This window comes from Aplidium turbinatum, chromosome 4, assembly GCF_918807975.1.
Source record: "Aplidium turbinatum chromosome 4, kaAplTurb1.1, whole genome shotgun sequence".
Classification (NCBI taxonomy): Eukaryota; Metazoa; Chordata; class Ascidiacea; order Aplousobranchia; family Polyclinidae; genus Aplidium; species Aplidium turbinatum.
In genome coordinates, this window is record NC_137475.1 from 42,221,730 (window position 1) to 42,365,908 (window position 144,179).

Consider the following 144,179-nt stretch of genomic DNA (forward strand, 5'->3'; position numbering starts at 1 on the left):
GTCAAGACTTTATCTGACATTGGGGATGCAAAGGACTCTGGAGAGGAATGAGGAACAGATTGCTCATGAAATCCGTTTAAACTTTCATCCTGAGATGCAGAAATATCTTGATTTTTGTAGTAAAAGTGGGATGCCACATCTCGGCTCTCTGAGTATCTAAAAATAATTGGAAACAGCTTTAAGATAAAATCATCACTCTTTATTTTGATTTTTGAAAAGCATCATTTCAAATAAACATTTACATTTTCCAAATTTGTGCTACTAAAACACGAATCACTTTTCAAGATCCTTGCAACGTAGTCTAAATATCAGCCTTGTTCTAAATCTAGAAAAGAAAGTCTTTTGCAAGTGAATAAAAAGTTTTAAAAAGACAATCGTAATTTCAGGATTATGTTAAACATGCGAACGTTGTGAATTTAACGTCTCAAAAAGAACACGCAGACTAACAACTTGTTGAAAAACTCTTTCTGTTGTACAGTAATTATTTTTGCTGAAACGTTTACTTTTATCATTTCTCGGGGGTGACGTGCATATCAAGCAGTTCACGAAAAAAACATATTTTGCTATATAGAAGAAATACCACTCAAGAATATCAATGTATAGAGAGGTTTGGTTTCGCATACCTGAATCGGTTGGATAATATGGATAATAAGAATGCGATAAATATATTAATCTGAGATTATTCACACGTGAAAGATCTCCAATTTAAATAAGTTCTTAAACTTCCATTTTGACCGAGATGTGGACTTTTAACTATATGGAGCGTATATCGTAGATGTGGACTTTTAACCGTAAATATATGGAGCGTATATCTAACGGTGGCTAGAGAATACACCACGGCGGTCAGTTGAATACGTTAATTTGTTTGAAGCTTTGATCAACGGACAACTCCATAGGAGCAGCTTTTTGTACATTAATTACTCAGCATTGGTGACACTCGGCTTTTGCAAACACCAGCGGCGACCGAACACAGTCGCTAATTCGTCAAGACGAAAGTGACAGAAATGAAAATACAAGAAAATTTGTGCAGTTTCTACATCACACGACGCAAATTAAAAGTAAACATTTTTGTTTTCTTTAATCTTGGAATTTTGCATTTAAAAATAAATCAACGCTTTGTTTACGTATTGCAAGTTTGTCTTCCCCAGAGTTTGGGCCGCTGTTAACTCATGTTTGATAATCCACTTTCAAAAGGTAAAGTACAGGTCACAAGAAAAAGATGTCGACACTTACACTAATCCAGAACAAATTTATGAGCAGATCTAGCTTTAAATCTCCATATTGCCCCATCGTGGCAAGAGTGGTGTAGCACTGTAGCATGACAGTTTTTGGCTGTTCACTTTTTCCAACAAACTTGCATTTAAAAAAGCCCTGGGTGCAATTCAACCGAGTCGTCTCCACTGCTTGCTTTTTTACTTTGTTTATTTTAAATATAAGTAGACTGAATGCAGTTTACTGGAAAAGTAAACATCTAAAAAAATTGTCATGCACCACCACTTCATGGCATTAATTGCCCATGTGAATGTTCCGAGTGTGCGTCTACATTTGAAACAAAGTTCCATATCCATTGAAAATTACAAACAATCACAGGAAAACTAAAAATAACTTATTTGCAATCAAACACTTAAAGTTTGTTTACGTTGCGTAAAGAAACCTCTCGTAGTAATGAAGGTGATAAGAAACTGACAGGTTATCTACTCCGTCAACTTTGTTAACAAAGTTAACCTCTAATACATCAATGCTATTTCGAAGTATAAAACAATTAGCTGCACTGTTCGATATACAAATTTGAATTCAAAACGAAAAAGTACAGAATAATGATTATTTGGTTCATTTACGTAAAGATGTCTTATGCATGATGTTTTTTTACTTAATGTTATATCTTCAGACAATTTTTCTCAGATTACAAAATCAAATACGATAGGTTTTACAGACATTAAAGAAATGTATTTTCTAAAAAGTCTCTTGTTTTCACAAATCATTTCAGAAAAATCTTGAGTTTTGTAAAGATGAAACTGTTGCAGAAAAGCTTATATAAAAAGCTTAAAATCATTTTGGATTTAAAAATATAAAATCTCGTTAAGCGAATAAGACTAATCAAGCAACTGCCAAAAAAACTGGATAATTGTCGAAAAAATTGACTTAAACCACTGCCCATTTCATAATAAACTGCATCCATTCATTTCTTAGGGTCACTTACTTCGGAGATTTTTCTTGGCCTTCTAGATCTTCATTGGCATACTTGGAAATTGAAGACTTTGATGTTGCTTCAGAAATATTTAGTTGCATGTAGAGAGGGGACGATGAATGGGTAGCAAGGGTAGAACCTGTTGAAGAACGGTCCGGCATATACATATCTTGAAACAGCTAAGGATCCAAACCTATTTTTATAGTTTAAGAATAAATTAAGACTGAAAAACAAGATAATTAAATAAATTTTATTCTGAAAAGGAATATTATTAATAGCAATTATTGAAAAGCAACTTTTTGCATAAGTTCAAAAATAATATTTTCATTACTCGGAAAAAATTAAATGCTTCACTGACAAAATATCCTTTTTTTCCGCCAACTGTTGAACCGATCATCCTTCTCTCGTATAAAAAATGGCGGCAAGTGTCATGACTAAACCAAAGGCCCAGCTTCTTGTCCGACAAGCCAGCTTATCATCTCCGCATTGTGTGCGAACCACTTTTAACAGATTAGCTGCCGTTGAAAAAGAAAAACAGAAACGGTCAGCTTTTTCAAATACACTCCGAGAGGAAAAACTAGAGAAGGTGAAATTGACGGCAATCACGCACAAACGTAAAATTCGATCGAGTGCTGGCGAAGCAATTTTAAAGTCTCGACTCATTTTAATCAAAATGAATAAAACCTAACAACATTTTATTGACTCTATTTCGGACTCTGTGATGGCAACAATATGGTGAATTAAAAAAACGCATAAAATACAAAGTTCTCATGTTTATTTCAACACATCATGATGTGGGTTTGTCTCAATTATTGGGAAACTAATATTTATTTGAAAACGCAGCGGGGATTTGACACAAATGATTTTCACCTCATCAAATTCGATTTAAAAATCTTACAAAACAAGATGAATGCCCAACTTGGCAATAAAATATTGTTTTCCTAATGCTTTGATGAGTTATAGACGACGCTAATTGGTTAATTGATTGGTTTGTTTGGCTGAAAATCGGCAAATTTGTTGCTGTTCAGCAGAATGCTGCGAATTACGAAATTGAATTGACGGAAAATAGAAATCCGTCACTTAGTTTATTCCATCACCAAATTGCAAGAAAGAGATTTAGTAGTTCTTTTATTTCGGCATTTTGAAACATTTTTCTGCTTACAGCTAAGAGCAAAATCGTCATTAATCGTAAAGTGCAGTGGGCTACTTGTCAGAAGAAAAAAAAACGGAACTTGTTTTGTTTAAAATTAATGTTTACAGATTTCTGGTTTTGAAAACAGATGCTGTTTTTTTCTCGATCCTACGTTTGTTTATATTGTATAGGTGAAAAATGCACCTTTTGAATCGTGTTTTTTGATTTTTTAAGTTTGACTTTGTCAAAATAACTTTTCACTGTTCAAGCCCTCACTGCTGCACTCACCACAAATGAAGAGAAAAGTACAAACTTAATAAAACCTAATGAAAACGGGTTCAGTTCTTATGTAAAACGAGTTCAAAATGAACATAAAAGGTAAGAAGGCGGAAAAAATACATTTAAACAAAAACATCACTCTTTTGCTATGAGATCTGCCACGTTAAAATTCCTGTGTGAAAAGGTAGAATTTTGTTGGTGCAACGTCACGATTGCGATGTTTGCAACGTTTTAGTGTAAAAACAGCGTCAAAACGTCACTTGCGTCTTCAGCTTGTTCCTGTGAGCGGCAACATTTCAGATGTTCATCATTCAACAATAAAGCAACGAAATCTGACTCCTGAGTGTTCTCAGGAAGAAAAAATCATTTACGTCTTGCATGACGGCAGCTCAAAAGCGTTATAAGGACGTTAGGAAATATAAAAATGCATTGACTGGACGCTGCTGTTACAAAGCGACCTTTCACCAGGGCCGGTAAACCTCAACACGTAATTGAGAACGTTCTTACGCAATTGCGGATCTCAGACACCACAAGATTCGTCGGAGAAGGAGGAAAAAAAATCAAAAGTTGTAGGACAATATAATCTGTTGTTTGAGTATGTTTACGCAATAACACAATGTTTTTTTTAAAGAAAATAACCATCATTCAACGTCAAATTAACGTTGCACGGTCCAGGTTAGTTGGATAAGCGTGTCTATGGCAAGAACATTGGAAGCAGACATAGTGTGGTTCAAACCCATCGAGCAGCTTTTTCTTGTTAATTTTCCACGCAACATTGTAGCAGCATGATCTTCCATTGGTCTGTATGTATGTTCGCCCCATGCAGAGCTGCCAATTGTTCTTCAACAAATACAAGAACATTTTAACGGTTTTTCTCGGAAGAAGATCGGTTTTTCTCAGTTTAAAGAGTAACAGTTCGGAAGAAGAACTTGAAAGACCTGGGGTGAGTCTAACAACCTACATAAGTCCGAAATGATGTTACATCGAAGAAGTGCATTCAAAACTTGTCAAAGGAAATATTCTCTCACAATAAAGAATAAGTGGGGTGAGAAATTGAGGGGTGGCGTTTGTTCTTACTAGAATCAAAACTTTTTTTAACACCTAAGTCTACCTCACAAAATGGAGCCAATTTTTTTGTTATAACAAAGTCACATGGGGCTCATGACGCAAAGCTATTAAGAATGAGAAAACCTTTGTAACTTGTTTGAATCAGCTTTTCGGTACATTGACATAATTTTACGTAAAAAGCACACACGGTTTTGTCAGGCTACAACTTAATACAAAATTCTGGTTATAATCGGACCAAACAAACAAAAAAACTCCAATTTAGAGCAAGCTATTGTAGCGACCCAAGATGAGTTGGGCGTTGTCTAATGTAGATTTTCCTCCTCAAAATCGGTGGGGACTTGCTTTGGAAATTTCACGCATAATTTCATTCACAAAAAAGTGCGCTACATAAAGTGTAATTTATACCAAAAATAAGTTGAAGTAAAATAAATTGCTGCACGTGACAAACAAAAGAAATAACGTGTCCACAGTGAAGCTACAAAACCTTACAACACTAAATTTTGGAGAAAAAATACTCTATATGCAGATGTCAAAAAAGATAGTTTCCATACATCAAAAGATTCAGACTCGAAAGCAGGAAGCCCAGAATAAGATGACTTTTTGAACTAGCTTTAGGTCGTTGATGCTTGTTCAAGATTGGGCTACTCTTGGCGGTTTAAACTTTTTTTGACTATGCGTTAAATAAAAGGCTGGTTCAGGAATAAAAAAAAACGGGTATGAATCATTTTGCACGTCATTTTTCAATCACATTTCAAATTCAGGTTTCTCACTCCGTTGAATAACAAATATTCTTTTAGATTATAAATGATGTCTGTCTAAATAAAGATGATTAAACTGCTTAGTATGAGAAAATTTGTTTACACGGTACTGACCATTATTAAGCATGTAAAATATTACAAAATTATTAAAATAGTTTAATTTGTCAAATCTCTTTTAGAATTAAACTTTTGCAATCTGTAGGTGATACTATTCAGTTTGGGCTATATTCTATTCCTTTGGGCTAACCTAACATGAGTATGGCCGAAAACGTTTGTAATTTTTAGTTTATTTTCATGTTATTATGTTAAATGCCGTCTGATTGTTAGGTTTTATTTGTCTATGTTAAAAAAAATCACCTCTCTACCAAAATTCTATTGTTTATCTGAAAAACCTACTCGCTTCGTCGCAAAACTAAACAACCTATCATAACAGTAACCACAGGCAGAGAAATGGCATCACAGATAAGAAAAGCGTGTATAATGTAACCGAACGTACTGTCTGGGATTTCTAGATAACTGCAAGGCTCTTGAATTTGACTTGGCCCTCTTTGACGCTCAACTGCCTGTGCCAATTAACACTGATGCAATTTCACTTGTGTAAGCGCAATGGAAAACTCATGACTAAGAATTCAATTCTTTTTTCTTAATATTTCTCTAAAGACAACTCTTCAAATTGCGTTGACGTTCCCCAACTAAAGCTTGAGCTATGGATGTTCAGTTCCGAAAACTGTCAAAGTGATGAAACTGCGGTTAGTCCGTATTTGTGCCTCTGCTAGTATGTTGTGTCAAGCAAGGCGCACAAGACAAGGAGTCAGGGGAGTTTCCCTTACAAGAAAGATAGAAAAAATATTTTTCTTAATTTTATATTAAAAATGAGATCAATATAATTTATTTTATTTTCATATTTTTGATAATCGTTTAGTTTTTGTTTTTCCGAATCTCGTCAAAGTGACGTATAACGAATACAATTTTTCCTCTGCCAGTGCCATTTCTTCGTGTCACACAATGACAAAACTGGCAAAAAAATGGGGGGATCTCACAGAATAAAAAAAATAGAAACTACCCTCTAGTCTAAATAACTCTGTATCAAAATGTGACTAGCAGGTCCCTTTTAGGTAAGCTTGGGCTCTTTTCTCTTGACATAAACGCGCTTACGCTTCTTGTCAATAAAATGCTCAAAGCACAGAGGATTTCGTTTTCATCTTACAAAGTTTTATCAAATTCTTTATCGTAAAGTTTATATTCTTTGGTTGCATAATCATATTTGGCATGGTATCAACGTGATACGTTTTTTGCGAACGAATATGTCTACTTGTTGTGTTATTTCTAATCTATCTATGTGCGGTCATTAATAGCTACTTGAACGAGCATAAACTAATGTGGTAGAACTATGTGACAGAAGTATGAATTATGAATTAGTGGTGCGATACTGATGCGCCCAGCCTCATAGGCGAAACACATGTATCACTGTCAATTCTTGCTACACTCGACTGCCAAGAAATAGAAACTAACTTACTTACTGCGTGTTAAAGCAAGATTTTGTTCATCAGATCGCTATTTTTATCGACATCCGTTTAACTTTACGATTGTTGGGTATTAAGATATGAAAATTAATTAGAAAAAATGCACAAACTAAAATGCTGAAAAGTGCAACTGTTTTAAATAATATTAAAATCTTTCAATTAGGCTACTTGGTGATTGAAAATGTAACAAATTAGCTAGAAGCTGTTTACGTATAAATTTTCAGACTGCGGCACAGCTAGCAAAAGTTTCTATTTTGAAAAATTGAAGAAAGGCCACTTTTTCTGGCCTGGGTCAATGTTTAGTAACCTTTTGCTGTCACTGCCTCACATTGGCCTAGCTCTAGCACTTAGACTGCAATCGAAACCAAGACGGGGTCAAAAATTTCATCTTATATCAAGTGGTTGGAAGCTTGACACCGTTGGCGCGTGCAATGGCGAGTCAATTAAAAAGTTTGCGGTGACCTGGAGCGCCATAATTTTCAGTTGATTTTATTTACAATTAGCCTAACGTTGAAACGACAAAAAAATGTTAAGAAAATACTCGTTCAATAAACTCAAAATTTACTTTCGACCGCAAGACTGGGGCTAAATTTCAATGTTTTTATTTGCATCTCTTCAACAGTTATGGACGTTGAAGCTAGGTGGCTGCTGTAAAATGTGGCAATTTGCGTGAAATCGGACGCTAAATACTTAAATATCAAATCACTCTGAGTAAACACGGCCGAGCGGTGTTGGCACAAAAACAATTATCTTAAATGCTCCGTAAATGGAAATTACCGAATTAACGTTTGCCTTCGCGCATGTCAGCAGGCTGTTGCAATGACAAATCTTCACCGGTCAGTCAACCTTATCCAGAGAATGTCAATTTGAAAAAATTTTAATTCAAACTTTACCCTTGTCCTATTCCAACCCAGACAGAAAATTTTCCTATTCTTAAACACAAGTAAAATGGTTGCGTTATTTTGGAGTTGCACCTTTTATGGAAAAGTAGGCTTTGACTTCTGAAAATGCAAAGCGCAAATATTTGGTGTTAATTTTTCCACTGCAATGTAACCCCATAGATTAGGACTGGAAACTTAAGGGCATTGCTGTCAACTTATGCGTTAACAATTAATCAATGCAAAACTCATAATGTAAAATAACGATCTTTTTTGAAATGTAAGAAAAACATTTTTACACCCCATAGAAAAAATTCCATGCCCTGTCCAGAATTTTCTCATTATAGGTTCAAAAGTATTGACGGTTTAAAGCTAAAAGTTTAATGGTATATTGCTACAAAACACAAATTAATTTCCTTAGAAACGCTTTGTTATGTCAAGTGCTCAAAAATATTCAATTTCTTGTTCAAGTTTGATTTCTAGACAAACTTCCGTTGTTTCTATGGCAATGAAACATTTGTTCATTTCTTAAGTTCTCAATTTTCATAATTCATTATTGGTTAACTTTTCATTACAAAATTTCAAATTAACTATCGCCAAACAGACTGAAGAAAAAATAAACTTATATTTACCTTAGAGATTAATTAAACTTTGTCATTAATTTGTTGAAAAACTTCCGCTGATTTCAAGAAAATAGAGAGAAAAAGATTCTGAGGTTTGATTGACAGGTATTGAAAAATAAACTGACTTCTCTAATGTATAACAAATACAACAATCTGTAATCAACTCGCTATTCTGCAAATATTAGCCCAAAGGAACAGGCAGAAGCTTTCGCTACACAGAATCCTGTACCTCGCTGGTTTCGTTAAATTCTTAGCGACAACATTAGTCAAACGATTTTGACAGCGACAAGTGTTTGGAAAGCTCTACATTTCCTGATGTTTTTTAGACGTCTTGTGACGATGAAACTGAGTAAAGAAAGAGACACTGAGGCGTACGTAGGCGAGAAAATGAACAAATGAAATACACGACAGAATTTGCTTGCATGCTTCTTAATAACCGAAGAATAAATGTGATTCAGTGCTGTGAATCATGACGCTTTTTACTGGAATTAAAAATGATTTTTTTATTTCGACAAGATTCGGCAATCGACCGATGGATCTTCACTGAAGCTAAGCAAACATGGTCTTCCTACGCATAACTGAAGCCAGAATATTAGTTTGATGTTATCAAATTCTAACTTTTAATTGGAGCAAATAAAAACGGTGAAGACGTGAACAAAAATAGTAAACAACATGCAACTACGTCTAAAAGCCAGCTGTGCCAAGTTCATCGTTGTTTTGTGGGAAAAAAATATACTAAAAAGCCTGCTCTTTCATGATTAATTATGGACAGTAGTCTATCTCATGTCAATTTGCTAAAGTTAAAAAACTTTCAAATCTCATTGACGTAATAAATTTTAAGTGTATAATGCGTCATTTATCAAAAGAATTCGATAGACTACGAAAAAAACAAGGTTAACAATTCAGTTGTTTAGCACGCACGGTCAAGTGCTGTGCACATAAAGTTTTTTAGGAGTTTGGAAGGCACCACTCTATTGCAACCGGTAGCCACCTCAACTGACAGATCTTTGTTTAAAGAAGGTTACCGATGTTGGCAACGGAGCAAACATATATTTACGCTAGGTATGATTAATCAAGCTCTTATGCTGAGATGTAGCATTTCTGTAACAAGATTTCTGTTTTTTTTTAACACACGTTGATGTGATATACTGTGACATTATATTAACCAGACAATACAATATGCTTTTGCTTCATACAACCCCGGAACCCCGTTGGAAAATAGCAAGGCGCCCAAAATGTTACATTTGCTGAATAAACAGGAAACTGTTGACTTTACCGAGAGGAATTATGTCGGAGGATGTCAATGAATGATTTACCAGCCCCCAGCTTCCAGCGGTTAGTTTTTTTTTTAAATTAAACTGAAACAAGAATTTCATTCAAGCAAACACTCATCAAAAAGCAAACCTGAATTAAATCTAACGTTGCTTCAATGCAGATTGAATGTAACCCAATTTTAAAATAACAGATTTTGCAAGAAAAATTATGATGTACTTTAGGTCAAATGCTCTTGCAAAGGAACAATCACGCACCATTAAGACCAGTTTCATCGCAAAGATTTGAAATTCAGGCAAAAATGCTATAGGTTACATAAACCCCCGTGAAGAGAATCAGCAAAAAGTTACACAGGAAGAGGTTATAAATTAATAATGAAACCTGCATCTACAAAGTCGTACATTAAAAATTATGATTTTTCTTGGCCATTGTGAAACAACTGTGACTTTTTTCCAATGACTATCATGGGGTATTTTTTCCTTTGACACTTTTTCCAACAGTGGCATAGGTAGAAACTCCACGTGTGCTTTTGGCAACCCTGATTTAAACCAAAATCCTAATTGGCTCGCAACACATCATCAAATAATAAAACTAAGTTAGACCGCACTGACCTACAATTTTGTGATGTTTTGTTTGACTAAAAGTTTTATTGCATTTTTGAAGCAATCTTTATGATACGAGTATGTAGATGTTGTTCAACTTCAAGCACTGTGTAGCCCGATCAAGGCCACAAACTTTGAACTTAAAAATGAAATTTATGTTCCATGATTGTTATGGATTTCTGTTTGACCGCATAACGACACAAAGTGAAAAAAAAATCGAAGAATTTTAAGATGGGCGAATTAAAATTAAAGTGTTTCAACAAACGGTGGAAACAGTAGCCTTTTGAAAACTGCAGTCTATTTGTCACAAACGAACAGTAGTACGGTAAATTACGAGGGTAAAACACCCCTGGCCCACCTAGGTTAATAGTAGCACAGTTTTTCAGGCAACAGCTCTAATGCGCTTATAAATAACAAAAACATATGCCTACACTGCAGCAAGTCAAAAAATTTGAAATTTTACTATAATTACGTATATCACCTTCTTTGTAGCAGTTGTGGTGTCAGTTACCCTCTTTATCTAGACCTAAGAATTACATATAAGTCACAATTTTAAAATATTGAATTGATTTTGAGTTTCAAAACTGTGCAGTTGAATGGTTAAACTTTCTTTGTGTGCAAACGTATATGTCATAAGCGGATTGACTTGGCCGCATTAAGCCGTACAATATTGCTTGATGATTGGGTTCTCATAATTATGTAAAACTTAACGTCCTTTTCCCTAAAACTCTATTTTGCGACTTCAACAGTATTGAAGTCAAGCCTTCAATTGCGGTTACCATGTTACTTGCATGTTAACAGATTTATCAATTGTTATAATTGAGGAACACGATCAGATCTGCTTATTTTGTCATATTTGACATAACCCGAGGGGTAAATTGAAACCAGGTCAATCTTATCTGTTAAAAATACAATTGATTCAGCCAAGGCTTTAAAACAAAGCCATTAGCAGGTGGCACTGCAGATTTGTCAATGCGACGTTTGGTGAATTCCATTCACACCCATGCTTCTGCTTTAATTAAAGGTTGATATTTAACTGTTTGCTTTTGCAATTGACAGCATCTGGTATGGAGTTATTGTTTGCTCAAACCACTCTATTTTTGACCCTAGCTACGTTTATTTGTCAATTGCAATTCCAAACATTTTAAATCTATAATTTGCTTTCAAGAAAAAAAAAGATATCTTTGAGATATCTTTTTTATAAGTGGCCATGAGTTATCATGAGATATAGGTGACCATGAGATATCTAATACGGTCTATAGGTTAAAACTGCGAGCGTGCTTTCTAGCACATGCACAGATCTTAATACAGTTTGTTTATTTATTTTTTCTTTGTTTACGGTTTTGAGGCTGAAGATCTATACAGCCTATCCTTTGACCATTCCAGGTTGTTGGTGTTTTCTCAAACTATTCTGACAGGATAGAACTCCTAACGATAGGCCAGTGCATATGTCGTTTGCTGGTGATACGATACGCACTAGAAACTCATCGTAATTCAATTTTAATAACTTTCGCTGATGAAATGTATTGTACGCGTTAAAGGGTAGGTAGATATACTTTTGTGCATTTATACAGGAAAAAATACATAAATTTTTGTTGCTAAACTTAACGAAGTTTTGACGCATTAGATCTAGTGAAGTTGTCGGATCTCATCTGTTATTTTTCTTTCTAATCTAACTGCACAGTTTTAAATACTAACCTCTGATGTCATGTAAAAGCACTCTTAGTAATGTTGAACACATTTTCATCGAAAGCTGATTTACCTTTCCGCTGATTCTAATTTAAATCAGCCATTTACGCATTAAAACAACTGTTCAATCACTCCGTGAGTGCATCCACATGAAGCCAGTTACTGTCAGCTCCTACGGAAGCTCAGTGCACCTTGTGCAGCGAGTTTGTTGACAACGGAAAAAATCTCAGTTTAAAAACGACATGAAAGCTGAAGAGTTGATAAGCTCAGCTCTCTTTCAATGTAAGACAACAAGCATAGCACGCAGAGTCTAATCTGCGGCAAATATTTATTGAAGCTTTGTAATTCAGCCACGCGACAAAATGAAGTTTTATCAGCAACATAAACAATTTGGTTGGTCCTAGTCGGCAAATTGACCCTTTTTGCCATGAATGACGTTGAATCAATGTAAAAACGATTGATTTTTTGGTTCGCATATTTTCCATATTTTAACCGGTTTTATCTGCACCTTATTGATACCGAATCATCAGTAAACTCTTCACTCTGATACAAAGTCTATCAGAGCAGAGAGAAATGATGCGTTTTGACAGCGTGAGGATTTTCATTCGGAGCTGCTGGAACGCCACAAATCAATTAAAAATTGATATTTTTGTTAAATTTAGGAGTTTAAATGAAATCAGTGCAAAATTACTGTGAATTATTTTGATTTCACAATGACTACAGCATGCTTGGAATTGAGCGTGAACAAAACTTTTTTTTCTTTAATTTTAAAGGCCTTTAAAATCAAATAAAGTGTGAAGTTTTATAAAAAAAAAGTTAAATAAACTCTTTTTTCCGTTCAACAATCAAAAGTCCAACCGAGTAAAAGTCAAGTGAATTAAATTGGTCGATGAAGGCGACTGAGGAAAAACTTTGCCTACGGAAACTTTCGAATGCAACTAAAAAAAGTAAATAGTTGGAATTATGTAAATTTGATGCTTTGCATACAAACTACTTTGCAAAAAAAAATACGTATTTTTAAGCTTGGATTCTGATGAAATAAAAGCAGAAAAACGAACAAAAACTAACTTAAAAAATTTTTTTTTATAACTTCAGTGCTTCATATTTGCAGTAAGCTAATACGAATATTTTTTAAATTGTTTAAATAGAAGATTTAATTTACTCTGAGCCACTCAGTTAAAACATTTCTTGCTAATACTTCTTCAATCACTGGACTTTTCAAAGGAGGTTTTGTACAACGAATCAAGCTGTGAAGTTATAGAGATGTATTAGTTATATTACTCAAAGCAAACATATACTAATGTTTTTTTCTAAAAATACAAGCGAAGCACTTTGATTCCAAGAATAGCTTTATAACTCATTGGATGTCTGTCCCGAAGAGTTTGGTTCTGAAAGCTCATCTGTTGGCCGCCTGCTAGAAACAACATTGCATCTTACAACACACGAAAGTAATTATTAATGACAAGAGCCTGAGGCTGAGCTCCATTTTGTTCATGACTAACAAGATTGGTGATTTCACCCATGGCTGCTGAAGATCACAGCAAATACCCGCCACAGGAAATCCGTTCCTTAAAAATAACTTTTTCTCATCTTCGACAACGACTCTGGAACACGAACTCGACCGAGAAAAACTTTCGAATCCCTTGAATACAAGTTTTATTGGAATAAATGTCTAATAGTTTATGCGCTTGCAGCTGTAGTCTAATTAGGCTCAAAGCGATTGACAGACTGAATGAAATAAAAGCGTAAATTAGTTTTCTTACAAACTAATTTGTAAGATTGAAAGGTCTCAATTTCAAAGTAAACTATGCTGATTCACTCAAATGTAGCGTTTTTAAAAATGAGATATTTTCATTTTGACAGATCATTGAGATCAATTTCCACGTTGTTCTTAATATTTTGCCTCCCGCATGCGTTGAGCTCGAAATGTAATTAATCATTTAAGTCTTTCGAGAATCTATTCTGAAAAGATCAAGGGGGCGTGGGCCCCCTAAACAGTTGAAAATTATGCCGAGTAGGCCTATGTGGGTAATTGTTTCAACAAATAGAATGATATTCAATATTAACAGAAACACGAATTTGATAAATAACAAAGATACATGAAAGAACTATGATGGTGTCTACGTACGTTCAAATGGATGATGATGGTGATAATAAAATTTGTCACTTGCAAAGTAGACAATGATGCTAATACACGCCTTGATCACTTTCTTTGCCAAACTTGGGGCTACTCTTTCTCTCGAAAGCACTCATAATTAAATTATTGAACAGAGAATTATGAGATGTTTTGCATTGAAACATATCATATTTAAGCCAATCTTAACTCAGCTAGAACTTTAGGAATGTATTCCGAGCACATGGCAATGCTTCTACAGTGCAGGAGGTAGGCTATGTCAAATAAAAAGAAATTTTGAGAAAACCAACTTCAAGAACCACGTGATTTTTGCAAAAAGTAATTAATTTATTTCAAATGTCAAAATGATTAAATAAATGAATGAAACTGCACCTGGTAGCTAAAACAGGACCTTCTATGTCCAAACAAGCAAATCAGTCGTTTGACTTCAATCTGTGTAATTAGGACGGATTTGTAAGCTGGACTAAATATTTTCATTTGATTTATTACATAAACACTTATTAGAAAAAATCAATTGTTGTCAATCCAAAATATAACATCAACAATAGGCTACAATGAGATTTCTAATGCAAACATAACTAACACAATAACATACGCGATTAAGTATGCAAAGTAAATAATAGCCTCAGTCATGGCCACCTGGAGATGTGGCCTGATTTGTCACATTTTGCAGATTTTGATTACAGCTACTGCTAGTGCTTGACTGACATTTTTTGAGATGTTTTTACTTTTTGCGGTTTCCTAATGACATAAAACTTTTTTGTTGCCTTGGGGAAGCAGTAGCAAATGAGAAAAAATAAGTTGAAAAACACAAAATCAGACTGTTATTGAAAATTAACAGTCTGACTAAAATCTTCGAAATCAAATTTTCTTTGTTTTTCAACATGTGAGGATGTTAAAACCCATTGTGTCATCTGGGGAAAAGAAAAAAGAAACCGTAAAAATCTAAATTTTAGAAAAGTTTATTTAAACGTTTACCCAAAGTTAGAAAAACCTGGAAATTTCTGCAAAATGTGACAAATCAGGCCGCATCTTTAGGTGGCCATGCCTCAGTTTAACAAACAGCTGTAGTCAATAGTTTACATCTTTTACCTGAAATAAATTTTACATATATAGTTTACATAAGGACCTTCTGATGATCTTCCTTTTAGGTGAAACAGGCTGTCAAGGGTTTAGATAGTAATAACTACATTTGATTTAATTCGCTTTGCTTGGCTTTTTGCTTGGCATTGAGCACTTTTTCTAGTATTAATAGTTTTCATTGTTTAGTTTACATACATCTAACCCAAAACCTACCGCAATGAATACAATTTTGAGCAACAAGACTGTTCTTAATAATTCAAACAGCCTTTGTTTCGATGAACATCAAAACCGCTTTTGGGAGGACGGTATAAAAATATAAGATGAATAAAATTATGAAAGAAAACTTTTCGTTCATCAGGCTATAAAGTCTAGTGGTCAAGGCGCCATGTAAAATGTGCTTCAATACCTTACCTTGTCAAAACTTACATATATCACAGTTAAAGGCAATTGACAACGTAAAATTACGCTTAAAATTCAGGAAACACGTTTTACAACTTTGGCATATCCTCTGGGACACTTCAAAGTACAATTGGTGGTCTACAGCGCTTGAGAGTGTAGATTACTCACACATAAGGAAGTTTGGTCTACAAGCCGGGCTTCCAGGCGTGCGTTGCCTCAAAAAAGCTTTTTACGTCGCCAATTCGGTCATTTATCATAATATTCTAGTGAAACAGATCGCCGAATTCTCATACGAATGCTGAAAGGGTAAGTTTACATTTGATAGAAGAACATTTTTTCTTTTATTTTTCGGTTAAGTATCTTTGCATTGATCTTTGGCAAATTGTTTATTACGTTTCACAATCACTTCCGATGCCCAGTCATTAAGGTTGCTTTGTCATTGGTTAATCTTTTCTAATTGGATGGTAGGCTATAAATAGTCTTTTTTTTTTGAAGTTGTGTTTTTGTAAATTTACATTGTTGTAACATTGTGGCAAATGAGGCTAAAGTCGTTCACGAACAGAGGTGTGAGGGAAATATTGCTGTTATGACACGCCATTAGAGTGGGCAGCCTTCCAGGCGCCTATCAATTGACATTGTTCAGATACAAAATCGCGACAATAAATCAGCAACGCTTTTTTGTTTTTTTAACGTTTTATGATGTTCATACGACAAAAAAACTTACGCAGCGTGAGACCAAGGACAACGTTAATTCAGTCCAGAACATAGAAGCTTGTGGGGCCACAGCCACTTCGAAGTGTCGTGAAGGAAATGACAACACATGGAGACGCAAAGCAGAGCCGACTGGACAAAATCGCTCAATCAAAACTTGAGCTATAAATAATTCAAATATGTTGGTTCCGTCACACAAGTTACAGAATAAATAGTTGTTTTTTTCTATTCCATTAATCACGTTTTCCCTATTTCTCGTTATTATCACCACACAATGATTTCATCACCATATCAAACAAGCAAAGCTTTTTCCGGAAGTTAACTTCCGATTTTTTTACCATTATGTCTAGGCTACTGCAAATTGTTTAAATACTTTGCAACGACTCAAACTATCAAACAAAAACCATAATTTGTTAGGCTCTTACTCAGTGGTATCAAGCAACGTGGTTACGTTGCTTCGGTTTAAAGTTGATCTTGGCATCAATATGCTTCAGCAGGTCAAAAAGAAAACTGTTTGGTTTATAGTAGAGTTTTCCCAACTGTGGTCCGCGGACAAGTGGTGGTGCGTGACAATCATACAGCAGGTAGTGCGTGAAGATATGACTAAACGTAACAATAAATTCAAATGCCAATTTCATCCTAGCTAGCCAGACATCTGGAGTGAGGCCAACGAGTGTAGAACTGCCCTACAAAACTTGCATGTTATAAAACCGTCAGCTACATCCGCCACGTTAGCTCAGTGGTTAGCGCCCGATTCAAGATCAAGCAGCACTGGTTCGGCTCTCGGGGTGTGCGCTTGAACAACGCATTTCAGGACTGCTTTCCATTCAGCGGCACCTAATGGATGGAATGACTCCCCGGCAACAACATTTCAACAATCGGAAACTTTATTCTGCCAATCTCGGTAACTGGACCTGCGTGAAAAGCGAAAATTATGCGAAAAATGTAAGGAAGCTATGCGAAACTACCAGGAACGACATATCAAAGGTTATTCAGGCCGAGGATAAAGATTTAAAACCGACCAATGAAAGCCCGAAGATGATGATGAAACATTTCGGTCTTCTGAAGTTGATTACGTTCCAGAAGTCTGGTGACGTGATATCAATGGTTCGACTCTTGGCTTGCTGGTTGATTAATAACACCACCCACCCAATTTATAACACCGGTGTAATAAATTGAGTGGGCGTAGTTACTGAAATAAAAGTAACCGAGAGAAAGGAACTAGCCACCCCACTCTCCTTCGTGCCAAAAGCTTTGTTAGTACAATGAGAGCCTTGTCTACTCATTCCCGACACTTGGAATCAAGTATGACCTTTTTAACCTTAGACACCGATGTAAGCTATCATTCGAACTTGACTTAAATCCCTCAACGGAATTCAAACGCAAGACCACTGGATTGTCAACTGGTTGAGATCCCAGCTAATCTGCAACTTCTTTTCAGTGTTTTTTTTTTCTTTTTTCAAATTTACTTTAAATGTATTGTTTTTTTTGGGCTGCAATAAGTTTGGAAACTCCAGCTCTACAATAACAACTGTTACCGCTGAATCAATTAACCATGCTTGAGTTTGTTAATTAAATTTAATAAATAAACGCTTGGAAACACTGCAAAATTGTCGAGCTGCGAGGATTTGCAATAATTGGTTTATGAGAACACCTTCGTCTCATGACGTCACACTAGCCGTGGGAATGTAATGCAATGAGCAATTGCCAACATAAACAGTTAGAAAGTGGCCTAAGCGTTTGTGAATGTGATTTTCAACGGCATTTTGATCTTTTATGTCAGGTTAACGTAAAACAACGTTGAAACAATCGTTTCTAGTGAAAGTTCGTGCTGAAGCACAGATGGAAAAACACTGTTTTCTATCAAATAGATGTTATATAATGCAGAAGCAATTGAGAGTTCTGACAGGCTCAGGCTGAGACAAAGCCTCCATCATCATTCCAAGCTGCAGATATTATCCAGGCCAGGCTTCTGCTTATACAATCTCACACCACGACAATTCAAAAATGAAGGAAGTTGTCCGATTGTTGATTGATTGCGTCTTGATGGGAACATCGAGGCCAGAAAACGGGCGTGGTCTTGGACCATTTGAAACAAAAATACTCAGTTTCGTTTGCAAGCGTCATATTTTGTTTTGGTTTCGAACTTTCGATTTGTTGTTAATGTTACGTCGAAACGACATCAAAACACGTATCAAGTTTTTCAATTATTCAGTCCTACGAGTGTTTTGCAAAAAAATCGAAATATTTCATTTTAAATCGAAATTCTTTGTCTTGTTTCTCTTTTGTTGCAATTTTTTTGGGGGGAACCTTCTTTTTTCGTAAACAATTTATCTACGATCAATTCAAAACAATGTCATTTTGAACAGTTGGGTTCTAACGGTTGTCGTGTAAGCCTCGGGGGCCGAGGGTCTTTCCTTTTACCACCTCACATTCTAACCCTAACCTCACTAAGATGACCTTGCAACTCGGTTACACAGCAAGAAAACATATCATCATATCATTACCCTTGGGAGAATTTTGTAATCTCATGTTCCGACTGCGTTGCAGCGATACATTTCGTTGATAAATAAGATAACGAAACATAATTCATTTCAATATCTGCTTCACTGTTGCAAACAGTTGGTCAGTTGGCAAGGAAAATAGAAAAAATGTTTCACATCACAAATCGCCGGACCTCGAACTAACCCAGACAGAAAATCAAGGTAAAACGGTTGATTTGCTGTCTGGGAAGAATGAAGCAAGATGGTGTTGAACGGACCAAGTACAGGACAAACCAATAACATAAACGAGAAAATCTTTTCTGCAAATGTGACCTCAAGTTTAGCCATGGCTTCACACAAGGAATAAGCGTTTTTATCAGGGGGCAAGTAGCCTTAGGGGGGGGGGGGGGGTATTTCAACAAAACACAATGATGTATAAGGTCTGCGTCAACCCGACCTTGAAAATACACCGTAAATGAAGTTATTTTTTTCGTGCTTTAGGGCTTTATAGAAATGAGTTTAAAAAGTTACAAAGCGGTTTAGGCAGTGAAACTCACTGCAATTTTAAGGTCTCGCGAAGAAGCTGCATCTCTCGTCGCCTGCAACCGGCAATGAGTACAAGAAGAAAACAGTGGGGAGAATTTTTCGCATGAATACAAAAAAATAAAGTTGAAAAATCAATAATTTATGAATCTGGAAAATGGTCCGTCTCTATAGAGCAGCAAATGCTTTAAAACTTTTTTATGATACAATATCCGAGGCACTTTGTGCATCTTGGTGCAAATTTGGTCAAATCACAAGTGGAAACACTGAAATTCACGTGAGAGCATATAGAAAGTAAAGGACATTCAAATCTCTGATGGCAAAAAACATGCAAGATCACATTTCTCCTTCCAAACGTCTATGAAGGACACAAACAGTGTGGAGGTTCAAGTTGCAGTAGTCATCATACTTTTACTCCAATATTTGATATGATGAATAGGTTGCATAGTACTTATTGGGGGGTCACCAAATCATAGTACCTTCGTTATAAAAGCTGTGCAGTTTACTGGATGATTGACACCAAAAACCACAAGTTCAGTTGCCAATGACATCAGAAGAAAGTGAATGACTTTTTGAAAAACTTTACTTTCAGCAACCTAGCGGCAAATCCATCTATTTTTACATTAATTCAACGTTTCCGACGACTGAATCAAGGTAAAAGGGGATTAATTTGTGGGCTGGAAAAGAGTTGGTCAACTGTTGTATAAACACTATCATCGGTTACAAAAATAACAAAAACATGACTGCAATTGTCAACATACCCCGACGTCATAGAATAAGTTAGCAGATTTGCATTGATTTACAAATTAACAGCGAAACACTTTACGCGTTTGCTATGATTGTTGGTGCTGCAACAGAGAAAATACATTGATGGCAAAAGTTGGTTGAGCAAGCCAAGGCACAGTTTGTTTGTGCATTGGCATCAAAATTCGATTTTGATAAAAAACAAAAAATCAAATCGCTGCTGCGAGAGTAGCAGTGGACCATTGCAATGGGATCGGATAGACGACTTGAAAAGTTGAAAAGACGTTCCATTTAGCAACATTCTAAAACGTTGAATTGATGTAGTAAGTGAAACCAATTGCCGATTCATATCAATGCAACAACTGCACAAGACCGCAAGCAGCCAAGATATCATACCACAAGCCAGTACTCGTGGTGGAATCTAGACATTTCTTGAAACACAAGTTGTCGGCCGGTGTTCGCCAATTTATCATCAATTTAAAATCTTATTGCAATTATCAGTTGCATCAAAGTTAAAAGGATCATTTCACCTTTAACCACATTTGTAATATCACGTGACTTCACGTTTGAGTGCACACTTGACGTCATCATTCCTTGATGAAAAGTCAGACATTTCCGAAATGTGCGAAAGATCAAAACAGGCGGCACACAGCAAAAATATTAAAAACTCCGAGTTGATCAACACAACAAGATAGAAACACAACAAAACACGAGGTCTCAAAATAAACACGCAAACACAGTAAAACTCTTGTAACAATTATTCTGTTTTATTGCAACATGGTTGTGGACCCCCCTGGATCGTTATTACACACCTGGGTGTGCAAGGGCGAGGGCTAAGATAAAAATAAAAAAAAAGATTCATCCGCCAGCCATTCATGACGTCAACATGCTGGGGATTAGCTGGAGTGCAAAAGAGCAAAGCTCCTTTTTTATTGCGCAATCTTTGTACCTCGTTTCAACTTTCAATTCGCTTTATTTAGAGATTTCTCCTGCAAATTACAAACGACCCTTACTGCGCGTCAGGAAAGAACACTGAAATTTAAAAGCAATTACTTATAGACATTATATGATAAAAGATTTTTAATTTAGTCGTCGTTGTCGCTTTCAGAAGTGGATCTTACGTATAATCCGGGCCACTGACGCAAATAAAGTCGAGGAAAGTGACCTTCACAAATTCGATCTAACCAATGCATCAACGACTGGCAGTATTCGCTGACGCCATCTCGCGATAGGCGTACATGTTCTAAGCTCGCCGCTTGGTCACCCAAGTCCTTTGCGCAAGAAAATGATTGCGCATCCTTGCTGGTATCAAGACGTTGAAACGAACCATCGCCAGCGCTGCACTGCGTAGTACTGACGTCATCGTCGGGTGACGTCATGCTGTCAGATGACGTGCTGTTTGCATGCATCAGCCGAAGTCTTCGCTTCCGAGGAACGAATATACAGTACCAGTGCTTGGAACCATTGATCGCCAGCACTGTACCGTGCACACGATCGGCAGAGATTTGTTCTTCACCGGAGAAGCCATTGGAGCCAATCCCGGACATGGAAGACAAACCAGACTCGAAAGAGGAGCCGGTAAGATCTGTGGATTAAAAGATGAGTTAATGTTTTTCACAACGAAACCTCAACACAACACTGGTGATGCCGTCAAGCACGTGGCCGAGTGGCGAGAACATCTGCGCGACTCTCGAAAGGGCCTCGGTTCGAGACCGCTCCAGAGCACATGGCTGTACTTTGGCAAGACACTTAATCGCATGTTAAATAATGGGGGCAGCTGACTCAATAAGCACACGTCCCTTTACGACTTCCAGTTGTCCGCTATGTTGCATCTGTAATCGCAGTCAGTTGTGTTTGAAGTATGTTCATTGTTCAATGCAAAATCTTGGAAACGTAAACAAAAAAGCTTATTTACATATCACAGCAGCATTCGTTAAATTTGTTTACTTGTAAAGTTATTACAAATAGATAAAGCACAAATATCCACTTGTGTAACAGCAAAACCCTGTCAAAATAAAAGCAGCAATCTCAACCCAAATTGTGGAACAGCTGAACAAACCTGAGCTTCCAGGCGGCTGCGCTGACGACGCTTTGCGCAGACCGATGTACCAACTCAGGTACAGCGATAGGTTCAAGCAGCAGAAGTGCAACTTTGGATCTCTGAGAACAAAATATAATGTTCCGAATACTGAAAAGTTTACGTGTTTATTGTACCGTTAGAACAAAGGAACTACAGGAATCTCTTCAGTAAAAAGGATTCAATAAAACCGCATAAACACAAACAGTCTGTATTGTCAGACCAACAAATCATTGCAAATTGACTTGCTTTGCTGGGCAATGGTGGGCATACTATGTGTATTGTGTACACGGTCCCAGCCAGCAAAATCGGTCATTTTGTTGGCCGGGGTGTCAGCACGTCTTCCGACCTTGAATCAACGTAAAATGAACAAATTTTGCAGACGTTGAATCAATGTAAAAATGACGGATTTTGTTGGCTGGGGTGTCATCACGTCTTCCGACCTTGAATCAACGTAAAATGAACAAATGTTGCAATCTCGGAATAAATTGATAGAGTTTGAACGAATAGAACTGTGAAGGAAATACAACCACTTTCGAGTAGTCAGCCAGGAGTGAATGAAAGCAGTCGGTGAAAAATGACAGTGTGAAGTATATCAGCCATTCAAACACGCCCATTTTTGCATTGATCCAACGTATGCAGACGTTGAACCAAGCAGCGGATTGAAGAGTCACTTGATTACATCTCCGCCTCAAACAAATGCAGCTTTTTACTGATAACCTTTTCCCATTTGCTTCAGTCGTTCAATCACATACAATACGTTATGTAAATCCTCTAATGAATGAAACTATTAAAGAACGGATTTTGTTAGTTGGGATCCAGTCAAATTAAAGGGAGTTAAACATGGATTTACCTTTCGTAACGTCTTACGACTTTGACAAAATCTTCCTTCACTGAATCGTTGTCATTGATGAGGAGAGCTATGGTCAGGTGGCCTCGCTTCTGACCCAGCACGAGGTCGTCATATTCTGCAGGGTGGAGCTCTTTCACCGACCTGAAGGAATTATGTGTCAACACATCGTTCTTGTGACTGAACAATGCGCCCAAGCAAGTTGAGCTTGAGCAAAGGACGCACGATGTTGAAATCTTATCTTACCGGAGCCTGTATTCAGTAGCAGCAGCTTAGTTTATTTATTAGCAGCTTAGTTGGAGAGTGTGGATCGAGGTTAACACCATATCGAGTTTGACCAAAGACTTTACAAAAGTGGCACTAAATGTTTCTGTTTGGCTCTCCGCAAAGGAAAAAAATCAAGGCAATCATGTGGTCGGTTGCACATATCTACGTATTCTGCAGGGTGGAGCTCTTTCACCGACCTGAAGGAATTATGTGTCAACACACGTATCATGGCTTCGCTGACACTGCTGCTTTGTAAAGCGCTAAGAGCAACGCATATCTGCGATAGATACAACGTCACATTAAAACACGTTAATGTTATGTGCATAAAAAGAATTTAAGTAGCACTCACTGTGGCAAATTATCCACATGAAACGCTTCCTCGTCGTCATCATAAGCAACCTCAACATCCACATCAGTGTCTTCGGAGGACACGGATTCCCTTCTTCTTGTTGGTTGATCTCTTCTTCTTGTCTCACTGCGAACAAACGTTAAGTTTCAATGAGCTCAGTGCTGAAAAAACAAGGTAATATCAGAACGCGCGTCCTTATATAGAGATGGGGTCAGCAACATTTTGTGGTCTTCTTCATCATGTTACACGGCTGTAGCCCAGAGCATTACGCAAGCTCTTGCTCTATCGTTGAATTCGGCCAAATCCTGTGCAGAGCACCTTGCTTTTAGGTCAGGGCATTCGAGTAGATGTTGCATTGTTTGCTCCTATCCGCATTTACAACTTGTACTTTTGTGGTGAGGTGTCCAGTTCCTTTATATATGAACTTCCTTTTTAACCACTCACGTCGATTCGACATATTCAACCATGGTAATTGCAGCTGGCAGACAGGAGATTCGGACCTAGGTCCTGAGCACAAAAGCGCCAGATTGATATTGCGTAGCAAACACTGTCATGCATGTGTTGGTTCGCTATAAATGAACATTGTACATGAATCCTTTAGGGCCAACATGAATTGAATATTCTCAAACACAGGTTTGCTCCCTCAGTGAACGAGGTAACTTCGCTACCAATCCAGGCAGCTAATCAGCACGTTGTACATGGATTCAACTTCAACGTTTGCAGAAGTTGCATTAATGTGAAATAAGGTTGGTTTGCTGACTGGCGATTTGTTCGCTCATGGCACTTGCAACATAAGCCAAAACGCAACAAATAACCCCGGCCAGAAAAACGTTATCAATTTACATCCTAAAAAAGGCCGCTTTTACTGGTTGTGGTTGCCAAAGACATCAGTGGACTGGGCATAGCACGTAATGAATCTCACGTTTTGTTGCCGGTCAGCATGGAATAGATTGCAAGAAACGCAATGGCGCAGCTGAAGTAGAGCAGCATGGTTTCGTGGTCATTGAGGTGCTTGAGTAGTTTCAACAGCTTTCCTGCCATCGCTTTGGCTTGCCGGCCGATTCGAATCAAAATAAACTGAAGACAAAATAAAACACGTGACATAACAATCTTCGTAAGGCATCGAAATTGTTATCAAACCCATATTTTTCAACAATCAACATACAGTTTAATTGCAAAGCACCAAAACTTAATGCAGTCTTGAATTTCTGATGGGTTGCTCTAGTAGCAAATTTCTCGCACTTGGCAACCCTACAGCAATTATCCAATAGAAAAAAAAACGATCAAAAATAAACACTCACCGGCGCTAATTCGTCATTAACGGACAATATTCTTATCCTTCGTTCAAACTGCTGCTGTTGCGTTGTGCGCAATGCCATGTTGACGAACTTTTGAAAGCCAGGATCCAGAGCGTCTGCTGAATTGAGGAAATGACTTGAATACGTTGAAGAAAACCCCCGGTTTGCATTGCGCCTCCAAACCAGATAAATCTGCAACAATAAAGCTTATTGAGATCCAACCATCTCGTTTCGAAGATATTACTTCCACAGCTGTCGGCTGTGATACTTTGATTTAAGGCCTGTTCGTTACCGCCCAATAAAAAGGGCCCAAAAGTACAAAAAATCAAACCAAAAAACATTGAAAAAGTGCTATGGCTATACGACATACATAAAACGTTACAGTAACAAACCAATTGCTACGCAAAAGTGATGAGCAATTCTTTATTATTCTTCAAAATTGGAACAATCTTCTTGTTTCGATGAAACATTTACGTTTGTCAGTCAATGACACGCAATAATGTTGACATTGAAACAAACAATCCTGCCGTGGTCACGGTCCATTGCTTTCTTGCAACAAAGAATAAAATTTAGCCACACAGCTTTATCTTAGACAAAGTCCATCCTTTGACCATCTGTAGCAAAAGTTCACGCAACCCTCACAACTGTCCACCCAACAAAAGGTAAGCAACTTCTTTAACGAGACATCACTCTGGGGGTACAAACGCCCCTTATAATAATGACCGGGAACAAGATTGTGAAAATCTTGACGGAAGGTTTGAGACCTTTACGAGAGGATATATAGCGCCTACTTAAATCTGAGGAAAGTTAATAAAAAAAACGCAACATCCAACAACTGCTTTCTGTTTAAAGGAAACATTTTTAGGAAACAAACAACACTTTGCTCTAAAATTACAGGAGACATGAAACAGTTTTTGCCTTAATTCTTGCTATAAAAAAAGCATCAAGTACGATTTAACAGAGCAAAAGTGACCGAAAACTCACGGAAGAGTGTTCAGGGACATCTTCCAATCCACTCAGCGATCTAACAAAAGATTGTTGCTTGGTGGTGAGAACAAACATGAATTTGAGCCAATCCTGAAGGTGCTCCTCATTAGCCAAGGCAGCAGCCACCTTTTTTCGTAGGTTGTTTAAAGCGGTCAGGAAGTTGGCTTGTCTAGCACCGACAGCGAATATGACGCAGAACCTGGGTTAAACAGCAGCAAGTCAAACTCTTTTTTTTAGTGACACAAAAAAACAAGTAAGTTCGATATGCTTCTTAAATTAAACCCCTGAAACAGTCTACCACTGTAATTGCATTTGTCGGTGCAAGGTAAAAACATTGATGTAACTCTATGTTTGAAATAGTCTGTTGTTCATATATTTTCCTCTACAAGAACATGGGTGACACGTTTTTTGCCAATAAGTGATTTGTTGCTTAGATAAGTTTCTTGCATAATTTTATCAAGAAATCAAACAAAGAACACAAGTGGTCAGTAGTCTCGCTACAAACGGTTGGCCGTGTCTTCTGATGTCCCAACGAAGAAGATGATGCAAGTCATACAATGAATGTCATGCACGTCAAGTCATCCTCTGTTGCAAGTCATACAATTTTTGAAAATATGTAATAAACTAGTGGTCATAAATTTCTGAAATATTTCATGTTTGTAAAACTCATCTCTATTCTGTGTAGTGTGTAGCCTACACGAACAAAATTGTCGAAAATCCAAGACTCACTGAGTGCTGCGAGATTGGTCATGCTGCGGAGGGCAAACATCATCGAAAACGTCTTGTGACGTGATCCTAGGTACGGTCATATGACGGTGTGACGTCAGAGCGTCGTTGATAGCACCACGTGGCATGTCCGAGGACTGGAAATAAGAAAATTTGATTCAAAATCTAACTAATTTTAGTGAGAAAGTGACAAGAACAAAATTACAAGTCGGACAAGTCCTGGGTTTTTTTTTGCTGAGATTTTTCGGTCATTTGTCCGAAATGATTTGAAAAAATTCGGTCATTTTTTATTTATTTCGGTCATTTTTTCTGATGAAAATATTTCCTTTCAAGTAGCTGATACAAACCAAAATTTGCACTTCCTGACTAGCTACAACATTAAGTTTCGCTGAGAAACGTTTTTTTTTCGGACATTTTGATCGAATTGACTATATATTTTTTCGGACATTTTGACCAAATTGACTATATTTTTTTCGGACATTTTGACCGAATTGACTATATTTTTTTTCGGACATTTTGCTAAAAAATCGGTCAATGACCGATAAATGACCGAAAAACAAAACTAGGAGCGGACAAGAGGTGACAAAAATTGGAAGAAAAAGAAGACAAAGATTACAGCTAGCAGGTCACTGCTTTACAATAGGAAATTTGTAATTTTCTTGTTTGGGAAACAAACTACAGCATTAGAAAAAACGGCCCGTCAGCAAAAACCGGTTCCCGCCAATTAGAACAAGGCAGTAAAGTGCAGAAACACGAACTGTCGAATTTGATGGGGGACAGGGATATTTGAAAAGACTACTTTAATGGTGTCCTAGTACGTCCGAAGGGATGGATGATGAATGCTCACTTAAATTTTCATCCAAGTCAGCTTATTTTCCCCAGTTTGGTTCATTCAGAAAATGTGAACTTTTGGTTTATTTCAGGATTTAAATAAATTTTAGGTTGAGGCCTAAAATAAAGGGTTTCGATTACGAACCAAAGGGAAAGTATTGTTTGCAAAGTTAACGGTAGCTGCTCGTTTAATATCCAATACCAAACAGAACGAAGCACAACATACTTGCAATCGAACAGTTGGCTTTTGCAAATCTTCCTTGAATATCAAAAGAACGGGTCCATCCCCAACGACTGCAAACTTGTTAGCCACTGAACGAGCATCGGGATTGCTGAACGACACGAATCCAAATTCTAGAAAGCGAATGTAAACGGATAATTCATAATTGTGCTTTTGTGATGAGACAAATGGGAAACACGTGTCTTTCAAGTTACCCATTAGGTATCCGCAGACATTGAATCAATGTAAAAAAAACAGTTTTCCTACATGGGGTCTTGCTTGTACCGTGATGATAATAAATTTCCAAAAGATTAGAAAACTGAATTGCAGAAGTTGTTTCAAATAAGCAAAATATTTTTTATCATTTCACAATGATAAAATAAATAGAACCCATTTCAATCTATAGCTGACAGAAAAGACACATCATCGCGAAACACATTAACTTACTGAAATAGCGCTGGTGCTTGATTGCCATGATGGTATACAGGAGAGTAGGTTGGACTTGCTTCGAAAACAGCAACGCTCTAGGCTTATCGTCATCAGCGATGCCCCCCAGAAATAAAGCCAAGTTTTGGGAGGTCACCTTATGAGAAGTAGGGATAGACTTCAACATCAATGCAATTAAAATTTGCATAACGTTAACTTGAACGGTTTGCAATATTCATACAACTTGACAGGTTTAGAGGAAGGCTACGATACAACTTAGTAATATTAAAATGACAGGTTATAACCTATAGCATTATTTTTACACTTCTGTTTAAAAAGTACATTTCCTCAAAATCTATGCCTGACTGATAATGAAAAATGCGTTGATTTTCTAACTTACAGCTGTTATTATTATTTTACCAATTTTTTTTTTCGCAGACAGCACACTAACTTTATATGGTGCTTGAAGTTTTAGTCAAATGTTTTACAGAAATCCGATTCTTTTTGCAACCTGTGCCATTGCCCATTGAAAACCTTATTTGAAAAACCATGTTCCCAATTCCTCAGGCTATACAACTGCATTCTAAACGAATGTTGATTTTATAGAATTTCCTCTTTGAGTATTGGTACAAAGTTTGTGTTTATTCGAACTTTCAGTATGGAAAGGAAGGCAACTCAGCACAATACTTACCATTTCCACCAAGTACTGAGGCAAGTTAGAAACAACAAAATTTTTAAGGCTTTGTGGAGACACAGCACCACGATGATAATAATATTGCTCTTCAAAGATGAGCACAGTTGTGGGAAGCCTGGACACACGAAGGTTGACAGCTATACGTGATGTGAATGTTGTGTCAACTGTACCGACCCCAACACCTGGAAAGGACAATGAACATGGCAACTCAAAACGATATTCTGATACAATAAGATGCCGTTTCAGACGTGATACATCAAACTCCATTGCTCTATTTTATATTCTTTTCAAACTTAAAAATGTCCATATTTTAAACTAAAATATGCTAAATATTACTACACATTTTAAAAGATAGCATGATCTTTCTTTGCGACAAAAACTTCCGATCTTTAAAGTTGATTTTTAAAAATACGTTGAACATTTGGTGATCTGTATATTTACTAGTACCGGTACCACTACCAAGAGAGAACATATAAGAACATCTTTCAAACCACAATACACACTATACAGTATACAGTGCGTACAGAACTTAGAAACATATCACATATACTTCAAAAGTCAATACAATACTGAGCCAGATGCTCCTGTTATCCTAATGTACAGTATCATTGAATTCTGAGCAGTCATTTAGAAATAAGTACATTTCATCAAATTTTCACGACTTAAGTTTTTCCTTGCATAATTATAAAGAATATTATCAAAGCTTGCATACAAAACACATGTGATCTATTTTCTATTTGCTTCAATGCAGAGTAGAAGACAAAAGATGACACATACCTTCATTTCTACACAAAACAAAAACTCTATTTACCTAAATTTTCTAAAGACTTGGCCGTTTTTTCCCATGATGATCTTAATATTGCAATGCATGGTGCACAGAAAGTAGAGTATACATACAAGACTTGTGGCGTATGGTGACTATCTGGCAAAACTCTATTGAAAAACCTGTGATAAGACACAGATCGAGCGTCTCCATCATCAAATCCTGCAAAGTAATGACAAACAATTGGCGATATGCTGCATGCTAAATTGTACATGCCAATCAGGAATTGTCAGTGATAAATCTGACTACTACAACAGAATGTTTAAACAGTTTGTAATAAAATTTGCCAAAATAGACTTTTTCACCGACTTTGCAAAAGCACAGCAAACAGTAAAAATCAATTTAATTATGAAAGTATTGAATCCAGATATAACCATTACAAATCACAGTAAAATAAAAAATCATATTCATCGTGAATGCTATAAACATATAAATATGTGCTTATATGCTATAAACACATGAAAAATAATAATCAACAAGGCTTGATCATAACAATCATCATAGACTATAAGTTCTATTTAGATATAAGAGGCATTCCATTATAATTCAACAAATCCAAATAACCACTTAGTCTTCAATTTTGATGACTAAAGCATATGTCATAGTATGTGAAAAATGAATCTCGGTAAAAAAAATATTTTGAAAATCGGACAAGCGGATTTTGAGATATCGCGTTCTGAAGTTTTGTGGCTGTCACTAGGTGGCGCTGTTGATGTTCCCAATGTTTTTTGATTTTAGGGTTATATTTGAGGTAGAAAGTCGGTTGAAGTGTCTATTCCACCATTTTTCATGTTGCAGAATTCAAAAATAATGTCAATTTTAGTCCACAAGAATTAGCTAAGGAGTTGTGTGGCATTTAAAAAAAATTGGGGGACCGAATGCCAACCCCAAAATATCCATGTGGGTAACAAGATATCCCAAAAATTTTTTTGTTCTTTAAAGTTTCTTGTATATACTTCATAATATACTGTTTGTTTATGAGACTTTTGTCCTTTTTGCACTATGCAACCTTTTATCAAAGACTTGCATGAGAAGTTATATGATCTATTAATGCAATATTTGAATGATGCGTGCTTATGATGTCACAATAACAAATTACAAACTTTCCCAAAAAACTTTTTTTTTGTGAAAATTGCTCGGGAAAACCAGCCCTTGTTTCAAAATTGCAGTCAAATTTTGTTTTCCGGGCAATTTTCACAATGAAAAAAAGTTTTTTGAGGAAATCTGTAATTTGTTATTGTGACATCATAAGCAAGCATCATTCAAATATTGCATTAATAGATCTTTGATATAAGGTTGCATTGTGCAAAAAGGACAAAAGTCTCATAAAAAAATATTATACTATCATGAAGTATATGCAAGAAACTTTTAAGAACAGAAATTTTTTTCGGGATATCTCGTTACCCACATGACAATATGAGGGTTGGCATTTGGTCCCCCAAATTTTTTAAAATGCCCCATAACTCCTTTGCTAATGCTTTTAGATTAAAATTGAGACCATTTTTGAATTCTGCATTATGGAAAATGGTGGAATAGACACTTCAACCAACTTTCTACCCCAAATATAACCCTAAAATCAAAAAACATTGGGATCATCAACAGCGCCACCTAGTGATAGCAACAAAATTTCAAAACGCGATATCTCAAAAACCACTTGTCCGATTTTCAAAATTTTTTTTTTGCCCAAGTTCAAATTTTGAAAACAACAAAATATATCAAAACCAACACCTTTTGAAACCTAGTGGTTACATTTCTTTCTAAAATTTGTTGAATTATAATGGAATGCCTCATAACCATTACCAAAATCATTTCTGAACATTTCAGAAAATTTAAAGTGCTGTGAATTATGGCTCCATTGTTGGTTGTTGTCTGAGCTAAACCCACCAGAATCGTAATCATTTCGTTTCTCTTCATTGGATAGTATCTGCAATAAGAGAAATATCATTTGTTACTAGTATATAAATGATATCATTTGTTGATAGATAAGGAAGAACTTGTTAAGCGTAACCTTTTAGCTCTGAAATGGACTCTGCCAACTCAACAGACTGTGAGGTGCAGAGAGGAAGTCTTCGCTCTCGACAGGCAGGAGACACCCTCAACATGGGGATTAACTCATGGCCTGGATAATCAAAATTGGTTGATGATGAAGATGAGTATTAAGTAATGGAGTATCAATCAAAAATATATATAAATGAATAGTTTATTGCAGTGATTTTCAACCGGTTGGCCGTGGGCCACAAAGCTTGACATGATGATTGATGAAAGCAATATAAAAATTGATTACAACACTTTAACACACAATCATAATCTTGTAACTTGAATATGTCTTTGTGATCAAATAAGAAGGATAATAGCAAACAAACTTAACCAAGTTGCATGTTTATGATGCAACTCCTACTTAAAAATGCAACTTGCCTCATTTGGTCTCTATTATCTTTAAGGTTGGCAATGCTATAAGATTTTAAATTTACAAGATTCAAGTCTCAAAGAGACAACTTTAAAACTGAAATTGCAGCTTGTCAAAACAGTCTACTGTATAATATAGAATACCTGTCAATGGGTATTGATATGAACGATGTTACCTACTCAAGAGCTGCTGCCAAAATAACGTTGAAAACCACTGGTTTATAACGCTATTGTGTCTTTCGCAAGACTTAAGTTCAGTTTATATGTTTTGTTGGCAAAAAAACAAAATTTTATAAAAACAGAACCAACATAAATAATTTGCACAACAAGGATGGCAGCAAAAGACCAAAAGGTCACCAAAGTTAGCTACAAGAGCTTCCACACTCTGTACATGCTCAGTTACAGCACACTTAATAATTCAACATGCTTGAACATGGCCACAAAGATTGGTTTGCTTGCTTCTTTCCCAACTGATTTAAATATTTAACCACAGGACGATAGGCCAAGTTCCATCGCAAAACAATTGTTCATTTACAAATTATTGATACAATACATCCAGTTTACTTTTAGAATAAGTTTTACATACCAGATTACAGTCCAAAAGTAAGATGAGTCATAAAAGTATTGATTGATTGAAAGTACAAAACATTCAATGAGACGCATGCAATTATAAAATCAAAATATAAGATTTTATCTGGGATGTGAATAAATGTAGTTGATACCGTACCGTTTACTTCTAGTATATAATATTATTAAGATTTCATCTCACTTGTAACACTTTTACTTACTGTGCTTAGTTATTTATCATTTACAAGAAATTAACCGATTTTGACAAAACTTTACAGTTTGTCTGCGTAAAACTATACTGGTATCACAAATTCAAAATCATTCTTTGTGTTGAAAAAACATAAACAGGTACAAATTTTTTATTTAAGTTGTATAATTTAGCGTTTTAAAATGATTACCTCATAAGCTTGTTGAATTTCAATAAATCTATCCTGAGCTTCAGGAGAATTGTTTTTGTCTGGATGCCATTCCTTCACAAGTTTCTTGTAGGCTTTTCTGATATCAGACGAACTAGCGCTTCGGCTGACATCCAAGATGTGATACGGGTTAAAACTAGTTCCAACAACACAAAGGCATAGAACAAAAAGGTATAATAAACTCAGAACATAAGTCATTGCCATGCCAGTTTTCTACTTGTAGCTTCGCTATCGAAATCGAATGCCTTTTCTGATTTTTTTGCTTGACGTAATGACGTTGTAGGCTCATTGCAAAGCAGTGTTGCCAGACGCCATCAAATGAATTCCCAAATCCAAACAGCTGCTTCGCAAACTTTCCAACCCCAATTCCATTTTGCTGCGCTAGCATTTCTTGGCTTCACGTGCAATTTGGCCAACTTGAAAATGATCTATAAAAATTTAATAAAAAAAGTTTTTTTCCTTGTTTTAAAGCTGTTTTTCTGCTAATTTCTGTATGGTTTTTCGCGTTCACAATTTCTCAAACACCAGTAGGCTATGCCAGGCTTCCAGTGAATACTTTCTAGTTGGAACTTTCAGGCTCAGGTTTACATTTTTTTAAATACACCAGTATGCTCGTTATTGGTTTACTTTCTGAATACTACCGACTTTGTTACAAAACATTTGCAAGTGATGTTTTAGGTTTCCATGACGACTTATTGCTGCAAATGCTTATCTAATTGCTAGTGTAGTCCATTGGCATGGTAGGCTACTTCGGCTTTGTAGCATACAGTAGGTTAGTAGTTTTTAATGTCTGGTAGGCTTATTTTTCTTGCTTTTAATTCTATGCTCATAGCCTAGTCCGCTTTGGGGATTTTGCTCTATTTCGGTACGGTACCACAATCCTAAATTGTTTCTAACAGGACAGCAGGGTCGACTTGCCTTCGCTTAGAATCCAACATCGGGAGCTCTCACTCTCACATGTAAGGCAACGTCGACCAACGGATGTGAGGACTACAGTCACCTTCCCCAGCGCTTCTAAACTGTTCCAGGCAAAGACGTTAGTTTCACTTTGAAGCTACTGTAAAGTTCGGCGCTTAACTTACCTATCGGGACAGACAAACATAGAACAAGTTTTAATCACCATCAATAATTGCAAACTAGCACCAAAAAGAACTATTTCGATTATACATTGATTTTTCTTTTTATAGGCTATTGGTTGTAAGGTTCAGTCGTCCCGCATGGTTTCATCAACTGGCACACCTCCAGTTGCTTTAGGTATGTGGAGCCAACTGGTTCTTCCAACTAGTTCATCTACTTTAAACTGTTAGGTTTGGTAGCCGTGCTTAATTTACTTTCGTGTACGTAACCTTTAAATTTGCATCGCATGCACGTTTTAAACTTTTGTAGTTTTGCCACCTTTTCCTTTTGTTGGTTTTGTTCCCGTTCACTATTTGTAAGTTTATCATTGCTGTTGTTTTCCGACAAAGAAAAATAAATTGAATTGCATTCTCTAATTTTAATTCAAAATTGATACCGTAGCCAAAGAAAAAAATTCTCTTTTGAACAGTTGTTTTCATTGCTGCGTGGAGTTCAACCAGTTTCATGCCAAATACACTAATCATAATATTGCAAATCACCACCATATGAACAACTATGAGCATGTTTTTGTTGGTGCCAAATTTGTGTGTTTACTTTCTGTAAACAAAAAATGATTTAGTTTGCATGGATTGTAGGCGTGTAGGGGGCGTGTCAAATTCACAACAAAGATGTTTGCCAAGAGCTCTTGTGAAATCATCCACTGCGCTGTGCACTAACTAGAGCGATAATAAATAGATTTTTTTTTTCTTTGTGTTAGATTAGCATGAGAATTGCTTTTGAGAAAGTTGCATTGTGTCTGTATTGAGCTTAAGTACCACAGAAGGAAAATTTCTTGAGAACCTTGGACTGACAATTTAAAAGTTATATATATCTGTTGTTTCAGAAGCTGAAAAGCAAGGTTCTCTTTATATTTTACTAATATTTAGTACAGAAGGCTGCATGTTAAGATTATGCTTAGACTGTAGTTTTGTTTCTTTAAAACATATATTAATATATATTACTTCAACTGCCTATGCAGGAATTTTTTTACAAAGCTGTGTCTTTAAATCGTTAATCACAACAAAGTTTCGTTGAATATTGATTTCCAGTACCGTATATAAATGATTAGCCTATATGTATTCTACTAATACTATCCTCAATCGTTCAAGTGTAGTTGTATATCACCTAGTCTGCTCTATTAATCTGTATTGTTCTATTGTTATTGGCTCTATCTGATAATTAAATTGTTTAGTGACAAACACTACCACTACAAAATTTCATTTAGCCTAATTGATCATCTCTTACTTAAGCAAAGTAAGAAGCTTTTCTTTTTGTTATATTAGTAGGCTACCGTATATCAAAAAGCTAAATTTTAATTCTTGCACCTAAGCAAGCACCATAAACTACTACGAAGAATATAGACTCCAGTCTCTGTTTATCCCCACCACTACCGTGCTCGGGATGGTGTTGCACTACTGCAGCTGTATATGGGTGGCCCATCTTTAAATAGTCCCGCTACATTGTTTATTTTTTCATCTCAGACTCAGGTAGCTTATATTTCTATGACAACCATTTTCTTTTATGCTAATTTGCACAGTGTAATTTGTAAAGCACTAAGTTTAGAGTTCACTTCAAGTAAAATACCGTCAACCAGGGCTACTTTGAACAGTGAGCTAACTTTGAACACTAATTTAAAAATCTGACTACCCCTTGTATTAAGGCCTGTAAAAGGAACACTTTAAATTGCATTTCGTGGAAAACTTCATCAAATGATCGTTATTAATTCTCCTTTCCGAAAATGGCAAAATAATGATATTGTTGATAGTAAAAACTGCTTTGAGAGTATTTTCTGGAAATTTTAATTTTTTGCCCCCAGATAACAGTTTTAAGTAGGCTGGAAACTTTTATGTCGATCTTGGAAAGTAAAAGAGCTTTTGATCCAGTTTTTTTAGAAAAAGGTTTCAATTTCACTAGCATGTCGAGGATAATTGAAAACTGGATTTGTGTTGAGCATATCGCTTGTAATTACGAAACTTCTGGATCGCATCACTGTTTTAGTTTAGGTTGCCTAACTTTGAACAGTGTTCAAAGTAGCCCGAACATTTTCTTTGGACTACACCACTGATTTAACGATGTTCAAAGTAGCCCTGATATGTGGCTGTAATGAGGTTGTTCGTTTGCGCCATGTTTCTCATACACATGGCATGAACTGTTGTGTTTGTTGTCATTTCAGTGTTGTGATCGCTGTATACAACTACTTTTTCACGTGATTAAATTTAATACCATTTACTCCGTGATTTATTTAACCTTGCAAGAAAAGTAGTAATTATTGCTTCATAATTACATTACGTGCAGTTTTGCTTTATGATCCAGGGCAGTATAATATTCATCAATATTACGAGACTCGTCCTGGAGAAATTTTGCTGGGGGGGGGGGGGCGTAGGGGGCTTGTTATTGACTTTTTTAGAAGTTATTTCATCATGAAACTTTTTCAAATGGCAAAACTTGTTCAAAGTAATGCTACGTGACATATAAGATTGAACAAACTGCTCAATTAGGGCCTAAAATATGCATAATAAGTGAGTATTCAAAGATAGAATGACCCAACCCTAACTTTGAACACCCACAAATTTGGCGGGAAAAGCCTCAAATTTTTACTGGTTTAAAAATTGCTTACACTTCCTTGAAGGTCTACACACAGCCCCAATTTTGGTTAAATCTGAGCTTTCTAACTTAAAAACGCGTAAACATACAAGCAAACACGTGCAAAAAGTGTGTCAAAGTAGTCCTGGTTGACGGTAGTTTCTTTAAATACACCTCTGTAACAATTTTTTTTACTTCTAGCTACTGTGTAAACATCTTCAATTTAATCAGATTTTATTGCCAAGAAAAATTATTTACGGTTAAATTGCACTTAACCCAACAATTTATTCAGCATTTTGTTTGTGGGAGATGACCTACAGAAGGCTGTATCATGCAATAGGTCAGTAGCGTAGCGAGGAATTTTGAAAGGGGGGGTTTTGACGACCGTTTGGCTTCGCCCGCCGGCGTGTTTGCTTAAGGTGACACCCAGCGGCAGTAGGTCTGGAAGCCTTTCCCCAGAAAATTTTGAAAAATTACTTTGAATTTGGTGCATTCTGAGAACATTTTCAACAAAAATGTGAGTATAAATATTCCTGTAAAATGGTGCTGTCCGGTGGCATAGCAAAAGGATAAGATCATGTTTTCTTCGGCATTTTTCGGAAATAAAGCTAAGTCTCTATGTTTTCTTGTTGCTAATTCCTGGCTGAGATGTTTGAATGTTTGGTATTGGCAAAACTCGCTCTTTTAATACAGTTTTGTTTTAAATTAGGCAAATTTTTTTTTTAGACTGAAAGCATCATTTGCAAGCATAAAGAGACTGAAAGCATCATTCTCAATATCATGAGGTCACACGCGTGCCAAAGGGGGTGTTGTAACCCCCAAAACCCCCCTTGGCTACGCCGCTGCAATAGGTATAAGTTTGCTCACTAGTGTAGGACGCCATGGTACAGACATGTGGTGTTGAGTTTGGCAAAGAGTGCTGCTGCTATTGTTTAAAATAAATTGCTACCGGTACATAGCCTACCATGACAACAGTAATATGATATCACATCAGAACTATTGTGTACATAGGCCTACTGTACAATCATGCAAAATCTAACTGAACATTCATGTATTGCAGTATCAGATATTAAATGTTGCATGCTGTATTTTTACAATATTTTTCATAACCATGAGCAAACCACTTTGGAACGATTTCATGCCATTGACATCACAAGTGGATTGGTGTGAAAGCAATTATGAAATTATTCCGATTGTAGCTGAATTTTGGAACACAGTAAGTTTTTGTTTTTAACTTTTATATACAGTATGTAATAGAGTCTGTTCAAGTGGACCACCAGTTAATTAAGTTGAACCATTTAATTGGGTCAAATTATGAAAACCAAAGTATAATGAAATATGTGAATTCAAGAAGGGCCCAATTTCCACAAACTTGTTTTCGAGATAAATGCGTTTTAAATATTTTGGTCATTTATTGTTGTGGTGGGACTTTGATTATGATTAGTCTATATGCTGAGATATACTTATAAGAAGCATTACGCCTGAAAATTTCACCTAATGATGATTCTGTGGAGAAACTATGGGAATTTAATTCCCCCAAAATTGGGCCCTTTCACAACTGAACGGAAATGCATGTGCTGCAAAGTTTTTGCAAGTTGCAACTGGTTTTATCAATGAAAAAATGGGCACAGAGCACAAAACAATTGATTAAAATACACAGAACAAGGCAAAACAATAATGCAGCTATGTTTAAGGCGTTTCAAAATCTAATATTTACTCCTCATAGATAGTCAGAGTTTTCTTCGGTCCCACCATGGGCATGTGCGCATTCAATGCTGTCAAATACTATCGTGCTTCTTTTCCAAGATATCGTGCCGGCGATTGAACGTCTTTCACTTTCTGAGGAATTACGAAGCAAGGGCCTGTGTAGGGGAGATCAGTGAAGTACCCAACCAGACTGTACGGTGGCTTTAAAAGCTGAAAACTTTGTGCCAACATGGCATTAATGTCTATAGCCAATTGGCTGTATCTGAGGATTTTAAACTGAGCAACGTTATCAAGTTTAACATATTACAGTTTACTATATTTGCAATCCACCTTTGAACAGACAATTGTATGCTTGCGGCTCATCTTTCTTGCTCTCTGTGTTTAGTAGTTTTTTTGCACCTTGCCTTTCTACCACATTATGTGATCTGTTCAACACCTTTGATGCAGTTAGTTATAATATACAATTGTATTTTATTGAGATGTAGTAAAATTGTATATATATATGTTATTCCTGAAGAGGACATCTTGTGATGTCGAAAATGTTCGATGTTTAATTTGTTGCTTAGTTTTGTGTTTCTGTAAATATAATAAACTGTAATATGTTAAACTTGATAACGTTGCTCGGCTTCGTATGCCTATGGTTCTCAAGAAAAGGCACACATTCTGAGAACATTGATATCACATTCAAGATATTGCCCTTTGTTTCCCTGACCAGTGACCACCACAGTGAGTCAGTGATTGTGAGACACGTGGTGTGGAAAACTGACAGTACTGTGTGTACACTGTACAGTGTAGTAAGAAAAATTTTCAGCTTGATGTCATCACCTTCTGAAACCTGTTTGCTTTTTTTGTCTTTTGGTGTGGTTCCAATTGCTGAAGTTGGGCCCTTCTTGAAATCAATGGAAACATTGAGGGGGTATGTTTCATGTTTAGAATTGAAACATTTGGCCGATTTTGAGATATACATATATAAGTTGGAAGACACTGAAAGAAATCGGAAAAACACAAAAAGTTAAATTTGAAAAAAATAAAATTGGCCTCTTTTTGAGTTCACGTATTCAATTATAAATATGGCTTCTTTGTATTGATTTTGGGTTACAACTATCAGTACCATACTACAGTTCCAATATTGTGTTTCACAATGAATCTGTTATGTTGCAATTCAATTGATTACATTATAATTATGTAGCATGTTACACAATGTATCTTGTGATGAAACTTGCAGTCTCATGCTTAGTAAAATCGTTCAAGTGTTGTATACTAGTGTATAGATTCTTATCCTGAGTAACAATTTTAGCATCACTTTTAATGGTTATTCATGGATGCCATGCGCAGTGGCTCCGAGAGGGGGGGAAGTCGGGCCAGTTTCCCCCCTAGCAAAACATTGTAAAGGAAAAACGAGTAGTTTTTTGTTTTTGCACTTTTGAGGGGGGCCCATTTTTAGTACTAAAGTAAAAATGTACCAACTAAATAATCAACAAATTCTTAAATGAAGTGCGTAGTTCCAAGTATTTCTCATTCATTGTAAATGTCACTCTCGATGCTTCTCATCAAAAACAAATCATTTTCGTGTTAAGGTAGGCGATGTTGAACAGCTTCAAAACGTAAAATCTGAAGCTAAAATGATTTCTGTATCACTGAACGGTTTCGATTGTATTGATAGTTTCAACTTGAAAACTGGTGCTGTTTTAGCTAAGCGGGAACTATTTTTGCTTGACAACTGAACCTTAACTTCAAAATCTGCGTTGGCCAGGCATAGGATGTTGTATCCAACATAAGTTATCTGGGAAAGTTAAAGGTATCATTCCAAGCACGATTAAAGAAAGTAAATCCTGTATATTTTTTGTTTATGGATCATCATCAGTCATTATCTCCGCCTGCAGCAGATTGCGCATCAACATGAGTTATTTGCTTCCAAAAGTGGCGATTTTAAGCCAGCTCGCCCAGTGTCGCCAAGTTGAGTCCGGTCCATGATTGGATGTTGTCTTGCCATCGTTTTGGTTGTCTGCCCCGTTTTCTTTTTCCTTCTACTTTGCCTTCTGTGCAAACTTTGCTGATTCCGAATTGTGATCTTTTAGTGTGGCCAAACAGTTTTAAAACTTTTGATTTTATTAACTTATTGCTGCAATTGGATGTAATTTTGTCATAGTTAAAAGATCTTCTGTTTTCGTGTGGTCAAGTAGCCTTTTGTTGGTCATGCTTCTCATGATGTGATTTTGGAAGGTAGTGAGTTTTTTTCTTTATTTGAGTTTTTTGTTTATGGATGTTGTTGCTTGAATCTAGTTGGAATTCATAGCCTAATGTTGCCTACAGACAGCGTTGTTCAAATGTCTTATCATTTTTGGTGTAATTGATTATCTGTAAGCTTGGGGCATCTTTAAAGTTATAGCCCAGTCAGAGGAAAAATTTTAAAAAATCTAAAGAAAGCTGTCCTATCATCTTGCAAAGAAAATTGACTTCGAGAGGGTAATCAAGGCGTGGTGCAGTCAAACCCAATGCTTTACATCACCCTTCTGCAATTGAAGCTCTAAAGACGTTTCTTAAATGCATCAAGTTGGAACCAACAAGAGCTTGATCGGAAGCTGAGTCAATGCTAAAGTAGCCTCCTACTAGCAGTTTTAAATTTGTGACTGCTTTGTATTATGTGGATTACGGTCCTAAACAAGATTCACTGATGAATTTAATGCAATTAAAGAAAGATGTAATCTAAGTAAGAGAAAGCTGAGAAGAGTAGGCTACTACTCGCAAGCTAAAGTTGCAGTGACAATTGTAAATTTAAAAAAAAATGACTTTGTTTTCCTGAGGATAGAACGCTTTTATAACTCCACTTAACTAGCTGAATCATTCGAAGGAAATGTATTCTATCGTACATTGCAAAGGATTCGATAGTTGTTGGAATTGACAAATGTATGAACAAACTTAAACATATCGACGATGAGTTTGAAGTTCCATGAAAATTTCATCGTATGTCTGTTGTGCAGGTGCGGGGATGTGGGACAAATTTAAACCATTTGTAGGCTACAACAATGACATTTTTCAAGACATTTTGGATGAGTTGGTACTTTTGACAGAAAGTCACACAGCAAACTTCAGCTGAAAACTAGAACGAACCACCCCATAATCTCTACACAAGGAATCATTGATTGCAACTTTCGAAAGATTTTTCCAAATAGTTTTGTTATGATTTTGTTTTGTATTCCGGTAGCTACCTCCAACGGCTGTGCTTTGAGAACGTGGTTTTAGCAATTACTGAAATTTGTAAAGAATTGTTTGCGTTCCAGTTGGCCTATGACTCAAAACCGATTGAAAAGCCTAACTATATTATACATGTTGTGCATCAATTCAGACGTCGCAAAATTTTATCATTTGATGCTATGATCCGTAACTTTGCATTGCAAAAAGTCCAGAAAAGGTTAAATTAAATCAGGGATGTCCAAAGTAAGTTTGAATTAAATCAGGGATGTCCAAAGTCCGGCGCGCGGGCCAACTCCGACCCACGAGACGTTTTGTATGGCCCGTACCTGTTGTTGTACGATGTGTTATTTTTGGCCTGCAGACACACAAAAATCATGTAAATTCAACATGCAGTTTTCAGAAAAATCATTGTGGCTGTTGGCCCGCGAACACTTATTATCAAATCTGCATCGCGTGGGAAAAGTTTGGACACTCCTGAATTAAATGCTTGGTTGAACTATTTTCGTTGCCTGTCGGCCTATTGTGTGTTTACAAAGCTTTCTAGACAAAATAGTTTGCCTCAATGGCATTTTTGCTGCAAATGTAACCCAGTGATTATATATTGATGATTTTTACATTGAACGAAGTTCTTTTCATGCTGAGGAAAGTATGCTAATTTCAGCTTAACACGAACATGCAATGCAATATTTGCTAAAAAATATTATGGGGCCCAATTTTCGTGTTGTTTCCCGACCAGTGCTGATTTCTCTCGGAGGCCCTGGCCATGCGTACAAGTGCACTAGCCTTGGTCTACAGCTCAGCCGAATATGCCTCAGCTGTATGGAACCGCAGCAGACACACAAAAAAGATGGATGTGTGCATTAACGACACCTTGCGCATCATCACTGGCTGTCTCCGCCCCACACCTACTGCTTATCTGCCAACTTTGGCTGGCATTGCTCCTGCTCATGTCCGTAGGGAAGAAGCCTCTCACAAACTGGCTCTACATGCGAGACTCGATCCTCAACACCTTCTCTACAGTCACTCCCAAACAAATGGACCAGTCAGACCTCAACGCCTATCATCAAGGCGTCCATTCCATCGATATGCTACACAACTTGTGGATAAGAACTTCAGCTGCATGGAAACATGGACCCAAGAATGGAACGAGCTGCCACATATCCCTCCCCAGTTTTCAGTTATGCCAGCACTCTCCATCCCTCCTGGAGCAGACCTCTCAAGAAAGGCATGGGTCACATTAAACAGGATCAGATGTGACGTTGGCTGTACTGGAGCTAATCTGTTTAGGTGGGGGTTGCATAATTCGCCGATATGTGTCTGCGGAGCGGTAGAACAAACAATGCAACACATACTCCACGAATGTCCCATCTTACGACCCCCAAGTGGAATCACTGGTATTCGACAACTGGACCCAACTACCGTATCTTGGCTGCACGAGGAGGCATTGCCAATCTAAGCTACTGCAAGTCAAACGAGAGAAGGAGAAGAATGGATGCCATGTTGATTTTGTTTACTTTAAATAAATATATGTAGGCCAAACAATGTTCATGACATAAAACCCAATTAAGTATCATGAATGTACTTCAGCTTATTTATCTTTTGTAGCCAATGGTGATTCACAATGTGATAATTGTTTAAATGTAAATATGATCAACCAATAGTTTGCCTGGAGAGAGGGATTTGGAGAATTGTGATCAGTTGAGAAAATAGTTTTGAGCTCCATACAAGCGAAGGAAACCACTGTTGAATGGAGAGGATATAATGTTGTAGATATCCATCTTTATGTGCATTTGTTTGTTTTTAATATTTTGGGTAAGAATGGGAGAATGTATCATCGCATTAGTTATCCAGGCAGTAAAATCAGTCATTTTTACATTGATTCAACGTCTGCAGACAGACTTTAAAAATGACTGATTTGATGTCTGGGTACCTCTAGCAGCATTGTCAATTGCTGTCTAATTGTTTTCTGTATTTTCAGGTCAGCAATTCGATCTTTTTTGTCATTCCCCCAATGCTTATATACTTGTTTAAGCAGTACTCGAGACAAGTGTGCAGCTGTGTCAATTTGGTTTGGATATTACTTATCATCGTTGGTATGAATTATTCTTTTACAAGCTCATTCCATTATTAGGTATCTGCCTGTTGACAAGTCCGCTGGTTTGTTTTACAATTTTTTTCCCTGGTGGTGAAAATATCATAAAATTAGCATTCTTGCCTGTTGTGTTAATTAATTTTTTGCATGGTGTAAAATGCTACATATTCAGAAACTGACTGTCAGTAAACGTGCAAACGATATAGACTTACACATATCATGCAATGGGCAATTCAGTGGCCTAACACCGAAATGGTGTTGATATTTATTATATGTACGGTACATAATATTTTAAGGCCACACATTCTCTGTTTTTACAAATATTCTATGTGTTACGTGTCTTTGAAGTATTCTGTCTTTTAAGCTTTTCAGTATTCTGTCTTGCAAGTAGTACGTTGTTTTGATTTATATGACGGCAACAGAACTCATTTTTAATGCCACGTGTTGTACAGTATTATACAATTGCAAAAGTGATGTGTCTGCATTTCGGTTCAGTGAAAATATCAATAAAGAAGATATTTTGCCATGTCAACTATAACTGTTGCTGTGCTTCTAAAAAAAACTATTTTATATTATACCAAGTTGCCAGTGTTTGTATTATCGTGAATACTTCAGATACCGCAATGCTCTAGCAATGTATTCCTAAATTCCAATGCTGATTTCGTTTAATATTTAATGCGCTTTTGTACTGTAGGAGCTGGATCTATGTATTTCCACTCTACACTGAGCCTTGTAGGTCAACTGATCGATGAAATAGCAATTCTGTGGGTTTGTCTTGCTGCCTTTGCAGTCTGGCTGCCTACCAAGTATCTCCCAAAACTTTTTCACGATGACAGGTATGTAAAACATCGTGAAATTGATTCAATTTTAATTTATGACTCTTTATACTTTAAAGTAAACACGAAGATTGGCTCTTGTCGTCTCGTCTATTCAACCACCTGGCAATAGCGTAGGTGCCACAAAAAATTAATAAATCGATTGCCATCGTATCGATATTACGAGTACTATAGGCAATTAAGCATTTCAATTAAAAGCATCCCACTAGCTGGAGTTACTGCACAGTGCACATGTTCTGATCTTGAATGAATTACTACATGATAGCATAATTTGTATTGGACCGATTATCGGGGTCATCGAGCTATTTCGCTCCATCATGCACAAATGGGAATAGCTCCATCCACGATCTGTGACTGTGGCAAGGAGAAACAAACTGCAGACCACACCATCTGCAACTGCGTCATCTACCACGTGCCAAATGGTGTGGATTGCCTGCGTGAACTGGATGACGAATCTATTCAGTGGCTGCTCGACACCTGCCCAAACATCTAGACCGAGTCGTCGCCACTGCCCAAGGGTGGTAAAAGGCAGAGCCCCTCGACCCCTGGAGTAGCAAACAAGGTTCAAACGAAGAAGATCGGGGTCGGGCAAAGGGTCGGGGTGGTACAAAGCGGACGTGGTTAATCTATACTTTTCAACAAGGCATTATCTAAGGGAAAAAAATGTTTCTGATAAATTAAGTAAAAGCTTGATCTAGTCTAATTTTATTTTTAATAGAAAGAAATTCCAGACTGCAGTTGGTTGCGTTGCAGCACTGAGCACTTGCCTGGCTCTTGTCAAACCGGAGTTGAACCACTGGTTTCTTTTCATGTTCGGCGTCCCTGGGACAGTGCTGCTGTTTATTGAAGTGAAAAAGTAATCAATAATCATTTATTTTATAGCCTGTGAACATAGCTTTTGCTGGTCAATGTCACGGACCGGCCAATGTTTTTTGAAAGATTACGCAATGTCATTTTGCTATAAAGTACCCACTTGATGTCAATTGACTATGTTTCAGTCGCGATCTTTAAGACGCAATATATACTGTTAATCATTTCAACAGTTTAACATATAGAAGCCTGATAGAAGCCTATGTAAAAGTAAGATATTTTGATGCCACAACGTTGTCATTGTTTCTGCGTTGTCCGACATTACTCATGTTTTGTGCTTGCACGAGACAGCTAAATAGGTTGCTCCCTTGTTCGTCCAATAAGCAATGTTGAACCAATGTATCCAGGTCCAATTTTGCCAACTGCCCAGTTCGCAATAGTCGTTATTATGTTCTTTCAACGTCGTAAAAACGTCGACTTTTGCTAGCTGGGCTTTTCTTTTTTTCTGTTTTAATAATTCGCTCGCCCCAGACAGCAAAATCCGTCATTTTTCGCATAGTGCAAAGTGTAGACGTTAAATCAATGTATAAATGGCGGATTTTGCTGTCTGAGGATGCAATATCTCAAGTTGTTGCTGGCTGAGTACACTCTACTGTATCAGATAGCACAACTGGTCTTTTTGCATTAATTCAACGTCTGACCACATTCAATAGCGTGATGTGCTCTTTTGGTGTAATGTCAACCAAACTATCACCAGGGTTTCAGGCGATAATCCACATTGTTTGTTTGTTTTTCATATCTTTATCCTGCATTGCGGGAAAGCGGACTTGAGCGCTATGCGGACTTGAGCGCTACGCCTTCCGACGTACACCTGACTTTGATTGCGACGATTTGTCAATTAGACAGGGCTGACTATTTCAGGGGACTAGACCAGTCTAGTTACATTGTCCAAAATGTCAAAGGCGTTAAATCAATGTAAAAAATTACCAATTTTTCTATCTGGGATTTTATTGTTTACTAATATTCCCTAGGTGCTCATGTCCGCTCGTAAAACATGTTGGAAAGATGTCAGCCATCTGGTGGACCATCGCTGTCTTGTGTTGGATCGGGGATCGATTCCTCTGTCAAGTGATCCACTTTCCTTTGCACAGTGCATGGTACGGCTGGTACGCGTGACTTGTGTTTTCGTGTTGTATTCCAGTCAACAAATCAATCGTTTTTACATTGATTCAACGTCTGCAGACGTAAAAAGCGATTGATTTGCTTTCTGGTACAGTACCGTGTGTCTTAATTGACTGTTTGCGCCGAGTGGAAGACGTTGCTGAAGTAGATCCACCAGTCAAATGAATATCACAAAACAAGAACATTATTTTTTCACGTTTAGCTTGCCAGAAGGTTCGTTTTCTTTCCTTGCCCCCTCATGTGTTGATGTCCAAATTCTGAAAAAGTCGTTCAACCAACAAATATATTTACATTGAATCTAAGTGAAAATAATAAAAATGGAAAGACTGATTTGCTTGCCAGATAGTTCAGTGCCATTTCACCTTATGATCTGAAAACGCAACAAAAACATGTAATACCTCTCCCTAGAAGTTGCGATTTAGCGACCGAAATATTTCTGATGTGGTATAAAAGAAACATAACTTTAAATCACTATTCTTGTAGTTCCGTTGGTAAAATTTATTACTAAAAGCGTTCAACTTCCGCAGGCACGTTATGGTGTGTTTGGCCTCCTACATGGCTTGCGTGTGCTATGCTTACTTCTACGCTACTTATGAAGTCCCGGAGCAATACCCTCGAATGCGTTTTTGGCCGAACGACCGGCACACTTGGCTCGGAATCCCGTACGTCTCGCTGATGGTCACCGGGGTCAAAGGACACAAGTTTTTGTAATGCGATTCATTGAATTGTTTGTTATATGTCAACCTTTGGTGTTCAGTTGAATGTTTTTTTTTTGGTAACCGCTGTAGTTTGCACCATCAGCTTTTGTTTTGATTTTTTCCATTTGTTTCATTGAATCTTTTTTGTCCTTTTATGGTTGATCCCAGTCATCAACAACTGGCCTTTTGCATGACATAAACACTCACGGTTTTCAAACCATTTAAATTGGGAAGCTTTTGTTACATAGAGTCGTCGTCTTTCAAACCTTTTCATTTTATCAGGAGCAGATATAAACTCTAATCCCCAGCCTACAACTCAATTTCTATATTGATATAACGTCTGCAGACGTTGAATTTATGTAACAAAGGACTGATATGCTCGATGGAATACTTCCCTTACAGTAAAATGACGGATTTACTGTCTGGGTTACGAATGGATAAGCATCGGGCATATAATCATATGCATAAAATAAATAGTAATGTATTGTACAGTGGTGGCATTGTGCTTATTGTATTTTGTCTTTTTCAATTTACTATGTGCTTTTTATTCATGTTCTGAATGTCTCTCTTTTGTACACAAAATTATGTTATCATTGCATCGGACTATCCACTATCCAGTCAATAGGGTACAAGGCTATAACTCCAATGCAAGCGCTTGCCAGAAGAGCAGAATCAGTCATTTTTACATTGATTCAGCGTCTGCAGACATAGAATCAATGTAAAAATGACTGACTTTGCTGTCTGGGTCTATGTTATTTGTATGACGTGCCCATAAATGTTGCTTCACAATTGAAATTTTTGTCATCACTGACTGATACAATGAAAAAGCGTTCACCTACCCAGAACGATCGTATTTCATCGTTGGTTAAACGTCTTTTTACGACAAATTAGTGTTAAAGCGATTTTTTTTAAACACCTTATGTCGAAAATGTAATTCATAACGTCACTATTGCCCACAGTAGACAGCAATCGATCGCCTTCAACAAAGTAAAAATAAATTTCTGCACCCTAAAACTAGTACCGTGAAAAAATGTCAAAGATACTTTTGCCAAGATATTTACTGCCAAGCTCGTTTGTTCTTGTTTGTTCTGAGCCGACGTTTTGTTGCACAATGTTTTGCATAGAAGTCGGCTACAACTGAAATCGTATGCTTTTTGATTCGTGAGAACTTACCTCACAAACAGGTCGACTTCTGGTCGTCTAAAAATGGTTTTGAATAATTTGGGGATACTGAATCGTCCCCAAATTACGGTGTTCTTGAAATTGGAGGGTGAAAGCGGTTTAAAATGATCAAACGTCCCATATATATAAATAAGGTGATATTTCCGAGTCTGTTAAAACTGTAACCGTCATGTTACCTGATTGTAAGGTGTAAGTTTATTGCGGGGCAATGTATAAAGTTTGTTGAAAAATACTGTAGAGCAGGAGTGTGCATTGCGCAACCTTTCTGACTGCCAGGCCAAATATGCGTACCCGGGATAGACCGCTGGCCAAACTTGCGTTTCTCATCGACTAGTATGTTTCATGGTTGTTGCCTCATGGACGAAACACGTGTTTATCGCTGTCAATTCTTGTTACACTCGACTGCCGAGAAACACAATAATTTTTTTCATTTCAGAGTATTTGTACCGCAGGCCGCAGCCACATGCTTCCGCTTCGCGGGCCGCAAGTTGCACATATCTGTTGTAGAGCCTGTGCAGTGTGTACTGTGTATACCACCATACCAGCTTTGTAGCTTAAAACTGCACTGGCGAGTTTTCCTGTTTCTAGTTCGTAAAATGTTTAACTTTGTTTTTGTCATTGCGATTGTATTCGTCAACACCTTTTCCAGATACATTTAGTTTTACGTAGAGTTTCCCCACAAAAAACATTATCTTCTATTTGCATATTGCTAGCACAGCACTTTGTTTTGTTTTTTATTATTAATGTTTAGAGATGTACCGATATATCGGTATCGGTGATATCGGCCATGTTTTGAGTATCGGTATCGGCATCGGTATCGGCAAAATTTGGCCGATACTGTGGCCGATACTAAACATGTAAAAAAATGCGTTTGCTGCGGATTTTCTGCAGAAGCAAAGATATAGATTTTTTAAAGTAATAACTAACGTCACATTGATGTAGAAAAATAACAACCTGTTCAAATTTTTGATACTTCACACTCCCATGACTTCATGCGCGCACCTTTTGGCATTGTTTGCTTACAGTGATTCTTTCACTCAAACACAACGTTTTGTTTCAGCAGTTTTGCGTTGTTCGATTCTTAAGTTGTGAAGGAGACTCAATTTCTCCAATATTTATCATTTGTGTTTCTTTTTTACTCTCAACAGAGGATAAAACCAGGCCAAGACTACCCAAGTAGAAAAAATGTATAATTTTGCATCGTTTTTACGTTGCTAAACGTTAAATAATAAATATTGGTATCGGTACATCTCTATTAATGTTATTTTTGTTTTACTGAAGTGTTTGAATTGTTATCTCAGATTTTTTTTAAGTTTTCTTTTTACAGTAACTTAGTTCAAGCCATGCGTGGTGATTCTGAATGGTATCTTTTACATTACATTGTCGGCAGCCGTGGCCGAGTGGTTAGCGCGTTGGGCTTGCAGTCGAGAGCCTGCATGTTCGACTCCAGCCACCCGCACTTGCTGTTGTTTCTCTGGGCAAGAAACTTTATGATAATTGCCTCCACCTAGTGATCGATTTCGAGTAATGGGTAGTACCAAATTTAAGTCATAAGTAGAGTAGACAACCGGAAACAGACATTGCCGTCGGCTGCATCGTGGGTCAGGTGTATGTCGGAAGGCGAACACCGATGCATAGCGCCCAAGTCCGCTTTCCCGCAATGCAGGATAAAGATAAACAAACAAACATTGGCTACATTTTCACTATTGTTTATAATTCTTTCATCCGAAAAGGACTTCACAACTGTAGCCTATTTCGAAAACTTTACAGAAGTGTGGGTTTTTGATGCAGCATAAGATTAACGGTTGGAATAGTTCATCTTCTTCGATAGTAGGCCATGAAGTTTTCGTTTGTTGATTTTTCTGCGAGCTTCACTGCATGTAAGCAACAAAGCACATCCTAAAGTTACTGCAGTGGTGTACCAGTTTAACAATCCATGGGAGGGCTTGATTTTAATTTATGGAACGTAGTCAACTGGCTCTCTAGCTTGTAGTTTTGACATATTTCTGATACTGTTTAAGTTATACGTTCACTACATTTGCAACCGATCGCTTGAATTCGCTTGTGTCGATAGTCTGTGACATGAATTAGTGGTGCGATACTGATCAGCCCATACTCATGGGCGAAACACGTATCTATCGCCGTCAATTCTTGTTACGCTCCGTTCATTGACGCACTCAGTTATTCAATATTGGAGTTCCCTTGCTAAATATTTTCAACTTAAAACTCAATAACTTACTTTGGTCACAAGCACGTTTTAACGTTCGCGTTTTGTCGCTTCTACCTTTTTCTCGACCTTTGCTATGTTGACGTGCATTGTTTTTGATATGATGGTCAGAAATAAAAACAACTGAACTGAAATTAAATTTACATTTTGATTGCTTGGTTTTGTGCTTACCAGTATTTTTTAAAGTCATACTAAATGAAAAACCTGACTTGGCGATTGTACACGTTCTTTGTGTGTAACATGCTACCAGTACCATAAAACGATTTTCAATAAAATTTTGCCCCATTGCGGTCTGACCACCATTCCGCGAGCGTTTCGTCAGAGCTTTCAAAACCGGAATGGGCGTGAGCAGCGAAGCGTGCGATTATACAGTCTACGTCACCAGCGACTAGCAATTAGCTGATCGGGCTTCAAATGGCAGATCTTGGTCTCCAAACAGTAAACCAGCCTCTTTTACATAGATTCAACGTATTCAGGCCTTCAATCAATGTAAAAAAACAAGTTATTGAAGGCAAACTCCACAAAGGCATGTGAAACAATTTCAGCTAGGCAATTCAGCAGGCGTGGAGTAATCAGCATTTTTTACATGGATTTAACGTGTCCAGACCTTGAATCAATGTGAAAATTCTTGGAACGCAACACGTTTGAACTTTTCAAGCCTACGCGCGAAAAGACTTGATATTGCTACTGCTAGTCGCTGGTGACGTAATTGTTTCCACTTTTTTTTGGTTATTTTGCAAAAAATAAAAGAAACATTGGACTTTGCGCCATTGAAAACAATTTTTTTTCAGTAATTTTTTATGAAATGTATTCTTGAGTGTTCTGTTTACGCATTTTAATGCTTAATTTCCGTTTGAAAATTTCATGTAGTAGGCCTTTAAGTAACTTTAAAGTGGCCAGGTATGGACGATAGATACTAAAAGTGCCGTTCTGATATTATGTAACGCTCTCATATCAACCTGTGCAGTGCGATATGAAGGTTGTGACCCCCCTCCTCACCCCCTTTCGACGGTGCCATGTTGACAAAACCTCAAATAAAGCACAACTTGCAGACAGTAGCGAAACTACTTAACAAACTTTGTGTTTGTTCCTACTTGCCGTATTTGATTGATCAATTGTAGGAATTGGTATCCTCGAACTGAGAAAGCAGAAGTGGAGGTTTTACCCTGGCAGTTTCGCATACTTTCAGAAGCTTTGAACCACAGACCCGGTTACCGAGATTCACAGAGGAAAGTTTCCGCTTGTTGAAGTTTTGTTATCTGCAAATAAATTACTTCATTTGTTTGGTGCCGCTGATTGAAGAGCTGTGAAACTCGTTCCTTAATCTTTTCCATGGACACAAATCTAAGGCTTAACCGACTGTGCTATTAATCATTGCACATGCAGCAATGTAGGTTATTTCGAGCTGTGTGAAGCGTAGAATTGCATCTTTGTCTTTTGTTATATAAGTTTCAACAACAATAACTCGCTATAAAGCGGGCCTTAGCATGCCTATCCAGACAGCAAAATCAGTCGTTTTTGAATGATTTTGCTGTTTGGGAGTGATAAAAAAAAAGGTTGGTTCAGTTATTCAGTAGATGCGGAAGCAATGGACATATCATCAGGGGTGGTCGCGGTGCTGTGGGATGTGTTGCTACTGCTACTGACGGTTGCTATTTCCTCATCGTCTTCAGAGGAGGAGTTGTCTTCAGCGGCGTAGGACCGTGTGAAACAGGTGTCGGAAGTCTTTCTTATCATCTTCTGCAAAGCCATCTGGAACATCAATGAATTCTGTTCATTTTATAAAAATTGGTCATTAGCAGACCTACCAAAGCTTGCAGCTGTTCATGCTTTTCAACCAGAGTGAAACAAATCTTACTTTTTTTCTTAATATCTTGCAACATGAAGTTGTTTCTGTCACAAACTCAGTGACCAAAATTGACTAACCCCACTATTCGTTTGTTTTAAATGTCATATTTTTGTTAAATATTTTGTGTCGTGGAGCTAAATAGAAAACTGCCTTTGAAAAGCGTTGCTCAAGTACCTTCCATGAAAATTGAACCAGCGTTACGCGATCTTACAAATTCTGATCAACCAACGGTAGCTTACCAATCTCGAGTACTCGACGTTTTAAGCTTGGCATTTCATTGGTGCTGGCGATAAGGTGAAAGTGGAATGAACCTTATTTAGTTAATAACTTTAGAAATAAGACAAGATAGGCTACTTGGTCTTGGTGGCTATGTTCCGTTGTAACAACCAAGGCTACTTTTACCCTTGAGCAAGCTCATTACAATTCAACATGGTTAGTGATTAGCTCACAAATACTCTTAACAAAGTGCGTCTACGTAAAAAACGGTTGATTTGCTGTCTGGGTTCTGATTTTCAGTGTGTCAAACCTACCATTGAGAAATCCTACTCAGGCACGGTTTTAGGCAATCACATTAATTCACCTGCATCTTGCTTGGCTTTTTGATTGCACGAGCTGCCGGATGAGGGCGCTGAGGAGTATGACTAATTGCGATTTTAGTTTGTGACGGGGTCTCGGTTGTATAAAATCCGAGCTTGTACAAGTCAGCAAGCCAGCAGTTGAATCTATGGATTCTCTCCAAACTTTTCCTTTCACATCCAAGTCTAAAAATATACTCATTTAATTATTATTAGTATAAAATATTTTTTGTTTTATTGTGGTATTCGACTGTTTTTTTCAAAGCATTTTGCACAATTTCAGCACGATATCATCATCATTACTTTAAAAAAAGCAGTGATAAACACAAATGATTATAAAACATTTAACTCCATCCGATAGACGTACACAAGCAAGTTGTTTTCTATGTTTCTATGTTTTGTTAACGAACAATGGTAAAAGATAAATATTAATAATAAAAAAGTGTTTTAGTTAGTTAGTTACACTTACTAAGCAGGTTAATTTCTATGTTTTGTAAGAAACAAGATGTAGATGCATCGATTACTATTGTTTCTTACCTGTATACATGGCGTGCCAGCAAGTCACTGTTTACTTTACGGATGAGGCGAAAGTAAACCCAGTACCATATCCACGTTTGACACATTACGTCGTTTTTATCCGACTAAACATCAAATCACATGGATTAACAAATACAGTTAATAATCACCAAAAAACCTTAACAACTTATTACACCTTTATAGAGATCTTCAGAAGGTTTTACCCAAACAAAATCTTACATCATTTCTTATTCTATGTGAGTAAAAATCTATTGAAAATCCTAATAAGAGTAAAACGCAGGATGTAAACGTTTTTGGGCAATTGGTAAATACTGTAGTATATTTGTTATAATTCCGTCTGCTTGGCTTTTTTGCTGAGCATTGAGCACTTTTTGTAGTATTGATATTAGACTAGGCCTATAGACTATAGCATAAATTATATATTAATAGATTGAGCCACTGTCATCAAAGATAACAATAATAACAGGCTGTAAAGGTTACTACAGTAATTGAATCAGCTCTGCTTAGCATTACGCTTGGCATTGAGCACTCTTGTGGTGGGCTATTAGCCTACTACTGTATTATTTATTGTTAAATACAGATAATGTGCATAGTTAGCCTACATTATGACAGATTGCTACCACCTTTTGTGTTTGTTCGTCAGTTGTTGCTTGTACGCAGGTCAGTGCAGTTTTATTGAATTTCAGTCATTTATTATTAACATTTCACGAATAATTGTTTTGTTTAGATGAATTAAGATATTTTCCTGAAGAGGGCAGAAAGTTTTGCCGAAAACGTTCGAAATTATATTCAGATATGTATTGAAATGTCAAGTTATTTTGTTCAAAATGATGCATTTTAAGGAGAAACGATCTCAATTTGTCAAAATGGTCACCTGAAAGTTGATTCCTTTGGCTGCTTGATAGAATTTCACAGGTTTTCCTATTCTTGCGCCAAAGTAGTTGTGCATCCACAACTGAACCTCTTCGGAACCTCTTTTGTCCCCCGAAGGCCCAGCTACAAAGAAACGTGCAAACAAATGGTAATCAACAACATATTTATTTTATGAATGAGTGGCGGATCCAACAAGCAGTCTTGGAGGAGGCGTTTTCAACAAAAAGCAATGGTGTGTAGGTTTGAATTAAGCCGACCTTGCAAATACACTTTGAATAAAGTTACTTTTAGGTGTTTTATAGAGGGCGATTGCCCCACCCCCTGAATACGCCCCCATGGACACTGTGTATGAGTAAGTATACTTTAATTTGATAGTGGTTGGGTGTAAAAGTAGCATGAGAGCCTTCATTACAATCATAACGATGTCGTTTCGACGTCCATTGAGAGCGGTATGCCGCGTCTTTGCACGAAACATAATGACATTGGTCCAAACGAATGTTGGCTTTCTAACCTAGCAAAATCTACATTTTTGCATTGAATCAATGCTTGTACTCGTTTAAATATAAAATTAATGCATAACAATGGAATTTGTTAGCAGAACCAAACCTTCCATCTGGATTTTACATCTTCAACCGACCAACATAAGCTTTTTAGTACAACAAAAACTAAGCATCAATCATCTTTAAAAAAAGACAAGTAGGATCTTATTAGGCTGCTGATATGAACAACAAAAGTTAATACAGACCTGGGTCTACATATTCGACAAAGACTTGATTGGTCGTTTCCTTAATGTAAGCAACAGTGATGTGCTGTGGCAATCCAATAAGAATGATGGTATCCTAAATGCAATAAACAAAACTTCACAAATATAGAGCCTTGCTGACATAATCCTACATGTCATTAACACCGCAAAAACGATACTGAAGGCCACACACAACCAGCTGCGTTGACAAGGGGGTCCAGGGATAAATTTAAACCCAAGCCCTGGATGATTTTAGGGGCCCATTTGATTTGAGGCCCGAGGATCTCATTGGCACCGGGCCCAAATTAATTCTCAACGGCCCCACAGGCCCACACTCAATGCCAAGCAAAGCAAGTTGCAGGGATTTTATTTACAGCGTGTTAAATGAACGAATCACACTCTTCTGCACTCAATACAGACATCCTTTAAGTTAGTTTCACAAATTGCGTTTTTGCTGTAAAGAGCTAACTTCTGCAGCCGCAGAATAAAAGTTCGGCTAAAAATTCGATTTATACTTTAAAAAAAGAAATTAATCAATTTCTACCGAATTCTTCTGATTTAAACTTCCGAGGGTGAATACTTTAATCACTTACCAAGTACGATCGACGGCGCCACCGAGCAGCAACTAAAATGCTAGCAGGAGCAATCTTGGGTGTGTAGACTCCATCAGAATCAGCATTAAACCTTACATCACAATCCGGACAAGGATCTTCATCTAAAGGCTGGATAATTACAAATTATAAATCAACACAACAGACAACATCAATAGAATAAAAAGAGGCTCATAGAGCAGCGGTTTTTGTAGACACAATAATAAGTTTGGCAACTGAGTGTAGATTTGAATAAACTTATACTGTAAGCTATTTGGTTGTGTTGAAAAGAACCTTCAATTTTTCTAACTGGTAACAAGTAGTTGCTGTACCATTGCAGCGTTAATTTTATTTCTATAAAAATAGACTACAGAAAAAGGACTATATTTACTCTGGATAACGCTTCAGCGTGATGAACTATTTATTATTCTTACAAAGGGACATTCTTGCCAGTCCTAACAAACTTATGTTTTACATTATTTCAACAGTTTAAGCAAATTAAAACAAAATAAAAAGAACTTTTGATCCTTGCATTTGCTAGAAAAATTAGTATAAAAATAACCTTGCTGTAAAGTGCTTTCCATTTGGGGTATTTCCACAGATCATAGTTTACACAAGGTGGCAGCACAGAGACATTGACGTGATGTTTTTCAAGAAACTTTTTCATGATACAATTTGTTTGGTACTGCATGAGACGCCACTTTTCGTACAGAGATATAGATCGACCTGCTAACATTTTACGTTTTACTGGAACCTCGGCTGCATATACAGCACCCACATGAGCAAACTAGATCAAGCTAACTTATAGTTAAAAAGGTTGCAAAAATAGCTTTGTTTAGAATAAATATAAGGTGGTCGTGAAAACAACCTTCTCAGAGCCACCACAACTTTAGATGTAATTTTCGGGCCACACGCAACCAAGAGAAGAGCTTCTTTGCAACGTTTCTGCCAGCATTTTTCTGTAAATATCATTTTGATGGCACCTTGGCTACTAAACAGCACGTTTTTAATCTATGCTTATATTTTTTACTTTTTTACCCTCTCTATCTATTGATTGCCTCTAACTCAAGCTACATAACTTTGTTCTAAGTATAGTTTCCAGTCGCCTAACAACCTTTACAGCTTGTTTCACCCTAATTCGGACCAATAAAAGGCTTTATTTGAATAAGAATCTTCTGATGATCACAATTAGGAGGAAACAGACTGTTAAGGTTTTCAAGTGACTAGCAACCACAATAGGTTCTACTTGGTATAATTGGCTTTGCTAGGCATGGATTTTAACTTTCTTTCAAATGGTTTCATGGGTTGGAGTTTTTGATGTTTAGAATGCAAGAAATTATCATAATTTACCTCCAGCCGCTTTTAATTTAGCTCTTCTTGGAATGAAATGCCTGTTCCCAGGAGGTTTTGATCCACAGCCGTAATCGCCATAGTCCGAACGCCCGTCTATGTCAAATCTAAGAGAAACAAACTACTAGTAATGGCAAATTACGACAACGAAACAACATTTTTTATATTTTCTCCAAGTCACCTGATGAAGCACAAAGAGATTAGTGGTCACAGCGGTAAACCATAATCTCTTCTTGGGAAAATTTTAACATAAAGTTCCCGAATCCGTTCGTCTGTATATAATGACCGAAGAAACACACACTTGAACTTCTTTTCAAACAGTGTATTCCTCTAAAATTAGCCCGAGGCTACCGAAAACGAGGGGGTGCAACGCCTACACCACTTAAACTGTCACTACACAACAGATTACTTGGATAAAAGACGGAACCTTTGTCCAGCTAGCAAGCACTAAGCCAACAGTTAAAAGTGCGGCCAACTTTCAAACAATCATTTTACGAATGACCAGAATAGATAGCAATATCTCAAATTCACGTATGCAGTACTGTGACGCAATAATGAAAGACAATTATGAAGTCATTCCAACAGGTGTTTAAAGCTGATGTAATATTTCCTGTTTAAACAGGCCCAAACAGGCCCAAACAGGTTTGACACAATTCTTGTGAACGATGGTGCAATTTTGGCACATTTTCTAGCAACTTCCATGACATAATATTCAGTAGACTTGAACGGTTTTTATATGACGTTTGATTAGCTGAACAATTGTCTGGAACAATTAGCAAACGAACATTTGTGAGGAAAGTGTGCAATGTGCAACGTAGGTTTTACTAAGAAACTTACGATAGGAGGAATTCTTCAATGTTGTGTTTGTACGATATAGATTTGGTAACTTATTCTTTAATTTTGTAACCTACTTTACAAACGAAATTGACCTTTTTTGCAGAATTGCATTTTCTTTCACTAGCATAGTTTTTGTATCTTTCGCAATTGCGAAATGTCAACTGCACTCTTCTTATCTTTAAGAAACAGTTTTAATACCGGTACTGCTTATCAAAAACAATAATTTTGGAAACTAGCCTATAGCCTATTTATGTTTGTTGTTTTTTAGGGTAGGCTACATGGCAAGCGGTGGGATGGCGCAACGGATAAGGCGTTAGCTTTCCAATTACACAAACCTGGTTCGACTCCCGGCTTCAGCTGGTTGTTGAAAACACCGCTCACCTCTACCCAGGGTGTAATAAATTGGGTGGGCGTAGTTGCTGAAGTAAAGGCGGCCGAGAGAATGGAACTGGCCACCCTACTCTCCTTAGTGCCGAAGGCTTAGTACAATGAGAACCTTATCTTCTCATACCCGACACTTGAATCAAGTATGGGACCCCCCTTTACCTTTACATGGCTTTAGAACGATTCACACATATCAGGCTCCGGCTACATTTGCTCATCGAAAGAACTTATGATTGAGGGAATGTTTATCTTTGGATTGAAAAAGCTTAATCCTGGCAGTTTCGCATTTAGGCTGTTTGCAGAGGCTTCGAACCACTGACACAGGCCGGTCACCGAGTTGGAGAGTTGTGTTTCCAATAGTTGTTGAAGTGTAATGTGTGAATTATTCTACCACTAGGTGACACTAAATAGAGAGCCGTCCTTGTAATGCGTTTCTCAAGCGCACACCCGGAGAGCAGAACCGTCGTTTTGTGATCTTGCCGTTCTGTTGTTTACAATCTATCGCATTATCGAGCAAGGTATCGGGGCGAAAGGCGGTTTATGATCCAGCCAGCAAATCAGTCCATTTTAAATAGATTAAACTTCTACAAACGTTGAATCTATGTCAGAAAGGGCTGATTTGCTGCGCGGAGTAAGAAAAGAGTAAACAAGCAACCATAAATAAAAGAGCAAAAGCAATAGATTTTTCGCTTTTAGCAGCATGATTGTTGTTTACTTCACAAACGTAGACACAAAAGACTAGTTTTAGCCTGATGCTGAGGGTTCGCTGTGGGAATAGCGGTTGCACTAGCTTTCAGAACACAGCGGCTAACTTGTAGTTAATATTCGACCCAAGTGGGCTTACCACCGAAACTACACTGACAACTATTCAAATAAATTGACAAAACTTCAAGAATTAGACCACAACTCCAATTAAAAAAACATTCTTATAAAAGATAAAAAAATAGCGTTTTGATATTGGCGTCAATAAATCTTGATTTTGAAAGTCTTCATTACCTTGGTTCTGTTAGGCAGCGCTGAGTCACCTGACACCTTGCGGCTGATGGTTCTGGTTCGCCTCTCGACGTGGTGGCTCTGTCCTGCCGAGAACACTGCCTTCCCCCAGCGTCATCCCTCTTAACTATCCCAACCGTGTTCGTGCAATACATGGCGATTTAGACGCTAACCTCCCCTAGGATATGCCCACCCCCGCAATTTAATTTTAACACAGATTTTAACCCTAACCTAACACATTGATTAACTATTCCCATAACATAGGATTTACCCAGGCCAAACTTTAAAACAAGACTGAACCCCAAAGACTGACCAGTTTCAATTCTTGTCAAGTTGAATACATGTGACGTCACAGTAGACGGTGTGTGACGACACAGTTCAATTGAAAATGCCATAACAAGGTTGGGAGGCCAAGTCCAGAGACATCTGGCACAGAAGATGCAAGCCAGTGCCACTGAGAAGATAATTTGGGCCCGGTACCAATGAGATCCAGGGCCCCTCGAAAAGGTTGCGGACCCCTAAAATCATCCGGGGTCTAAAAGTACCCTTATGGCAACACTACTAATGCAAACAGTCTAATTTTCGAAACGTTTGCTGAAAAAGCGTTTAGTTTCTCCACATCTTCTTTTCTGAAATATGAAGTTATCCTCCCACAAAAGTTCGTAAATGCATTGTATTTCAGAAAAACAAGATTTTACATTGGAGTACATGGCATAAAGCTTAGATCCAAAGTACGTTTAAACAAGCAAGAAAATTCTTGTGCACAGTTTTGTTTTAAACCGTGCAAGTAAACTCAACCAAATAGTGTTTCCACTGAAAAGCCATGAAATCTACACGGGCTTGCAAGGTTTCATGTGTATGTTCTGAAGCCAAATGAGTGGAAAAATTAAAACAGTTCACCATGTCACAAAAAAAACATGAATTGTGAGCCACAGAGTAGTAACAGCGCACTTACAAATCCCTATAGCCGCTAAGCTCATAAAACACAACATTTTTGCGTTGGTTCAACGTTGCTATGCGTAAAAATTGCAACTTTCCAAAAAAGAGTTGAACAGCGAAACAAAAAACACAGCATCAGTCCAAGCTGTGCCAATGTCAACAAAAATTGCAAGCAGCAAAACCGAAACTGCAGCCCAACACAGCACAATTTGTCATTTTTACATTGATTTAACGTCTACAGACGTTGAATCAATGCAAAAATGAAGCATTTTGCTGTCTGGGCCGGTTTAAAAGTCAGATATTTGGCACCAAAGTTACAAAACATGATCTACAGCACAACTACATTAGAAAACATGGGATTTCCGCAAGCTTTCTTTGCTTTCAACTTTCTTCATTGAACAGTAATTCAACAATGAACTGGCATTTCGTCTGTAAAAGTCTCTCACAATGTGAACGAAGAACTGAGCAGTCTCAAATGTCATATCAAACTTTTCAGCTTAGAAAACTTTAAATGAGTTGAGAGTGACTCACTTTTTGTTCAAGGACAGGAAATATGTGGCGGTCACAGTCAACTGCATTCATATGCAGATTATAAAATCGTTTCACAAAAACTTTGAATTAAAGAGTCAAATTCTCGTCCAATCATATAGATCGACTTCGCAAATTGTTTAGTGGTATTTGACTTTGTCAGTTTACCACTGTGCATCTTTACAACATCCACACAGGCTACGATCAATAAATTGTAGTCAGGCTGTCAAAAACAAACTAATGTGCTTCACGAAGGCAGTGGCTTGTTAACAATACATGGACTGGTGGATAAAGTTTTGCAGCAGAAATTAAATCCTATCAGTTTGTGCAAGCTTTGCATCGGTTGATGTAAAAGTAACAGAAACAGAAGAATTTCTTGATTGCGCGTAGATCAGAACAAGAAAACAAAACATATACAGCCCTTCGCAAAGTTGCACTCAAGATCACATTCCAGTCAGTAAATCGGCCCATTTTTATATGAATTCAACGCAAAAATGAACATTTATTGGCTGGGACACTGTGTTGCGATATGACTTTGCGTCTAATAACGTAGAATCATCGTAACAGCAGTCTGATTTAGCAGAAGAGTTAAGTTGTAAGAAGAAAATGGAGTCGAATGAATCGCAGATGCATAGATTAGGCCGTTTCCTTATGACGGGCGGTGGTGGACCTACTGGCAATCAGCTTCTCCAGCATAGTACGGGCATAGCGGAGCCTATGAGCCAACTCCTTGCAGCACCCGTGCTTCTCGAGCTTAGACAACCGGAAAGTTAGAAAGCGCTTGCTCGAGTCGATGTAGGTTACAGCGCCCATTAGTGGACAAAGAATAACTTTGGTGTGATCCTGAAAGAAATTATATATATAAGATTAAAATTGGCTCAAATAGTCCAATTCACCTAATTCAAAATATGCTTCACCAAAACTAAGCTTGCACTTGGACTTTAGCAAAAAAAAAAGCAGTGATCATGAAAATAGCTTCACTAACACTTTGAATAGCTAGTTTGTCAGCAGCACTGTCAGCAGCTGCAATAAAGCATCGGGGCCTTCGTAGGAGCTTCTGGGACAAAGGGTCTATTCTTTGCCACCCCAGACGGTCTTTAATAAATCAAGATGGATTACAAGACTGGTTTGGCAAGAGTGTTGAACAACTGAAAACCGTTAAGGTCATATGAAAGAAGACTGGTCCACCATAACATGTGGCCAGAGATAGGCATGATCTTGAAGACCAAGATCGACTTTTCTTTTGGTGATCTTGATCTAAGATCACTTTTTTGTGTGATCTTAATCTTGAAGAACAATAAGATCAAGATCACTTTGAAATTGGAGTTTATTGAATTATATTAAATTTGACAACATGTGCTGTTGTGCTGCTTCCTTTTTGCATAGCTTTTTGTATTTTTGTTTGGAGTGGTTTATCTGACCGCAGACCGCTGAACGTTTTTAATAGTGCAAACTGCATGCAGACAACAGTATCAAGGATACCAGATGGATAAATGGTGCAATAAACATTGATATAATCCAGTGAAGGCTGAAAATACTTAACACATGAATAAAAGCTTCCCATATAAACCAGACAAAAATTTGTTGAAAAGTGATAGAATTCAAAGAGGTTTTTTTAATAAAAAACATAAAACTAATAGCAAATTTTGTGACTTTTTCAGTAATCTGTGACTGTAATTACTAATTACCCTCAGCCTTGGTGTGACGTTGCGATTCTACGCAAACTACGACAATGATTGATAGACCTAATAGCAACTAACTTATTACGATTCTTAGGCCAGCGATCGAGTAGTTAAAAGCAACAGTTAGCCATACCAAGTACCTTTACTCAGGCTCCTTATAATGACATTCGGGTTTTTTTGGCAAAGTCATTGATCAAAAACTTCATTTTTATAAGTTTAGAAAAAGTGATGGTGATCTTGAGCTTGAAGATCACGTTGTTTTGGTGATCTGATCTTCAAGATCACCAAAACTGGCGATCTTTCCCATCTCTGCATGTGGCATTTCATTCATTAGTAGAGATCGACTGCACCGATTGACAATGCTGACTATTTCGAAAACTTACATTGAAGAAATTAATCTGCAGCGTCCCATTGCTGAGATGGAGGATGATGGCGCTGCGGGTTCGAAACCAGGTCCGGAGGAAGGGCAAACGTGAGAACTGATCTCCCTCCTGTGGGGCCATACCAGCGCCGGCCTGTAGAGAGATCGTGCAGATGTTACTACTTGAATGGTCAACAAATCTGTGTCTAACGTCATCTTCGTAACAGCACAAAAAGGTCTTCGTTGGAGATAGATCACAAAACGTGGGCAACAACTATGCATTTAAATTACGCTTATGGTACTATAACCAGGGTTACTCAGGGAGCAGATCGTTGTTCGGCGAGGTTGTGTTTACCTTGAGGAGATGCTCGGACATGTAGTTACGGAAATATTTGAGCAAGGTGACTTTCTTAACGAGGCTCTCTGGGTAAGCACGGAGGGTGTGGTAGCTTTCCGCCATGTCCTTATCAATGTATTCGATTTGTTCGTTGTTATTGTACAAGAGCAGTCGTGTGCAGTCGTTGAAAAGAACGCCATTGCTGTTATCACACAGTTGGTAACCTGCAAATGAGATTAATAACAAGGTGACTTTCTTGTGTCAGCAACACTAACTTCAGGCAACATAGTGCGTTGCTATTAAGCCACTTTAGATCAAGTTAATACTCTACCGTAAGCTCGCGATCAACACATCTAGCTCACGCTGATTAGATTAGCTTCTCTTGAAAGTACTTGGGTTATGTGATCCTTATGCATCACAATTCACGACGATATCACGATGTAATGGTCGTATCACGAATCAAGTCATTAACAATAGAACTAAAAATAAATCACTCACCGAGTCCATATTTATCAGTGTAGTCCACCCATTTGCTTATCCACAGCACAGGATGGGCGGCGGGATCTTCGGCCTCATCTGTCGACAATTAATAATTCAGTAGATAAAAGAGCAGTTTGGCCTCTAAATAACGTTTCAATGTGAAAGACAGAGTGACCTTTCTTTAAAATAAAATTCTATGACTTGCGTTAAATTGCAACTTTACGTTAAATGGTGACTTTCTTTAACCATAGACAGATCAAACCAAGCAACCACACGACATTTAACATCATACAATTGGAGTGAACATAAAACTAAAAACTACGAACGTTTTCGGCCATACTCAAGTTAGCCCTTCTCAAGCAACGAAAAACTGGATAAAAAAACAAATTCTTTAAAAATGATTGAAAATCGTTTTCTTTTAAAAGTTTAAAGCGAATGCCAATGGTGCTCAAAATATTGCAAAGAAATTGTTGAACTAACCCATCTCTATGTTTTGCCTCTGTGATGGATTGGACTCGACCAAACTAACCAGTTGCTTCAATAGGTCATCCATGTGGAAGTTGGGGGATTCATTTCCACGGACTTCTCCGAGAGGAGGAGGACGCTCGCTCTTCCCAGCAGGAACCGAACCAGTTGAACCGGCTGAAAAGATGAAGTTGTTTGGTTCCAGGAATACACATTTTCAGTTTCTATGGTGGACAGCTGATCCACTGCAGTAAGTGCAGAATAGAGGCGCATGGCTTCACGGCATCGAGACACGTAACAGAGAAGCACTACGTACTCGTTGATCGGTAGATATTCCACAGACGCAAAGAGAGTTCACTATTGCAATAAAAAACAACAGCAAGCCAGCCATACCATTGTTAATGTCGTGCAACGGTTTTCGCTGTTGGGCAGTGTGGAGGAGCTCGGGAGCAAATCTAGGAGCCATGGTGAGACAAGTGGTAGGAAGGCGGGGAGGGAGATAACCGCATGTGAAGAAATCGTCTTGCAACAGCTTGCTCACTGACGGCCTGGACTGTGGATCGCTACGGAGCATTCTGGAAAAAGAAGAAAAATTATTCTTTTAATACGTTGATCCAACGAGCATATACACTTATACAGTTTATACACTAACTATTAAAGGTATTGGAGGAAAATACAGATCAAAGTCAAACAAAGCAATGTTTAAAAAATCGATCGTTAATTACGAGGTGGACCGAAGTCGTCCTTGATGGAAAACATCAATATCACTTGCCGTGCCTTGAGGTGACCAGTTCCTTTGCAGTAAATCAGCCGTTTTTTACATTGATTCAACGTCTGCGAACGTTGCGAAAACAAAACCACTGACTTCCTGTCTAGGTTGTGCCAGCCAGGTTGGAACAAAGTGACCCAGCATGAATCGAATTCGATAAATCGATATCGCTGTCGTCGCGTTGTGGACAGAAGCGTATTTAATGACGGCCACTGTCAGTGCTTTGTCAATATACATTTCATCATGCTTTGTAAGGAAAAGACATTTAATCATTTTCCGATATACCTTAGACAGCAAATCAAAGATTAACCGTTTTTTACATTGATTCTACGTTTGCAGACAATAAATTATTGTAAAAAAAAAGTTGATTTGCTATCTGGAACGTCTTTTCATTGCCTGGTCAAAAAGGCAAGTGCTCAATCTACTTACTTTGAAATGAGGTGGGTGGAACCCATGGAAACGTATGACGGGATTCGATATTCATTCTTTTTGATGCGCGAGTACGTTTCTTTCAGTGATGTAGTTTCAAACGGGGGCTTCCCAATCAACAACGTGTACCTGAACACCCACCGCACGTTTCATCAGTCTACATTTAGTGACTATTTTGGGATAACAATCAGGTCACAAATAGACAATTCTATTGTGTAAACTTCTTATTATCATAGTGTAAAAAATATTTCATACATCAGTCATTTCATAACACATAATAACTATATCTTGATATCTTCTTTTACTTGGATAGCCTACAAAACACACCGATTTTAAAATCAATAATTTAAAGGCGGTAACTTACATTATGCAGCCCAAGGACCAGATATCGACTTCATAGCTATGTCCTTTCTTTCCAAGCACTTCTGGAGCAATGTAATTTGGGGTGCCACAAAGAGTCTTCTTCCGTTCACCATCGTAATCCACCTTTGTTGCCAATCCAAGATCTCCAATCTTGATCTCCATCTCATCGGTGAGAAACAAGTTTCCCAACTGCAATGATGAGTTAGCAATTAGCATGTGGAATGCAGGGTTGATCGGTTTAAACCAGGGCAGTTTAAACCGCCCGGTTAAAACCTGGCAGTTTTGACCACCTAATTACTGACAGTCGAAACCCCTTTAGTGTATGAATCAAGTTGCTTTTCAATTGAATTAAAAATATTACCCTCCACCTCCATGTTTAGTAATGATGTTCAACTATATTTTGTTTTGATCAACAGTAACCTAAATGGGTCATTCCATGCCAAGCGTCCTAGATCTATCAGTTTGACCCTCTTCGATTTTGCTCAAACTTGGTCAAAATGTTATTTGGCATGATTTGGCCATTACAAATTTTAGCTCAATATCTATTGTAGTTTTAAAAATGATGCTTTAAAGTTTTAGGTACCCTCTAAACTTTTCCGCATTCGATTTTTTGGACCATTTTCAATTAACCATATCTTTTTCTCCGAAGATTATAATTACAAAGTTTATTTTTGGTAAAATGATTCACTTTGAGCTATATTACATGATTGCATTGTCAAAATGCAATTAATTTGCAGCATAAAGGAGTAATTAAGCCTCAAAGTAGCTCTTTTCTTAACCAACAACAATTTTTGTGCAATCATGTAATATATATAGCTAAAAGTGAACCATTTTACCAAAAATAAACTTTATACAACTTTTGGAGCAAATAATATGGTTAATTGAAAATGGTCCAAAAAACCGAATGCGGAAAAGTTTAAGGGGTACCTAAAACTTTAAAGCATCATATTACTAAAACTACAATAGATATTGAGCTAAAACTTGTAATGTATGGCTAAATCATGCCAAATAAAATTTTGACCAAGCTTGAACGAAATCGAAAAGGGTCAAACTGGGATCTTTATGATTTTTAGGACGTTTGGCATGGAATGACCCAAATGCTGGATTTGGAACAAAAAATATTCAATTTCTCTGTTTATTTTTGACATTTCAATCAGTAAGGTTATTTTAATTATTGAGAAAATTCAAATTCTAAAAATAAGTTTCTAAAAATACGAATTTTACAGGCAGCCATCTGTGGCTGCCTGACAGATCGGTATTGGCGGCCATTAATGAAAGTTCAGGCGGCCATGGCAGCCAGCTATTTCGAGGCTTTTATATTTCCTAAATAGCCCAGGTAGCCGACCATTCACTAGTACATAAAAATATTTTTCTGGGTTTTGACCGGTTTAAACCTAATTTTCACCGGTTAAAACCAGGTTTAAACTGCTTAGTAGTCAAAACCAGTTTTGACCACTTAGAGATCAACCCTGTTTCAATGATAAAGCAATTACAAGTAAATTTGATGTTGCTGGCACCTTTGCACACTGAAACATTGCATAATTTTAAAAGTTTAGTGAAGCTGTTATGATTTTGTCCAGCGTCCCAGACAGATATATTTTGAATAAGTTTTATTGCACTAGATGCAAACATTCCAACTATTCAAATGTTCAAACCTGCCAGTAAACAAAATGTTACCTTCAAGTCCCTGTGAATAATCTTTTTATCATGTAAATACTGCAGACCCAAAATGATTTGTCGCATGTAATATCTTGCTTCAGGTTCAGTAACAGCCTTCCGTCGTTTGTGCAATTCCATGAGTGACTAAAAAAATATCAGCTTTAAATCAATGTAAAAAACGCATTACATTAACTTATACCAATTAAGGTCAAAGATGAGCAAAGCGTAGTTTCAGAAAAATTTGTTATTAATCCAATATAGGCTACCTATGCTTTGTGAATCCACACGAATGGCTATTGACTGCTTTTTATTAATAATGGCAATGAAAGAATGCTAACTGACTTTAAGTTTTGAACAAACTTACTCGTCTACGACATAGCTCTAACACTACATAAACAAAATCTTTGTCTTCAAAAAACCCATGAAATCCAACAACGTTCTCATGTGAAATGCTCCTATGCAAAGATATTTCTTGAGACATTTTGTCTTTCTGATGAGGTTTAACTAAAAGAGCCTGCAAAATATATAAATATGTTAAAATGAAGTAAACTGAAGCCCTGGGTGACAGTTTGGTACAGCTCAAAACCATGTAGCTGCTGTGTATTTAAAAAAACACAAAACAACATTTTGAAACCTAGACAAGGAATTTGTCTTCATTGCCTTTTTATTGTCGTTTATCAAGCATAACCCTATGGATCTCAAGGATAACATGAAAACAACACAAAAACACATGTTTGTTTGAGTAGATGAGCACTGGAAGTGATTACTTGTCAAAAACAAGATGTATACTGTATGGTTAAAAAAAATTAAAATAGACTGTCATCAAATACAGGCAAGTAAATCAGATTGAAATAACATATATATACGGTAGCCTACCGTAATATACATAAACAAGGCTACCATACCTTGGGAACAATTTTCCCAGCAAAGATTTGTTTTGTATCAAGGTCTGTTATTTCATAACATTTAGCAAAGCCTCCTTTTCCAAGAAACCGTCCTCTTTGATACCGTTTCCCAGTAGAAACATCATAAAGAATATCTGGTATTTCTTTGGCAGCAACATCTTTACGTGACATAATGCCAATTCACTGTCTATAATAAACTAAAAAATTCTGCAGGAGAATATACACAAAAGGCTACAATTTTTGCAACATGCTGTAAAACTTAGATAACCTATTCTAATATGAGCAAGGCTGAAAGTGAGCAGTTACCGTAAATCACAAGAAAACCAATAAAAGTTGTTTCCTATCTCTTATGTCTCAATCGTTGTTTCCTCAGCAGGTGCACTTGCTTTTCCAACCTACGGTAGGTAGCCTACGAAAGCTTCAACATTACTAGCACTATCTACGGCAAACACTAGACTACTGCACTGCACAAGTTTCCTATTAGAGTTCCATTTGCAAATTTCATTAACTACAGTAGCCTACCGTATTTCCATAATTAATAACTTTGGCAAATATCACAAGTTAGATAATGAAAAATTATACTTGTAGACGTATTGAAATGCAGTATCTGATCAGTTTAAATAAAAGCACTGACGGTGAGGCTACCTCTGTAACTTAAGCAAGGTAACCTATTACCTTGCTTAGGTTTTGAGCTATTACTCAGTCATTGATTTCTTATAACCATCTACGGCAAGTCGGTAACTAACCTAATAAAACAGATCAACAATGCAATACCAAACAGAAAAACAACATTACCAAACACAAAGTGCATTTCCAGCGTCGGATGCGGCGATTTAAACTTGGTTTGAAACTCGCACTTTGACGTAGGTGCGTAGTGATTGGTTGGTTTTGGTGACGTAAAACTTGTTCGTTTCTTTTGTGAAAAGGAAATACCTCGGAAATATAATGAAAGGAAAACCATTCAGTTCAGAGAGAGAGAAACCTTTTATTTTGTCTGCTGCGAAAAATAGTATACGGTACAAATATAAACCGGTACAAATATATTCAGCAACAGACAGGAAGCAGCGAAAGACTATATTAGTCATCGAGTCAGCCGCTTCCCGTGTTTTTAATGTGACAAATGTAAAGCATCGGCATTACGTTGCAAACAAGATAAGCATAAGTTCCGCAAAAATGCAAACAAAGAAGTGGATTCCTGTGGTTTCATTGTAACATCAAAAATATCATGCCCTACAAAAGTAAGTTAGTTCAGTTGTTTTTATTTCTGACCATCACAGGCTCACAGCAAAACCAATTATTAATACACGTCAACTTAGCAAAGTCGAGAAAAGGGTAGAAGCGACAAAACACGAACGTTAAAACGTGCTTGTGACTGAAGTAAGTTCTTTTGTGAAAAGGAAATAGACTAACTCGGAATCGGAAACACACTGAAAGGAAAACCATTCATTTGAGATGGTCAGAAATGTTAATTTAATTGTGGTGCCACCAAAACTGCAAGGATGAACATATCAACTATTTGAATTTCAAAAAGGTACACTACATAATTTAGATGAAAACTGATGGATTCACTTCAAACATTTAATGAATAAGATAACAAGAAACTTTTGTAAATTGAAGTAGGCTAAAATTTCTGCAAATAATTCAGTTCGGTTGGTTTGGTTTGGGTTTTGAATCTTTGTCCTCGAACTGACAAAGCCTTGATAAGTTATTCCTGGTAGTTTCGTATATTTGTAGAGGATTTTGATGCAGGGCCGCTAACCGAGATTGACTGAGTGAAGTTTTCCGATTGTTGAAGTGTTGTTGCCGAGGAATTATTCTATTCACTAGGTGCCGCTCCCTAGTGCTGCTGAATGGAAAGCAGCCCTGAAGTGAAATGCGTTATGCGTTGCTCAAGCCCACACCCCAAAAGTCGAACCAGCGCGGGGTGATCTTGATCCGGGCGCGTAACCACTGAGCTAACGGGGCGGACTAACGGGAGCGGAATTTATTTTTTCTTTGCTGGCGCGAACATGTAGCCTAGAAAGCTTCAAATTAAACACACGAATTTGGCACCAACAAAAGGAAAAGATGGCAAAACCAAAGGGTTTAAAATGTGCAGAAAACAGCGCTTGAAGATCACTATCTTTAATTTGCACAGCCACCAAAATTGGTTACGCGCCCGGCTCAAGATCACGCGGCGCTGGTTCGACTCTCGGGGTGTGCGCTTGAGCAACGCACGTTAAAGACTGCTCTCCATTCAGCGGGCACCAAGTGGATGGAATAATTCCCCGGCAACGACACTTCAACAAATCGGGAAAGTTTACTTTGCCAATCTTGGTAACCGGCCCTGTGTCAAGACTCAAGAGCTTCTACAAGTATGCGAAACTACCAAGAATAACCAATCAAGGCTTTGTCAGTCCGAGGATAAAAATTCAAAACCAACCAACCAAAAGATACAGAAAAAAAAATCTTTCGTAAAAACAAGCCTACAATTACAATTAGCCTAACACTTGCATACATAAGTAATTCAAAAAGTGACAAGTTTTCTGAACTTTTCCCTTTGCGCATCTAAGACATGTAAAAAAATTTAATGTCATAATTGTTGAGATTTTAGCCAAGAATATGTGTTATAGCCTACCACATGATATCGTCTAATTCAATAAGTTATTGGAACTGGCAAATTCAATCCACAACACTTTTCATTAGGCTGTCATTCATTAGCCTGCTAGCCTAGGCTATGCATGCGTGCTTTTCTGTGTTTTTGTTTTATTTTTTGCTATTTGTTTTTTGGGTTTTATGGCCTTACAAACTTGGCTACTGACATATAGCCTATTAGGCCTAGCCTACATGATTTTCCATTCAGGCACGTTTTAAACCTTTCAAGGTTTTGCCACCTTTTCCAGTTCATTAACGTGTTGCCTGTTGGTAGGGCTATATCAATTTTTGTACCGTAGTTAGTATCTTTTTCGTCCCGGACGCGTTAATGATAAAAAATAAAATGATTGATTGGTAAACTTAGCCTATACTTGAGTAGGTTGAAATGAAACCAGGCGGCTAGCGTCAAAGCAATCCCAACTGCTCCCTTGTCCAGGAACGGGATTGCCAGAGGGTCCTCACCATGCAGAGTTGCTCAACCTACCAGACTCTACAAACACAAAGACCCCAAAAAGGACAGATATCCGTGATCTCATAACAACAATTATCCCGATTACTCCATATCTTTTTAATTTCCCATGGTTGGTTCATAAATTAGCTTACTTTAGTGATAGATAACGCAAAAGTATTTTTAATGCCACATTTAACTTCTAATCTTAAGAGTAGCTTAGGCTAGGCTATATCCTTGAGTGTCCCCCTAGAATCCGTCTTTGGACGCATGTTTTTTCATGTTTATGCAAATGATTTTCCAAATTGTCCATAACTCAATGACAATGATGCCTAACTGCAATTGCGTTTCCTGATGACACTGTAGCGCTCCATTGTACCATTATCTTTTTACTCCATTTTAATCGTTTTTACCTCAGCAGGCAGGCTAGGCTACTTTGCCTAAGATGAGGCCTTTTGCGTCGACAATCTTTTTTAAACCTGGAGAGTCGAATGAAAGCATTTTAACGCCACTGCTTACAGATAGGCCTATCATCATTATTACATGAAGGGTATAGCCTACCACTCCACGATTTACAAGAAACTTTTCATAGCCCTATGCTCAGTTGGTTGAGCGCCGGACATTATGAAGAAACTGCAAGATCAAGCGGCGCTGGTTTGACTCTCGGAGTATGCGCTTGAGCAACGCATTTCAAGGACTACTCTCCATTCAGCGGCACCTAGTGGATGGAATCATGCAGACAACACTTCAACAATTTATTAAAAACTTTACAATGTCACGTGACCGGCCTGCGTCAGTAGTTTCAAAGCCTCTACAAATGTGCATTACGGCTAAGATTAAGCTTTTAATAAAGCTTTCTCAGTCCGAAGATAAAGATAGCCTACAATCAATCAGCTATAGGCTTATGCTAAAAAATTTGATAAAAATCAAACAAAAATAAAGTGACTTGCGTTGCAACTTGCTTCAAAAAAATGTTTTTTACCAATGGTTATAAGTTGGTCCATGAACTAAACTTGAAAATTTTATTATTTCAAACGCGCAACGCCACTGTGGTGGTTATGATAAACCTTTTCTCCAATGACCGTCATGGGAGCGATCATCCAGCAGAATACTTAGGCTAGGCTATAAGCCACTGCAAATGAGAAATCCTTGTTATACAGGATCAAATTTTTTTAAGTAGCCTAATTTGCATTAAAACAGCGAGATTTTTGCAAAAAAAAAAAAACAGTCTGTCTTTTTGTGAAAGCACACACTTTATGCCTGCCAGCGCCATATGTTTATATTATCTTAAATAGGCTACATAATCAAACCCCGTCCACTCCCTTTGTGAGTTCCTGACTGCGTGGTTGCAAGTAGTCTACCCGAGTGCAAAGGTTTTCGGTCATCGACATTCGACACCACGGTGAATTAAAAGATCATAATGCAGCTGTAAAAACTTTTCTTCACGTATCGCGATTGTTTGAATGTCTTTTTTTAAATCAACCAGAAGTGATGGGTAGCAGCGCGCTACTTGATACAAAATTATCGTTTAATTTTATTCGAAAGTTGCAAGAATTATCTGGAAAGATTGCTCAATTAAAGTTTGTCAATTGAAAACTGCTTCGAGATCTGAAAATGCATTTAGAACGAAACGCACCAACTCTTGCTAAAATACTTTTCTTCAGTTGATGAAGCATGAAACGACACAAAAATTAAGCATTACCTTGCCATTTTCACACATGTGGTATTCATAAAGTTTAATCAGCATAGAGCACGTATGCCAGCATCCCTTGAACAACCGTCACACGGTGTAGCCCCTGGTACTATTGCATTGAAGTATTTTCTTCGTTTGATAAAGAAAACATAATTAGGCTACACTCGTCAAACTTTTCATTCAGATGAATAACAACTTGTTAAAATAATTACATTCAATTGTGGAATACAAAACATGGTGATAGATCAACGAAATTATCCTTGTCTGGCAACACTGCAAATTTTCATGGAAGAATATTATTTTCTTTTTAAACACTGTCAGTGAATCGTCATAACAAAATCGTGCACTGCAAGCGACTTGAAGCATGCCGTCACTAAAAGTATCAAAATAACATTGCCAGGCGTTGAATACAGCTGAGCATAAACGTTAACTAGTGTTCGGAATTGGCTATTAAGCCATGAAGAAAAAATCGTAATAAAAGTTTGGAAGTCTTTGTTTTGGTTGCTTGCACAGAAGGTGATCGATAAGACTGGTCTTTGGAATAACTTCACATTAAACAAAACCTTGTGTTGCCACTTTCACTAAATCCCAACTTACCACGCACTGCATCAAGCTGCCGTGATGAGCATAATGTTTTATGCCCACAGAAAACTTTTTATTACTTAAACAAAGCAGTCAATCGCCTTTCAAAATTAGTCCTTCAAATATTTGACAGTTGTAAACTGCATGTGCAACGCCTACATCAAAATTATCAGATACGCGTCAAAAATATAATAAACACCACCACATATTAATCGCACATGCAGTTAGGACGAGAGCGTCAATGACGAATTGTGGATTAGATGCAAAACCACATCCAATTTTGATTTATCCGTTACACCAAATAGAAAAAAAATTTTGGGCTGATTTGCAAAATGTTGTACCTATTATTTTACAGGAAATATTGGACCAACAGCGTTAGTTTTAAAACTGTAACATGTACCCAGTAGCGTATTTAGGGGGGAGGATAAAGGGCGATGGCCTCCCCCTAATAATCAGGTAAAAAAAATACAAATTTTGCAAAAAAAAAAAGTTGTAGCGCAATAATTGCTTGGATGATTCATATAACGCGGAGGGCGGGGGTATACTTTTTGCAATGTAATTTGTCAACAGTTTTTCTTCCTTTTCTTGACAATTGCATGGCACAAATTCACGAGAGATTCAATGAGTACTGCTCGCTAGCTTTTAAAGTCAGCACATTTCTGCCTTCATTGATTCATGAAGATGAAGACTGCACGATCGACGAGATTTTCGGCTTTTACCATGAAATGCTGGATGTTGAACCAAGCAATTGCTTTGCGGTTACTATTGAATTGCGAAGATGGAGAGCGAATTGGCTTGCAGTTTCTGTGGATAAACGACCTGCGACTCTTGTGGATGCGTGTCAAGTGGCTGAACAACTCGTCACTTATCCGATTATATCCATAAATTACTTTGAATCTTTGCTACGCTTCCAGTTACAACTGCCTCCAATGAGCGATGTTTCAGTTCACTAAATAAGTACCTGAAAAATTATTACCGCACGACCACGTTTGGATGTTCTAGCTCAGAAGTATTTAAACAAGGATATTGTACTCGAGTATGATGCAGTCATTGATATATTTGCCAAGCGCAGCCATCGCATTAAACTGTAAATTGTCATTGCGAATCGCCGAGAATGTTCTAGGCCTAAAGGTATTCGAGGTCGGAAGGACTAACTTATTGTTTATGTTCTGAAGTGTTTGATATCTTTTGTTGGTTCATTGACTGGAACAGTAACTTACCTCTGCGGATTCGCTCTTGATTTTGGACCCCCTTATCTGACGGTTTCAGCTAACCCTATCTCCTGCCGTTCTGACGCATCTTATGACATTTTGGTATACCCCACCCCTATTTAAAAGGTCAAATAAGTCTAATTTTAACCCAAGTAGAAAACATTTGAACCAATTAACAGCCATTTTCATCAAATTTGAGCCTACTGTGTAGCCTACTACCACTGACTACCCCATGTGTACTACCCCCAGTCCAGGCGCGAATCTAAGAGTTTTTTTCGGGGGGGGCCAGAAAATTTGAAAATCAATTAAAAAGAAAGAAAAAGCTAAACAGATATGAACAATGATACTACGACATATACGATATGCTAGAAAATAGACATTAAAACAACCATTTTCATCAATTGTGATGCCGAGGGACTAATATCAGCTGTTTAGAAGCATATCAAACCATTTGATGCGAAAACATACAATTTTTCACAAAATTTCGGGGGGGGCCGGGCCCCCTCCATAAATCCGCGCCTGCCCCAGTCCCTCATTGGCCTCCAACCGCCGAGTCAGCGGCTACGCGGCTGACTGACACAATGTCTTGGCCTCCCCCTAACAAACTTTCTAAACACGCCACTGCATGTACCATGTTTTTAAGCAACAAATTTATATTTTAACGTTTAACCGAAACTTATCAGAATTGCAAAATGCATTTCAACGCTGCAAATTCAAAACCTAACTTCTCACGAAACTTAGGTCACGCTTCCTGTTTAACCAATGTCACTCACATGGAGTTTAGCTCAACACATCTGTATTTCTAAAGCGACACAACTATGTAACCGGTTTTGCTTTCATAACTCTCACGATAGGCTATTACTGATAAAAAGGTATTACCGGTATATTATGACATAAGCGGGGAATCGAAAAATGCAAACACTCAGTGACAGACTTGCAAAGCGAACGGACTGAACACGAGAACGAGAAGATAAAATTAACGACGGGAGAATGTCGCTCATCTGACACCCGTCTCAACAAACTAAATTGGTTAGACATTTTTCTCAATTCCCCGAATAGCAAAATTGTAACTTTGATTAATAATAAAATATATTTAATGTTCCATTTTACTTGTTAAATTTTTGTAGGAAACCATACCTCAAGACAGAAGCCTAAATTACTCTTTTTGTAGCTAGAGACTCAGAGTCTCTCAATTAGAAAAACCCTACATTAAAAAGATAGCTAATTATTAGCAAAACCCTACACTAGGGGACTTAAAATAAGCAAAAACCCTACAAAACAAAGCAAAGTTTACGCCGAAGGTAAGCTGGTAACGAGGAAAGCTGTAAAAGATTAGTCAGATTAATGATAAGACCCTTCTAGTGTTAGTGGATATGCCTAATTTCGTGTCCCGTAAAGTATTTGTCCTTAGAATAACCCAAAAGAACTCAACACAACAGATTGATTACATGTTTTGCACTTTAAAGCAAAAATTAACAACACGTGATCAACTATACGCTGTGAACCACACAAAACTACGTTTCGTAGTTTACGCATTTGAGAAAAAACGCTTTGTTGACAATAATTTCATCAATGAACCTCGTCTTTTATAGTCCACACTTAAAAAATTAATTTCATCAAAAAATCTTTCTTAATCATAAACAAAACATAAACTTCTCTAATCCCGGACAAGATTGCAAACGTTTTACATCGATCCAACATAATCAGACGTTAAATCAATGTTAAAAAATCTAAGCCAGAAAAGTAGGCATTTTTTTACATTGATTCAACAAATGCAAACGTTAAACTAAAGTAAAAAATAACTTATTTTCAGGCTAAAATTTCTTCGCTCGGGCACAACCCGAGGCGTTCGCAGCCAAGTTTGTGGTCGTGCAGTTGGCACTACAACAATATGACATCATCGATAAACATCGTCGCGTCTTTCTCCTCGCAGACGACGTGGGTTTGCAAAGGCATTCTGTTGACGCCCGTCAATCACTCGGCTTGCTTGGTGACCCACCGGCGTTGTTGTCTGAATGAAATTAGATTTTGGTCAAGTCGCAAAGAAAACAAGAAATTTAATTGTTGTTTTTCCACCGGGCCAGTATCCTAGCAGTGGTGGATCCAGACTCCCTCTCTAAAACACAGAAAAGTAATTGTATTCACGGTGTATGTGCATTATGCAAGGTTGGATTAATGTAGGCCTACACGTCATTGTGTTTTGTTAAAAGCGCTCCCTTCCACCCTGTGTCCTAGTGGTCTCAAATTTACCTCGTAAATGGTAGAAATAGGTTTATTAAGAAATAAATCATGAGAGGCTTGAAAATTTGTAACTCAAAGCCCGAGTTTTAGCACCAACAGCCACAATTAGCCCAAACTATCACTTCCCTTGCTGAGATTCATGGCTAACTCTTGCACTACAATAATCTTAACGTTGATTTTAATTTTCGTTTACTTTCGACAACTTGACTTAGATGACCATTGAGGGAACAACTTGGTCCGCCAATGCTAGTACCCAGACAGCAAATCAATCGTTTTTTACATTGTACATATGTTTATACCAGGCATGAGCAACCTTTTTCGCTGGAGGGCCAAATACAAAGTTTTGAATGATAACGCGGGCCACATGATTTTTTCAGAAAAAATTAGTATCATAAAACTACTTTCCTATGAAAGTAGTTTATATACTTCAGAAATAGATTTAATGCAGTCCACGACATACTTGTGCGAAGTTTACTGAAAAACTGTGAATAATAATTGTAGATAGAAGATGAGGAAACTAAATTCAGTCAAGCGTATTTAATCACAGATTAATGTGATTTTTGCTGTTGCATTTCTTTGCAAACTTTTAGAATATTTGCTTTCACAGAACTACAAGCAACTCGAAGTTGATTTTTCAAATGTTGATCCAATAGTTGGCCTCTTTGCTTTCCTTTGCAACATTTCATCTTAGATAAAAATTGCTCACAGCAATAGGCCTACGTGCTTCCAAAAAGAGAAATGGTTTTTAAGGCATGGTCGACAAGATTCTGATGATTCCCTCTAACATAGTTTTTGTATAAGTTCACCAAATCGTTTTCAACAGTAGACTATCTATGAAGCACCAACAACGCTATCAAGTATCAACTACGACGGTATTGTACAATGCCATTGCGAAATTATGCAACGCAGCATTCTTGTATCACAAAACGCAATATTTCTGTACACAGCGTGCGAAAATTTCCATTGCTTTGATGTAAACTGCATCAAATAGTGATGGCTAGTATGAACTTCTAAGATTTTGCTGAGCACCACGCGGGCCGCACGGAACAACCTGGCGTGCCGCAGTGCGGCCCGCGGGCCACTGGTTGAACATGTCTGAGTATATACAATAGTACATTGCTACCAGTGTACAAAACGGCTGATTTGCTGTCTACTGATGGACGTCGCTGGAGGTCATCAAGTCAAGGTAACTTTCTCTTTACTGTGATGTAACGTCTGTGAGAATAAGTTGTTCGCTTGAGGGATTAAGATTTAGATTAGAAGTTTGTTAGATCAATAATAAATATTCTCACAACAAAGCAATCAGCCTCTTGAAATACTGGATCCCATAAGCACACAAGGAATGCTGATTATGAAGAATAAATCCAAAAATGAAGAAACCAAATTCATTTTTGAACAAACGCCTTCTCATTTTCAGTGCAGCAAGTTTAGTTTCAGCATTTTATGTAACGTTATTTTTTTTATTCAGACTCATACGAGAAATTAATTTTGAAAACCACCTTCGGATTTAGCTTTCTTGGCTTGACCAGCTCCAACGTTGGTGGTTGTTTCTCCGCTGGCTCGTTTTGCTAGATATTGCTGAGTCACTGCAAAAGTATTCGCAACGTCATACGAGCGAGAGATCAGTTTGTACTACACCACAGGGACGGACCCAGCAAGTAACCTTAGAGGAGCGGGGGCGATTTCACCAAAACACAATAATGTGAAGGTCTACATTAATTCAACTTTACAAATACATCGTAAATAAAGTTATTTTTCTGTGTTTTAGAAGAAAGCAATCGCCCCCCTCCCTTTTGGATCCGCCATCGCTACACCAGGACTACTACCTCTATTAACATGTAAAAGTTGGTATATATACTTTTATTTAAAAGTGATCCAACAACGCTCCAATGATAGAAGTTCAGTCGAGCACCGCCTACCGGCGGAACAAAAGAATCAGATCAAAGCCTCTACAAGTATTTGAAAGTGTCATGAACATGAATAACCTATCAGAGGCTTTCTCAGTCCGAGAATAAAAATTCAAATCAACCTAGAAAGCGTAGCCACAAGGAGGATGTTTATGATGCAAAGTGATAGATCTACTATATATTTATTGTTCTGGGTCCTCCAATAACCCAAATATCCCTGACCCAAGCGACACATAGTAGTAAGTTAAACTTCTAAAACAGTAACCTCTTCTTTAACCAACACAATATCTAGGTAATAAAATTTTGTGGTAACTTTCCCAGACAGCATAACAACCTGCAAACATTGAAGCAATGGAATAAACGGTTGATCTGCTGTCTAGGTTGTGCCAACCCGTGGCCTTACCTGGAGCCGGCACAACGAATGGCACATTAGGATTGACGAAGCGGCCAGGAGCGGCTATTAGCGTCCCAAAGTTAACTGGAATAGCGTGATGAACAATTTGGGGGGAACGGCCGGTCACCATCAATAGTTGTTGCTGGTACTTCTGTTGCTGTTGTTGAAGTAGCTGTTGATTTTGTGCTGATGGTGTTGAAACTGCTATCGATGCGGAAGTCGGATGCGTCACTGTGGATGCTGGTAAAACTTCTGGACATGCAGAAGAGGGAAGATTCAATCAATGATCATGAGATCAATCATCTATTTTACCAGACAACACTGGCTTTACAGCCTTGAATGTCGTAGATGTGTAAATAGGCTAGCTTGCTTTTTCTACTAATTTTATTCACTCAGAAAATTTATTGTTTGGGCTCATACTTGGGAAATATTTGTTTGTGCCAAGTTCAGGCCTTAAGCTTACTTGCATTGTAGGGCCAGATCCAGCTCCGACACAATGACAGTTTGATAATTGTTTCGAAGCGTCTCTTTTGTCCCAAATGTTCAAAAGGAACAAAATACGTGAAATGAAAATCGTCTTCTCAAAACCATATAAGGGTTTTCACGCGGTCTGTACCTGCAGTGGATTGCTGCGATGCTGAGGTGGAAGCACAAGATTTCTGAGTTGTGTCTTCGTATGGAACTGAGGTAGCCAATGTAGTAAATTGCTGGGTTCCTAGTCAGTTAGATATTCTAAATTAATTTGCTTCTTTCACACGCATGCACATAAACATTACATACACTTTAGGCTACTGTACATTCCAGAGATAAAGTGCCCGATGCAGAGATTATTCTATTTGAAGAAGTTTGGCCCTGAAGATTGTTATCCAGCACGAGACCTGAGGTAGTGCAACATACGTAGCTTACGTACTGTAAATATATGCTCGCTAGTCTTCAAGATGTATGCTTCCACTGTGTAAAAAACATTAGTGAACCAATAAACTGTGGTTGCATAAATGCTACAGCTGCCATTAGCCATGGCAAGACCAGTACGACAACACAAACGTAATGAAACTGCTGTTTGTGATTGTAATCAACGTAAACTAATATTATTTCTAAAGACCAACCTGAGGCATTGATCGGTTGTAAAGGCCAGATCACTTTGTTGTCTGCAAGTGATACGACACCGACTGATGTCACGACCTGTTGCGACGAGGGAACAATCAATGACGTGTCACAAGCAACATTTGGTGGGGTATCCATGGCAACATGACGCCCATGGTTGGTAGGGGAGCCAGGTGCAGATTGTGCACACCTTTTAACAAAATATTAAAACTCGGTTATGATTTAACTTCTGGTAGTATGATTTATTTTGCCGCCTTCTTGTCTTAGGCCCCCCGCATTCTGTTCTAGCCGAACGAGCTGCAGACTATTCGGCACAAAACCTTTGCAACGTTCTAGGCAGATAACTATTCTCACATCTCAGTTAGTTTCTTTGCCAGTTTCAGAAACAGTGAGTCTGTTCCGAGACGATTGACAGCTGGCTTGGTAACCATATTTGTTATGAGTCATCAGCGCAGAGAACGTGAGCATTGCCATAACAATTCTCTCGGGCGCACAAACTCACAGATCAAGAATTCTTCAAAAGCAAATAAGCCAATCAACAAAGTTAAACAGTTGGTTAATTTGCTGAATACTTCATTCCTTCTTTACGCTACCTGGCTTCCACTTTCACAGCCCTGGACCCTTCGTTAGCCCCAGCATCATGGGTAGGATAAGGAATGTCTGTTTGTGAAAAAGGCACCGACCCTTGAGAGCTGGAAAGAGGCGAAATTGGGTTTGATCGATTGGGGGATACCGGTGCCGACCTGAAAAGTCCAGAAGTCAACTTGCGTGTGTGTTGTGGTAAAGTCGTGTGGTGGTTTATTGCTACGTGGCGAAGAAGATCCAAATAGAAAAGTTTTTAGCAACTTTGCGTTTCAAAATAACCTCAATGGCCTTACGGCTCTATTTGGACCTATGCAGTAAGCGACAAGAACGCAATGAACTCCTACAATCGTTAAATTCTTAACAACACTTACCACATAGTGAATAAAAAAATAACAGTTTAACCTCTCCTAAATAACAGTTAAACTTACCACATACTCCAGCTTTATAACTGACCAACTCTCTTCCAGGAAAATCACACGCGTCTTCAATGATACGGAGCAGATTTTTGATAGTGATTAACTTTCACTCATGACGGCTTTTAGTGACCTCGCCGAGGCACGATTGAGATAAAATAATATTTTAAATGGATGTTTTACTACAAAACTTAGCAGAGACAAACCGTATAACTGCGAAGTCCGAAAGCGGCAGGGAAGTGGAAATACACGGAACAGCTCTCTGCCGCCTCTTTCGCCAGGCTTGTTCCACCAGTTTCTTTTCGGATTGCAAATCGATTTTCCAGAAGGAACCTTTACCTGATTCTTCTTGTGAACGTGGGACTTTGACGAAGTACCGATTCAGGGAGAGATTATGACGAATGGAGTTCTAAAAATCACGAAAACAATGATTGTTCAATTCAAACAAGAGTTGTTGAGCTAGCTGGTCTAGGCTTGAATCCAAAAATGTTTGTTCGAATCCGGCAGGAACACACAAATTCATATGAAGCCATAAATAGATCAAATTTTTTAAATCGCCTGAATGACTCCAAGCGAAAAAGAAAAGCTGCCGGCCCGTAAGAAAATGCGCAAAATTTAAGGAATTTGAATTTCAATTAAACTTTACTTTTTTGAAAACTAAAAGCACACCAAAAATCGAGTGACTGCTCGCCACCGCAAACAAACATATTACTTGAATTTCTCAGATCTTGTTGCAAACTCACAAACTGCGCACCTGCCATCCTTTATCCGCAGTTTTGTAGTATGGATAGTTCTTTGTAATGTGAGCATAAATATCACTTAGCGTTAACTGCTTCAGGGGAGCAGAAGATATCGCCTAAAACACAAACAGAGTCAAAGTACATAGAACTGAAATGTCTCTTTGAACTTACGGCACTTTGGACAATCTCATTCAATGTTTTGGCACAATTAATTGACTTTGTGTGCGTCTAACCCAAAAACGGTTTCAGATTGACAAGTGATTTGAAAAACATTCAACAATAGAATACTCTGTTCTTAGTTTTCAGAAAGTTGCATATTCCCTTGCATAAATCACTTCAATTAAATAGTTCTTGTCCAAGTTGCAAGAGCAGCATACTTTTTCTGCTTTTATAAATGCATTTTACAACTAAAACTAATATAGTTCCTGCTTATTAAGCCCACCGTTAATGAATGTATAAGGGTGACAAAGTACCCTTATATGAGAATTGTCCCCCGCTTAATAGGCCCACCCGCTTAATAAGCCCAAAATCGTCCGGTTCTGATTGTTGGGTTTAATTCAAAATCGTTGGGTTTAATAATCAGGGACTACAGTATATTGATGAATGAGCGAGCAAACTTAGTGGCTTGGAGCACACCTGCACAATGAGTTGAGCATATGAATACGGAGGTTTGGCGTCTGAACTTTCAGGGTTGGTGGCACCTTTCGCGTTCTGCTTTCCGTCAACCTGAGACGTAGAAATCTTTTCAACAAATCACATATTAGGCCAATTTAATGGCAAGAGCGAAAGCATGCAAGGAGTAGCTCTGAAATATTGTTTACACAGAAAATCGATTCATTACAATTCAGCCTGCTGACTTTTGCAAAAGTATCCTATCTTCATACTAAGAAACTTTCTACAGCTTACCATTGGCAGTTTTTCATACACCAGTACTTCCAAAAACTTATACAGTGAGCTGTATTTACTCTACCTATATGCAGAGTATACATTCTTGTAAACTGAATATTACTAGGATCTCAGCTGCGTGCCTGATTTAGTATACCACCTACTGATTTCCTTGTGCTACTTTTTGTGACAAAACATGAGAGAAGTTATCTTCCTTTCTTGAAAATACAACATCCGGTTCAGAATTTACTTACACTGGCTGCAATAGCTGAAGCTGCTGCATGAAGATCAGCTGTGATCCTACAACTTGGATGAAAAGTTCCTCTTTTTGGGCTGGATGGACATGAATTCACAGCACTGAAAAAAAATATTAAACAATTTTGAACTAAAAATACCATAAGATAACTTTTACTTGGAAATGCTGTACTTACAACTTGTGCAAATTGATTTTTTTTAGTAAAAATAGAGATGTATAAGTTATATCAATTGTGGTAAAACCTTTGCTTTTTTGCACAAAACATAGGGACACAACATGACATATTTGTGACAAATTGAGAGCATTCGAGAGCCTGCATGTTCGACTCCAGCCACCCGCACTTGCTGTTGTTTCTCTGGGCAAGAAACTTAACGATAATTGCCTCTACCCAGTGATCGATTTCGAGTAATGGGTAGTACCAAATTTAAGTCATAAGTAGAGTAGACAACCGGAAACAGACATTGCCGTCGGCTGCAGCGTAGGTCAGGTGTATGTCGGAAGGCGCACACCGATGCATAGCGCTCAAGTCCGCTTTCCCGCAATGCAGGATAAAGATAAACAAACAAACAAACAAATATTGAAGGCTTGAACAATAAAATGGCTCTCATGAAAACATAGAATACAAATGCATGACGACCTGTTCTTTTAATAATGCAATGCCTTTAAGGTGACAAAACAAACCTTATTGTTCCTGTTGGGGATGGAGGAGCGCTTAGAAATGCATGAGCCACATGTTTAAATGGAGGTGATGGAAATGTTCTCACGCCTACTTGTGATTGATGAACAAACAATGAAGATTGATTTTGGGGCAAAGACACAGAAACATTTCCATTGCGTGGCAGAGGCTCATTTTCAACTGCGGAATGCGGTGTAGGTTGGCCGACATGCTGAAAACCAAAAACATCACATAAAAACGTGGGAGAAAAAAAGTAGTAAGGTGGTGCAGCAAATAAGGCTCCCTTTTCTACAATGTGATCCTGGTTTGACTCCCGCTCAAGTTGATGGGTAAAAAACATTGCTCACCTCTATCCAAGGTGTAAAAAATTGGGTGGGCACAGTTGCTGAAGAAAATGTGGTCAAGAGAAAGGAACTGGCCACCTTACTCTCCTTAGTGCCAAATACTTAGTATCATGAGAACTTTATCTTCTCATTGCCCAATGTTTGAAATTACATATAAAAACCACCTTTACCTTTTTGGAGAAATATATATGATGGAAAATAGTATCGGAACATCCATCTAACATGTAAAACAGAAATAGTTATAGAAATGCTAGCAACAAAGAGGCTAGTGTACAAGTATCCACCCGGGTGATAAATACTATAACATGAATATATATTAAAGATTGGAATCGACCAAGACGTATAGAGTGAAGTATACGAACAGTAAAGTAAAGGTAAAGTAGTTTCATTCTATATTTTTGATCAATTCCAATGTATGACATTGTGGTATTTTTGACCAGGGCAGAGACTTGTATACCAGCTTCCAAAAATGTGAGTAGAGCAATCTATATAAATACTGAATAAGTCAACATTGATACAGTAATAAAAGTAATTTGCGTTCTTCTGGTGACTATTTACTAGGTTACCTCCTGATGTTAAAGATGATAACTAGCTTTTGTATTTCCGACGTTTCGTCAGTCAGCACGACTGACTTTATCAAGGTGGCTAAAACAGGTTAACACAACCTGTTCAGCAACGATGGCACAACACAAAAACGTACTGATAAAATGAATAAAGTAAGCATTATTGATACAGTATTTGTGTAGTTTACATAGTTTCTAAAATTTATCAAATTATGGTGCCATTGTTTTGATTAAGGAAAACTGCAGCTTGAATAGTATGATATACCAATATTTTGGTTAATTAATTTCTGTTTGGTAGGTTAATGAAGAAATTGGGTGCTAAAAAACACTTTGTCATATTTCATTGCACATTCAACTACTTCACATACCGGTACTGTAATTGGCAGGTGTAAATTGGTACTACAACCTTCTTGTGGATTTGGGTTGAAACTGAGACAGATATTTGTGCTTGGAAATCGAATAACACATCTGCAAAGTAAAAATGTCAAATAACTTTGTTTTCGCGCTATAAAACCATGTGTGTTATGCTCTTCCTACTCAGAAGTACAGCAACTTAAAGATTATGCTTCTCCTTTCCATAAACAACACCACACGGCACACATAAAGTTACTTGATTGGGTATGGATACAAATTCCCTTCAGTATAAATGTAAAAACATTTAGTTGAACACATAATATCAGTATAACTTTAATAAAGTTACTACCGGTATAACTCTGTACTGTAGCAGCATTAGATGATACACACTAATTAAAGTAAAAGCATAGACGCAAAATGGTTGGAATGCCTGGTTAATCTAATCAAAAAATAAAGACCCCAAAATGTAGATACTAAACTCATATTCAGCAAACGTTTCGATAAGGATACTGTCTTCATGATCAGTGCTATAAATGTAGTTTTCAAAACGTTTGCTGAACATGAGTTTAGTATCTAGGTACATTTTGGGCTCTTATTTTTTGAGTTAAAGCATTGGTTTTCTTAAAATGTTGATGTCATAAAAAATACTGCCATTGTCATAAACACTATTCCAATATCATAAAATTCAGCGGTACCTAATGGATGAAATAATTCCCCGGCAACATGACTTCAACAATCGGAAACTTCACTCTGTCAATCTTGGTGACCGGCCTGTGTCAGTGATTCAAAGCCTCTACAAGTACGTGAAACTGCCAGGATTAAGCTCTGCAAGAAGCTTTCCCAGTCCGAAGATAAAGATTCAATAAATCAAAAAAATTCAAATTTTCTTTGTTATGCCATACCGTACTTAAAAAATGTTTATTCACTATATTATTGGGGTTGGGGGTGATTACAATGTGAATTATAAAAATGGAGGATTTAGAACCAAAAAAGTTTTCACTTGGAGGATTTTTACCAAGTTGCATTCTGTTTCCTTATGGTAACAATGCAAACTCATGTTGTTTGGCATTGAAGAAATGTAAGCACAGCCTAATGTCAAAACGGTATACTGAAGATGGTAAACCTATTGTTTGGTCACCGACAATACTTCACTTGTCATTTACAAATTAAAATCTTTAAATTTTGTAAAATCGCAGTGAAACATGTTTATTTGGCAGCCAGTCTGCAGAAAGGCTAAAGTTTGTTTACGTGTGAAACACGTGACGTCTATTTGACCAATCACTAGCTAGCTTGATCGCACGCTCGAGTGATCTCTACAACTATAGCATCAACAAACACTCACGCTTGGTCGAGTGGTATTGAATTGCTTCCAAGACGTTGAAATTGTCCATCGATAAAAATGCCATTCTTTCCCAAGCAAACCAGAAAAAATCGACCTCTTTCATAATTGATCTGAAGATGTTTGCGTGACACGTACGACGACAGTCCAACATCTACGTCAACTTTTTCAGTCACACTATTTCTTCCAATTACCACTCTGTGCTTTTTGATACAGTAATCTATATCTGTACCACTTAGCTTGCCTATGACCTTCCCTATGTCCCCTAAAGTTTCTTGAGGTACATTTTCGGTATTAACAGTCGATGATATATCAGCCATTACGGTTGCTGCAGCGCTTTCGCAAGACATTGCTGCCATTATTTAGCAAAACACGGCACACAACTCGCTGCTTTGCACACAAAATTAAAAACAAAACAACAATTGCTCTACCGCCACTAGTGATGATTCTGCTACAGCTTTCGGATATGGGAAGGAAATTTTTTGTTTGTTTGTTTATCTTTATCCTGCATTGCGGAAAGCGGACTTGAGCGCTATGCATCGGTATAGGCCAGTGGTCGGCAACCTGCGGCTCCGGAGCCACATGCGGCTCTTTAGCTCCTCTAAAGCGGCTCCCTCTAGATTTGACAAAAGTTGGATTTTAAATTTACGTTTGGTTATTATTATTAAATTAATAATAATAATTTAATCAGGTACAAAAATTAAACGATATCAGGTTCAATAGTGAACCTGGTTATTCAAATTAAAAACAAAACATTGCCAAAAGCGTTAAAGCACAGGGAATTGTGTTTATTGGATGAAGTCGTCTGCAAGTATTCAGATCTCTAGCCTCACATTTTGATGGCTGTCTTGGCGTGATGTAGCAAAGCGTTTTTTTTTATAATTTTCTTATGAGATTTACTTTCTACTTGTTTGACGAAAAGTGCTAAAATGATTGTATTCTTAATAAAAAAAATTGTTGACAAACAGACAAATAGAAAGTGAAGTACCTGCTGTTGTCGATACTGGTGTTCTATCTTACTGTATATTTACAGAAATATCACGAATACGTATGTTAAATTTTGCGGCTCTTTGCTGGTCACATTTTTTGGAAGATGAAGCAGAATGGCTCTTTGTTAAAAAAAGGTTGCCGACCTCTGGTATAGGCCTTCCGACATACACCTGACCCACGCTGCAGCCGACGGCAATGTCTGTTTCCGGTTGTCTACTCTACTTATGACTTAAATTTGGTACTACCAATTACTCGAAATCGATCACTGAGTAGAGGCAATTATCGTAAAGTTTCTTGCCTAGAGAAACAACAGCAAGTGCGGGTGGCTGGAGTAGAACATGCAGACTCTCGACTGCGAGCCCAACGCGCTAACCACTCGGCCACGGCTGCCGAATTTATCAGCAACCAAACAATTTTAGAAAGCTTCTCCAATAACCACATAACCTTTTTTGTAAATTAAGAAATTAACACTAATAGCATACAACCGTTTGTCTATTTTCAAACTTAAAGTTTTCAAACTGTAATTTTCAAATTAAAAATTGAAAACGATACGGTACCGGTAGCTCGACAGTTGGTTAGCGCGTGACTTCGTGACGAAAAAGCTTCAAGATTAAGCGGCGGTGGTTCGACTTTCAAGGTGTGCGCCTGTCGCCTGAGCAATGCAGGTTAAGCACTGCTCTCCATTAAGGCACCCGTGGATGAAATAATTCCCCGGCAACAACATGCCAACAATAGGAAACTTCAATCTGTCAATCTTTGTGACCGAGCCGGTGTCTGAGGTTTAAAGCCTTGGTTGCTTTTAAATCTGTAGGCTATCCTCGGACTGGCAAAGCCTTGATAGGTTATTCCTGGTAGTTTCACATACTTATAGAGCAGTGGTTTTCAACCTCTTTCATTCTGCGATCCATTTTAACAACCTAATGTCGTTGATGCAACTAACGAACCCCTTCCAAAAAATTTGATTCAGGCATAAGCGCAATACCACAAAAAAACATAAATACAAACAATATAAATTATGATACCACTGTGTTGAATAAAATACTCATTTATTGAATTCATGCACAAGGCAGCATTAGTGAGATAGCTTTTTTCTGCTTAAATCTTTTAAATTTTTTATTTTTCCTCTTTGCGACCCCCTGGTTGAAAACCACTGTTGTAGCCTATAGGCTCTTGACGAATTTGACAAAGGGCCGGTTATTGAGATTGACACAGTGAAGTTTTCCGAAAATATTCCAAGTAGGCCTATGCGAAACTGCCAAGATTAGGCTCTCAAAGAAGTTTTCTCAGTCCGAGGATAAAGATTCACTCAATCAATCTCAATATAAAACAACTTAGCCTAATCATAATTCCAAATCGAAAAAAGTTGAGCTAATCATAATTTACGATTATAAAATCAATATTTTAGGTCAGGATCATTAGAGTTAGTTATTAAATGATATAAGAAGTTACGGTACTGTATGCTTGTTTATCGGGCTTCTATTAGGGATGGCTTGAATAAACATTCTGATTCGTAGGTGTTTTTGTTGCTTTCGCGTTTGGACAAAGAAAAAATTGAATTGAAATAAATTGTTGGCCTATCCTACACTTTTTTTTTATAGATCCAGCACTGCTAATTCTCCATTGTTTTCTACACATTTTCTACGTATAGGCCTAGCCTAATATTTGCGTCATTGTGGCCTAGGCTACATGTTTAAATACAGAAATTGGATGATAAATCGTAATCGCTAATTATTTTGAACTTTGTAAACTTTAATTAGGCCTACATGCGTGAGCACCTGTCTTGAAACACTCGTTTTGATAATGTGTCCAGATATTAACCTATAAACAAAGATAATTCAGCAACAACACTACATTTAACATTATAAAAACAATAAGTAAACGTTTTCGGCTAGTCTCTAGTCATACAACCTTTTCAAGCCTATAAAAAAATGTTTTTAAAAGAAATACTAAAGAATCATACAGTAGGCCTATCACAGCAAAAATATGGTCAAATCAAAACATCTGAGAAACTACTGAACAAACTTTTAACTACCTAGCTTTAGTATTTCTTATAAAAAAATATATATTTCTTATAGGCTATGACTAGCCCAAAACATTCGCTTAATTTTTTTTTTAATGATGTTAAATGTAGTGTTGCTGCTGAGTTATGTTAACCAATGTCAAGGACAGCAGCACACTTTCATAAATCTGACCAGGGGCGCCGGAACGATTTTTGAATGGGGGGGCAAGATTACGAAAAAAGGGCACTTTTGTTTACTAAAAGGCCATTTTTTTTAAGTTTTAAGATAAGATATAGCGACAATGCTAATCTATCAGCTCACTATATATTGAGTAGGCTAATGATATCCTACAAGTGTCCGGTATACAAAGAAGGGCATCATGCTATGTCATAATGATGTAACCTACTGTCAAGCCTTAAAGCAGCCTGCGGCCATGGCCGCTAAGTAGTGCTTGAATGACCGCCGGTGCTACCTCCTCAATCGGCCAAGTTTGGCCGCCGGTCTCTTCTAGCCAATTATTTAATTTCGCAATAGAATGATCGTGGATTAACTGTCGAAAATATGTAGTATCAAAGAGTGACGCAAAATTAGGTCAGCGCGTCATAATCGCCACTGTTGCATTATGCGGGAATATTTGTTATTGATGAAATATATCCATCTGCGATCACCAGCGCTGTAAGTCTTATTTGTAATTTCCAACGTTTATTTTAACAAAGTCTTAATCCGAAGTGCTAATTTACATCGACTGGCAATATTGTCGTTTTTATGTCGATTCGATGTTGTCGGACATTAAAAAGGAGAAATAGGTTAGTTGACATCCAAGGGGAAAACATTTTTTGATCATATTTTGCAAAAAATTATACTTCTTTTAGTAATGTCAATCACATCATTGAAATACTTATTTTATTACCTTGCCGTCATCGTCAACACATGTCGAACGTTATTTTTCGTTGCTAAACAGAATTCTAGGGGTGTGGCAAACTTCTTTAAAGTCAGCCACATTGGAGACACTCGTGCGAGTGTCGTTAGATGGTCTCGCAGTACTGGATTACAATCCCGATAAAGCAGTTATTGCGTGGGGCAACGATTCTATTGTAGGACGTCGCCCAGGCTTCAACAACGCTAAGTGATCATTTTTGCATTGTTTCAAGTTTAATTCTATTTAGGCCTACTTGTGCTATCGTTATTTTTATTTTGGCCTCCAAGCACGCAGATTTGGCCGCCGAGAAGGAGCTCCCGGTAGGCCACGATGGCTGCCGAAATAAAAAACGAGGTTTAAGGCCTGTACTGAAGCGAATAGCAGAAATTGTTATATTGCAAAATGTGCAGTAGCTTACATGAATTTAAAAGGGCACCATTGCCCCCCCTGCCCCTCCATCTGCAGAAAAATTGAGGGCAAGGGGGGCGGCCGCCCCCCCGCTTCCGGCGCCCCTGAATCTGACACGTAACCTACCGAACATGAAAAGTTAGAGTTCGAAACTTTGTACGCAAACCTTATTACCATAACTCAATTTTTGTTACCGTACAATTGCGATAGCCTATCAATAAAATAAGCTGTTTGCAATATAGTTCAAGGCTCAAGCCATCGGCCATGGGCTAAGCTGTCTTCAAATCTTACCACTTGTCTTGTCTGCTAAATCTTACTCCTGATAACCTACTTGTCTCAGTCTACAGTGGGCTACCTGCGCTAATTTGTAGCGCTATTTTAGCCAGGGTCTCACAAAACGGAAGTATTTCGCCTTACCTAATTTTTAGCTAATTGTTACGAATCCATTTATTGTTTTGCTTAATTGTTACAAAAGGATTGTTACGTTATGGAAAGTTACAAAAAAGTTGCAGCAATATTGATAATTAAGATGCTAATTAAGAAGTGCCATCTTAGATTATATCGGAGAGCCAGATGCCATCATCAAAAGAGCCATACATGGCTCGCAAGCCATAGGTTCCCGACCTCTGGGATAGACCATCAACTGCTGGGATAGACAAAGGTTCTTTATCGTTAGTGCGCCATTCTTGTGTATTCGACTTCTGACGAGATTGGTTTTTGAGAATGTTTCGAGCTGCGAAAGACGATTTCGTCTTTTCTCGACTCAGATTAACCCAGGATACGATGAACAAACTTGAAACTGCATAGCCTAATTGGATAGACGAACAGCTGCCACAGAAAAAGATTGTTCATTGCTATCAGCCCGAAAGTCAAAACGTCAAACAAAATTTAACTCTCATTGTGAAACGAGATTTTCCATGAAAACGAAAAATGACGCATAGCGCGTGACGCTTAAAATCGGCAAAATAGTTGACGGCGCTATCACTTTCGTCAACTAAAAAAATAAACCGACGGCGCTAGCCTCAGCGTCAACAAAATGTTGACGCCGTCAACATACAACACTGCCTGTAACTTATATAAGTATATTCAAGTTGTTGTTTTCTTGAAAGGTGGGCTATTTTCTTGGCACAAACTATTCCATTCAGATGAATTTTACTACTTTCTGTTGAAATAATCAATCTCTAATTTATATTTGAGATTTGGATTGTGACACAAGGCTACACATTGAACTACATTATTGCGCAAATGAAATAAAATGTACATAAAACGAACTTGTGCAGTTGTGCATGGACAGAAAAGTAGGTTTCATTGTGCAATGATGGCTGAAAGGAACAGTTGATGGAAGTGCTTGCAACTAAACGCTCTAAAATGTGCAGCACGAAGTTAAATGATATGCTGTAACTTTTCGAGGGTTACCTGAAACCAGTTTGCTCAAAAGTGGTGAAAATGTAATGAACTATTACCCCTGAGCAGGGCCGTTGAGAGGGTAATTTGGGCGAGGTACCAATGAGATCTTCGGGCCATAAATTAAGACACTATTAAGAAAAACGCAACATATCCAAAGAACACTCGATAGTCAAGTTTCCGGGCTGGAAAGGTTCCAGGCCCTTAAGATTATCCCGGGCCTAGGTCCAAAAGTACCACCTGGACCCCCCTGTCAACGCTACTGCTCATGAGCCTACATGAAAATGTTTTTTTCGGAAAATCTTTAGCCTACACTTTCTGATCAATAATTTCATAAGTTGCAGCAAACATAATTGAGTGATAATAAAGTTTACGAAGCATGACTGCTGTGGCCAAAAGTAACAGCGAATTTCACACAATGGGAGATCTTAAAATGGCCAAAAGAAGTTGCAACGAACAAGAATAAACTGCCACCAGCAGTACAAACTACCAAGAAACTGACCAATGTTTTAAGATTACAAGGAAAACTGTCTAGTGTCTATACAAGTGGTTTGTGCAGTGAACAATGAAATCAACGGAAAATAAAGTAATGAGCATAACACTAACAGTAACGAATTCAAATGCCGCAGAATTATTAGTTCAAAATGACAAGTTAATGCATACCGCAAACAAGGAACAGTAACATCCCCACTTACAACAGCGCGAACATAAAAACTCAATGAATTACAAAAAAGCACTGTATCAACTAACCAGAATCACCCTTTTAATGATGACACAATTACGTTTGCTACCAATAGCGAGAAAATGGAATTGAAGGTAAAATCCAATTGCATTTCACAATTCGTACCGTATACAATACACTACGCCCTTCGTAAAGGTGTAAATATCATGCAGTTATTCACTGTAGCATGGCTATTTGCAAGAAATTCTTCACAAAAACTTGGTTTCACAACGAGATACTTTTATTTCCAACTGCTTAACATGGACATCGTTGTGTATGATGTGGAAGGATATTGTCAAATGTCGTCTTGCTTTCAAGGTAAATACCTTCAACATTGGCTTGTAACAAGAAGCATAACGCTGATGAAAACACGCTAAACGTACAATCTTTGCGTCGTATCCAGACTTTACGCCAGGTGGTTGAACGTTTAGATTAAGTGGGTGGGATGACAAGGAAGCCAAACTTTTTGTTCACCTTCACTCTTTCAGGCATATCTTTAAGTGTTTTGTGAAAAACACAGCCACATACTCTTGAGTGGTGTCGAACCGACACTCTCTCGAGAGTCTTACCACTCGGCTACGGTGCCGACAAAATAAAAACTTTGAGGAAAACGACAACAGCTTCTCAAATTGTGTTATTTTGTGTGGGGTTGCTCTTTGTTTCAACATGCACGGCCGCATGAAGGGGGTGAAACCCCCTAGAGCCAAAAACCCGGCTCTTTGAAAAGCAAAATTTTACAACTGACTAAAGATTGTGTATGCTTGTCACAAATACAATTATGCATCACAAATGTGATCAATAGTTGTGCTGCTGTTCATATGCGGCGAGTTACGATGTTCATTGGTAACTATAATGTAGACCAGGGGTTCTTAACCAGGGGTGCGAGACCTGTGCCTAGGCGGTGCGGGGATGCTGAGTTATCAAGGTTTGTTATAATATGACGTAAGAAGCAATATTGTTTTACCAGGTTTCAACAAAAATTTCGAACTGTAGGCGACTATTACTTTTCAGCCAATCCTAGGAGGTGCGAGAACTGGTTGGTAATTTAAAGGTGGTGCCGACAAGGTAAAAGGTTAAGAACCGCTGATGTAGACACACAACAAGAAAGTATTTATGGAAATGGATGCTTGTGCCAATCAGTGCTTAAAGGATAATTTAAAAAAACTATGCAAAAAGTACGTTGCTTGCTCACAGAGATTCTCCTTCTTAACACAAAATTATATTCAAGATCTTGAAAGATTCTGCAAAGCTACAGTAACAACGAAAACGTAGAGTTTCCTGAAATCTACTTTTTCGGTTCATAGAAATGACGTTACAGAAGTAATGCTGACCATAGAAAATCGTAAAGGTGAAAACTGAATACATGGATAGAATGGACCACGCAAAAATGGAATGATTCACATTTTTATGATGCCAACAACAAACTAATCGCGTTGGTTCGCAAAACCTTCACTGGCGATCACTTGTTGAAATAAATGAATGTTAGTACGACGTCATTATCAATCGGTGAAAAAAATTACAGTTGCTTTCAAAGCAGCAAAAGATGAGTTTATACAGGTAGGCCTAAGAATTGAACAACCTCAAAAAAATTCCCCACAACGAGGATAAAACGTCCTTTCCGAAGACACTGTTTATATCAAGCCGGCATACTCAACGCCTGAACGTTTCGCGCGGCACCCCCGAGCCAAGTAGCCTATTATGAAACCCACTAGCGCTAAAGCAATCGCCACCCCTACTACTACACCGGCTTTGACTCCTGATTGAACAGGGGATGGAGTGACAGGATATAAAAGATCCTCCTGAGTCTTCCAGTAATCGAAAAAGGCAGTCATGGTGATGGTGGTCGCCTGAGCAAAACATAAAAAAAATATGAAGAGCAAGTCCCTAGAGAGCAAAAGCAAAGTAACATTTTGTTTCTTGGTGCATTACTTGCTGTTGTTCAGTCTTATGCTGGGATTGCATAACAGGAATATCACACGAGGTCATTCATTGTGAAGCACTGTGGATTCTTTTAACAAACCAACCTCTGGAGTCCCAAGATGAAATACCAAAGGAAATATTTTGCAAGGCATAGAATATGCAAGTTTCTATCATATTTCAAAGCATTCCCCCATGGCAGTAAACAGAGCGCAAATTTTATAATATATCCCCGAGTACTCTGATTCAAAGCGTCATGATAAACAAGTAACACGCTGCAACGTATAAACCGTTCAGAATACCAATCCCCTTCAAGTATGCAAGTAAGATTTATACCATTAGGTGGTAAAATCTTTTAAAACAAAAAAACTTCAAAAAAATCTGTTTTTTTACAAAATTCTATCGTTTGACGTTTTGGTTTTTATCACAAAATAAGTTCTTTGACTCAGCACGATCGAAATGGAAAATTTAATACACTCAATTAGAGTAAATGAGGTCACTGCTGTCAAAGCACCTTTAGCGACAGCTTGTTTCACCTTAAAAGTATCACAAACACTTATTCAACTTATTCAGAGTGGTTGAAATAACTAAATTCTAGTAAAAACTTTATGTCCCAGCTTCAATGAGAAACGACTTTGATAGCAGTGACCGTAATTATGAAATGATGACTCACTGTAGGAGACGAGAGAAACTTGACGTTAAATTCATTCCTTCCCACGACCGCTTCCAAGGCAGCGAGAGCATCAGAGAGACTCTTTTCTTTCTGAATGTTTACAGAATCACCTGCAAAACATAAACAACTGGCTATGTAGTTTGATTAAACCAAGAGTTCTTAACCAGGGGAACACGCGCTACTAAGGGGAGCGACCCCCTGTACCCAGGGGATACCGAATCACTAGGGGTTAGTTATACAGTGACGTTAGATACTTAGATACTTCATCAAATACTCTAAATTGTAGGTGGCTATTACTTTTCAGCCATTATCGAAGGGGGTGCGGGAACTGGTTGGCGATTTCAAGGTGGTGCTAACAAAGAAAAACGTTAAAACCCACCGAACTGACGATGGGCCTACGACACAAAACGATCATGTGCTTGTTCGGAGTGTAATAGAAGAGTTGACAAAAACTAACACTTTAAAGTGCGACTGACGGTATAGTGGCACTGTTGAATCGCTCGGTGTTTAAGTTATCCTGCCATTCTAATGAGTACTTGCAACACCTTTACCACAGATTTGCACAGACGTGCAATTAAGCTACGCACACACAACAAGCATAACTTTTTCGATAACTCTGTAAATGATGCCGCTGATTTGGGTAAAATTAGTTGGAAAATCTTTGATAAAACGAACCTTGAACATTCGGTTTCGCAAGCAGGGTCGCCCAAACAAAAATCCCGCTGGAATCGCTGCCGCCATCGGGCGCGTTTTCATAAGAACCTTGGCTTTCAAACTTCACCCGGAGCTGAGACACATTCGCGTGCATTGCAACAGCAGCAACGAAGGCATCTGGAACAGACACGCATCAAGAGGCATCAAACCTTGTTTGTTTACACATTGAAATAACATGATGGAGATGAAAACTACGCGAGCAAACAACCCAAACGAAAAAAATCGTCCTTTTCTGCCGGAATTCTACCTACAACGTTGACAAAATTAACTTCTGGTTTCTACTAAGTATAACTGTTCGATGAGGCCTGCAAATCAAGAAGTTTTAAACTGATAGTTGACCGTTTGGCATGAAGACGAAGAAGACACAATCGCAATGACTAATTAAGTCTTTAAAAAATATTCGCGATGACCAATGTAACCACGAAACTCGTTTTACCGTTTGTAGCACTAGTTGCAACGTTCATCTGATGAGATTGAAAGTAAAAGCAACAACAAACAGGATGGTTTACTGCTTCACTGGCGTTTCGCGCACCATGACAATGCGCATCGAATAACATTCGCTCTGATGATGCGCATTGTCATGGTGAAGGAAACGTCAGTGAAGCAATAAACCATCCTGTTTATTGTTGCTTTTACTTTCAATTCCATCAGATGAACGTTGCAACTAGTGCTACAAACGATAATTGTTCTGATGAACACCCAAACTTTTCAGTATTCAAACTCGTTTTAGTTGTTTTTTTAACATTTGTTTTCACGACTATTAACTTTAGTTAAGACAAAAGTTGCACCTTAGCCAAAACAAATCTTGCCGTACGACAAACCCCAAAATCGACTTTTGTGGGACATGGTAAATGACCACAAACAAATTAAAATCTTTATTTTTTTAGATTTAAATTTTTTTTGGGGAGGGGGTTCAACCTGTATGACCGGACAAAGTTTCAAGAAACGATTTCATAATCTTCATCAGACCAGACACGGAGTTATACGGTTAGGTTGAACTTTATCAGATCAAGTTCTTCAGTGCTCACCGCGGAAACCTGACGGATTGGAGTCTACATCTGACTGGTGGTCTGGAGCAAACTTCAGGACGAACGTTTGTTTCATGGAATTGTTGAAGCATGGACTTATGTCAAAACTGGACAGGGAAACACTGGGCTGGTAGTTAAAGACTTGACCACTCACAGTTGTTGTAATGCTATGGGTCGCATTTATCTGGGAAGAAAAAAGTGATCTTTAAAAAAAATTCTTTAAACTTACTGCTGTACAAGTTCAACAAAAAGTTAACGAGCATTTAACGAAACTCGACAAAATAAAGAAGTATTGTGTTGAAATAATTGCAAGGTGATAATTGCTTGGTTGCAAGCCAACTTCTCAAAGATTGTATCACGAGACCTCCTTGATCTTAACTATTCACGCAAAATGTCAAACATATCCGATCCAAGTGTACACTCACCACAGACACATGTTGCTGCGTGATGCCAAGTAATTCATTGACACCGTTCCATTTATCCTTCGAGAAGTAATACGTTTCATGAATGATCGCAGTTTCACCATGATACAAAGTATCGGCGGTTTCCTAAACAACGACAAAGTACTGCATTATTCTTCAAAAATAACTAGGGTAGGCAATATAACGTAAGAGAACAACTGCACGCCCAGCAAGCTGGTGCAAGAGAGAAGCTCAATTACGGATCCATAGGATGCACTGCCTTGTAATGCTGTATTCAAGGAAAATGTACGACGAGTCCAAATTACATCAAGTTAACGTGCTGCATATCGCGATTTCGGATATCAAATGCTCTTCACTGTACCTTTATAACAGGGACAGTAAACCTTTCAGTAGTACAGTTCAAAGGATACAGCTGTTAAGTATAGAAAGATACCACAATAGTGTTTTTTGGTTGCTAAGAAACAAATAAATTTAGTCTGCCAGCAGTAGTAACAATTTTTATTTAAATTACGAAAGGAATTTTTAAGTAAATTGCATTATTCTTTGACAAACAAGAGCATAACTTTCAGTACTGTATGTTACAGATAAAGTACTTCGTCTGAGGCACATCATAAGAAAGAATAACATGAAGTTCTTTGCTTAAATGGCCTGCTTCCTTGGGAGAAATGCCCGTTGTTGTTGCCGCAACCCAGGCATACGCCCGGTGGTTGAAGAGTTAGATTAAGTAGACATGAAGGCAAGGAAGCCAATCTTCGTGTCCACCTTCAGGCAATCAGGCATGTCTTTAATTGTCCAGCCAGCTAAAGACACAGCTGCGTGCTCTTAAGTGGTGTCGAACCAAACATAGATATTAGGTAACCGAGGGCACCTTAAAACACTGCACGCCAACGAGAAATTTGGAAAGATTTAGGAGATCGGCATCTACTGAAGCTGGCTAGCATACATGAGACGACTCTTTGCTTAATTAATGCTAGCTTGGCAAAGCAATTCTGTCAAAACATCACATAGTTACCAACGCGGTGCTTATGTGGATGAGCTGATTCGTTGCCCACGCAGCTTCAAACGCTTTCGAGAGAAAACCTCATGAGTTTGAGTGAATTAACAACAACTACATCTATTAACAGCAACTTCCGCTTTGGAGACGTAGGAATAAAAATAAACAAAGTAGAAAAAAAAGCGTGGGAGCAACATATTGCTGGGGGCTTACTAACACAGCGAGGCGTTTGGCAAGCTACTGGGTCATATCCCAGTCAGCAAATGTATTTTCCTACATCCATTCAACGCCTGGAGACGTTGAATCAATGTTAAAAGAATGGTTTATTGCTTAAGATGATTGTTTTCCTGGAGTGGATGCCGGACACTACGCGTTCTTTACACCTGCACAATAATCATATACGCAAAAGTACAATATGGGAGTTCACAAGAAATTCTTCCCTCGTTCACAAAATAACAAGGAAAAAAAGCAAACTATGGTAAAGGGAAGTTGGAACTTGATATAGCCTCATGTAACCACTTAACCCTGAAAATAGTTTATAATTCCAATAAAAATAAATTCAGTTTTAAAAATATTAACAAAACGGCATCCTGTTTGACAAAAAGATCTGCTTTGTAGACTCACCACAGGGTTTTGGCCAATCCAGACACTAGCAGGCACTCCAGAGTACTCTCTGTAGCCGCCGAAAGTGAGGTTGAAAAGCCGGTAAAAGTCAGATGGGCTTCTTAGGTTGACCTGCAAAACCGATCATGAAAATTAATAACACTGTGACTTGCTTGTACAACACAAGGACTCAGCTGCTACGTTCGGTACTTTTGTGGCTCCATTGCAGTAGTACAATAAGCATAAGTTTTATTCAAATCATTAACATTAAGGCAGAAACCTGTGGTATCTTCAATATTGCACTGTAAGTTATACAACGTCGGATAATCATACAAATGTAACAACTTAGTACGCTCCGGTAACGCTGCCGGGAATAGTACGTTTCGATCCAAATTCCAAGCAATCTATAACTAACATGAGTGAAAGTGTGTGTTTTTATACAGCGTTGTATCTATCGCATATGGGTTTCTCAGCAGTCGAGCGTAGCAAGAACTCAGCGATAGACACGTGTTTCGTCCATGAGACTGGGTTCATCAGTATCGCACCACTAGTTCCTGCCACATAGTTCTCAACCGCTACTTTTGCTAGTCAATTGAATTCTTGCCTTTGTGGAAAGAAAACAACTAAACTAACTGTCGCCAAGGATATGCACAATTGCACATTGGACAGTTGAGAACATCGCAAATGGGTTACTCTCAGCGTTTTACAAGGGTGCCAGCGTAGCCAAGAACATTATTACCCGGGATCCATTTCTTTGCTGAGTGTCAAGCAAGAATGAGATTCAGTTAAAATTGATCACTTTTAAAAGACTTTGAGAGGACCCGACAAGGTACCGAACCCGTGCCTATCGATTCAGACACTCAAATCCCTAAGCCATCGAGAAAATTTTCAAGCTAAAAATAAAATTTTCAAAAACCTGAACGAAGAATGTTTTGAGAGCATCCCTGTTGATAAAATCTGCCGCTGTTGAAGGTTAAAGTATGAAAACTTGACATACCAAAGTGGAGGTGTTGTCAGCAAACTGAGCATCCAAGAAAGAGGAGTTGACGGATATTGGAGAAATTCCACATTTTCCCGAGGTTTGTTGGATTTGATAAGTGAGTCCCTGGTTGTAATCGTGAATTCTGAAATAACGAGAAGTTTGGTCGCTAAGCTCAGCGTACAACGACTGACAATCACAGAATACATTGGGATCTCCGCCGACTTGGCGCAAAACTATTTACTGCGGCTGATCGAGTCGCAGGGACATGTTACCTTGACTATTGGTGCGAATCACAGCGTACATTTGCATATCACGCACAGGGTTCAGCAAACCTACAGTAAGACAGGTACATGACTTTATGCCGCGGTCCCGAGGACGCAATGACACAAATGATGCAAGGTCCCGATGCCGCACAATACATGAGTGACGCCAGACTGGGTCATTTCTTACTGAAAATAATCTTGCTGTTGGATACGATAGTGAGGGAGCAAGTCTTTTAGGCGCAAACAGTTAGGCGCTGGTCTAATAGGCGCGCACACTGTGGCGTCTGGATATTTAGGCGCGGAGCATTGTGGCGCCCGGTCATTTAGGTACTATTCCTAGTAAAGTCTGCAGATTGTATCAGCTTGGCATGTAGGGCAATGCTTTTCACACAAAATGTTGTATTGCACAGAAAAATATGTTATGGCTTCCGTGAGTGAAGCTGCTTAAACCGGCAATGCTTTTCACACAAAATGTTATATTGAACAAAAAAATATGTCATGGCTTCAGTGAGTTAAAGTGCTTAAACCGGCAATGCTTTTCACACAAAATGTTATATTGAACAGAAAAATATATTGTGTTTTAATGCGCGTGTTCGGCATTTATTTGTTGTTAGTCGAGGTTTGCGTCGGCGAAAGCTTTATCAACAAATTATTCAAGTTTCTGAACATGACTGAGTTCACTTTTAGTCAAGTAATAACTACACTAAACATCAGTAAAAAATATATCGTAGCCTATATTTCAGCGGGTGGTAGGCTTGAGTGAAGAGTAACTTAGTTTTCCGTCAAAACCCCGACTACGTTTAATAACGAGCAAAGTCGCACCATTATGTTTGCAACTTGTAGCCAGGGTTCATATGCCCTATAGCAGGGCTACTCAACTGGCGGACCGCGGTCCGAATCCGGACCTTCTGGGTGTTGATGGCGGACCTTGAACTTTTGGAAGAATTACCTCATTGCTGCGTTTCAGCGCTTCCTAAAACAGATTTCTACTGAGAGGAAGCAATTTTTACTGTGATTATTCTGATTATTGGGGAGCTTCGACCCCCGAACTCCCCAACACTCTCTCAGAAATCCAATTCGAGTTACATTTTACCTAAAAACGTGGTTTGGTACAAATACTTTAACTTTCGTGGTTGCGTGTGAAATAATTTCTTCATCGGACTGCTAAAAATATTTAACTGGTCAAACTGGACCTTTGTTAATATTAGTTGAATAACCCTGCCCTATAGAAATGTATTCATGTAGTAGAACGTTGTCTCATACGTAGGGCTACTCGCCACACGACCAATCCATCCCGAGTAGAAGTAATTGCGAAAGATAACAGATTAAGTAAAGTTCCATCTGGCTGCAACCTGTGTTCAGGATGCATAGCAAATGTCCTGTAGAAATGTGCTATAATCAAGAGTAGTAGAGCATTGTCTCGCACCTCATCTCCACACGGGCATTAACAAAACAACATATTTTTCTGATCAATATAACATTTCGTGTGAAAAGCATTGCCCTACCTGCCAAGCTGATACAATCTGAGGACTTTACTAGGAGTAGCACCTAAATGAACGGGCGCCACAATGCTCCGCACTTAAATATCCAGACGCCACAGTGTGCGCGCCTATTAGACCAGCGCCTAATTATCTGCGCCTAAAAGACGTGGACCCGATAGTGATTTCATTTGCTAGGGTAGCAATTTCAATTTTCATTCGGACAGCGGCATTAGGTCGTAAACCACAGTAACATAGCTCAAGATTGTGACAAGCACGAAAAAAGTAAAGTATTTACTGTGACAACATTTTGCAAGCTGTCACGCAAGAGAGTGCTTTGCTAGAGATTAAACAGAATATACAATTGGAAAATCATCTTCACTACGCATTACATAAGCTATAAACAGAAAGCGTTCCATTCAGTGTACGAGTGCGGTATCGAACCTACGTCCTTCCGACCACCATTCAATTGTTTTCACTATTCGGTCTTTACATGTCTGAGTGAAGGTGGGCATGAAGATTGGCTTCCTTGCCTTCTCGTCCACTTAACATAAATCTTCAACCACCGAACATAAGCCTGGATGCGACAAAAAAAATCATTTGGCCACGAAGCTAGCGCTTGCTGCCAATAGTTTATATAAATAAATTAAGAATTTTCGTACTCTGTGGAAGTTCCATTCACTGGGTTTCTGAAATCCATTCTGAACATTCGGTTGTCGTAGTCATACCATTCAGAGAACTGAGTCACGACATCATAGCCATTCAGAGTCAAGTGGAGCTCGCTTTCAAAGCTGAAGCGGCTGGCGAAAGGTTTAAAAGTGGGAGCATCTTTTCTACCTAGGTTGTGGATTTAACATAAGCATAAACAATACTGTGTATGATTGTATATTGTACATCTTCCACATGTAATCATGTATTCAAGAGCGGAATGGCCCGTTTCGGTGAGTCCGATTCGGTCAGTCCGATCCCTTAACGGGGGATTTTTTCAATTTTTTTTTTTAATTATCGGGTACCGTAGCCTAATTATCATTGCCGTTTTAGGGTTAGGGGTCAGAGGTTAGGAACTCACCGAATCGGACTCACCGAATAGTAGCAGACCCATTCAAGAGAGTAGCAAAAAAAAGAAATATATACCTCAAAAGACTGTTTATATATTTCTAATATAATTTAATTACACCGGTCAATAAAATTTTACAAGACAAATTAACAACCATTTCTAGGTAATTCTGATGTGCTGAGCTCGAATCTGACGTCAGAATTTTCATTATGACTTCAAGATTTCAAGATAATCACACTTTTGTTAATTTCGTAACAAAAAAATTATTTTAAGATGACGTAATAATAATAATAATCATTTCAGCACTGGGAAGAGTTATAGTTGTTTCAGCTAGATAATCACAAAAACAATGTGGGAGGCAAAACGCTTTAGTGAACAACTGCACGCCCAGTGAAAGCGGTGCTACAGAAAAGCCCAGTTACGGATACAACGCCTGAAAATTAAAGTCCTGTGCTCAAGGTAAATGTAAGACAAAGTCCAAGACGTGTACCACTAATTTATCAAATTTCAAAAAATTGTAGTTCCTTATTTTGGATAATTAAATCCGCTCTGTACAACATTATGGCGGGTAAAATACAGCAGTTTTGCTCAGAATAACTTAAGGCCAAAGTTGTTTATAATGTGATTGCTAGGGTACAAATAAACTTTGTCTACAAACAGCAAGTTTTTTATTCCAATTAGGTCATGTACATGCTTAAACAAGCAGAGTGACAATATTATTATCGGCTAGCCAGTGTTATCCAATATTCTATTCAAACAGAGTAGCTACTGGAACAAGAACTAATTTGAATTCATGTATTTACGATCTGTTTGCATTTAGCAGTCTGGTTACCAGCATTACACCTGTTGCTCATAATTACACTATTTGCTGTTCTTCGAGCTCATAGAAAACGCGAGTAATACAGCACAGATTAAAACAGTTATTTTTTCAACTTTTGCTTTCAACAGAATAAAATAAGATCTTTACATGTTTACTTCGCGTTGCACATATATAATACTGAATAAAATTATCAACAATGCAAACATATTTTTCAGTTCCAGTATTGTACATGATGTTTTCACATAAGAAATTTTTACGCACATACCTGCACATATAACATCATGAGGCTTGGAAGGTACTCGCATGCGGGGTTGTTCAGACGTTTGGTAACCAGTGAACTTGTAGGTATAATAGCGGGAGACGTTCTTATCATCAGTTGCCTGCAATGAAGACATAGGTGTATGATATAACTTTGTTTCTTCCCTGAAAAATGGCACGTTTGGTTCGGTCAAAATAGGCTGAATTGCGTGGATATAATAAAGCAGCTAGCAACAACGCACGACTTTTGGATTGAAGATTGAATTGCATTTCCGGAGCATTCAAAACACAGTGGGCTTGCAAAAATAACTTCGCTAACGAAGCAATGTGTACAATTGTGATCGAAAATTTGCAACATAAATATATCAACAAACAAAATATCTGCACTAGAAGACACTTTTTTCATAGACTTTGTAGAAACTTTCTTTTTCTTCTTTTAGAAAAAACTCTTGTTACACGTCAAAGCAAATATACAACAAATATAATAGGATATTTGTATCATGTTGGATTGTCGATGTGAAGTGCAAGATTGGTTGTTTGCACAAATATAAATATTAGCCTACTCAATTCAAGCCAATCGAGTGATTTAAATCAGAGTGGCCCAAGTGAGCGGAAGTTTTACATTATGAACTTCCTGATCATAAATAAACGTCTAAAATTACGACTGTTTGAGACTTTATTTTTGGTGGAAACTAAAGGTTCAAACTTTATTATAACAACTTCTTCTGTCGTGTTGTCGCTATATGTCAGGGCATCCGTTGGTTAGCCACTGCCTGGTGCCGTCATCGATGGAAACTAGGCCTTCCATACCATGAGGTGGTCTGAATAGCCGGCAATCCTTGATAATGTGGGCTAATCCTTGATAATTCACCACACTCACAAGCAGCACTCTCTGCCAAGCCCCAGCGCAACATGTCTGCACCATAGCGTCCAACACCAGTGAGCAAACGGTTACGCCTTGATGAGGCAAGTCTAGAGAGGCCATGGCCCAGCTGGTTCTCGGGCGGGGATCTAAATACTTGGCGAAGTGAGGATGTGCTGCTTGACCATTGTTCACACCATGCCGCGTGGCACCACTGTTTGCTAGGGCTTCCACCAGAGGCTGCCAGAAGGTCTTGTGCAGCGCGTACAAATGGCTTTCTTGATTTTAACCGCTGCTTTGGTGGATATCTCAGCGTGGTTGCGTGTAGCAGAGCATTATAACAACAATAGCACTATATACTGCCACATCCACAGTGCAAACTATGCTCCTGAGCAGTTGAGCACTGTAGGCTGCAAGACGACGGTAAGAAAATAACAACTAAAAGCTGACATTCGTTTGGTTATAAATGTTTAGCCTAGATAAATACAAATCCAGTCAAGCGAGTTTTAAATTCGTTTACTTGTTTTCGTTCTTGATGCTAGTAAAAAAAAACGGGTCTGCTACTATTCGGTGAGTCCGATTCGGTGGGTTCCTAACTCCTGACCCCTAACTCTATCCTCTAACCCTTACACGGCAATGATAATTAGGCTACGGTACCGGTACCCGATAATTTAAAAAAAAAATTCAAAAAATCACCAAATAGGGAATCGGACTCACTGAAATGGACTCACCGAATTGGACTCACCAAAACGGGCCATTCCGAAAAAAACAACACCAGCTGCTACCTAGGGATGATATGGTTGCCAATGCCATATTGTGACATGCATGGAAAATGAAATTAACTTGGTGAAATTAAAAACATTAATTGAACCCGCACAATTGCACCCGCTTATTCATTTCACAAGACTTTGAACCAATACACGATAAAACTGAGTAAAAGCACCACATTTAATTTAGAAAGCATTATCACGTGCATAGTTAGTTAGTTAGCAGTACACGGTTTTCCGTTCTTTGTTCCCTGTATCGCGAGGGTCGGACATCAGTAAATTCCAATCCGGTGTGATGGCAACTTTCCACAAATTACTATTTTGAACGTTGACCGCCACAAGGTTCCCCTTTCGAAGGTCGCTATCGCAGTATCGCACCACTTCTTATTTGGCGGTCTACGTAGATTACTCCTTTCCACTTCCAGCAACTGACTCTTCTTCGGCCAGGAATCCTCTTTAATTTGTTGTACGTGGCCGTACGAATGGAGACTCCCCAGTCCCCACTGCACCGCATTGCCAAAGAATAAGCACTAGCTCTATCCAACAGACCGCCAATCCATCATTTCCACCATGATGCAGTTGTCATTTATCACAATGTGTTATAATCCAATAAACGGACAATACTGTGAAAAGTTCATTTTAAAAAATACCGTTGCTTCAGCCAATAACATTAGCCTACAATGGACCTTAACTATTTTGGCTGTTGGGTCATTCCATGTCAAGTGATCCAGACCATGTAACCCACCCTCTCAGATTTTAATGAAAATTCACACACTGATAAAACTTTTCTTCCTGATTTAAAAAAACTAATTTTTTTTTAAATCGGTCAACTAAAACAAAAGTTACGTCCACTTAAAGTTGACTGCTTTTTGTGATCGCTGAAGCGTAAAATCCATTTCACTTTCACAAGTTTAACTGTAGGAAGATATTTCTCAGCTCCTAAGAAATTGTACTGATTGATATTTTCAGGTATTGTAGGACATATACTTCTTAAGCCATATCACTCAAAACTAAAGCTCTTGACCATCACCTTTGACCTTTAACCTCATGTTTATTCGTAGTCCCAATTGTGCTCAATCATGCAGAACATAATTTTTGATCATAAATAACTCATGGTGCTCACTAGTTACAATCACATGCAATGCATCATTTTAAAGGTATTTTCAAGGAGAATTGATATCAGAAATAAAAGTAATGGCTTATTGAGTATTTCACCTCACAAAGTGAAAACAAAAGCTTGTGTCTGAAAATCACTACAATTTTTAATTGCAAGTGTGCTATGCCAAGTTCCCCTGATGATGTTTTGTATATTTATAATTTAAAATAGGCTCATTAAATATTTAATTGAAGAAGATTGTAGCAAACAATGCAAAACCACCCTCCACACCTCCAAGACACCCATTTGAATGCTCCAAGCTCCCAACTACCCTGGACACAACCACCCTATGGACAAATCCCACAAAAGTGACCAAGCTTGTGGCTGTGTGGGGGAGGCCATGGCTTGACCACTAAACAACTTGGAATAGCTCCTCCTCAATGACTTTGGGGAGAGGAACCAACAACAAGATTGTGCCAACAATTTATGTTTTTAAACTAATATGGGTCCTGCTACTTAAACATTTTAAGCCATAGATTCATCTGAGCAACAATGATAAATTCTAAATACCAGAACAACATTTTGTCACTTCGAGTACATACTCTTTCTTGATCTATTTTTCCACAACAAAACTAACACATCAAAAATACCATACAACAATACACTGAATAATAACATAAGAGTTCACAAATGGTTATCTAAGGGTTGGAATCGGGTAATTGGACATTAAAATAACAATTAAATATATATAAAGATTAAGAAATATGGAAAGAGACTTAGTCAGAACATCTAGCAATAATGCAGGCATTATACATGAAGAGTGAAGACACATACTGCACATATGCACATAAGTTGCATGTGTGCATACATACACTACCTGCCATTGATGGTCCGCTATATACATACATATGATGTAACTGACTGGTTTGCTGAACTATACAGTATTTCGCTCTGATTATATCATTGAGCACTCTGAATCTACTGTATTGGCAATCATACCAGATATATATTATATAATATATACATCACAAAGTGAAACAGATCACATTATAGATTCATATTTTATTAAGTTCTCTACTGTTGGTTTCGCCCTTAGGGGCTCATCAGAAGAAATGCTAAAAGAAGGAGAACTTAATTATATAATTGAATGAGTTTCGCTTTTAGCAGCATGATTGTTGCTTACTTCACAGTGCAGATTCAAACGATCTGTTATAGCCTGATGCTGCGGGTTCTTTTTGGCAATATCAAATTACACTAGCTTTCGGAACACAGTTCCCTAGTCATGTGCTATGACAAATGGTGTTGAAGTCAGTGAGTGGTTTTTTCTTTCTTTAAAGTGGCTCTTTGGTTTAGCTCACTGACTTCAAGACTCAAAGAACCACTCACTGACTTCAACACCATTCGTCATAGCACATGACTAGGGAACTGTGTTCCGAAAGCTAGTGTAATTGGATATTGCCAAAAAGAACCCGCTGCATCAGGCTATAACAGAACGTTTGAATCTACACTGTGAATTAATTATATAAATATGAATCTATAATGTTATCGGATCCACTTTGTGATAATATGCTCTGCCTCTGGTCATCGAGCACTCTCATATATTTGTTGAGGCAAGATGTGTTGTTTGCTAAAAAACAATGTGCACGCCTTGAGGTTAGACAGCTTCAAAGACTTAATCAAAACCTGATATGTACTAATTTGAGTCACAATCTAGTCTAGAATATTCTGTATCAATTCTAGTATCGTTGTATTAGTTAGATGCTTGTATCAAATAACAGGCCTCGAAGTTTGTACTTTTTTCCGGCGGTCAAGCATGTCCTACTGGACTGGCCCTTTCAGCGGACATTTAATATCTCAACCGGACATATTTTTTGCATGTACATTTTACACAAAATCGCACTACAGTATTGTGTGGTCGTGTTTGTAGAAGAAGAATTTCTACAACAGAATAGCTCTGCAATGGTTGATGGCTTAATTAACTGACCCTGAAGTATACTGGAGCAGGTTAAGCGTGAATAAGCAGGTTAAGCGTGAATATTTGTGACCGACCAGAGTCGGCTTCGGCAGACATTCGAGGTCATTCCGAAGGTCCTGTCCGCCATGACCGCCGGATGTTTCAAGGTCTGAATAATCTGTTAATTTTCATTGTTTGATTTATATGTGTGGGGTAGACTATAAGACTATGGTATATGTACTTTGGTATTTTGTGGTATTTCAGTATATACGTGTATAAGCCAGCTTCACCGCTGAACATATACAATTATATATATCATGGTGAATCTTGCCTCAACAAATATATGGAGTGCTCGATGACCAGAGTCAGAGCATAATATCACAAAGTGGATCCGATCACATTATAGATTCATATTTATATAATTAAGTTCTCCTTCTTTTAGCATTTCTTCTGATGAGCCCCTAAGGGCGAAACCAACAGTAGAGAACTTAATAAAATATGAATCTAAAAATGTGATCTGTTTCACTTTGTGATGTATAAATTATATAATATATATCTGGTATGATTGCCAATACAGTAGATTCAGAGTGCTCAATGATATAATCAGAGCGAAATACTGTATAGTTCAGCAAACAAGTCAGTTACATCATATGTATGTATATAGCGGACCATCAATGGCAGGTAGTGTATGTATGCACACATGCAACTTATATGCATATGTGCAGTATGTGTCTTCATATATAATGCCTGCATTATTGCTAGATGTTCTGACTAAGTCTCTTTCCATATTTCTTAATCTTTATATATATTTAATTGTTATTTTAATGTCCAATTACCCGATTCCAACCCTTAGATAACCATTTGTGAACTCTTATGTTATTCAGATAATATGAAACCAAGGAACTTTCAGAAATAATTAATTAAACTACCATTCAACGTTTTATAGGCAGAGAAAACTTTTTCTCAAACCGTAGAAAATTTCATTATCAGATCACCGCTTCAATGCGTGATGGAAATCTACAGATAAATCTGCATCAAGCATTGCAGAGTGCAAAAAACAGTGTTGCAGAACGCGTTTTCGAATATCAAATTCTCATCAGTGCAACTACGTTTATGAACGCAATAACAACGGTTAAATTTAAACTCAATACAATACATTACAAACATTATAAGGACATATTCTCAGTGTTCAATTGAATATTAATAAATCCAGAGACATCAGAAAATCACTTCCCGCATGCAATTCCAGACCGACATTACTCGCTTAAGGTGTTTTTTGTTAAAACAAACTTAATGTTCAAAGCAAAAAAGCCATCACAATTTAATTTAACCGTTGTTATTGCGTTCATAAACGTAGTTGCACTGATGAGAATTTGATATTCGAAAACGCGTTCTGCAACACTGTTTTTTGCACTCTGCAATGCTTGATGCAGATTTATCTGTAGATTTCCATCACGCATTGAAGCGGTGATCTGATAATGAAATTTTCTACGGTTTGAGAAAAAGTTTTCTCTGCCTATAAAACGTTGAATGGTAGTTTAATTAATTATTTCTTATGTTATTATTCAGTGTATTGTTGTATGGTATTTTTGATGTGTTAGTTTTGTTGTGGAAAAATAGGTCAAGAAAGAGTATGTACCCGAAGTGACAAAATGTTGTTCTGGAATTTAGAATTTATCATTGTTGCTCAAATGGATCTATAACTTAAAATGTTTAAGTAGCAGGACCCATATTAGTTTAAAAACATAAATTGTTGGCACAATCTTGTTGTTGGCTCCTCTCCCTCAAAGTCATTGAGGAAGAGCTATTCCAAGTTGTTTAGTGGTCAAGCCATGGCCTCCCCCACACAGCCACAAGCTTGGTCGCTTTTGTGGGATATTTCTTAATCTTTATTATATTTAATTGTTATTTCAATGTCCAATTACCCGATTCCAACCCTTAGATAACCATTTGTAAACTCTTATGTTATTATTCAGTGTATTGTTGTATGGTATTTTTGATGTGTTAGTTTTGTTGTGGAAAAATAGGTTTGCATTGTTTGCTACAATCTTCTTCAATTAAATGTTTAATGAGCCTATTTTAACTTATAAATATACAAAACATCATTAGGGGAACTTGGCATAGCACACTTGCAATTAAAAATTGTAGTGATTTTCAGACACAAGCTTTTGTTTTCACTTTGTGAGGTGAAATACTCAATAAGCCATTACTTTTATTTCTGATATCAATTCTCCTTGAAAATACCTTTAAAATGATGCATTGCATGTGATTGTAACTAGTGAGCACCATGAGTTATTTATGATCAAAAATTGTGTTCTGCATGATTGAGCACAATTGGGACTACGAATAAACATGAGGTTAAAGGTCAAAGGTGATGGTCAAGAGCTTTAGTTTTGAGTGATATGGCTTAAGAAGTATATGTCCTACAATACCTGAAAACATCAATCAGTACAATTTCTTAGGAGCTGAGAAATATCTTCCTACAGTTAAACTTGTGAAAGCGAAATGGATTTTACGCTTCAGCGATCACAAAAAGCAGTCAACTTTAAGTGGACGTAACTTTTGTTTTAGTTGACCGATTTAAAAAAAAAATAGTTTTTTGAAATCAGGAAGAAAAGTTTTATCAGTGTGTGAATTTCCATTAAAATCTGAGAGGGTGGGTTACAAAATCCCATTTTTCTGGATCACTTGACATGGAATGACCCTGTTATGAAACGTTTATTATGATTCGCTTCTACTTTGGACAACTCAATGCCGTTTCAATATAAAAGTTTGACTTATTATATACTAGAAGAGACTTTGAGTTGTCCAAATGTCCAAAGCAGTTTCAAATCTGAAAGTTTGAACAAACAGCGAAATGCAAGCCAGGATAATGAACAAGATGAAAACCCTAGATTTCTGTGCACCAAACATACGCAATGCTACAATATTGCACGAAACTTAAGATGATCACATGTTCAATTGTTCAACATGGTGATGAAACCACAACTATGCCTTCTGAAAACATTTGCAAACTGATCACACAACTTCGACAAATCATACATTGAGTGTGAGAAGCACTGGAGCTTGCTTTCCAGAAGGCACAGTCCAATTGGGGGCACTGAAATAAACATCAATCAAGTAAGTCCAGTTTCCACCATCAAAATTCAAGCAAGTTTGGTAGTGGTCAGTAGATATTCCGTTCACATCTGCTTTATTATCCTGAAATGCAGATCTACTTTGTAAATAATTATTTTGCTTTTAAGTTTAACATTTAAATTAAAAACCTCATATAAACTTCAGCTTTGCCATGCACTTTCAAAGTTTGCATTGTCACCACACTTCTGTTTTAATAAATCGAGTGTTTAACACAAAACAATAAACTTTTGCATGTTAGAAAACACGAGCTGCATTAGACAATACCTGCTGCTAGAAACGAAAAATACTTAAGTGACAACAAATTTTCACTTTTCCAACAAAATTTAATAAACTACGCCATTTTTCACACAGAAAATCAAATAAATACCATGTCTGGTCAATCTGGCCATAAAGTGAAGAGGGGAAAGTATAGAAATCAAACGTCCAGCAAACCTTCCAAAAACAGAACTCGGTTTTCGGAACGTTTACTGAATGTAAGCTTTAATTGATACATTTTGGGCTCTGTTTTCTATTTGGGAAATGAATCTGCCCAAGCATTGTACATCATTTGACAGAAGTACCTGTAACGTGGCATTGTAATTGCCGTTCCAGTAAAAAGCATGCTGGACACCCAGAGGACCATTCTCCACACCAACACCAAATAGAGATGGTTCATGCGGCATTGTGGGATCCAAGTCACTTACAGTGCAATTTGAACTTAAGCCATTGTTTCCTAAAGACAAAATATAATACTCATAAATGACCTGTTTTATCCAATCTAAATAATAATAATAAAGTGGAAGATGACTTCTCTAACTTTTCAGTCTTCACAGCCACCCTAATAAGACATCATACCCAGTATCTATTTAAATCAGTGCTATGTATTTAATTAATTTGTGCTGTATTGATATTCTTTATGCACCAAAAAAATGCAATGCATAAAACAACAAAAGTACAAAAAACTGACAATTAATTTAAACATAGATTTTGATCTTTTCAACCAAAAAACATGGTTCTTCTTTGAGGACGAATTTCTGTAACTGAGGAAAGATGGTTCTACCCAGCCAGTGAATTATTGGTTTTCTACATTGACCCAACGTCTCTAAATGTCAAATAAATGTAAACAAAAAACTGACTTGCTAAAAATGCCATGGTTTACAGGGGTCGATCTTAACTTTTTTTTCACTAGCCCACCGGACTACCGTAGTTGCTCCCTGTTTTCACTAGCCCGCACGATTTTTCACTAGTCCGACCAGTTTACTGACTTTTCACTTGTCTGATGACGTATTAACAATAGCGATAACTACCCAGCTGACACTCAGCGTTAGACACTTTGTAGTAACGTTGAATCAGCATTTGATCACGATATATCAACAACAAAAACGTTAATTTCGATAACTGCTGCTTGCTGGGTGCTGGCGACCTGCAGGGTTGCCAACCTGTCTTCACCCAAAAAAAGTCAGACCTAGTCACAAAAATAGCCTAAAAAAAGCCAGCAAAAAATAGCTGAAAAAGACAAGAAAAGGCCAATTAGTATTCATTAAACATACACAAATAAAAAGTGCACAACCAAATAGTGTCCCACCGAACTTTGACTTCAGCCACAACACAGAAAGGCAGTTAATCAAAAGACAAGCAACTAGAAAATTTTCTAGTTTCGGCTTCAAAACGAAATTCGGTCGGACACTACAACCAAATATAAGGTAGAAATTACTGCTCGAATTGACGCACAAGCGAAAGATAAAATTAAGCCAAAAAAAGCCAAAATTATGTTGGCTTTTTATTAATTTGACAAAAAATCGATGAAACATGAAAAAAAGCCAGAAAAAGCCTAATTTTTCTGGCTTTTTTTAGTTAAAAAAAATAAGCCAAGCGAGTTGAAAAACAGCCAGATTCTCAAAATCTGGCTTCAAACAAGCCAAATTGGCAACTCTGGCGTGCTCACTACTACCACGTGTCGTGTCTAGAGAAAATGCAAGAAAAAAGTAGTCACGTGCTCAGTTGACCGACTTTGCAGCCTTCTTCGTGCAATTTCGCCTCTGGCAAGCAAATTTCTGCAGTATTTCAGAGTGAGAGTGACGTCGCCAATCGCCATTTTGTAAACCAAAACTTTTCACCGGCGAATATTTTCACTAGCCAATCGGACTAGTACTGCAACATTTCTAATTGTCCGCGCAAATTTTGACTAACCATTGGCTAGCGGACTACCGCTAAGAATAAGATCGAACCCTGGTTTACTAAAAACATTCTAAGCTTCAGATAGAATAAAAAAAAAAATTCTAGTGCAACAAAAGATGCATGGAGTACGATCTATGGTAAATATATATGGTAAAATAATATTTATAGAAAGATTATATGATTGAAAATGACTTCAAATATAGTAAACACCAGGGGCGCAACCAGGGGGGCTGTCTAGTCGGCATGACAGCCCCCTTTAAGATTTGCAACTTCAAGAAGAGGGACGACTAACTAGACTGAGACTTACGCACTACTTAACATGTGTCAGTTCAAGCTACGTTCTATGCATACCAAACTTGTTTCACGCTCAAGTCGCATAAACCGCAATACAAAATATTAACAGACCGTCATTTATTCACGCAAACTTGTGTCATAGAATTTTCTTCTTGAATTTGTATCGATCGCTTTAAATGAATGATTTCGTCCGGGTACAGATAACGCAAGCTTTAAAGCAGCCGGCGGCCATCGCCGCTAAGTAGTGTTTGAATGACCGCCGGTGCTACCTCCTCAGTCGGCCAAGTTTGGCCGCCGGTTTCTTCTAGCCAATTATTTAATTTCGCATTAGAATGATCGTGGATTAAATGCCGAAAATATGTAGTATCAAAGAGTGACGCAGAATTAGGTCAGCGCGTCATAATCATCACTGTTGTATTGCGCGGGAACATTTGCTATTGTATATAAATGGAATATATCCAGCTGCGATCACCAGCGCTGTAAGTCTTGTTTGCAATTCCCGATGTTTATTTTAACAAAGTGTTAATCCGAAGTGCTAATTTACATGGGCTGGCAATATTGTCGTTTTTAAATCGATTCAATGTTGTCAGACATTGAATCGTTGTTAAAAGGGAGAACTAGGGTAGTTGAAATCGGAGAGGAAAACACGTGTCTTCAGAGTTGAGAAATGTTCCCGCTGTGGGTTAGTGACTTCACACCCTCAATGGTGACATCATAACTGGGTACTTTTTTTCGGTCATTTATCGGTCATTGATGATTTTTTAGCGAAATGTCCGAAAGAATATATAGTCAATTCGGTGCAATAAAAGATGTCTGCGGCCGGGTATTGCAAGGTTGAGTTTTGCTGATGAACGTTGAAGAACCGTTTGTCTGTTCTAACTTTTCTCAGATAAAACACGACAACGTTTTTCAGCGAAACTTAGTGTTGTAGCTAGTCAGGAAGTGCAAATTTTGGTTTGTATCAGCTACTTAAAAGGAAATATTTTCATCAGAAAAAATGACCGAATTTTTTCAAGTCATTTCGGACAAATGACGGAAAAGTCTCAGCGAAAAAAACAACAACATCATAACGGAATAAATGGTCAGGTTTTATGAAAGGCGGTATGCAGTTGAAACAATCTACTGAGCTGCAAGAAGTTGCAACAATTTAGTGTTGTTAGATGGTCCCGCAATAGCATGTGACAACCCCGATAAAACAGTTATTGCGTGGTACAACGATTCTATTGCAGGACACCGCCTAGATTGGTAGGCCACGATGGCTGCCCGAAAAAAAACACGAGTTTTAAGGCCTGATAAGGCAATCGAGGCCAGGCTAGAATAGCTAACCCTTTGTCTTGATTGGGATTACGAGAATAAAAGTGGAGAAACTAAAAGGATTTCTTTTCCTTTCTTTGAATTTGGTTTCTAAAATTTTTTATTAAATTGGATAACTTAGGATGCAACCTTATTAACCCACAAAACGAAACTGCAGCTGGCTTTAGGCTAGTCTGATTCATAATCTTCGTATGGTCGCAACTTCACACATTCTTAAACCAATTTTATAATTTTGGTATCAAAAAGACGGCAATTAAATTTTCTTTACAATCTTGTCAAATTTGACATGTATCCAGGCCCTAAGTTTGTGTGGATTACTTTTTAAAATGTGGGCCTGGAGAGCAAACAATTTGCTGCCTACTTTCGAAAGCGCGGGAAACTGTTTTTGGGAGTGAGTAGCTAAGCGCATACAGAGCGAAAAAAGTCGCTTCGCACGTCACAGAATTGGATCATTGCGCAGTCAATTTACATTAGGCTAATATTCTAACAACCTAACTGTGATATATCCGCTTCTACAAATAATTGTTAGTTTTCTCTCTTGTTGCCGACCCCCTTTGATTTTTTCTAGTTGCGCCGCTGGTAAACACCCCTAATTATGAGCAGTCAATCACGTTTAGAAAAGACCATTTTTGGCCAAATGTAACTGAAGGGTTACATTACATAAAGATGCCAAATAACTTCAGCATGATTATATATAATGCAGTTGGCTATACCAAGTTAAAAACATAGGATTGATCATTTGCATTGTTTGATTAACTTTCAACGTAAAACTTTCAGTAAGGTCTTGCTGGACAAGGTTGTTTCTGCACAAAACTGTGATTTAATCTATCAAAATGAGCTACCATAGTAAAAATAATATATATATATATATATATACATATTTTCATAAACTTGCATGTCAACACAGAACTATATTGAAAGGGTCATAAAAAGGTCAATTATACAAATTGAATTCTAGTGTTATACATGTATGACAAAGCAAATGAAATCTGGTTATGTTTGAAAATAAGTATTATTATAACATTTCTGGAAATCACACTGAGCCAATCATCCACAAAATCACTGCAGAAAAAAGCTGACTTACTATCAACTACATATGTTTGGTTGTATTGAAAATCATAAACAATCTCTTTTCGGTCAAACATGTGATCTGATCCAACTGGTTGTTCCACATAGAGAATAACTGTTTGATGCCCGTTATCATAAAACTCATATCCATCGAAAGTTTGCTGCAAATCTGAAAATTATAAGTAACATAAAAATATGATATGTACTCAACATCATCATCAGATAGAAGTTAACCATACGAATGCTTACTACAATCTATTTCTAAACATTATTATTAAAATAATAATGCACTTTAGCAATAGTCTTTTCAGGTCCATATTGAAAAAACATTCCCTACAAGATATGTAAAATACAAAAAAAAGCATGATAGATCCTCAGTTGAGTACCTACAGGTACTGCTAGCATTATACATGTGACTTAACAAAAACAATATCAAGATCATCATCCAATTTCCTTAAAAGAAGCCTGGTCTTCATCCTGAAACATCAGGGTTGACCAGTTGTCTGTAGCGACTCTTCCATCTCTATGGTTGGCATTTTCAATTTTCAGGTTTCTTTGTCATGTCATCTTTCAAGGTGTCTTCCCATATTTTTTTTCTTTCTTTGTCATGTCATCTTTCAAGATGTCATCCCACGTCTTCTTTGGTCATCCTTTTCTCATTTTTCTTGTGACCACTTTATTCCAAACTTTCTTTGTTAAATTGTTCTTATTCATTCGTTCGATATCTATGTATTGTATACTGCATTATATAAAGAAAAAATCAGAACTCGGAGCAATAATTCAAGAACACATATAAATTCGAGTTTAAAGTACAAATAATAATGGTTGCACTAGTTGCTATAAAACTATGTGGCATTGCAGAAAAATAGTAAATATCCTTTACAAAAAAACAAGTAATTTTAAGTGAAAATGTTACACTACTTGTGATGAATTTGTCCATTAATAAATTTAATATAAAAAGTATTGGCATATAAACAATTACCTTTCACAGTGATTTCAATAACGTAGCTAAATTGCTTTGAGTCCAAGAGTGGCATTTGATCAGGGGCAGTGACATTCGGACATTGCATAGCCAAGCCCGTGCCCAATAAAGTCAATGAAAGCAAAACAAGCATCATATTGCAATTAGAAGTTTATGTATAATCAATACATAAAATCTAAAAATTCTTTAGATTAATCGATATGGTTAGTTAAACTAGTTAATGATACTTTATCTTCAATAAGAATTAGGGAGCTGGTATACAAGTCCCCCTTCCCCCCCTTCTTAGTAACTCATCACAAAGACAGGACTCCACCAAACATACAGGGTGAAACTACTTTACCTTTGCTTTACTGTTCACACACTTCAATCCACATGTTTTGGTCAATTCCTCTTTGTCACGAGTTACAGTACCAAGGGGGGTGGGGGGGACTTGTATACCAGCTCCAGAATTAGTATACTGTATATCATAATTTAGCTAGATAGCAGTTTAAATCTATAAGAATAGGCTACCTTTAATTAAGTGGAAACACAGGGGCCTATACGCTATAAAATCAGCATACAAAAATATCATAAACTAGTCCTTTGACGTGCATGGGAATAACTCTCAAGGACGTCCCAAGAAGCAATGGCTCAACAACATTTGGGATGATCTGCGACTGCAAGATTTTGTTTCGATTGATCATATGGACCAGGTGGCATGGAGTAATGCCATCAGACAAAACAGACATTCGTTATCGTAGAACTCTCGCATTATGGGGAACAAGAGACGTTAAATCGTATAGATAACATAAGGTACCCTCATACGCGCCGACTTCCGGGGGGGCCGGGGGGCGGCGTCCCCATAAATTTATGGTTGAGGGGCAACAAAAATGGCTATTACAAATGGTGTTTCAAAGATAAAATACTTGGCAAAGTAGATTTACATCATTTATTTTAAACGGACAAAAGAATGCCAAAAGCGAAAAACAGCCTACGTTGCTCTTGCCCGCAAACCAGCAGCTGATCGCATGGCTTTCTCTGAAACGTGAATTACTACTGAGATGCGCAAATTGCGCATGCTCAATGCTCACAGTCACAGTGCTTATCTTCCCGCGCGTGAGGAGCAACTTTAAAGTCAAAATGCGTGGTAGCGAAAAAGCGAATGCGAGGTTGAATGTTCATTCTCATTTCACGAGTTATCCAAACGTCCGTGAGATTTTCTGTGACTTCAAACATGAAATCGATGTTAGCAAACTTTATCGAGTTGAAACTACGACACAACGAACAATTACGTGAATACAGCTTAAAGAAAAAATGCATTTTTTAAAACTGTCATCCGTGTTTTGCTTCAATAAGCACTGTATTGATGTATATATTTTCATATACATCAACAACTATGAGAGAACTGCACTACCGGTATTCAATAATAGACTATTAAGACATACGATAAAAAAACAGAAGAGAAAACAGTTCGCCGTTGTTGACGCTTTGAAGGTAAGTAATTAGCAGAACAAGCGAAACAAGGTAAATAAAACCGATAGCGGGTTTCCACTCTGCTTGAAATCATGATTTTTTGCGTTTTATTTCGATAACTTCACTGTCTTGATCGTTGTTATTCACTCGCACGAAAAGGAAATGAATCGGCTTGTTTTCCAACTGTTCCAATCTGGGTTTTTTTTTTGCTGAGACTTTTCGGTCATTTGTCCAAAATGACTTGAAAAAATTCGGTCATTTTTTATTTATTTCGGTCATTTTTAGTCATTTTTGGTCATATATAGTATATATTTTTTCGGTCATTTTTACCGAATTGACTATACTTTTTTCGGACATTTTGCTAAAAAATCGGTCAATGACCATTAAATGACCGGAAAAAAAAACCCAGCTTCCAATTATGAGCTAACAATATCAAAATGTTTACGATAAGGCGTACTGCATGCGTAAAACTTTGAATCGTTTCAAGCAGCGGCTCTAATAAATTCGGTTTGCGACCTAGGTGTTAATATAGAGTATAGACAAGACAGTAAGCTTAAACAAAGACTATTTTAATTGAGTAATATGGTTATGACGTCATCACCTTTCTCGCCCCCCAAGGTTTTTTGAAAAGTCGGCGCCTATGGGTACCCTATATATTTTTAGAATAAGTATGATATAGCAATGATGTGTTCGATAAAAGCAACCAAAATTAAAAAATATTGGAGGGATCCATATGGATCCTTGGGCGTTTACGGCAAAATCACACAATTTATTTTTTCAACGTTTTGGAGTTTTTTATTGGTTTTATTTCATGTTATGCTCGTTAAATTTAATTGTGTGTTTAATTTTTCTATTAACACAGACGTTCCACCAATATGTTAATTTTTCAGAGGGGACCTCTTGCTAAAATTAGCAGCGGGCTATACTGGGGTGATTTTGACTTTTTTCAAGTGACACAACAAAACTAGAGTTTAAAAGGTGCCTATGGACATACCTAGAAACGTGCAAAAAAAATGTTTTGATTTTGTTCAAATTCCGGATGGAGCCCGGACTTTATGTGAAAAATACAAGATGGCCGGCATACAAATTGACGAATCTGCATTAAATTTTCTTCCAGTCAAGCTTTTGAGCTGATTTTGGTGTCAAAAGAAGCAGCAAATTGAGCCTGTTACTTTAAAAGAGCAACAAAACGCCCAGCATCCTTGAAAGTTCCCTCACACATTGAAACTATTATATTTCGGTCATTATTTTTCATAATTTCCTTAATTTTTGTTGGTGCCACTAGAGATTACTGGTTGCATCCAAGAATAATAATGACAATTTCAACAGTATATACACAGAACTTGTTACCGGTTAATATGAAATTTACATAAAAATGTCATGAAATACCTACACTAGATATTTGAGAAACATTTATACACTTTAGTAATGACACAATGGTTGTTACACCTTGGAACACCCATTCAGTCTCTACTGTGACAGGGACGATTTGAACAGGAATAATATTCCTGAATGTCATCTCTTTTTGGTCTTCTCCACATGGTATTGTTCTTACTGTCAACCCGCTGGTAGTGGTCACATTCTACAGTGCCATCATTGTTTAAATGGCAGACCCTTGCCAAAAACCACTGATGTTGAATGTTTTCTCCGTCCCACACCACAGCCACATTTGTTCCTATAGGGTATTCTTTTAAGAGTTCAGGAATTGCTGCTGCAATACACATTTTCACTGGTTGATCTGTGTCACCAGAGGAAGCTGCAGCAGTAGAGGTTAAGATGGGCATATACCTCATCTTCTGTTAAGATGGTCCCAATATCCTCATCCTCAGTTCCAAGAATCACAGCTAGGTTCAGCAGCATGGTATATACATTCAAGCTGTTTACTTTGTAGAGGCTGGGATTTGCCTGGCTGTCGCGTGGATGAATCATCCGTTGGTACTGGATGCGTTCTTTCAGTTTAGTTTTAATCAATTCTTTTTGTGTTACTGTCTATGCAATCTCCAATTCATCTAAATTCTACATCACTTTGCGGGACGCTAGCTCACTGTCAATTAGTGCATCTTTAGCAAACATTAGATCATCTCTTATTCGTTTCGCTTTGAAGTATCTATTTGAATGTGCTGCGAACACTGAACAGTCCTGCAAGGTTTTCGAATTGGGCTAAGTATCTTTCTGAGAGCAAGTTCTCTGTGGGGAGGTTTACCCTCATTTCTTCAGTTAGTGTATGGATGGATTCTTGTACTCTTCTCACTATTCTCTGTCTCGTCTTCCCAGTACTCTCTTCCACATTGCATCTTGAGGCCAAGTGCACCCTGCTTGGTCATAGCAGTAACTGAGTAATGGTCAAGGTCTGTTGTGGGCTTGTGGGTCTGTGTGATTCAGCATTCACATGTTTACAGGGAACGTGAAACTCAGACAGAGTTTTAAGATTAGCCCTCTCAAGATCTTTGTGTAGTTTAGAAAGGATCCGGACGAGGTCGGAGTGTTGGCAATGCTCTACCATGTGGAGGTAGGGCATTGTCACCTTGTCACAGAAGTGATACAATGCTTTTAGTGATGCCACAATGAACTCATTATCCAGGTAAAGGGAACAGGCTCTGACAAGGAGGTTATTCTTGCTAGTTCTGGTTAGCATCTTCTTGAAATGGAGAACACAATCAACCAACGCACCAACAATGTGACCCAAGTGGGGCTCAACACGGGTCCAGTTGCATGTATCTGTGGCACCGAGCCCCAAACAGCGGACCACCTTCTTGTTTGCCCTCGGCTTGCCACCTGGTGCAGTAGGTGGGACCTGTCAGTGTATATCTCTGTTGCGGAAGAATGTGTCAATCTGTGGTGTATCAACGAACTTTAGAAGACTCGATGGAAGAAGAATGTGACCCAATATTGTTAATCTGCGGTCTTTAAAGCGAGAAGGATTTGTGAGTACCACTCTCCTCCAACACCAGGCTAAACTCGTCTGCCATGGAAGTAGTCTTGCCATCACCACCCCTAACCACAAGCTTCACTAGAGCCAGGACTATAACTGAGGCGACAATTGACTTGTCTACTCGAAGGTATGACTTCAGTCTCAGCTCTCGTTTCTCTAACATCTGGCATAAACCGATCTAAAAAATTCTGAAATGAAGTAAATTTTGACAGAAAACAAGCTGAAAAAAGCTTCAAAAGGCACTTTTTTTCATTTGTTTTGTAGTTCCCATACACACTAAGTGTTTATTGCTCTTTTAAACAAACAGGCTCAACTTTCTCCTTCTTTTGACACCAAAACCAGCCCAAAAGCTTGACAGGAAGCAAATTTATTGCAGATTTGTCAATTTGTACGGCGGCCATCTTGTATTTTTCACATAAAGTCCGGGCTCCATCCGGAATTTGCACAAAATCAAAATTTTTTTTTTAAACATTCCTAGGTATGTCCATAGGCACCTTTTAAACTCTAGTTCTGTTGTTTTTGAAAAATCACCCCAGTATAGCCCACTGCTACTAAAATCAGTATTGGTGTGTAGCCATTTGTGTATGCAGCCTATCACATTATGCAGCCATTTATGATAGCAAAAATTACATATGAACTCCACAGTCCACACCGCTCGGGCTGCGGAGTTGGAAGGATTTTGTCATGTCAGATTCGTCAAGATATAAACTGAGGAGTGTGAGTCGTATATTTTTCGCCCGACTCCACAGCCCTGTAAAAAACATCACCAACAACAACAAACGAAATCATTGAAATAACAACAAAACAAATAACGAGAATGAGGTTATTTCAGTCATACAGAATTTGAAAATTGGGCATTGTTTTATATTTTTTGTTAAAATACTACATTTACATCAAAATTGTGGAAAGTGGTTCATTTCTTTCAGTTACTTTGCTCTTGTAAATATACGTGATGTAACATAGCAACTGGCGGAATAGCAGGATATATATAAAAACCACGATATCCAAACTGACGATTTCACACAACAATGTTGAGTTATTTTGTGTGGTAGGCAACAAAGCAATTTCTATCATTGCTCAAGCATAAGCAAACATGACACTTCATACAGTAGGCTACACCCTGCTTTGGCCACTTTTACAAAGCTTGCATTTTCTTTTGTCACATTTGTACTCTGGCCAGTGACTTACGTTGTCAAAGCGGACATCTGCAACCGGAGATGGTATTACAGGGGCTTTTCTGGGGGTGCTAGACATACCACTTGATCTTCGTTTCAAGGGCCAGCCAACTCCATTAAAAATGGCTCTAGAATGATTCAGTGCAGAAGCAATTTACAGTGTAAATTTGAGTAAACTTGACTGTTTTTTTTAGGGATGCCTAACTGCGTGCAATGTCGGCGGTACAACAGCCAAGCATTGACTTTCGAAATGTCCACACAATGAAATAATACTTTTAAATACCATCGTTTAGATTTGATTTGCGTGCGGTAAAGAGATATCAGCATGTCTGAAAGATCCACACCACCCATGTTCTTGTTGTACTCGTGAGTCGTGAACAACGGTCGGACAGTAGATTTCAACATACTTTTTGTTGACCCTGTCCCATTGTTTGACGGGACCACCAGCATTTGGGTCACAGTACGTAGAAGCCATTTGGATGCATTTATTATCAAACCACTTTGTAACTGTAAGTCCTGAGTTTGCATCAGTGTTATAGGCATGAGCCCCTCGATCGTGTTTTTTTAATTCCTTTTTAGAGGGACACTGTTTAACCCGATCTGATCTCAATGTGGCAGTGACTAAAAATCCCATGGATTTTAGTTGTAATAATAACTGCAAAGAGCAAAACCAGTTATCAAAAAAAATCTTAAAGTTTTGATGTTGAAGTAATTTCTCTGTTAGTTTCAATACTGCATATGATCCAGCTAGCACACTTTTGTCCATCTCCAGACGTTGTAGCTCCTTGGTATAAAAAAAATCGTACATCATTCCCGAAGTGCCAGACTGCACAAAGTTTTTAAATCCCCATTTCTTGGTTTTTTTTTGGAATGTACTGTCGAATCCCATTGTAAACTGTCTTGGCAGGAATTATCTGCTCATCAATGGAGTTTTCTACTTCAGGTTCCAAAGCATTACAATTTTGTTGAACATGGTCTAAAACTGGTTGAACTTTAAATAATTTGTTTTTCTTGTTTTCATCGTTGTCGAGTAAAGTGTCGTCGTTCACGTGTAAAAGTCTCCATAGTGTTTTATATCTGTTTTTACTCATTACGCATAGGCTAAGCCGGTAATTTAACAACAGACGTCAACATTTGCATTTCCACAAGCTGTTCAATTTCATCTTGAGATGTGTCAACAGCATAGCACTCTTTCTGCATTCCATATAAATTTGTTTGGTAAGCAATGTGGGTGTTCAAATCTGGCTTCCAAAACATCTGAAAGTATTTCAGAGGGGTCATTTCATCTATGTTTGTGGAAGGTAGACTAAAACAATTCTGTGCAGAAGTTGATGCAATCATAGGAGTCATTGTTCGCCATCGAAATGTGTGCTTGGAAAATTTTTCTGTTTGATTCACTTCTGCCTCTGCATTTACACATTGTCCAGACTCTTGCTCTAAAATATTTGGACCACTATCATCTACGATTCTTTGTGGAACTGTTAAACACCCAACACTTTTCTCTTCGTCACTTTCGTCCAAATCTTCCATTTCAGACTCAATATCTGGCTCCAACACACGAACTAATACTTCTTTTGCTTGATACATTTCCTATTACAGTATTCTCAATTCAATTACCAATAAATTCTGTAAAAAATGAGACAATTGTTTTGAATATTATCTACAATCACTATCTTTGCAGTTTTAGTCTATCCTGTTAGAAATACACCTAGCACTGCTGCATTACTCAACTGAAACTTTCCAAACAAGCAAGCTGCAAGCCAAGCTAAAATTTCAATGACAGCCGCAGGTTCCATATGGATCCCACATGTTTCAGAGTAACAATTGAAGCGAAACGAATTGAATGCAGACATTGTTTTGTTTGCGAATAAGGGAATACGCTTTATCTTCTGCACGATGGTAAAAAAATTATATAAAAAGAAATTGCAGAGAGAATATTATAAGCTATCAAAGTTAGGGGGGTTTTTGGCATTCCAGGAGGGGTGTACATTAAAGTTCTATCAGGGGTAGTCTATGCTTAAAAGTGGTAAAACAAAAGCATTTTAGGAAAATAAAAGCATGTAACCACCACGTATGACTATTTATTTTGGTCCATATGTAACAGTTTTGGAAAAAATGTAAGTTGAATTTGTCGTATCCATATGGATCTCGTGGCCGTTAAAGGGGGGTCTGCTACTATTCAGCGAGTCCAATTCGGAGAGTTCCCTATTTAGAGACAGCCTTTTTCGAAGAGTTCCCTATTCAGAGATTTTTTGAAATTTTTTTTTTAAATTATTATTAATTTTAAAAATTATAGGTCTACTCTAAACTGCCACTTAGGTTTTAACTTCATCTTTTGTGGCAAACGCTATTTGGCAACTGTCTTTTTTTAGTTGACACGTTTTCGCTGAGACTTTATCTCATTAACCCCTATTGTTAATCATGAAAACTGTTGTTTTGATGTAAAACACATATTTTGAACGAACCCAGACAACAAAATTCGTCATTTTTGCCGTCTGGGAAGGCACTCAAAGGTAAACACTGAATAAAATGCAAGAATGCAAAAGAAACGATCTTGTGGAATAAAATACAAAATTCTCTAAATAAACAGAAGAATTGGACATACATCTCTCTGTTATCATTTTTAATGTAAAAATTCCTTTTGTGGTCCCTTTGTCTGGAACAAATAAAAACTGTGCTGTTGAAATTTCCGATTGTAGTTTTGGTCTCAATCTCATCATCACGATTCGGAGTAAGATGTTTGTTAGGTGATTCACAAGGCTGATTGTTCTGTGGAGTGAGCAATCTGTTGCTCTGGTTTTCTTTGGTAAAGTTATGAATATGGAACGTACCATATCACTAGGGTCTTTCCGGTGTCATAACTATGATTTAAGATCTCAGTGGTTAAGTCTAAACCCCACTCATCTAAAGCTTCGAGAATAGAATACAGAATTCTCTACTGTAAATAAACAGAAAGCGTCGTTGGATTTAGAATTTTGTAATAGTTGAGGATTCTAATATATTCTAAGTTTGCATGCAGAAGGCAACGCAGGATACCTGTCAATTTTATCTGAGCAAACATTAATAGTTCAAAAATAAATTTAATTCGCTTTTTAGTTTTAAGATTTCAATGGTTAGGTCTAAACCCCACTCATCTAAAGCTTCGATAATTTCAACTATGAAAGAAACGATATTGCGTAATATCCTAGTATGCGTATCCTAGTCAGCTAATGTTCTCTTTTCTACATGATTTCAACGTTTAGCGACGTTAAAACAATGTAGAAATGGCAATTTCTGCTGGTCGGGATAACTAGGCTACGGTATTTCAACGTTTAGCGACGTTAAAACGATAGGCCACACATTTGGTTATCTGTTACTACAATGTAAAAATGAACTGTTAGGCTAACTGGGTTCTTGGAACAAATTTTTACTGGTTGGGATAACTAGGCTACGGCACTCGATAATTTCCTTTAAATCCAAGCTGTAGGCCACACATTTGTTGATCCAAACTACCGGTAATCATTTTAACTATTCAAAACTACTAACTTATAGACATCAACATAATTTTTTTTTTGTAACATTTTTTTTTTATTTTCCCTTCATATCTTAAGTTTTTCTGAAGGTGTTGCGGCCGTGCCAAATTTCTTTCAACTCAATCACTTACTTCGGTCACAAGCACGTTTTAACGTTCGCGTTTTGTCCCTTCTACCTTTTTCTCGACCTTTGCTGTGTTGACGTGTATTGTTTTTGATATGATGGTCACAAATAAAAACAACTCAACCGAACTGACATGACGAATTTTCATTTAATTGTTCAAACATTTCATTTCTATTTTCTCTGCACGATTTCAATGTTGAAGCGATGTAAAAACGGCAATGATAAATAGGCTACGATTAGAGATGTATCGGTATCGGTGATATCGGCCATTTTTTGAGTATTGGTATCGGTAAAATTTGGCCGATACTAAACACGTAAAAAAAGGCGTTTGCTGCGGATTTTCTGCAGAAGCAAAGATATAGATTTTTTTAAAGTGGTAACTAACATCACATTGAAGTAGAAAAATAACAACCTTTTCAAATTTTTGATACCTCACACTCCCATGACTTTATGCGCGCAGTGCCGCGCACCTTTTGGAATTGTTTGCTTACAGTGATTCTTTCACTCAAACAAAACGTTTTGTTTCAGCAGTTTTGCGTTGTTCGATTCTTAAGTGGTGAAGGAGACTCAATTTCTCCAATATTTATCATTTGTGTTTCTTTTTTTTCTCAGCAGAGGATAAAACCAGGCCAAGACTACCCAGGTGGCGGGAATTTGTAGTTTTGCATCGTTTTTGCGTTGCTGGACATTTGAGGGACCCGTGTGGCTTGGTTGTTTTTGGTAGGCTGGTTCTGTCAGTTTATGATTTGGTTTCCGCCTTTCGTTGTGGTGGACTCACCAGGCTTGAACAAAGTCGTGGCGGAGTGGGTGGGCTCGGGGTGGGGGCGGTGGGACTGCGAATCTTCACTGAACTAATCAATAAGTGGTCTTGTTGCGCCTGGGATGGCGGCCTCATTGCAAGGGGGGGGGAGTGTCCTTCCCTGCTGTCGGCATGGGGCTGGGCACTCACTGGTGCGGCGGGCTGTTGCGATTCGCTGGCCATAACGGTGTAGCTTCCACGCTAGCCATTTAGACCATCCAATCAACTATAATGTTTCTCGGCAGCCGTTTTGTAGCAAGAATTGACATAAGAATCGAAATGGCTAGTGTGGAAGCTGCACCGTTGTGGTTGGCGGGTCACGGCAGCTCGCTGTGCTGGTGAGTGCTCAGCCTTGTGCTGGTGGCCGGGGGGGACGCTCTTTTCTTCGCAATGAGGTTGTCATCTTGGGCGCAACGGGACCATTTTGATTGGTTTGGTGAGGATTCGTGGTCCCATTGCTTTCTTTTTGGGCCTACTTATTCTGCCGTGACATTGTTTGGGCTTTGTGAGTTTGTTGCGGCTAAGGGTGGAAGTTAATTTGCCGACTGGTGGAGCCGGCTTGCTGGGGGCAGCCGAGTTGCATGGGTTTTTTTAGCGTTTGGCGGGATGGGAGCGATGCAGAATTGTGCATTTTTGCTACCTGGGTAGTCTTGGCCAGTAGCAAAAGCTTTTCAAACCAAACGAAAAGCGCCCTTAGGTTGCACATTACTTGTCGAATAGTTTTTGTACAACTACACAAATCACTTGGTTTACATTTTACATCTTATTATCAATTATGATACGGTAGCCTATTTGGAGAGTTTGCGCAAACACTTTTTTTCAGAAACCCCAGTTATGATGTACGATAATGTTTCTTCCCTTATACCCCAATCCTCAATTACGGTGGCCTTTTATTACTAAAACCTACTATTATGACACAGCAATGCGATTGAGATTGGATTCTTGAATCTTTAATAAATTATGCCAATTGAAAGCTTTTTTTAAGAGTTTTATGCAAATAAGGTAAAACATAGCATTTGATATAATTCCTTGCAAATACCAAAATTGCTTCTTTTTGTAACACCAAAGTATCAGCCAAAATATCGGTATCAGTATCGGTATCGGCCTAAAAAAGTGATATTGGTATCAGGATTGGTATCGGCCAAAATATTGGTATCGGTACATCTCTAGCTACGATACCCGATAATTTTCTATTTTTTTCTGCACGATTTCAACGTTTAGCGATGTTAAAACGATGTAAAAACGGCAATGATAATTAGGCTACGGCACCCAATAATTTTCCAAAAAAATTTCAAAAAATCTCCGAATAGGGAACTCTCCGAATCGAACTCGCCGAAACGGGCCATTCCGATTAAAGGGTTAAGGTCGAAACAGTGACGTCCTGCCTGGAGTTATATATATTGTAGGCAGTGGCTATTTGACCGGCGCCGGTCTTTGAATCTGAAACACTATTTGACTGGTCATGACGTCACTATATAGGCATTTTTTTCTTTTTCTCTTTCAAAGCAAAAAACGAGAAGAGTCCCTATATAAGTTCTAAATTCAATGTTTATGTTCAACTGATTCTGGGCCCGTAGGATACGTATCGGGCTAATGCTCCAGAGGGAATGGGTTCGATACTTCGCGGAAGCGTTTTTTTTTTAATTGTTAACTAAATTTTGACCCAAAGTGACTCAATCGTTAGGCTTCTGCATTTTTGTGGTCAATTTTTAATTTGAGTAGCCTACAGCCCAATTTTTTATGTATTTTCAAATATGAGTAGGCCTAATAAAGTTAGAATTTTTTAATTTTCTTGCATTTAAGAATTTCTCTGGATAATTTTCCATTTGTCATAAGAGGATATGACCGTGTTTGCCGAACGACGCAAAAATGTAATGACAAACGGAAAATTATGACAAACGGAAAATTATCCAGAGAAATTCTTAAATGCAAGAAAATTAAAAAACTCTAACTTTATTACTCATATTTGAAAAGACATAAAAAATTGGGCTGTAGGCTACTCAAATTAAAAATTGACCACAAGAATGCAGAAGCCTAACGATTGAGTCACTTCGGGTCAAAATTTAGTTAAAAATTATAAAAAAAAAACGCTTCCGCGAAGCATCGAACTCATTCCCTCTGGAGCACCAGCCCGATACGTATCCTATGCGCCAGAGAATCAGTTGAACATAAGTGTTGAACTTAGAACTTATATAAGCACTCTTCTCGTCTTTTGCTTTGAAAAAGAAAAAAAATGCCTATATAGTGACGTCATGACCGGTCAAATAGTGTTTCGGATTCAAAGACCGGCGCCGGTCAAATAGCCACTGCCGGGCGTCTTTAAATGTAGCAAACCTAGCAAACCTAGCAAACGTAGCAAACCTAGCAAACCTCGCAAACCACAAAGTTGCCAGATAGTATTTTATTAATTGTATTTTTTTTAATTTCTTGGCGTTTAATTTGTCTGGTGCCTGTTTTTTAAAACCCTTTTAAGTATGTTATTTGTTTAGTATTGATGTTCTATTATCATCTATAAAAAAATATCAAAATCTCTGCTTTGTTGTTTATGGTTAGTTTTGATATAAATACGTTTAAAGCAATGCCTTTGCGATCAACATTTGTGAGATATTGAAAGTTAACATTAACGCAATATTTGGTAGTCAGACATTCGGGAATCAGTATTCCCTCCCTTAAACCATGGTTGGGTAAGTTCACTAATCACTGGTTCTCTAAAAACCGAGCTGCAGACGATAAACAAAACTTAACTTTTGCAGGCAACCGTAGTTCCTGCCCTTGGCTACGCCGTGTGACACACAACGAAGAAGTTCCTAATGACAAGTTTTTGTGTGTGTTTAGAAAGTAAGGAATCTTTTGTGAACGAAACCGGTTTTTCCAAGTTTTGGGCATTTGAAGTGTGTTTAAAATACCTATATGCTTTGGCTCCTTTTTAGGCTACTTGCAAAAAAAATTGGTTTGTTTTTGGGATTGGTTTGAAACGTGTTTTTGGCTGGGTAATTTTGTAGAATCTGGCAACTCTGCAAAGCTTGCTTATTTAAATGTAGCAAACCTAGCAAACCTCGCAAACCTGACAAGGTTTTACTATCTAGGCTATGACTTTGAGAAAGGTTTGTGCATTTGTCAATTGATAGTTATGAGGTTTTCTCAGCGGGTGTCTTTAAATGTCGCGAACTCCAAATTATTTTAAAGTATCAGGTTTGGTGGCCGTGCTTGACTATATTTATTGATGCATATACCGCAATATTAGATCCTTTCACGCACGTCTTAAACCATTAAGGTTTTGCCACCTTTTCCTTTTGTTAGTTTTGTTACTGTATTTCTTTTTCTCAATATCATTTCTTTTGCATTCTGACAAAGAAAAATAAATTGAATTGAATTGAATTGAATTCCTCGCAAAGCTTGAGAAGGTTTCTGCATTTGAAAGCCTATCCCAATAGGTTTTCATAGTCTCTCAAAAGAAGATAGATTTAGATTAGCAGCAAGTAATGGTAAGGTTGTCTTTAGTCTAGGCCTATCTATTTTATGCAAACTATAAACAGTTGAAAACCTCATCGGCCATCAATTGTAGAAACCTTTCTCAAGATTTGCGAGGTTTGCTAGGTTTGCTACATTTAAATAAGCAAGCTTTGCAGAGTTGCCAGATACTACAAAATTACCCAGCCAAAAACACGTTTCAAACCAATCCCAAAAACAAGCCAATTTTTTTTGCAAGTAGCCCAAAAAGGAGCCAAAGCATATAGGTATTTTAAACACACTTCAGATAACAAAGACTTTTGGAAAAACCGGTTTCGTTCACAAAATATCCCTTACTTTCTAAACACACACAAAAACTTTGTCATTAGAAACTTCGTTGTGTGTCACACGGCGCAGCCCAGGGCAGGAACCACGGTTGCCTGCAAAAGTTAAGTTTTATTAATCGTCCGCAGCTCGGTTTTAAGAGAACCAGTGATTGGTGAACTCACCCAATCATGGTCTAAGAGATTGAATACTGATTCCCGAATGTCTGACTACCAAATATTGCGTTAATATTACCTTTTAATATCTCACAAATGTTCGCAAAGGCATTGCTTTAAACGTATTTATATCAAAACTAACCATAACCAACAAAGAAGAGATTTTGATATCTTTTAGAATAGAACATATCTTTTATAATATCTTTTAGAATAGAACATCAACACTAAACAAATAACATATTAAAAAGGTTTCTCAGCAGTCGACTGTTGCAAGAATTAACAAAAGACATGCACCCGATAAATAAAACGCCAAGAAACTAAAAAAAATACAATTATAAAAATACTATCTGGCAACCTTGTGGTTTGCTAGGTTTGCTACGTTTGCTAGGTTTGCGAGGTTTGCTAGGTTTGCTACGTTTGCTAGGTTTGCGAGGTTTGCTAGGTTTGCTACATTTAAAGACGCCCCCACTGCCTACCGGTATATTGCATACATTAATGTTCAGTCTGAAGGCATAATACGGTAACTTCCTTATGTTTGATGATGTCCGTTTGTGTCTTTATCAGCTTTGTTGCATGATTTAATCTTTAAGTTTTTTAGGAGCTGCTATACAAGTCCCCCCCACCCTTGGTAACTCATGACAAAGTCAGGACGCGACCAAATATATACCGGTAAGGTGAAACTACTTAACCTTTGTTTTACTGTTCACACACTTCAATCCACATGTTTTGGTTAATTCCTCTTTGTCATGAGTTACCGGTACCAAGGGAGGGGGGCTTGTATACCAGCTCTGATTTTTATTTCAGTGCAATATAGGATGACTTTTTCAGACAAATTCCGCAGCGTACCGGTAATGTTTTTACTATACACTTGTAGCAATCCAATTAAGGTAAGACTTATATTTATCTGACTTAAATTTTGTTGTCCTATAGGTTAGGTTGGATTACATTCCATTTGATTAAATTTTTATCCACGCGCTGGGAAAACTTCTTGTAGAGCTTAATCCTGGCAGTTTCGTATACTTGTAGAATGTAGAGGGTTTGAATCACTGACACAGGCCCAGTCACCGAGATTGACACAGTGAAGTTTCCGATTGTTGAAGTCTTGTTGTCAACAATACCAAATATTTCAAATGACGAGTTAAAACTCGCCCACAAGACCAAAACAAAACAACATCATGTGAGGTTGACAATGAGACCACTATCTTGTGACTAGTCTAGTGACCAGTGACCACCCACCATCGTCACTGGTAATGCAGCAGTGTTGCCAAAAGCTACCAAACAAAAGCTACGGCACCAGACAAAATCTCTGCATTAGCCCATTTGGCATGGGGTGGAATGGAATGAAATAGAATGGAGGTTACTTTTTGGAATGGCAGATAAAACATATTAAAGATGTAAAGGGATAAAAGATTTGGATGAAAGACAGTCTTCTATCGTAGTTTCCGATTCGATTTAAGCGCCCGACTCAAGATCACGCGACGCTGGTTCGACACTCTGGGTGCGCTTGAGCAACGTATTCGAAGGACTGCTATCCATTCAAGGCACCTAATGGATGGAATAATTCCCCAGTAACAACACTTCAACAAACGGAAACTTCACTCTGTCAATTTCGGTAACCGGTTCTGCGGCAAAAGCTTTTAGAAGTATGCAAAACAACTGGTCACAGCGGTAAACCATAATTCTTCGTGGGAAAATTGTAACATAAAGTTCCCGGATCCGTTTGTCTGTACGTAATGGCCGAAAAATAAACACTCCTTCGAAACGTCTATTCAAAGTGTATTCCAGTAAAATTAGCCCGCGGCTATCGAAATGACTGGTGCAATGCCTACACCTCTAAAACTGTCACTACGATACAGATTACTTGGATAAAAGACGGAGAATTTGTCCAGCTAGCAAGCACCAAATAAACCAGTTAAATGTGCGACCGACTTCCAACAAACAACTTCGAGAATGAATCAGAAAAATTTGTGATAACTCAAAGGCGACGCAACATTTCATGTTTAAACCGGTTTCAACAGGATTGACACGAGTCTTACGGACGATGGTGCAATCTTGGCTCATGTTTTAGGAATTTCCATGACGTAATATTCAGTAGACCCGAACGGTTTCTACATGACGTTTGACCAGGCGAACAACCGTCTGTAACATTGCGGCCCCTAGTTATGACAGTCTGACATGGCATAACTAAAAAAGAATTGACGACAATTGTGAGCCAATGAATAAAAACACATGATACACAAATTGTTTGAATCACTCACGTTTAAGTTAATACGCAAATACAAAGGGCATGCAAAGAATGAACAGCAATAAGAATAAACACGACGATACATGAAATTGGTACCATAGGTATTAGGTACACGCAAAAAATGATGCTATATACAATGATTGCGATAATAACCGACTGTTCTGGGCTCAGACAAGTGTCGGCCACCGCAGACAAAACCAGGCTCAAACCCTAACACTTAGGTGTTCTTTACGGGGGCGAGGCACGAAATATCCCTCAACACATAGTCTACTTTCACTTTCCCCGTACTCTCATCATAGTTGCAGACGGCAACTTTAGCTCTACGAACCACAGGCTTCCCTTTCCTAATTTGTGGAACTACCTCATGCACCCTCCCAAGTTGATACTTCCCACGTTTACCAATGTCCTGGAGAGAACCTACCACTACAAGTTGACCAGGCTCCAAATTCTCGGCCATTTTTAGCCATTTTTTCCGGCCCTGAAGACCTGGCAAGTAAAAATCGATCCATTTACTCCAAAACTGATGAGAAAGTGACAAATTGAACCGATAATCCCTTCTTAATTGGTCACGATCATGTGGTTGCCCAACAGCACAGTATGGGTCTAAGTATGGGGTTAAAAGTGAGGCAGGGGTGATGACAGTAAAATCCCTAGGGTCGTCACTCAAAGGTACCAAAGGGCGTTCGTTCACGATCCGAACGGCACTGCCTGTGTACGTAAGCAGTTCAATAAAATTGGGCTTACGACTTGAAGAGTCCAAAATGTGAAAAAATGCAATTTTAAATTGTTTAACCATTGCCTCCCAGGCGCCACCTTGCGCCGGAGCATACGGAGGTATAAATTCCCAGTTTATCTCTCTCTGTCTCAGGGCGTTGTGAAATTCAGCTGATTCTATCAACTCGGGTAACTTCTTAGATGCTGCCTGAAAGGTACTTCCATTGTCGGAATAGATAGCATTAACCTGCCCACGTAAATCTGTAAACCTTGTAAAGGCAAGTAAGAAATCACTCAGCGACAATGACGTAACCAGCTCAACATGAATAGCGCGAGATGCCATACATGTGAACAAGAGTCCCCAAGCTTTTTTGTGACTTCTACCTTCAACAAAGGTTAAAGGTCCAAGATAGTCTAAGCCGCAATCAAAAAAGGGTTTCCTATGCGCAGTTGTGCGAGACAAAGGTAAATCAGACATGAGCTGCCTTATAGGCCGTGCTTTCTCAATCGCACATACACCACAGTCATTAAGATACCTCTTCACGGAGGCATTACCATTAGCGATCCAAAACTTCTGTCGCGTAGACAACAAAGTGTGCTGTACTCCACAGTGCGCATTTCCATTATGATGCGACAATACAACAAGCCTTGTGAAGGGGTGCTTCGAAGGCAAAACAATCGGATGCTTTGCTTCAAGAGAGATCTCGGGAGAATTACTTAAGCGCCCTTCAATGCGGATTACACCAGCGTCATCTACACAAGGTCTGTACTTTTTAAGTGAACGTAATTCTTTCAACCGTTCCTTCTCACGTTGCGAAGCGCCAACACTACCTCGCTTTATCACTTCCTCAAGGGCATCCGGCGATCGTTTGGTCATTAAATGTACCACATCACCATACACGCTCTTCTGAACAAACTTCACAGCCAACTCTGAAGCACTGTTAAGATAAGATGCATCCAGTTTTGGCTTCACAAAGCTACGCTTTCTCGTTTTACAGCACAAAAATTCAACAAAAGCAACCAAATAAGCGATTCTCTTTTTCATAACATACAAAGAAGGTGCGGCCTCGATCAATCTGTGAAGGCCACCCTGTCCAACGTCAAGCGACCCCTCTTCGTCACGAAGGTATAGGCTATGGACAGGTACTGGAGTGGCGTTTTCTACAGATGGAATTTCTTCACACTGATAGAGAAGACTAGAACCATTCAACCACAACTCTCGAAATTCTTTCTTTGTAATAAGATTTGGCCGTGTGCCAACATCAGCTGGGTTCATATCGGTAGGGCAAAACCGCCAATCCTGGGCTCCAGACAACAATAAAATATGCTCAACTCGACGCGTAATAAACTTATTCAAACGTAAATCAGGGTTTTTAACCCACTGCAACACAGTACGAGAATCACACCAAAAATACTTAAGGCAGTCGGGCATCTTCAATGCCTCGTAGGCCTGCTTCACGAGTCTTGCTGTATTCAAAGCGGCAACAAGCTCTTTCCTAGCTATCGGCCAAGAAAACTGATTTTTTACAACAATGGTAGATTTACCCAGAACGAAAGACACACTCGGAACTCCGTTAACCAGTCTACGTAAGTAAACAACAAAAGAGAAAGCTTGATTCGAAGCATCACTAAACCCATGCAATTGATATGAAACAATATCATCCGGACTGCACACACCAGAGTTTGCAAAATACCATCTCGGTAACGAAAAATCCTTAAGCAGGTCCAAAGAGCGAAGCCACGACTCCCACTCTTTAACAAAGCTATCAGGGACCTCGGTGTCCCAATCAAACTTGTCTATCGCCAATTGCTGAAGTATAAGGCGTGCTTTTAGAAAAAATGGCGCTCCAAAGCCTAGCGGATCAAAATTTTGTCCAAGCTGACTGAGCATACTTCGGCGCGTGTGTTTAGCTAAGGGCTTTAAGGAACATGCGATACGCATCTCGTCAGACTCGGTTTGCCACACACAACCCAATGTCTTCGCTGATGGCAAAGTCATATTTTCAGTCTGAAAGTCAATGTCACGAATCAAAGGTGAAAGCATCTCATTATCCAAATTTGACAAGACAATCATAGCCTCCTTGTTAGCACTCCACTTACCAAGTTTAAACCCACGGCTATCAAACAAAGCAATTGATTCATGAGTGATTTGCTGAGCTTCCTCTAAGCTATCAGCCGAAAATATAAAATCATCCATGTACATATTATTTGCAATATTGCAGAGAGTCAATTCACCAGCACTGCTGGGATTCTGCTCGATCATTTTCTTTATAGCCAAGCAAGCGATATACGGGCTACTCTTTATTCCCCAAGGGTGTACACAAAAACGAAATGGTACCATCCTACCATTTTCAAGGTCATCATCTTCAAACCACAATATACGAAACAAATCCCTTTGCGACTCAGGTAACTTTATTTGAAAGAAGCATTTAGTCACATCAGCCATGAGACCAAATCTACCAAGCCGAAATCTAGCCAAGACATCTACCAGAGGGTTTAACAAGTCAGGACCCGAAAACATTACATCATTAACACAAGTTCCTCGGAATTCAGACTTGCCATCGTAAACAATGCGCTTTTTTAATTGTGACGTAACAAAGTACGGTAAATACCATTCAAATCCCTTGACATTTCCTGCTTCACCAGTACGCTCAATATAGCCATTTGATTTAAGATCTTTCATGGTGTCAGTAAGGAAATCACGAAGTTCAGGTTGTTTTAAAGCTTTCTTCCTTAAAGCAGCAACTCTATCTGACGCCAACACAAAATTGTTAGGTAGATCAATATCTTCCTTCAACGGAACAGGTATCTCAAATCGACCATCTTTCAACTCAATATTCGGTTCAACAAGTTCTCTAGCCAACTTATCATTGCGAGACAATTCACAGGTTTCATTTTGCAACGTCAAATCCTGAATGACTTTATTCAGGTCTGCTATTTCCATATCACGAGACTCAATTTTACGCTGAAAGCCAGAGATGACATCCGACTCTGAAGACGTCTGCATTCTGCACACTTTAGCAACGCTTTCCTCTAAGGGTGACTTACCACCACAAGCCAACCAACCGAGAGGAGTGAGTAAAGCATGCGGTTCACTACGATTTTCACCAACACGTTCTTCTTTTGCCCACATCAAATAAGCGTTGTCGTTGCCAATCAGTACATCTACAGTACTACAATCATTCAAATGAAACATATTCACGTCATGAAAATGACGGAAACCATTTAAATCTTGTTTATGCGGTAAAGTTTTAACATCATCAGCCCAAGCTGGGTTAACCACCGAAGTTATATCACAAAACAGTTCATCTGTCTCTAACGACTGGATGTTGAGTTTGACAAGGTCAGCACAAGTAGCTTTCTGACCAGCCAGGGTATCCATTTTAAACGACGCTTTATCGTACGGTTTAAGATCAAGTTCACACACCAAATCACTCGAAACAAACGTCAACTGCGAACCAGGATCATGCTGACAATACACCAACTTCGATTTGCCAGTCATTGGATTCAAAACACGAGCAGCAGTAACGCGGTTAAAGGCTGCTTTAACATTTCCAATCTTAACATTACGCACAGGAACTCTGGCACGAGCATCATCTTTCCCAACAGAATCCAGAGAATCATGTGACGTCACATAAAAATCATGCAGAAGAAAATAGTGTTTCCTATCGTTGTTAAGCCCACACTTACGACAGTTATTTGCATGAACGCAATCCCTAACCATATGCTGGCGCAAACAATTCAAGCATTTGCCAGCTTTCACAATGACATCTCTCCGATCTTTAGGTGTCAAGCGCAAAAATTCTTTACAATTAGACAAAAAATGATATTCAACTTGACCACGTGACGAACAACAAATGCATGCCGGTAGGTTTTTACGTCTGGCTTCACCACCGCGCGGTGCGCCAACAACAGTCGAGTACTGCGAACTCCCTGACATCACATCATCGTGGGGTTTTACGGACGTCTGCCTAACCGGACATGAAGGCAATTTTCCTTTGCCAAACTTTTTAAAATGCTGCGACTCACCAGAATCGCCCATTAGCATAATGCTAAAATCAGTCGACTTACGCGTTTCCTCCCGTACTACAAATTCAAACAAACTCTGAAAAGTAGGCTCATCAGTGCCACCATACTGATCACCTAAAAAGTCAAGATAACGCTGCTTAGCGTCAAACGGGAGTCGCTTAGACAAATCCAAAACAAAACGTCCTTCCAATTTATCACGCTGACCATAAGCTTGCGCGTAAAGCAAACACTGCGATAATTCATCTTTAAACTCTTTCAGATCACTGGAAGAGGTCGAAGTCAATTTGCTACCATAGCGATACTTTCTAATTTCTGGTTCTGCGAAAAGACCTCCACGAACCCCAAAACGCTGGGACAAGCGAGCTAACGACATTTCTATCCTGTCTTCCTCTGACAAGCCAGGGGTGTCAGAAACCAAATTAGCAATCGTTTGCGCAGCTGTTCTAACACAAGCTGCTTGTAGCAAAGTCAAACAAGTCCCCTTAAAGGGCGAAGCTGCCATTAAGGCCGTAACACGATTTTTAAAGAAGATAAATGGCATATTATTACCATCGTAACCAATCAAGGCCGCCTTATCGAAAAACGTCCTACTATTTTGGTATTCAAAAAAGCAATCCTGCTGTTGAGAACTCGATTTAGCGGGAGAAGACAAGCTATATCCCTTAAGGGGCTGAGTGGGCTCAGTCACATGCACAGCCCGACCACGATCCTCACACACGTTAAAATCAGGAGACGCGATACGCCTCTCACAACCACCCAAATTACGTGTAGCTGGGCGATCAAAACCTAGCGGCGCAGAAAACTGTAAAGGGGGCAAAGCATTACTACTAATGGCGGCCCCGTGACCTGTACGCTCTGGGGGAGGAGTTCGGTTGTAATTCGCAGACCTTGGCTCTACAGCATTCGGAAGACCCTTAGCCGCGGCCCCGAGACCTCCTGAAACAGCTGGAAAACGTGTGGATTGCCCTGGTCCACTCACAGGTTGAACGGGCGTTTGGAAAAGGTTATGTAAATTAAACTGCGATTGATGTTCATTTCTGGAATGCCTAGAAGAGCCCTTCTTAGAGCTACGCCGAGAGCCCACCTCTGATCGATATTCAGCTAAAACTACCTCTTTACGTTGTTCAGCCCTCAACCGAGCGTCTTTGAGTGCGAACTCAGCAGCTCTCGCGGCTGCCGCAGCTCGAATGGCCTCAGCTCTCGCGGCAGCTTTCGCGGCGGCTTCAGCAGCTCTCGCTTCGGCCTCCGCTCTCGCGGCAGCCTCAGCTCGAATGGCCTCAGCTCTCGCGGCAGCCTCAGCAGCTCTCGCTTCGGCCTCAGCTCTCGCGGCAGCCTCAGCTCGAATGGCCTCAGCTTGTATCTGGAGCTCGTCTTAGCTGCAGGTTAATTTGTGCCACTATCCGAGACGAAGTCCTAGACATCCCAGTGCTTACATTTGAGGCGCTATCCTCAGGATGTTTGTCAGCATCCAACATATCTGAGAACTCACTTTCTTTTTGTTCAAAGTTATTTTTTAACGAGTTAAATTCGGGATCTACCCTATCACGAAGTTCTGCCAAGATTGCAGAGTTAAAGATTTTAGTCAAAAGAGCATGGAAATGCCGTAATTCCTCTTCTAAAGTAGATAACTTAGATCTAAAAATTAACAGTTCCTGCTTATCACTCAAAGAACCTAGGGCTACAGAAAGTTTCCCAATTTGAGTCAAAATATCCCGTCTAAGATGCCGGGCCTCTCGAACTGACTTAGCCTCATCGTTAATGGGTCCCTCCCCAGAATGGCCTGCCCGACCGCAAAGAACATCATCAGGCTTAAACTTAGTCGAGTCTACGGCGGTCGAGTCCTTGTCGCCACCGAGTGTAGACATATTAAATGTTGGGGCTAAATTTAACAATTAAAAAAATTAAGTTACACAAACACACAAAATTATTAGGCTACAGTAGTTATAAAAAACTTAACTGCAAAGACAGTAAAAATACAAAAAAGAATTTAAATGCACGATACCGTAGCTGTACGAGTATGAAGTCCTAAAGTCCACAAAACTTGCTTGGATTCTTCCACTTGAATCTACAAGCACAGATGGATTGTCTTTTAATCTTCTTTCTTGCCAATGATTGTCAAAGTTATTTTTCTTCAGTACCAAACTGAGAAGAAATGTCTTTACTTTTCTTTGCTTCTGTAAGAGTGTAGACTACCAACCAACAAATCTTCTTTTATTATTTCTTGTACTTCTAATCAGTTCTTCTGCACTAGCTGACAACAAACACGTCGTTTATTTTTATGCCTTCAAGTGCTTCTTGGCCTACCAGCTAACAATAATCGTCGTTTATTTTTCTTGCTTTAATTTCTTCTTGACCTACCAACTGACAAGAACTCGTCTTTTATTTTTCTTGCTTTAATTTCTTCTTGACCTACCAACTGACAAGAACTCGTCTTTTATTTTTTATGGTCACAGCGGTAAACCATAATTCTTCGTGGGAAAATTGTAACATAAAGTTCCCGGATCCGTTTGTCTGTACGTAATGACCGAAAAATAAACACTCCTTCGAAACGTCTATTCAAAGTGTATTCCAGTAAAATTAGCCCGCGGCTATCGAAATGACTGGTGCAATGCCTACACCTCTAAAACTGTCACTACGATACAGATTACTTGGATAAAAGACGGAGAATTTGTCCAGCTAGCAAGCACCAAATAAACCAGTTAAATGTGCGACCGACTTCCAACAAACAACTTCGAGAATGAATCAGAAAAATTTGTGATAACTCAAAGGCGACGCAACATTTCATGTTTAAACCGGTTTCAACAGGATTGACACGAGTCTTACGGACGATGGTGCAATCTTGGCTCATGTTTTAGGAATTTCCATGACGTAATATTCAGTAGACCCGAACGGTTTCTACATGACGTTTGACCAGGCGAACAACCGTCTGTAACAACAACCAGGAAAAACCTATCAAGGTTTTGTCAGACCGAGGATAAAGATTTAAAAACCAACTAATCCCGCATGTGCTTCGTCAACATAAATTTTGTGGCTCTTGTATTGAATCGTAATATTACAAGAAAATTAAGATTCCTATACTTTATAAATATGTTATCACACGAATTCAACCAAGCAGTGGCGTACCTAAGGTAGCCTATGGCAGGCATGGCTCGAGCCATAGGCTCCACATTGATAAGTCGGCAGCCGTGGCCGAGTGGTTAGCGCGTTGGGCTCGCAGTCGAGAGCCTGCATGTTCGACTCCAGCCACCCGCACTTGCTGTTGTTTCTCTGGGCAAGAAACTTTACGATAATTGCCTCTACCTAGTGATCGATTTCGAGTAATGGGTAGTACCAAATTTACGTCATAAGTAGAGTAGACCACCGGAAACAGACATTGCCGTCGGCTGCAGCGTGGGTCAGGTGTATGTCGGAAGGCGTACACCGATGCATAGCGCTCAAGTCCGCTTTCCCGCAATGCAGGATAAAGATAAACAAACAAACAAACAAACAAACAAATAGAGGCGCGAAAATCTGTTGGTAAAAATTAAAATTTGTTACAAAATACAATACAAAGATCAAAAAGGAGTCTCTCTTTTACTGTAGCTTATGGTAGTCATTGTCAAACAATGGAATTGTGACGTTTAAAAGCAACATTGTGCCTCTCCTGGCTCACTTTGCGTTCAGTCAGCAACTGATGATGATGGCGTATGAGCGATCTTTCCAGGCTAGATTGGAGGGCAGGAAATCTTCAGCCACTCAGCAGTCTCGTCGTCCAGGATTCTCAGACCATGCGCACCGTGTGGAGGCCGGTGGGTTAGGCAGTGGTGAATGACATGCTGTCTTCTACAACTACCGGTGCATTGCCTGAGACATTGACTTCACCACTGTCCATCCTTGAAGCACTGCTTTCTTCATCAATGTCATCTCTACGTTCATTCGTGCTGGACGTGGCTTCTTCAGCGTTATCATCTCGACGCCTTTTGGAAGCTGGTTTTAGTGTTGGGCGATATATCGAATTTTCGATACGATATCTTTTCAATATCGATATTTATTTCAATTTTGTTCAATATTTTAACTATTACAGCCCTAACTCGTAACTGTAAACCCCTACAAAAACGTTGCCAAGGCCAAACGGTAAAAGTTGAAATTGTCTTGGCAATTGCTGTGAACGTTTATTACGAAAAAAATTGTACCAAAACATGTAAAACGAGAAGCGAAAAATATACTAGAGTAGTCTATCACGACCGCACTGTTTGATTTGTTGTGATGTAATAATACCATTGGTCACAGCGGTAAACCATAATCTCTTCGTGGGAAAATTGTAACATAAGATTCCCAGATCCGTTCGTCTGTATGTAATGACCGAAAAGAAACACTCTTCAGGAAACGTCTATTCGAGAATTGTATTTCTGTAAAAATAACCTCAAAGCTGTCGAAAATGGAGTGCAACGCGATACACCACTAAAAACTTGTCACTACAGAACAGATTACTTGGATAAAAGACGGAAATTTTCGTCCAGCTGACAAGCACTAAGCAAAACAGTTAAACATGCGACCAACCTCTTCAAGCAACAATTTTAAAATGACTAGAATAATTTGCGATATCTCAAACTCACGTAAACAGTAACTGTGACGCAATAATGAAAGACATTGTCACGCAATTCTAACAGGTGTTCAAAATTGGTGATGCAATGTTTTATGTTTAAACAGGTTTGACACAAGTCTTACGAACGATGGTGCAATTTAGGCTCATTTTTAGGAAAAATTCCATGACGTAATACGCTAAGATTCAGTAGACCTGAACGGTTTTTATATGACGTTTGATTAGGTGAACAATTGTCTGGAACAACCATCATCATCATTAAGTTCCTTCCTCTCGTCGAGGGTTGGAGGCAATGAGACGGCAAGTTTCTCTGTTGTGAGATTTTTTTACTGCAGTTTTGTAATTAAGTCCTGACCAGTCTTCAATATCATTAGTCCAAATTCTCTGCCCCTATTTCGTTTGCCGCTCATTTTTCCTTCTAGTAGTTGTCTTTGAATAGAATTATTGCAAATCATGTGGCCAAAATATTTCAATTTTCTTGATTTAATTGTTTGTAGAATTTCAATGTTGGTTTGTATTCTGGATAGTACATCTTTTCTAATAATACTAAAAGTAGCGATAAAGCGAGCAACGCGATACGCACGCTGTTACGGTAATTCACGTTAAATAACTCACGGGGGGGGGAGAAAAGTTAATTTTGGGTTGATTCAACATTCGAGTCCGCACAAATCGATTTAATTTTCCCGGCGAGT

At 38.1% G+C, this 144,179-nt stretch overlaps 7 protein-coding genes and 1 long non-coding RNA gene across 14 annotated transcripts in view; 2 read left to right on the forward strand and 6 right to left on the reverse strand.

Annotated features, from left to right (window-relative positions):
- LOC145769192 (uncharacterized) overlaps window positions 1-20 on the reverse strand; it is an 8,166-nt gene extending 8,146 nt beyond the window's left edge. The window contains exon 1 of the mRNA XM_082580781.1: window positions 1-20. This exon is cut by the window's left edge and continues 851 nt beyond it. Within this exon, the coding sequence (XP_082436907.1) occupies window positions 1-20 (20 nt within the window).
- Window positions 21-18,854: 18,834 nt separating this feature from the next.
- On the reverse strand, window positions 18,855-33,244 carry LOC145769193 (dnaJ homolog subfamily C member 16-like). Its single transcript, XM_082580782.1, has 14 exons — window positions 33,029-33,244; window positions 31,458-31,581; window positions 29,646-29,819; window positions 28,832-29,016; window positions 28,162-28,297; window positions 27,721-27,848; window positions 26,667-26,800; window positions 25,935-26,136; window positions 24,954-25,142; window positions 24,575-24,729; window positions 23,653-23,778; window positions 23,040-23,180; window positions 22,169-22,269; window positions 18,855-21,694 (listed from the first exon to the last, which is right to left on the reverse strand). Exons 1-14 carry the CDS (start codon window positions 33,242-33,244, stop codon window positions 21,195-21,197), a joined length of 2,511 nt encoding a protein of 836 aa, XP_082436908.1. The 3' UTR covers window positions 18,855-21,194.
- Window positions 33,245-37,856: 4,612 nt separating this feature from the next.
- LOC145769417 (alkaline ceramidase 2-like) lies at window positions 37,857-50,828 on the forward strand. Of its 2 annotated transcripts, XM_082581055.1 has the most exons (6): window positions 37,857-37,961; window positions 43,626-43,740; window positions 44,434-44,575; window positions 45,294-45,431; window positions 46,417-46,542; window positions 47,095-50,828. In XM_082581055.1, exons 1-6 carry the CDS (start codon window positions 37,857-37,859, stop codon window positions 47,276-47,278), a joined length of 810 nt encoding a protein of 269 aa, XP_082437181.1. In that variant the 3' UTR covers window positions 47,279-50,828. The 2 variants fall into 2 exon arrangements, with proteins under 2 accessions (XP_082437181.1, XP_082437182.1); XM_082581056.1 differs by lacking the exon at window positions 37,857-37,961 and having other exon boundaries at window positions 43,512-43,740; window positions 46,417-46,551.
- A 1,247-nt stretch (window positions 50,829-52,075) lies between these two features.
- Window positions 52,076-59,693, reverse strand: LOC145768704 (uncharacterized). Of its 3 annotated transcripts, none has more exons than XM_082580277.1 (9): window positions 59,408-59,693; window positions 57,191-57,297; window positions 56,403-56,569; window positions 55,844-55,972; window positions 55,254-55,347; window positions 54,510-54,631; window positions 53,636-53,739; window positions 53,104-53,284; window positions 52,076-52,414 (listed from the first exon to the last, which is right to left on the reverse strand). In XM_082580277.1, the coding sequence occupies exons 1-9, from the start codon at window positions 59,557-59,559 to the stop codon at window positions 52,241-52,243; spliced, it is 1,230 nt and encodes a 409-aa protein (XP_082436403.1). In that variant the 5' UTR covers window positions 59,560-59,693; the 3' UTR covers window positions 52,076-52,240. The 3 variants fall into 3 exon arrangements, with proteins under 3 accessions (XP_082436403.1, XP_082436401.1, XP_082436402.1); XM_082580275.1 differs by having other exon boundaries at window positions 52,077-52,426; XM_082580276.1 differs by having other exon boundaries at window positions 52,078-52,426; window positions 56,403-56,566.
- Window positions 59,694-60,059: 366 nt separating this feature from the next.
- Window positions 60,060-68,523, reverse strand: LOC145768316 (serine/threonine-protein kinase PLK1-like). The gene is made up of 11 exons (XM_082579792.1): window positions 68,322-68,523; window positions 67,781-67,930; window positions 67,435-67,560; window positions 65,759-65,946; window positions 65,395-65,523; window positions 64,590-64,771; window positions 64,212-64,373; window positions 63,750-63,827; window positions 63,270-63,475; window positions 62,937-63,068; window positions 60,060-61,714 (listed from the first exon to the last, which is right to left on the reverse strand). The coding sequence occupies exons 1-11, from the start codon at window positions 68,490-68,492 to the stop codon at window positions 61,508-61,510; spliced, it is 1,731 nt and encodes a 576-aa protein (XP_082435918.1). The 5' UTR covers window positions 68,493-68,523; the 3' UTR covers window positions 60,060-61,507.
- Window positions 68,524-75,665: 7,142 nt separating this feature from the next.
- On the reverse strand, window positions 75,666-87,058 carry LOC145769401 (forkhead box protein K2-like). Of its 2 annotated transcripts, none has more exons than XM_082581030.1 (13): window positions 86,694-87,058; window positions 85,366-85,465; window positions 84,096-84,301; window positions 83,413-83,515; window positions 82,910-82,999; window positions 82,288-82,389; window positions 81,740-81,942; window positions 81,129-81,278; window positions 80,538-80,725; window positions 80,048-80,146; window positions 79,441-79,683; window positions 78,630-78,716; window positions 75,666-76,900 (listed from the first exon to the last, which is right to left on the reverse strand). In XM_082581030.1, the coding sequence occupies exons 1-13, from the start codon at window positions 87,047-87,049 to the stop codon at window positions 76,860-76,862; spliced, it is 1,968 nt and encodes a 655-aa protein (XP_082437156.1). In that variant the 5' UTR covers window positions 87,050-87,058; the 3' UTR covers window positions 75,666-76,859. The 2 variants fall into 2 exon arrangements, with proteins under 2 accessions (XP_082437156.1, XP_082437155.1); XM_082581029.1 differs by having other exon boundaries at window positions 75,666-77,005.
- A 4,449-nt stretch (window positions 87,059-91,507) lies between these two features.
- Window positions 91,508-118,142, reverse strand: LOC145769461 (uncharacterized). The gene is made up of 13 exons (XM_082581103.1): window positions 117,974-118,142; window positions 117,008-117,160; window positions 112,719-112,870; window positions 112,063-112,221; window positions 104,349-104,463; window positions 102,869-103,043; window positions 100,481-100,607; window positions 99,505-99,615; window positions 97,890-98,012; window positions 97,465-97,648; window positions 96,398-96,553; window positions 95,723-95,832; window positions 91,508-94,979 (listed from the first exon to the last, which is right to left on the reverse strand). The coding sequence occupies exons 1-13, from the start codon at window positions 118,107-118,109 to the stop codon at window positions 94,764-94,766; spliced, it is 1,917 nt and encodes a 638-aa protein (XP_082437229.1). The 5' UTR covers window positions 118,110-118,142; the 3' UTR covers window positions 91,508-94,763.
- Window positions 118,143-126,906: 8,764 nt separating this feature from the next.
- LOC145768126 (uncharacterized) overlaps window positions 126,907-144,179 on the forward strand; it is a 19,948-nt gene continuing 2,675 nt past the window's right edge. Inside the window, exons 1-3 of one of the 3 annotated variants that reach the window (XR_014288909.1) lie at window positions 126,907-127,026; window positions 132,516-132,586; window positions 132,722-132,804. This is a non-coding gene — a long non-coding RNA (uncharacterized LOC145768126). Of the gene's footprint in view, window positions 127,027-132,303; window positions 132,438-132,470; window positions 132,587-132,721; window positions 132,805-144,179 lie in introns of those variants that run through there. The other 2 variants (XR_014288910.1, XR_014288908.1) reach the window with 2 other exon arrangements.

Coding starts and splice junctions, on each gene's coding strand:
- LOC145769193 (XM_082580782.1), bottom strand. CDS start 33,244: ATGACTTATGTTCTGAGTTTATTATACCTTTTTGTTCTATGCCTTTGT. Junction 31,582..33,028: donor AAATTCAACAAGCTTATGAG/GTAATCATTTTA, acceptor CTCTTATTGCAG/ATACTATCCAATGAAGAGAA. Junction 29,820..31,457: donor AATGTTCAGAAATGATTTTG/GTAATGGTTATG, acceptor ATTACTTTGCAG/GATTTGATGATGGAGACGCT.
- LOC145769417 (XM_082581055.1), top strand. CDS start 37,857: ATGAGCAAACCACTTTGGAACGATTTCATGCCATTGACATCACAAGTG. Junction 44,576..45,293: donor AAACTTTTTCACGATGACAG/GTATGTAAAACA, acceptor TATTTTTAATAG/AAAGAAATTCCAGACTGCAG. Junction 46,543..47,094: donor TTTCCTTTGCACAGTGCATG/GTACGGCTGGTA, acceptor CAACTTCCGCAG/GCACGTTATGGTGTGTTTGG.
- LOC145768704 (XM_082580275.1), bottom strand. CDS start 59,559: ATGTATTGCACGAACACGGTTGGGATAGTTAAGAGGGATGACGCTGGG. Junction 55,973..56,402: donor GGAAAGCACTTTACAGCAAG/GTTATTTTTATA, acceptor GTAATTATCCAG/CCTTTAGATGAAGATCCTTG. Junction 52,427..53,103: donor AAAAGCCAAGCAAGATGCAG/GTGAATTAATGT, acceptor TTGATGTTCCAG/ATGGCTTTGCAGAAGATGAT.
- LOC145768316 (XM_082579792.1), bottom strand. CDS start 68,492: ATGTCACGTAAAGATGTTGCTGCCAAAGAAATACCAGATATTCTTTAT. Junction 65,947..67,434: donor TTATTCACAGGGACTTGAAG/GTAACATTTTGT, acceptor TCATCATTGCAG/TTGGGAAACTTGTTTCTCAC. Junction 63,476..63,749: donor CACTGATAAATATGGACTCG/GTGAGTGATTTA, acceptor TCTCATTTGCAG/GTTACCAACTGTGTGATAAC.
- LOC145769401 (XM_082581029.1), bottom strand. CDS start 87,049: ATGGCAGCAATGTCTTGCGAAAGCGCTGCAGCAACCGTAATGGCTGAT. Junction 84,302..85,365: donor ACCTGCCAATTACAGTACCG/GTATGTGAAGTA, acceptor TTTGGTTTTCAG/CATGTCGGCCAACCTACACC. Junction 80,147..80,537: donor ACAACCGATCAATGCCTCAG/GTTGGTCTTTAG, acceptor CTAACTGACTAG/GAACCCAGCAATTTACTACA.
- LOC145769461 (XM_082581103.1), bottom strand. CDS start 118,109: ATGATGCTTGTTTTGCTTTCATTGACTTTATTGGGCACGGGCTTGGCT. Junction 95,833..96,397: donor TGCGAAACCGAATGTTCAAG/GTTCGTTTTATC, acceptor TATGTTTTGCAG/GTGATTCTGTAAACATTCAG. Junction 94,980..95,722: donor AGTTTCTCTCGTCTCCTACA/GTGAGTCATCAT, acceptor TGTTTTGCTCAG/GCGACCACCATCACCATGAC.